Genomic DNA, 121896 nt, shown 5'->3' with positions numbered 1-121896 from the left:
AATGCAAGGGATAGTTTTTCTCGGCAACCACTGCACCAAATCTGATGAAGTTTGTTGCAATTAAAAGAACAAGCTAAAAAAACCTGGTGACTGCCAGATCACACATTTCCAGAAAACGAAGCTATCAAATTTGCAACTCTGTAACTCGGCAATGAAAAAGGACATCACATTTCTGTCAATTGCATCAAATAGTACATCTAAAGTGGACTATATTGATGTAATTTAAGTGGCTCTTGAATGCACGACTAATATGTGAGTATGATTTTCGCAAAGGCCTCGTAAAAGTTGTAACAAATTCACGTTGACATATATATCTCATTTGTCCGCTCTGGGTTTTCTAACGGATACAGTCATCAGAACTGCGACATCTGCTTTTGGTGCGGAGTTACGGATTTGTAAACTTCGCTCCTGTATTTTTTTTTTCGAACTTACAAATTTTCGGCAATATATGAAAAAAAAAGATCAGTCCGTAAATCAAAATTCAGCCTAACAGCCCGAAGAAGTCCTCCTCACTGAAATTCAACAAATATAATTCAAACTGGCCCAGGAGTTATCTCATAAAATTATTTATGCGTTTTACGTGCATTTGAAAAGGCGGCGTCGGAGTTGGGCCCAAGCTGAAGCTTCCTCCGTCAAATCGCAACAGTTCAACCGCTCAATCATGTTCGAAACCAATTTAGTGAGAACATGAGAACCGTTTTGATTACGGACAAAGAGACGCCGCACGGAATACTATATATAGCAGCGACTTGAGACATTAAATTAAAGAAAAGTATTTGAACTGTATTAGTAAATTACATAACACACGCACAGAAAAAAATGCAAATCCAACGCACGTATATATGTCGGAATCCGTCTGAAACGGTTCACTCACACACTTGCTACTCGGACGTATTTCCGTAACGAACGCTTCAGTTGCCTCGGATAAATGTGTGGCATTGGCACGACAGAATACTACAGCGCGTGTCATAGAGCACCGGACTGTAGTGCTGGGAAAGAGAGGTTGGATCACGTCATCGGACACGTGATATTCTATAGTGCCTTCTGTTGTTTCGACTACTGGGCAAGACGGCAGCGTCAGTCGCGGTCGGTAAAGTCCGGGAGGGTTTGCAGAGACAGCTTTGAAAAGAGACCCCTTTAAAAATGCCGCCCTTGTGGGATGAGCGGTGCATGGTAAGTCCATCTTGAAGCTGCACCAGGTCCTCGTGACCTAGTGGTGGTAAGGCCACCTTGACGTTCCTGCACCAGTTCCCCGTGACGTAGTGGTGGTAAGTCCACCTTGACGTTCCTGCACCAGTTCCCCGTGACGTAGTGGTGGTAAGTCCACCTTGAAGTTCCTGCACCAGGTCCTCGTGACGTAGAGGTGATAAGTCCACCTTGACGTTCCTGCACCAGTTCCCCGTGACGTAGTGGTGGTAAGTCCACCTTGAAGTTCCTGCGCGAGGTCCCGTGACGTAGTGGTGGTAAGTCCACCTTGACGTTCCTGCGCCAGTTCCCCGTGACGTAGTGGTGGTGAGTCCACCTTGATGTTCCTGCGCCAGGTCCCCGTGACGTAGTGGTGGTAAGTCCACCTTGAATTTCCTGCACCAGGTCCTCGTGACGTAGAGGTGATAAGTCCACCTTGACGTTCCTGCACCAGTTCCCGTGACGTAGTGGTGGTAAGTCCACCTTGAAGTTCCTGCGCGAGGTCCCGTGACGTAGTGGTGGTAAGTCCACCTTGACGTTCCTGCGCCAGTTCCCCGTGACGTAGTGGTGGTGAGTCCACCTTGATGTTCCTGCGCCAGGTCCCCGTGACGTAGTGGTGGTAAGTCCACCTTGAAGTTCCTGCACCAGGTCCTCGTGACGTAGAGGTGATAAGTCCACCTTGACGTTCCTGCACCAGTTCCCCGTGACGTAGTGGTGGTAAGTCCACCTTGAAGTTCCTGCGCGAGGTCCCGTGACGTAGTGGTGGTAAGTCCACCTTGACGTTCCTGCGCCAGTTCCCCGTGACGTAGTGGTGGTGAGTCCACCTTGATGTTCCTGCGCCAGGTCCCCGTGACGTAGTGGTGGTAAGTCCACCTTGAATTTCCTGCACCAGGTCCTCGTGACGTAGAGGTGATAAGTCCACCTTGACGTTCCTGCACCAGTTCACCGTGACGTAGTGGTGGTAAGTCCACCTTGAAGTTCCTGCGCGAGGTCCCGTGACGTAGTGGTGGTAAGTCCACCTTGACGTTCCTGCGCCAGTTCCCCGTGACGTAGTGGTGGTAAGTCCACCTTGACGTTTCTGCACCAGTTCACCGTGACGTAGTGGATTTAGACGCCGTCTGCTCGGGGCTTGTTAATTTTTTAAAAGGTGAATGTCGAAGGCATATATGAAAGAGTAAAGACTGTATTTAGAAAGTGTGTAAAACTTTTACCGAGTCACAACGGCCCACATACTACCAAATCCTTGACGTCACATTGACGTCACACTGACGCACCGGCGCTGGGCGCGAAATTTTAAAACTTTTGGCGACAACCTCCTACCGCGAAATTATAGAAAATATAGTTTTCAAAAGAATGCGCTATCAGTGTACACCAGAGGTCCGTCTTCTGAAGCTACTCCAGGCTGTGGCGTAGCCAGGATTTCCGAGAGCTGGGTGGGGCGGAGGTGGCATCCATTGGACCGAGGTCGGGATGCGGGGGCTGGGCAGGTGGCTGCCAGGTACACAGAAATTTCGAGATAGGGGGGCCACGTACGTGTAGACTCCAGATACGCCCAACGGTGCTGTGCCTCATTCAATTGGCCTTGCCCTATGGCGGAATTACGCGGACCTACGGATAGGGTTAAGTCAAAGGATACTTGCTGAACAATGTCGCTGACTTCAGGGTCCGCGAGAAATAATCGAGTGAAAAGACCGAGTCTCAGAATTTGTGCACCTCGGCATGGTGATCATCATCTGCCATTGCCATACCGTAGGACGAAGGGATGTTCCCGAGATGTCCCGCTACCACTGCCCTGCGCCAGACGAAGCTGCGTTACACATGCGAATTTCTGTGTCTCAGCTACTCATATAATCTTTAGCCACTCGATTTCCCTTCCATGCTCGGTCGTTTTCTGATTTTAAATGATTACGTAAGGTACAAACGAAAATCGAAGTGTACGTGGGGATTGCGTGTGCGTAGAACGAAAACAAGGACCTTGTGAAGGCAATAAATGCTCTTATCTCGGGAAGGTTCTGAACGGAGTTGTCTGTCCTGGGGTTCGTCGTCGCCGAATAAGACGACTTGCTCGTGCAGCATTCCGCGTTCCATCGAACTCGGCGGCAGTACGAGCACCATCGCTGTCTCGCAGTTTGCGGTCGCAGTTGTTGCTGATGTGTCTCGAAGATGGCACGTACCCACTACGGGGATGGTCTCTGTATATATATACACTGTTCTTTGTTGTAAATATAGCCAACATTTTCTCGTCACGTGATTCACTGCCTACCCAATGAAAGTTCGGCCTAGCGCTAGCCGCTGAGTGTCCGTAATCTTGCGCGACCTCTTGCAAAAGATGCAGATGGAGCGAATCAGATAAAGAAGAACGAGGCTAAAGAAGGGACAAACAGCAAGAAAGGAACGCCGTGCTTGTGGTGCGTGTGTGATGTTTAACGCTGCCCGTCTCGCTGGCCCCGCCACCAAATTCAAACCGTCACTGCGGCTCCTCGCGAAGACGAACGACCGTCTGCCAGTCCAGGACTGCTAGTTCCCAGTACGTTCCAACGTCTGCGGACGAGCATGGCGGTTCGCCGGGACGTCGTGCCGGCCTGCTGACCTGACCGAAAGCGAAGCACGCGCGTAGTTGTACTTCATTTTTGCGAGCGTAGTAGTATAGTATAGTAGTGTGCGCGGAAAAAAAAAAAAAGCGACGCCACCATGTCCACCGACGCCGACGACGAAGAGCCGCGGCCTTCTTCGGACGAGATGGACGAGAAGCGGCAGCTGCGGATGGCCTACCTGTACCTGTGCCACCTGGAGGAGACGCGGCTGTGGCTGTCCTCGTGCATCGAGGAGGAGATGCCGTCGGCGACCCGGCTCGAGGAGTCGCTCCGCAACGGCGTCTACCTGGCGCGGCTGTCGCACTTCTTCGCGCCTGGCGAGGTGCCGCTGCGCAAGATCTACGACGCGGACCAGAGCGTGCACCGGGAGCGCGGCCTGTGCTTCCGGCACACGGACAACATCAACCACTGGCTGAACGCGATGCGCGCCATCGGCTTTCCCGAGCACTTCTTCCCGGACCCGTTCGACCTGTACGAGAAGAAGAACCTGCCCAAGGTCATCTACTGCCTGCACGCGCTCAGCCTGTACCTGTTCAAGTTGGGCAAGGCGCCCAGGATCGAGAAGCTGATGGGCAAGCTGCACTTCTCGGACGAAGAGGTGGAACAGGTATGCGCGCGTCAACGTGGCGCGCCGCGATTGCTGCTGTTTCGTGCGCGAGGAAAGCCGTCGTCGAGAGAGCGTGGTACACACAGTTGAGCGATCGATTCTTTAATGCGATGGCATTACACGAGTCGCACCCGCTCCGCTCTTCGTCGCTGCAGTGTCGAAGCAAAATGAAGTAGGCCGGCTCACGAGGACTGCAGTATATGACTGAATGCGGGGTTACGCAGGTCGATGCTGTTAATCACCTTCCTCCTAAATGCCCCGCAATGTTTGCTGCAGCTTTGTAAATGCTCGGGATGCGTTGTCAACGCCTCCGGTTTTTCCTCGAGGAAGAATTCTGTAGAGGTAACTGGGAATCGGACCGGGGGACCGTGTCAGTTCTGAATGTACCGTGAAAAATGGGACATTTAAAGCTGCAAGCTGGGCTTGTTGGAAGATATAGTTGACACTTCCAGCTCTTGTAAAAGGGAAACAAAAAACGCCTCAGGAGGAAATGGAAGGCGTTTAAAAAAATAACCACAGTATGCAAGGCGCGGGGAGACGCAGATAAGGAAAATGTAGAATAATTCATAAAACACACATCACCTAAAAAGAAGGCGATAAGTGCATAAGCAGCCAGCCGATTTCTCTAACTACCTTATAGTCGTCGGCTGTAACACGTATGAGAAGAACGAATGGTAGAGCGCATGTGCGATGTTTGCCAGCGCCCTTTCCTGCGCTGCCGTTATTTTTATCTCCCCTCTTTTTCCTTCCTTTTCATACAAGCACTGGAAATACCACGACTGAAAAGTAGGATTTACTTTATGGTTTGTTTATGCCTTTTTATTGAGCCGGTGGCAACATATCACTGTTGCCAAGAGGGACAGTTTAACTCCGGTTGACATGGCGGCTGAATCAGCGTTTTCCGTTGCCGTGAAGTCTACTACTATTCCCGTGGATAATGTACAGGTGCGAACAAAAGCGATTGGAACACAGGAGCTGTGGCCGAACTACACCCCAATGTCCTCTAACAGCCTTGAGGCTGCTGGATGGCATTGGCATGCAGTTCCACAGATCGCGTGTTTTAATCATGTCAGCACCTGTACAGCATCATTGCAACCTACGGGACATATCTTGACCGTGGAAAGACTATAAAACGGCTGTTTAAATATTACAAAGCGTCTAATTCCTTGGTGGTCACTTTATGCCGCGGGCACAACCAAAAACCACCTCGAACATCGCCAGTTGTGAAAATGCCGCACGCGCATACTTTTCCTTGATTTGCCAAACCATATGGCCGATCTATCTCCCTGGACCGTTCTCTTGCCACAGTTCATTCATTCATATTCATTCATTCATTCATTCATTCATTCATTCATTCATTCAACTTGCCGCAGGTGGGGAACGATCCCACGTCTTCGTCCTGCAGTGGACATAAAATAGGCTGATGGTGATGGTGATGCTAACTACAGCTGAAACTTCATTATGTCAAACTCAGCCTCCGAGATGGTGCGCCGCGCCGCACGCGCATCCCGGTCTCGGAGGCCGTGGTCGAACATTAGTGTAGGAATTAGTTGGCTACACTCCATAACTTTCTGGCAACTGAGCTGTTGCAACGTACGACGAGGAAAATGCACGCTGCTGACGCGCACGGTACCTGGGGTGCTGTTCTGGACATCCTCAAGTACCACCACGTCGTCGAATTCTGTAACGGGGGGGGAAGGGGAGGGGGGCAGGAATTTCGAGCCAAATAGAAAGGCTGTAGCAGCCCTCCGGGCCAATCAGAGATGACAAGATGGCGGAGTCGACAGTACGGCGGAATTTGAGAATGCCCAAAACAGCGTACCAGCGCAGACCTTCCAATGGCTGCTTATTGATCATGATAACGATGACGACGGGTTGAGCTTGATGAGCCCCGATGGCTGCGGACAGGTCCGGCGCAGCCTGGTGCTCAACGCCGAAGTGGCCATGCCGGCGTTCAGCCTCATCGACGGCATCCTCGCCAAGGAGACGAGCGCCGACTCCTCGGCCGTGATCGCCATCAACACGGCCATCGACAAGGGCGAGGCGGACCTGCTCTTCGAGACGCTCTCGGCGCCCGCCGCGCAGCTCAAAGGCGTCAGGCCGGAGAACGTGCACAGGTATGCGATTACGCGCCTCCCGTCCGTTCACTTCTGTAATTTACGAGTCGTGGCGTGCGGCATTTTATGAACCGTAGGTCGTGCCCTGCGCGCTGTTTCTCAAAAGCACCCTGATGCTGACGTCCAAAAGATGTCGGTCATGACGTCACAGGCAGCCGGCCGCGCATGCCCCTCCCCCCTTCTTGAGATTGGTTTCCGTTGCTCTGAAGCAGTCGTCGCTGGTTGCGTGAACGACATCCGTCTCACCCCTCAAGCAGCGGCTGGCTGCCTCAGCGTAACGGACGCCAAGCTGGAAGACCATGCTTTCGCCTATACACTGCAGGCTCCGCAAGCGACCGCTGACGTCTTGATCCCTTGACAACACCACGTCACGCGCACTGTAACACACCTATACGTGCGACGAGCACCGAAGAAGAATAAAATTTCTTGCAGTCACGTTGATCGTTTTGGTTTAACTTTCAACGCAAAGCTTCCCGCAGTATATAACGCGCACGTAAATCTGAGTGTGCGAGCGTATCTTGTTTTCTGTCCTATCGGAATTCTGCCACCGCGGTCGGAAGTCGAGCCTGCGACCTCGTGCTCTGCTTAGCAGCTTGCAGAAGGCCGTCGCCTCCGACCCGTTATACGGCGAGTGACCATTTCACCTGAATGCGGCACCAGGACCTTGACCATATCAGCGGTAGATCGGTTCGGTCGTGTTGTGGACAAGGACGTTAAACGATTTGCCGCCTCTCCACTATCTCACAAGCTCGCTGGACGCTGCTGCTCTTTACGTTACGTTGCTTACCGCAGCTTGTACATTCAAGCGCGAACAGCCAAACCACGCGCGTTTCTGTGACGTCATCAACAATGGTTTACGGCAAGGATATTGGCCTCGAGCTCCACCACTGGAAAAGCTGGCGCCACCGTCGGCGTGACGTGCTAGGAGGGATCACGTGGACATAGCGGCCGCGTCGGCTGCTTCGGGCGCGCTGAAGCGAGCTGAAAACGAGAGTTTAAATTCCCTCGTGCGCTGCGGTCCTCATTTAGTGGCGAGATTTTCCCGCTTCGAGGGTCTCCTTTACAACGCTTGAAAGCACTACAATAGGTAGTGGCTGCCTTTGAAGGCGCACAACATGGTAGGCTACTGCTCGGTGCCGCAATGCCGGACGCACGCAACGGAGCACGGTGTCAGCCATAGGTGTCAGCCTTATTCACACGTAGCCGCAGGACAAGAAGCTGTGTGAAGCTTGGCTCGCGAAACATAAAACCGGCAAACAGTCATCGGCTACAACTGGGGTATGCAGCAAACACAGACGCGACGTAGATTTCTGCTACGGCGACCGGTCTGCGATGTTCTGAAAACGCGCACTGAGACGCTCGCCCGAGTCCGCTGCCCGACTAATGTCATGACGGTTTGGTCTATCAACTTGTCGATGCTATAGAAACTGGCAAGTTCAGTGGAGTGGAAAGGCAGCGGTAAGAAGCACATTTAAAAAAAGCATGGCATATGGTCATATTTGTGTTATGAATAATGCACTGGATTACAAAAAAGGAGCAGCGGGGAATTGCACGCTGAGAGCACCGATAAACATACAGTGCGACGCAACTCGAGAAATAGTATTGAAAGGTCAAAGAATTTAGAAGAAAAAAAGATTGAATCGTCACGACGGCACATCACAGTACCCGTAGGCGTCGAAGTCTCTACGATGAAATTATTTTTGAACAGCTCTGATAGCGCCCACGCAACAATGGTTGCTTGTATACTGTCAAATGCTCACTGCGGCCTAAAGCTCATGGCACGGTACGAAAACGCGCGCGCGGAGAAAGCGAAACAGTGCGCGGACATGCATGCAGACGCGCAGTCGGTCGCTGCGAGTCTGCGCGATCGCTGCATTGAGGCTTCATTCTATTACGCTCCATTTAGTTATACAAACACTATAAGAACATATTTCAGATAGTTTGCTCTGAGCGTTTACCTACCTTTCACGCAAGAAGCCGGTTCGGGAGACTCCATCGCGGCGACCGCGCGCAGTGGCGTTCACTGTACGTATTCGGTAATGAGATAGCGTCTGTAAACGATTGTGTGCTTTCAGTTTGCCCAAGATTATTATTTAGACAGTAAGAAACTTCTCTCGTTTTTAAAGTGCTTACAGAAATGTCCGGGAGAGCTCGCGCGTGGTGTTTTCAGTGAGCGCTGACAGCAAAACCTATGAGGAGCGCGCCACGTGATCCCTCATACTACGCCAGCGAGGCGCTTCCGATAGATGGCGACTCCGTAACTCCTCGCCGCCAATATGCCTCGGCCTGGAGGTCAATGCTTCGACAAGGGCGCTTGTCTTAATTCGCCAGTGCAGCGATTTGCTATCGCGGCAGAGCGCCCGTATGACTAGAGCGTTGACAAACAACCAGGTAGACGAATTCCCTGGTCGAAACTGTGACCTCCAGGCAGATATTATCTGTCTTTATTCCTGTCATTCAAGACCAAGTTGTGTGTGAAACAATGTTCGAAATAAATAAGTGATTATTATTATTATTATTATTATTATTATTATTATTATTATTACTATTATTATTAAGTATTAACTAATAAATTCATAAATAATGATACTTAATAAATAAAGGAGCATAGTGGCACCTGCGCCAGGCGTACTTTCAGGCTTAACTGAAGACGAATATGCTTATCTAAAATCACGAGTATGACAGTAAATTTGAGTGGCGTGTGTAGTACCTGGTGCTTGTAGCGTACCTTTGTGTTGGCGCATGCGCATGGTGAGACCTTGGGGTTACAGGAACAATAAAGTTAAGTAATTAGTCCAACAATTAACTTGTCTTGCATACTCCCTGTATTTCGTGCATGTGTCGTTATCGGTGGTTTTCGTGTTCGTTCGATTTTATTTATTTTATAAACATATATACTGTTGTCTGCAGGAAGACCAAGCAGGCGGACGGGAGTGTAAGAGAAAACGAGAAAGCAGCACATGGGAAGTTTGAAGCAGTTAACAAACGCGTTCATAAGTCTAAGTAATCATTAGTTAATACGTTTCACGTATCAGAAACAGTTGAGTATGCCATACATGACGTAAAAAGAAATAATAGCTCAGTGAGGGACTACGTCGTGACACGGTAAGATATTGCAGTGAAAGTTATTATGTCATAATGTTGTCTCTCACTGAGCCCCTCGAGACTGCAGTGCACATTCAAAGCCACTTTCAGATTTACTCGCGACAACGCAATCGGGAAACGCATTCCACTCTGTGATCGCACGGGCAAGTAAACGATTTTCAAGCAAGCATCAGTGCGTGCAAAACATGAGTACCAGTTCTGTTCACGTCGGTGTCGACACGCGCGGGAAGAGAACGGTTCGATGTCGACATCTCTCGCAGAAATCACGCACGAAGTGCAACTGCACCTCAACAGAGAGTCAACTCAAGTCAACAAAAAACGCTGTAAAAATGGCTGTGGCTTAGCTAAGGTTAAGCCCAGGATGCGAAGCATACTAGCCTTTATTTTAGTTGTTGAACCACTGTTTAGCCTGGTGAACTGCTGTTGCTTGGCTATATTTGGTTCGGCTAGACGAAGAAACAACTGATGCAGGCGAGCGCACGAGCTGAGACCCGGCGATGTAGCTACGCGGCCGCAAGCGAGCGCACGAGTTGAGCCTCCGCTTTTGCAGCTGTTATGACGTCATATGGTAGCTACGCGGACGCGCGCGGCGCAGCAAGGAAGAGCGTGGTTGTGCGGCTAGTATGCTTCGCATAAAACGCGACATTTTTTTTTGTAACGAATTTCGTAAGGAACACGCGTTCGTTTTCCTCGACCAAGCGTGTTTAACGATGGGCGCGCACCCTCGCGGGCTCGACGGCAGGTACCACGAGGTTCTGGAGCGCGCCAAGGCTTCGAAGCTGGGGCAGCGCGCCATGCGGCGTCTCGAGGGCGGCGAGGACGAGTCCGAGGACATGTACGAGCGCCTGCTCAGCCTGGCCGAGGTGCAGGGCTACGTCCTCGAGACGAACGTCAACGTGCTGCTGGCCGAAATCGACGCCGCCATGGACCGCGGCGACGTGGCGCTCTTCGGCCAGCTCCTGCTCACCAGGGAGGACCTGGGCGTCCACGACATCGTCGAGGACAACGTGCCCGCCTACTTTCAGGTGCGCCCGCTGGTCGATGCCCCGTCTCAAGACACCCTTCTTGCAGTGCGCGGCGAAAGCTGCGGAGCGTACGTGAGCTAATCAAAGCTATGGGAGCCAACGTGCAGACACGTTCCTGGACAGCTCTTCGCAGACTTCTTATGGCCGACGCCTGGTTAAATGAATAGCTCATGTCGATACTGGCCGCAGTGGTAACACTGTCGGTGCCCTTGCACGCCTCGTAGCTTTCGCTGCACTGCAAGTTGGTTTTGAAATGGTGTATAGACATGAGAACGTACGTGCGACGGCGTCAAGATCAGTGGCGATGATGATGGCCGCGGCGAAAGTAGCGGAGCCCGCTTGAGCTAATCAAAGCTATGGAAGCCAACGTGCAGACGGTATCAACCCCGCAACGTTTATCAATCCGCGCCTGTGCCAGGCTGCTGTCGCTTTCATACATAAAGCCGCGTATTAAAGACAGTGATTTAGTATGTTATGAGATAGAGAAACGTTTATGTGGCGTTCAACTAACGGTAAACGACGGTTGCCACAAATCCGGGGGTGGAGAGGTAGCCGGGGCTTGCGGAAAGGACACGTCGGAGACATCAGGCAGGCGACGTATACGTGCCGTTTCGTTTTTCGTGGACAGCTCTTCGCAGACTATCTGTCATACGGCCGACGCCTGGTTAAATGAACAGCTCATGTCGATATACTAGCCACAGTGGTGACACTGTCGGTGCCCTTGCACGCCTCGTAGCTTTCGCTGCACTGCAAGTTGGTTTTGAAACGTTGTGTAGACATGAGAACGTAGGTGCGACGGCGTCAAGATCGATGGCGATAAAGATGGCGGCGGCGGAACAGTCCCGCAGGCCACAGAGTTTCTCACAGATCGTTTGGGAAAACTAGCGCCAGTGTCCATCTGTGGAGCTGCGAACTTGACAGCTCAGCATGCATGAGAACGACGAGTTGTTACATGGGTCTGCCTAGAATTCCTGTACTTCTGGTTTCAGTCGACTTTGTGACTTTACAAACAGATCATTTTCAACTAACTATATTACGTGCTAAGTGCAACGGTTAGCAGTAATTTTGCACTTTCGCACAAACTTGTTGCCCTCGAGCGTCTAGAAAAAAAAAGATATTGCTTTCAAATTTAGAAAATTAAGCGGAACAAGTATAACGCCAGAAAAAACGTCTGAAGCCACAAGCCTCAAGATTAGCCAAAGCCATGTACTATACCCATCATTCTCATATGGTACATAGCCGAACGATCGCAAGCGCCAGAATTTCATCAAGTAACTTTTGTATAGGGAAACTCTGTAGGCGCGCGCACGGTTATTGTTCAGTAGGAACCAGTACCCAATCTTCAAGGCGTGACGTCATGAAGATGCGACAGTGCTGCCGCAATATTTGCTTCGGGAGCAATGTGACTTTAACGGCGCCAAAGCTTCTCCCAAGGCAAGATAAAATGCACGCTGCAGAGTCCAATTTGCAACAGTTATACCTGGCAAAGCGAAACCTGCGAACATCTGAGAGCGGCGTCAGAGCAAGAGGGAAATCAATTGCTAACGTACTCACCATGCTTGTTTTGCCTGCTCATATATAGGTCACGTTTGCAAACAAAGCTGCAAAAAAAAAAACGGCAGTTAAACCTCGACCCCCGATTCCCCTCCTTTCCCCGTCTTGGACGTCATCGTTTCTCTCTCTCTATTTTGTCCCGTGCAGGTCCTGGCCAAAATCAAGGAGGACGCCGAGGCGAACAACAACCCTTTCGCGCTGTCCCGCAGCGACCTGCAGGTGGCCGTGCAGCTGGCCAACGAGAAGGTCGAGGAAGAGACGCTGCTCGAGGCGGCCATCGAGGCCGTCAACATATCCCTGGACTGCGGTCGGCCCGAGGACACCCTGGAGGCCCTGCGGGACCCCGGGGCCCGGCTGCCCGGCGTGTACCCGCTGGCCGCGCCCCTCTACCACAACCAGTTCGCGTTCATCCGCCGCGAGGCGGGCCACAACCTGAGCCACGAGGAGCTCATCGGCGGCGTCCGCATCCTGAACGCCATCGCGGAGGTGAACTTCGCGCTCAAGGCGAACGGCAGCTTCGACGCGGCCGCCTGCCTCGAGAACCCGCACGCGCACATCGCCGACGTGCGGCCGCAGTGCCACGACCGGTACCTGGCGGCGCTCAAGGCGGCGCTGGGCGAGCGCGCCGACGGCTTCCTCACGCACACCGAGATCCAGGACGTCGTGAACGAGGTGAACGCGGCGGAGGACGGCGAGGCCGACCGCGAGGACGCCCTGGAGCGCATCAACGACGCCGTCGCATTGGGCACGCCGCAGGTATGCGCGCGATTACCGAGCTCTGAACTCGATGTAACGAATTAAGGGGCCTGGCCATGATAGCGCGTCCCTGACGTCGTCGATCGTGCTGGACGTGCTGCAGGTATACCTGTGTTGCGGTCTGACCTCGATGTAACGAAGTAGCCGTCCGAGGACTATAATAGCGCGTCCACGACGCTGTTGTGTTTAGCTCGTCCAAGGTCTGTGTAACACTCGATATAACGAATTCACGATTGGAGCGAAATATCGCAGCTATGCCGCCGCGTTGAGTTACCCACAGGTCTTTATACGCGCTCGTGTAGTGATAAAAGTAATCAGTGAAATATTAGGTTCGTTATAAGCGACGTCCGCTGTATAGGTACGAAGAGATAAAAGAAGGGGGGTGGCGGTGCCCGGTACTCGCGACGCTGCATCCGTTTTGTCGGGACAGTGCCTTGTGCCGCGATGGGCCGCTTCTTTGCTCGAGGCGAGCTTTGCTTGCTGTTCATAGATGGCGTGTGGCGCCTAAATCGCATGTCCGTCGTGTATGATGCTCCGACTTTATTACGGGATGTAAAAGCGCATTGCACCACTTTGGTATAAGTGGGCACGTCGCGTGTAGTGCCAAGTCTGCACGTTCAGAGCGACAGCCTGGGCTCCTGCATACCTCTTTCGTTGAAAGCGTTCATCTTAACGTCTGACGGTGCAACGCCGGCGCGCACACTACTTGCAGGCCACCATGGAAGCGCTGCTGGCGCCAGCCGCGGGCATCCAGCACCTGAGCCGCGACCACGTGCTCCTGTATCAGGACCTTCTGGAGGTCAAGCAGAGGTCGCTGGACGATGAGAGGCCGCTCGGCGTTGAAGACATTCAGAGCGTCATCGACACTGCCAACCAGGTAACGTGCATGGTGTTCTTTTTTCCTGGGGCGTCCAATGGCACCGCGTTTAACGAACGCGCTGCAATATATATACTGAACGGCTCCGGAGAGGCGCTGACTGAGCAGAGCGTACGTCTAAAGCGAATCACACGATGCAAAGTTCAGCTTGGACGTTCCTCAGTTTGAACGCAGGAATCTTTTCTGCGGGGTGTATGCTTACGGTGAGCTATAAAACAGTGGTGCCAGCGCGTCACTGAAATACCAGAGCCGATGCCACCATAACATGCCCCCCCCCTAAACTTTCCCGCCCCTCCTTTGTTAAACATTCGCAGGGGAGGGGGGGGCTATAGAGAGGTGAGGGGCAGGGGTTAAGGAGTTCGCCATTAAAAAAAAAAAAGACCAACCCTTCCCCTATACCGGAAAATGGGGGTAAGAGAAGCTTGCTCTGCGTGCACCTGACCTTCGTCACGGTTACGTAAGCCACGGGTAACGGTGCTGGATTCCTTCGGCCTCCCGCTCCCTCAGCTGGGGATCTCCTCGATGCTGTCGAATTGCCTGGGTTCGGGCGGCTCTAACGGCTGGATCTGCGCGTCAATGGCGAGCCCTTTCACGGGCGTGTTCTCGCCGCCGCTCGTCGAACGCTGCCAGTTCCTCGGGGGAGCGCAGAACGAGTGGCCCGTCCCATCCGTTTTCCGAGAATGAACTGAACGGAAACGAAGCCGGCGCAGTGCCGGCTTCGTTTATGACACAGTTTATCAAGTTATTTGGAAAAGTGGGACAAAACGCAGTCAGCGCGCGAACCTCTGTCAAGAATAAGATGAAGGTTGTGGCTGAAAGAAATAAGTTTAGTTTCATAGGACAAACTTTCTTTTTCAGAAACCGTGCTGCTCGTGCGAATGATAAATTATCGTCTAAATGCTTTACTAAATGTGACAACGAAATATGCTCGACTAATTTACAAGGAATACCAGTGAGAGAATGGGGCGGTAGTTGAGAGGCGAATTTTTGCGGCCGGACTTGTGAAGTGGGACCACCGTTACGACCTTGCAGTCGGGGGGCGGGGGAACGTTGTCCAAAGATTGCTCGAATATTTTTGAGTATTCGAAATGAATAAACAACAATACTTTTCAAATATTCTTACGTTAACCAAGTCAGCGCCAGGGCTTGATGACATCCTTAACCTTTAATAACATTTTCTAACCCCAAGTGGCTCAGTTGTAATAAAATCCATAGCTTGATAATTGTAACACTCCAAGCTGGAAGCACAGGGTCAGGGCATACAACGAAGTTGCTGCATAATACAAAGTTCAGTACCCGTGGTCAAGCATCCCCGGGTGTCGCTGATTCAACCGGCTAACGCGGCTGAATTATGTTTGGGTGGAATAAGGCGGCAAAACATTTTGGGACCATTTATTAAGCATTGCGGGTAGTGTGCGCTTTTGAAATGCATTTTAACGCGACGGCATTAAGGGCCCCGTGTCGCCGAAAATCCGGCGTAGGCGTCCAATGTCCAGCGTCGGACGTCATTTCGGCAAAATGGTTTTCGAACCACCCATACCCAGGCCCTCCATGGATGGATGGATGGATGAAAAACTTTATTAGGGTCCTTTAGGGCGCGCACTAGCGCGCAGCGGGCCGCTCCCACGTCAGGACAGAGAGGCCGAGCCTCTCCGCCGCGTCGCGGGCCCATTGGACAGCCCATAACTGTTCTTCGAGGTTGGGACTGTGTAGGACCGCATCCCAGCGTGAAGAAGTTCCTTGCGTGAATAATTCCTTGCGCCCTCCATGGGGCGCAAGGAATCCACTAAGCTAACGGAATTTTTCAAGCCAAAATACGTAGAATAATCGTAAAGTAGACGTGATAGCGTCGGATTGTAATTTGAATATACTAGAAAACGTAACTATGCAAAAACTCAAACAAACCACTTTTTCAGCGTTTCTACCATTTATAGACCGCCCACGGCGACCGCCGCGCCCCGGCGCGCAAATATCTTGGAGGCCACGGAGCAGCGCGCCCGTTTCCTTCCAATACCTCCAGATGGCGTTCGCATCCGCCGCATCGCGGCCCACGCAAGAGGCCGCGTTTGTACCAGAAAGCCCGCCTTCGTGCATAGCGTACGCCGCGAGCGCACGGTTACATACGCTGCAGTTGCCGGGAAGCGGGAGAAGCAGTCAGGGTTCTTTGAATGCTATCGCGTTCCACTCTTAAAGACGAAGATCAAGCGTCCTCCAAATTTTGGCAAGTTTCTTTATCTCCTATGTAGGTGGTGTTCGCGTCCTTATAAACATCCCATTTGGAAACCGAAGCACTTCGCAATTCAGTACAGGCACTTTTTCCGGTTGCAAAGTCTTTTGAGGTGGGAATTGAACCGGTTCGCCTTAGTAATGCATGATAATATGCGCGACGGAGTAAACTTACTTGTGAGCTCGTGCATACTTTATTCCCGAATACGATCCAGTCGTTATCAACACTACAATAATCAAATTGACTTAAGAGATAAAATAAATTGGATATCTCAATGCTTATAGCATTGAAGTTTTCCCTGTCATAGTCATTAATTACCTTTTTTTTTCCCCAACGGCTGGATTTAAGAGCGGAGACATAAGGTTAAACGAAAGAGCCAGATGATCGCGTTACACCCAGTATCCGTGAAATATCCGTAACAAGGTCAGGATGAGAGCCTGAGATTAGCATTGTCGTTTGAAATCTTTGTTGGTTCTGACGCTAATTGAGTCAAGGAACATAAAGGGCAGAGATTGAGAAATTACACTGGGCGAACAAAGTGCACGCGTGTATAAGAACGCGGCAGATAGGCGTTCCAACTTATGTTCGGGAAGCTAAAGCCCCCGTTAATTTAATGGGCTCCGAAAGATGCCACAGATAAAGCGTACGTGTCGTGAAAGCTCTACGGTGAAAGTGCGTGGGTATAAGGAGGAGGGTGGTGACAAACAGACCGAAGACAAATTTACGGTGACCCATGGGTCTATACGCAGGCGCACATACATTTGTATACTTCGCCGTGATCGAAAGTCGACGTGACGATGCATCGCAGGGATTTTGAAATGGCGAGCATTATGCCTGCGCTGCCGCCTTGGCGAGCGATCGAGACGATCGCAACGGGAAATAAGAAAGCGAGATTTGGTCAAAGATTTCGCAGTCGTGTAGTTACATGAGGTTGTGACCACGTTTTCGTCAGTACGATAGTATACCAGCGCCGCAGCAGTCGACGAGCGAGCGCCTCGCGCTACGTAGTTACACTACGTAGCGTAACTACACTACGTAGCCTCGCGCTACGCTACGTAGTGTAGTTGCGTGAGATTGTAAACACGTTTCCGTCAGTGCGATAGTACCAGCGCCGCAGCTGTTGACGAGCGAGCGCCTCGCGCTACATAGATACACTACGTAGCGTAGAGTAACTACGATACGTAGTTTAGTTACGTGTGATTGTAACCATGTTCCCGTCAGTGCGATAGTATCAGCGCCGCAGCTGTTGACGAGCGAGCGCCTCGCGCTACATAGATACACTACGTAGCGTAGAGTAACTACGATACGTAGTCTAGTTACGTGTGATTGTAACCATGTTCCCGTCAGTGCGATAGTACCAGCGCCGCAGCTGTCGACGAGCGAGCGCCTCGCGCTATGTAGTTACACTACGTAGCGTAACTACACTACGTAGCCTCGCGATACGCTACGTAGTGTAGTTGCGTGAGATTGTAACCATGTTCCCGTCAGTGCGATAGTACCAGCGCCGCAGCTGTCGACGAGCGAGCGCCTCGCGCTTACTAATCGCAACTTCTTATGCTAGCGAGCAGCACCGAGACTCATGTGCTGGCCGAACATACGCTGTTGTATATATACCCTCGCATGTTTTCTACATAGCAGGGCGACGACGTGATTTCATCCTGCTGTTTTGTCCAGTCGCTCCGCTGTTTCTTGAACACTGGCAAAATCACTGCGAACATTGCCTAGTGCACCAGTTATTTTTTTCGAGTGATTGAAGGCGGAGATATCAGTTATCTTGCTTTCGATAGCTCGTTGGCTGTAGTTTTCGCGTCTTTCACATGAGATTTTGACTCTGTCTGACCTTTAGCAAGCTCAACTGTTGCTCACTTTACGTCCGTAAGCATTTGTAGGACAACCTCTTCCGAGACTTGATGGTGAATTCCAATGGCTGATTCGAAGCACTTCCGTTAGTAGTTTCTCAACTCCTTGCGGAGCAAGTCTATTTTATTGGCACATTGAGAGTGCCTCCCATATCTTCCATTGGCGGATAGGGAGCAACTCCGCCGCTAGATCCACTCCACGGAGCAGAAGCGCTCTCTACTCCGCTAAAATTGACGGAGTCGACCGGAGGTCGCTTGATGTCAGGCCACCCACAGCCAGCGCGCTCATGAACGCGAATCACGGTCTCTCGGAAGCAATGAGTGTTGTTTCCATTCAACTTGCGCTTTTACTCCTTGCGGAGAGCGATGATTCATCTAGTTCAACTTCCGAATCGACCAGCGGTGACTGGAGCGACGAAGAAGCTTGAAAAGCTAGTGTACTGAAGCAAGCTTTCGACATTCGCTTCAGCGTCAGGACAGATATGCAGGGGGCGCAGAAGGCGAAGCAAGGGCCAGGATCAGCCAAATGTGTGGAGCGAAGAAACACAGAGCGTATACGCTCAGCGGTCACCACGTCTTATAAGACGTGGTTACCAGGAGCGCTGCTCCCTTGCTCACCTGTGCAAATCTGGTTATAATTGGCCGAATTATGGCTTAGCCTACAGCATTTACATACATACATACATACATACATACATACATACATACATACATACATACATACATACATACATACATACATGCATACATACATACATGCATACATGCATACATACATGCATGCATACATACATACATGCATGCATACATACATACATGCATACATACATACATACATACATACATACATACATACATACACACATACATACATACATACATACATACATACATACATACATACATACATACATACATACATACATACATACGCAAGCACGTAAAACTAATAGCGGCCCGTGTATGTATCGAACCCCGCTTCGAGCACTGGCGTAGTCTTCAAGTGTTGTCCATGGTGTGTCACTTAATTGCCGTCTGTTAAGCCATGTCCGACCCACCCATCACTCTGCGCGCATACATTGCAGGTGGCCGTGGAGGCCAGCAACATGTGCATCGGGCTGGCCACGCTCAACGTGGGCGTCTGCAACCAGAGCCTGGAGGACGTGCGAGGGGGCCTGGAGAGCCTGCGGGTGGTGCCGCTCTTCTGCGGCGACGACGCGGCCGCCATCGAGGCGTACACGCTCGAGCTGCGCGCCGTGTTCCTCGAGAAGCGGGCCCCGTTCGCGTTCGCGCCCATAGAGTGGTTCGCCTACCTGGTGCGGCCGGGGCTCTTCTTCAACCTCAACGTGGTTCAGTTCCGGAGCGAGTGGTCGCCCACGCCCAAGGCCGACCACACGTCCTTCCTCTCGCTGGACGACGTGCGGGTAGGTGGCGACCAGTGGCGTAGCAACAGGGGGGGCCGGGGGGCCGTGGGCCCCGGGTGCAAGGGGCCAGTGAGGGGGGGGGGTGTCATATGCGTCTGAAGACACCCCTCTTTCCGCCAGCTACACCCGGGGAGGGGGGTGACAGAAGACCTATGGGCCCCGGGTGCCAGATGACCTAGCTACGCCACTGGTGGCGACACTCGTTTCTTCAACGTTACTCACTGAGTGATTCACGTGTACCTGTCCGGTGAAGTGTCTGACTGAATGGATCGTGGATTGACTGTCTGATTGAACGATAGAGTTACTGTCTGGTTAAATAATGGAATGAGTGAGTGATTGAGTCATGGAGTGAGTTAGTGAATGAGTCTTGGAATGACTGACAGTAATTGAACCATGGAGGAGTGACTGGCTGTTTGATCCAAGGAGGGACCTACTGATTGAACCATGAAGTGACTGACTGATTGAACGATGCAGTTGGTGGCTGATTGAACTTTGGAGTGATTGACCGTTTGAATAACGGAGTAACTTTGTGATTGAACCATAGTGACTGAGTGGTTGAAGCATGTAGTGACGGACTGATTGAGCCATGGAATGACTGACAGAGTGAATTAGTAGCTGACAGATTGAATAATGGATTTACTTACCGATTGAATCATTGAGTTATTCAATCAATAGTGACTGATAATCACAGTAAATAATCAGAAAGTGGTTTTGGCACATAAAACCCCAAAATTTGATTTCTTTTAATTTTTATCAAGTGCGCACAAAGCAGAATGGAGACGATGCAACAGTTCGTGCTGAGCAAGCAAAATAAATCTCGGGCTTCCTTCCGAAACCACGTTGCTACGATCACGCGGTTTATAAGTGCCTGCCTCGTCAGTTGTCCTACTGGTTTATTCATTAATTTATCGGGTTTACAGTCCAGGACCAACACATAGGCGATGGGAGACGCCGTGGCGTCGCTTTCACCTGGCGCTCTTCTTGATGTATACAGTTCTACTGAGAGTTTGCAGATCCGCCGAAGTTGTTCCCGTGCCGCGAACCCGCTACATTTTTTTGCCCCTCACAGGCCGTCGTCCTGAAAGTGAACGAGCGCCTGGAAGAGGCCCGCATCATGGCCCAGCTGTCCCCGATGCTCACCCAGTTCCAGGCCCGCGCCCGCGGGTTCCTCATTCGCAGCGCTGTGCGCGAACAGTACGCCTTCTATTGCGAGCACCTGGACGACATCGTGCGTCTGCAGTCGTGGTTCCGGGCCGTACGGCAGCGCCGGCGCTACCGGCGGATGCTGTACGAACTAGAGGCTCTGGTGCCGTTCATCGTGCGGCTGCAGTCCTACGCGAGAGGGTTCCTGGCCCGGAGAAAGGTCTTGGAGCTCTACGAGCACTACAAGTGAGCATTTCGTCGACAGCGCGCCGCATTTTCGCGCAGGTGCGCGGTATGTGCGCGGTGCTTGCGATGTCCCCCCACAAAAGATGCGCGCGTGTGTGCCTGCGTGCCTGCGTAGCCACCGACGGATGTGTGCCTACCTTGACGCTGGTTTCTCCGCAACACAAGGTCCTTGTGGGGAGAAGCCTTCTGCGGGAGTTCTTTTCGTTTATTTATTCTTTTGTTTTGTCCCGTCTATGTTGGAGTCATTTGCGTACACGCGCACTCGATGAAGCTGCCGCTTAAATTAAGCTGTGCAGCAGATCCAACGAGTTGGAATCTGTATACAGTGAAGCTTTGTGTGAGGGCATAATGAGTCGAAACGCGCACGCACGCACACACACACATGCGGGCACACATAAATTATAGCGAGCCTTTTGTTAATGACTAATAGCGAGTACGACGGACGCCTTGAACGCATCATGGTTTCAGAAGCAGCATGCGTATACGTATACGTAGCGCAATTCAATCTCTTCCAACGGCAAGAAGTGTTTACTTCCTCATTACCGTGCAGCCGCAGATGCGCGAAGGCGAGCTTTCTGGTCATCTTCTTTTATTTCCCCCCGCATGACCCTCGCTGCCGCGGACATGCGGAGGCGAGCGTCATCTGGTGGTACAAGGAACTCAGCGGTGCGTGCGCCGCGCTAACGCCGCGGTGATTGATTGGCCTATTCGACGAGGGAACAGCCAGGCGGAGCCACGGTCACGAATCCCGGCGAGATTCGCAAAAAAAAATAACATTCGGTTTTAAAATGGTAACCGTCATTACAAATACATCCGCACCAGTCGAAATCCAACATGGATCCCTATATTCTTGGGCCGGCGTTCAAGCAATTTTATCGCCAAAATACCGTTTATGTGCATGCTCAGGGATGCACTAATTGGAGTTGCCAAATATATATATACTTGAAATCGGTAGTCAACCATCTCTCATTCTGCCGGACCGTACCGGACTTCGTAAAAGAATCCCCAGTCTCGACTTGACCTTTCCAATAGCTGAGACAGCCATCTGTACCGTACAGTGGTCTAGCGAGCCGCGTAACCCACAAACAGCATTGGTACAAATAATACAGATGTGTGTGTGAGGTGCACGTCGTAACACCCGAAAGCTCCTTGAATGGGTTTATTTTTCGCAGTCCTGGTCAGTTGCCAGGTTGAGTCAGTGCATTGTTAGGATGCAGTGTTATCCTGCTGTTACGATAGCAATTGTATGGACACTGCAAGCAAAATTCCACCATCGGGGTCGGCGTCGCGGTGAGGTTCTGTATAAAGTCCAAGTGCGATAAGGTGGCGGCCACGCGCCGTGTGACGTAGGGGCGCCCTATGATCTCAGAGGCAATCTGCGCTGGGTTGGAAGGCTACCTGACCCCTGAGATAGCTGTATACGATGGCTTTATGTACGCCGTGTTCTCGCGCGCCTAGTTAGCTTCAAAGCGAGAAGCTGCAGGAAAGACAATTAGCTCGTGGCTGCTGCCGCTTTTCGTCACGCCAGCGTTCTGACAGGGAGTGTCCGCGGCCATCGAGTGAGATGTGTTGGTATTTGCCTGGGCGCGCGTGACACAGTGTTTGTTAGTTTAGGTAACAAGCGGATATTTACAGCAGTTTATACAGCTGGTAATACTCATTACTGCGCGTAGATGTCTAATGCTCTGCTATCGATCAGTACTTCGCCTTTCGGGCGAAACTGCTGCTTTCTTTATTCTGTAAGTGGAACAGCGCATGGCAAATGTAAGTCACTTTAGTTTAAGAAAACTGACTTCGACATTCATCAACAGAAAACGCCCACTGCGTTCTTTCGTATGTACGGCGGGCCTCACGTAGATCATGCAAGTGAATTTCGTTAGCTTGGTCGTGGCGTGACTTTTTCCTGTAAGTTGAATTCCTGTAACCGTAACGTCGATTTAATTTATGAAAAGGGGAGCTAAAAGATAGTGCTAGCTTACAACCTGCAAATCAGACCTGTCTTTGGATACGTTTCAGTGGTCCGGTGACCGAGTATTGTGTACATGACATTACCACCTATGTTTGTAACGTCCCTGGCTCCATGGAACTTTTCCCTCGTTTCTTCTACCAGGACTCTAAACGTCTCTTGCCTATATCGATCGCTGACCAGTTAACTTTCTCATGAGCTTTGAATTCCAGCGTCTCTGGAAGGTGGACGTTCGGTATATCATTCTTACTGGGCTAATATCTTGGCAGTTCATTACAATGTGCTAAGTCGATTCCATACTTTTGCTACAGCCCCCACATGCCCCGTCGTGTCTAGAATGTTCCTTTCTAGCTTATCAATATATATCGGCCCTTCGCGGCAGGAGTACGTGGCTTTTCTTTGGTATTGTAGAACAGTAGTTCAATAATACACCGGAACTTGTTCACTTTTCTCTCGTCAAGGCTATTCCTAGAGCATCCCCCACCAGTTTCTTTTTTTTTATCCTTCGAGCAGAGACCGGCAAGACGTGGTGACGTTCGTGCAGACTCGGTACCGGGGTCACCGGGCGCTGCGCGACTACCAGCTGCTGACCAGGGCGACGCCCACGGTGCCGGTGCTCCAGCGGTTCCTGCACATGCTGGACATCAGCGAGCACGACCTGTCCGAGGAGATGGAGCTGCAGAAGGTCAAGGAGAAGGTGGTGGCCACCATCCGGCACAACCAGGCCCTGGAGAAGGAGGTCTTCCAGATGGACATCCGCATCGGCCTCCTGGTGCGCAACTGCATCACCCTTGAGGACGTCATGAGCCACGGCGCCAAGAAGAGGGACACCGCGCTCGCGGCCGTCAAGTCCGACTGGCTACACACCTCGGGCGGCGGCCTGACGGCACTGAGTCGTCGAAGCAGGCAGAGGCTGGAGGCGTACCAGCACGTCTTCTACTTGCTCCAGGTCGGTGGCGTGTGTGTGTGTGTGTGCGTGTGTGTGTGTGTGTGTGCGTGTGTGCGTGCGTGCGTGCGTGCGTGCGTGCGTGCGCGTGTGTGTGTGTGTGTGTGTGTGCGTGTGTGCGTGTGTGTGTGTGTGTGTGTGTGTGTGTGTGTGTGTGTGTGTGTGTGTGTGTGTGTGTGTGTGTGTGTGTGTGTGTGTGTGTGTGTGTGTGTGTGTGTGTGTGTGTGTGTGTGTGTGTGTGTGTGTGTGTGTGCGTGTGTGTGTGTGCACGCGCACGCAGTCCGGCTGTCACAAGAGGACAGCGTGTACTACTTTAGAGATATACATAACACTTTCTTTATCTTTTCTGCAACTGTTTTCGACGCTGAAGCAAGCAGTGTGCAAGAAAGGGCCGATGAGCATTTTGCTGCTAATGGGCAGTATTCATATACTGCCCATTAGCAGCAAAGAAAGAACTGGAACTCGAAAGGAACTGGAAAAGGTCCTTTCCAGTTTCTTTTGTTTTTGGTCTCGAGATGAGCCTTGACCGACTTGCCTGCCAACACTTCGATGTGTAGCTCTTTCTGGCCGCCTTCAAATTAATCATCCAACGAATAGCTTCGCCATATGTTCCCTATTTGCGCGTGTCCTATCGCCAGTCGTAGACCGATCAACCGGCTGCGTTGAACGTCATGGTGTTGAGACCGTATGTAGTCGCACGTCTTTGGCAGTGAAGCCGTATCGACGGAGCACAGATAAAGGCCGCTGAGCGGATCCACATCCTACCATTACATCTCGTCACTTTTGACATCATTACATTCATATATCTTAAAGGTTTTCCATTAGCACTATGAGCCTATAATGTAGCCACGCACGCAATGAATAAAGTAAGAATGACAGAGTTATTATAACACCGAACATCATTGGAGAATGCAAAACGTAAAGCTGCTGTTTCCTCAGGGTAGACGTGCTGATATCTCTGGACTTTTAACGCCGACAAAAAATTGTTGGACTGCTTTTGGAAATCCCGCGCGTCGCGCAGATGTCGAATTCGCTCGTTCGACAGACGCTTAGACTGCAACTCCTTTCTTTTTTATTGCTTTTGTCTTCACCAGGTCGACCCCCACTACCTGGCCAAGCTGATCTTCGTCATACCGCTGGCCATGGCCAACAACTTCGTCGAGTCGGTCATCTACTCGGTCTACAACTACGGCTCGACGCCGCGCGACGAGTACCTGCTGCTGCGGCTCTTCCGGTTCGCCCTGCAGGAGGAAGTGCGCTCCAAGCTCGAGAAGCCCTCGGACATACTTCGCGGGAACCCGCTGGTTGTGCGCATGGTGGTCGGCTTCTTCCGCACCCGCGGGGGACACAACTGCCTCGAGCTGCTGCTCTCGCCGCTGGTCAAGGGGGTGCTCGACGACAAGGAGCTCAAGATCGACCTGAACCCCGTGGACATCTACAAGAAGTGGGTGAACGACACCGAGACCACGTCGGGCAAGCCCAGTGGCCTCAAGTACGAGGTCACCGAGGAGGAGGCGCTGCAGCACAACGAGGTCTACAAGATGCTGCACACCTCGGTCATCCAGCTGGAGAACAAGGCCAAGATGTTCGCGCGGACCATAGCGGAGAGCAAGAGCAAGATTCCGTACGGCATGCTCTATCTCTGCAAGGTCCTCAAGAAGGCCCTGGAAGAGAAGTTCCCCGAATCGGCGGGAGAGGAGATCACCAAGGTGACCCGTAGCCACTGTGATATACATTTGGAGTGATAAACGGAGGACGCACAAGAGGGGCGCCAAACCTGGAACCAACGTTTCGTCCTTAGGGGATTTGTCTGCTGTTTTTGACATGGACGAAGGCAGTCCCCTTGTTGTAACGTCAGCTCCGGGCTTAGGCTTCTCTTGTTCTACCCATTTTAGTCACTCCAAATCTCGTCTTCCTATGACCCCTTTGCTCGCGTATGCACGTGGCAGTTAGGGCACGTATAAATGGCTTTGCAGGGTAAATAATTAAGCTTCTAAAAAAAAAAGGAAACGCAGTCGAGGTTGGTAGATGATTAAATGGACTGAGAATACTTAAGTATTTTGAAGATATGGCATAGAATTGCCTAACTTTGGGCAGTGGTAAACGAGAGAGTTCCTTTGGCGCGAGATTTGTCTCTCGGTGAAAGTAAATATGCTGATAATTTTTTAAAAATGTATGATCGTCGCCACTTGTTCGCGTGGGGCTCGGTGTTGCTTCTACGCGTAGTTCTATATAAAAGTGTGCAATGCACAGTTTAAACTTAGCAAGAACAGCCCATCGCGGAGGAGCACCGATTCCCACACAAAGAAATGACAATGGTCGCCGATCCATTGTCGCAGTTTGTGCATACGTCGCGTGCTCTCCGACCTTGCTGTGGGCATGATTTTGTGAGGTTTTTGCTGCTTCCAAGCATCCCCGCGTGCTCTCGAGAGCATGCAGAACCATCCCATTAAGCGAGTTCAGAGCCGTAGGCACCCACCGTGGTGGATTAGTGGCTTCGGTGTTGCGCTGCTAAGCGCGCAGTCGCGGGATCGAAATCGCGGCCACGGCGGCCGCGTTTGGATGGGGGCGAAATGCAAAAACACCCGTGTGCTCAAATTTAGGTGCGCGTTAATGAATTCCAGGTAGTTCTAAATTAAACCGGATTCCCCCCACTACGGCGTGCCTCATGATCAGATCATGGTTTTTGGCACATAGAATCCCATACTTTAATTTTAAGTTTTAGAGCCGTAGGAATCGCTGAAGTGCAGTTATTTCTTTAAGCCAACGGAGAGCGCACATTGCGGCACCGGCGCGGACACAGCTGATGCCCGATTCGTTCAATGCCCCTTTTTCTGGGGGGATGATTCAGGTGATCGGGAACATCCTGTACTACCGCTACCTCAACCCGGGCATCGTGGCCCCGGAGTCCTTCGGCGTCGTCAAGCTGGAACCCGAGTGCCCCGTGACCAACGTGCAGAGGCGCAACCTGGGCAACATCTCCAAGATCCTCAGTTCGGCCACGTCAGGGGCGCCGTACCGCCAGAAGCACGCCTACCAGATACGTCTCAACAACCTCATCGAGTCCTGCAGGGAAATCCTCCACAGGTATACATGCGGGCGTGTTTGCCGCACTAACCGTAACGACAGAAGTTAATCTTCGGTCGTACTTTACATATGCAGGCTGTTTCAGCGAACACTTTCAAAAATCTTTAAAAGCTGCCTGTGGCAGATATCGCAGTTCTATATAGTTCATGAGCTTGTCTACTCGAAGCGGCGGACAATACTTACACGAAAAATTTAGTTCCAAAATCGACTAATGCTTAGAAATTCACTAATTAAGTTTTTAACTAAATACATTATGGCCCACATTGCAATTTACAAATTATAGCCGTGGAGTTCGCAAGGCGGATCCACTTGGAACGAAATTTCAAGATGAGACCGGTTTCGAGATGTAAGTTCCCGAACTTTGAGGACAAGTGCCTTGGCGTTCCAGTTAATTTGCTAACAAAACGTCGTTTCGTGCACCGAAGCAGACAAGTAACTGGAACGCCAATGCATTTCTCCGCAAAGTTCGGGAATTTATATACTGAAACTGCATGGTGTCGTCCTGAGAATTTGCTCGAAGTGGATCCGAACTACACTGCTAGAATTTGTAAAATTGCAATGTGGGTTATAAGATAATTCGCTAAGAATTTAATTAGTGAATTATTGTTAATTAGTCAATTTTGCATTTCAATTTTTTTTGCAAGTAGTGTCCGCCGCTTCGAGTAGACCGGCTCATAAACTACAATTGAGCTATCCGCCACAGGCAACCTTTAAAAAATTTCGAAAGTGTTTGTTTGAAACACCCTGTATGTACCGCACCCGTTCACTGGGACCCACGAGTCGATGCCGTAATTCAGTTTCGGTGGTGTTTCGGTGTAAGGCAGTTTCCGGACTGCGACCGCAGAAACAGCGTGTACAAAGATTTTTATACGCATTGGAAAAGCCAAGGCGGTTGACATTTGTCCACAGCCCTTCGTTGCGGTGTCTGTCAGACTATGCGCGTATAAATCTTTGGGACAGTAAACTTTGCCAGGCGACTCTCTCATTTCTGGGCGCCCTTGATGGCATTCAAATTTAATTGGCACCGCGGACTCTCCAGTCTTACAAGTCATCTGCTCCTGTGAGGTCGAAACTTTTATACAAATATATAGTGCCGTTTCAAGCACTATTGTTCTTTGAAACCGGCGCTCGGTGTCTATTTCAGGATTACGCACGACTGCCTTGCACATGCGTTTCTCTGCAGCTGCAGTACAGCAGTGTTCTGGAAGGACGAAGGGAACCCCCATCGCGATGTCAGCAAGGCCTGTTAATGGAGGGCAGCAAGGGATCATTGAACGGGGTTTGCGATGCGCGTGTAGAGCTTGCCGTGGTTCCTATCTTTTCGAGGGACATCCGTACTCTTAAAACCATCGAACTCATGGCTGAGTGGTAGACTTTCCGTCTCACACTCCGAAGACCCTTTTTCGATTCCCACCCAGCCCATCTTGCAAGTTGCTTTTATTTATGAATTGCCTTCCGCCATTTTTTCGCTCACGGCCAACGCCACCGACGCCGACGACACCGGCTTTTCTGCGACGCGAGCTCCTTAACGCTGTCGCGTTAAAAGTGCGTCGTTCTCTCTCTGTGTGTGATTCCTTCGCGGCGCAGGTTCTTCATGGATGCGTGCGACGTGTCGGAGCCCGAGGATCGCTTCAGCGTGGACAGCTACTCGGAGGCCACGTACATCACGCCGCCCACCATCACGCTCACGGCCCTCGAGCTGCGCAGCACGCACAGGTTGTTGCTGGAGCACGAGGACGACATCGCGCCGGATCCCAAGGTGCTCGCGGGGCGGGAGTTTCAAGGGAGCCGCGTTGTGGGCTCGCAGAAAGCGGGAAACAAGAATGAGGAGATTCTATAATGGAGAACTGAGTACCTCTCTTCAGTAGATTATGTAGTCATCCCATTCAACCCTTCTCGTGTGAATAGGCTGCTACCTGTCCTAAAGTCTAGAATTTGCTTCCCAGCAGGACTTGGTTCCTAGCGTGCAACTATACAAAACGTGCGCGTTGCGTTGAGACCTTAAAATCCATCGGTCAACCGAAGTCAGCAGTCGGCATGTGCCGTATATATGATCTATCAAGCTCGGCTAAATCGAGTCTGTTAAAAATTGTACTTGATCGTCCAGCTGTTTAACCTGTATTATTAATGAGCTTGATGTTCGTCGTCTGTAGCACCATTCGCTCTCCACTTGTCCTTATTTATATACGGGGGAGGGGAGGGAGGCGCCTTTATTAGTTCGTTGCTATATAGAGATCTACTTTTTGGCGTATTGGCTCGTTATTTATTTATTTTATTTATTTATTTGTACATACTGCAGCCCCGTAGGAGGGCTATTGCAGGAGTGGGTAAAAACAGTGGTGAGCAAGAAATAAAGTGAAATCAGCAATGACTCTTACAACATTTGTACGACAGTCAAAGAACTGGAGAATCGTTTTCATCGATTCTTAAAAGCAACGAAACCGCGAAATGCATACACATAAAGTATAAGCTAAACCTAATTTAAGTAGTTACACATACTGGTTTTTCATAGAGAGTACTTTCGAATTCACTTATCGCGAGTGAACGAAGGCAGCCAGGCAAGGAATTGCATACTTCTACTGTGCGGGGAAAGAGCCTGTACTTGAAGGTATTTGTACGGGCAACCGCTTCGGTCTGCGGTCTATAGCGTACACTATTCGACTGACGACCTTTATTACCGGCCGCGTACGTACCGAACCGCGCGTCGTTCTCTTCCAAGGATCCCCTGCACGTCCTTCTGGAGGACCTCGGTCCCGAGCCGACCCTCGAGGACCTGGTTGGTGGCGGAGGCACATCGGCAGACACCATGGACGTGGGCGTGCTCTCCTCGGCCAAGGTCTCTCTGTCCCTGTACGGAAAGTTCTCGGAAGAGGAGGAAGACGTCCCCGAGACCGACCAGCTGCTCAGGGACACAAAGTACATGCTCGTCGAACTGCTCAAGGTCAGTGCTCTGACGTCCGGCAGAATGCGTATTTTTTTCTGCTGGGAATTTTGCACCCGTTATCGACAACAGTCTCTCGCCGTCCAAATAATCTGTTGCCCTCTGCGCTAACAAACAAAGACACCAAGGACAGCACGGGGGAAATTACTTGTACTCACTAATTTAATTAAAGAAATGATAAATTAATTGAACTTGAAGTACATGAAGAAACAACTTGCCGCGGGTGGGAAACGATCCCACGTCTTTGCAATACGCGTTCCCCAGTTGCGGCAAGTTGTTTTTTCATCCACTTTCAATTCGATTAATTTATCGTTTCTTTAATTATAGGTACAAATAATTTGCCCTGTGTTGTCCTTGCCTTGGCGTCTTTGTTGGCTTCTCATGATATGATGAATAAAAAATCGGGTCCCTAGGTTAACCGCCTTTCTTCTCGTCCTTATATATATATATCTATATATATATATATATATATATATATATATATATATATATATATATATAGTAATTGTTATATAACTCGCGACCGCGGTGTGGCCGCTCTCGCCGCAGCTTCTCCGGCACGCGCGCACCGTGGACGAGATCCTGCACGAGGAGGCCGGGCCCGAGCTCGAGCGCGCCTTCCTCGAGGCGCAGCAGGCCACCGTGCGGCTTCCCAAGACGTCCACCGCGAGCCTCTTGGGGCGCCGCAAGTACGGCTCCCTGTCCGCCTTCCGCAAGGCGCTGCTGCGCAACCTGGACATGCTGGAAGGGCGAGGCATCGCCAGGGCCGAGGACGACTATCAGGTGAGGAGGCGGCCAGATGTATATATATATAATAGAGAGCTTTAGTTTAGGGGACGCAAGCGGCTTGCGTACGCAAGAACTGGGGGCGATGGTACTGCGCATGCGCACACCGCTACGTCTGGGTCTGCGCAGTACCGTCGCTCCACTTCTTTCCTTTCTAACTTTTTTCCCTTATTATTCTTGTCATTTAGAACCTCTACACAACATACAAAGCGAGGCGCTTTGCATAATTAAATTTTCCTGTTATAATGCGCACATAATCCGCCGAAGTAGTTGATCACAGTAAGTCCCATTTCAGTATTATACTCTGGGACATCTTTCTTATACTATTCTACCATGTAACTATGTTCAAAGGAGTACAACTTCTGCTACTACTACTACTACTGCTGCTACTGCCATTTGCTACTACTAACTGTTACTACTACTTACTATTACTGCTACTTACTATTGCTACTCCTTACTGCTACGTACTATTACTACTACTTACTGTTACTTACTATTAGTACTGTTTACTGCTACTTGCTATTTCTTCCTACCAAGCTAGCGGTCGCCTCTTGCTGGCTTGCGTACGCCGCAGCTGAGCTCCGCGCCGGCGTCCTTCGCTCGTGGAGAGAGAATTGGTTAATAAGGCAAGAGATAGGGCTGCTGCTCGCATCGTAACAGTCTGATGCGCGGTCGACGCTCGTGCATCGGTCAGCAGCGCGAGGACTGGAGGAAAAGGGACAGAAATATGACAGGGATGGGAATGAAGATCCCCTTGATCAGTAATGTCGCGCGAGCGTCGACCGCACGGCCTGCCAGCGGCCTCCCTCGCCATTTTCTGCCGTTGCACACGTGGTATAGTTCGGAGTGTGGGGCCTCACGGAATCATTTTTTTCAAGGAGGAGTCAACAGGGCAGTCAAACCGCACGTCACCGTCGCGCCACTTCACCGTCGGCCACCCACGCGAGCCTCCGTGGTCCCTATACATAGTATGCGCGTACGTCGTTCAAGGATACTCCGCGACTTCCGGTTTGCGGCGGCGCCATGTTAGGGAACCTATAGACCTATGCACGCGCCTGTACGCGCGCCTGTTGATAAGGTTCCCCAAGATGGCGGAAGGTAGCGGAAGCAGACGACAGCAGCGGATGTGACGTCACGTGCATGTGTTTCCCCTGCGGAAGCAACTCGGCTCGCCAGGGGTATACCAGGGGCCCCGCGGCTGGCCCGTCGCCGGTTTTTCAGTCTCCGCTGCAGATGGGGGCGGCCCGGCCGTCGTGCTTTGGAAGCGGCACGCTCGCGCAAAGCGGTTCAGGCCGCGGGGAGTAATGCAAACGCGGGAGGAAAGCGTTCACGTTTCGCCGCGAACTGCTGGGTATGCAAGTTTGCAAGGCGCGGCATTGGGATTATACGAGTCGTCGCCGTCTGCGTGGGCTATTTCCCGTTTCGAGTCAAGTGCACATCACCAGTAAATAGATAAGCCCTGTGCATTGTTATTGACTTGGAAGTTGCACCGACAGTCACAAGTCAACGTTTTAGGGATGCAAATCCTATACGGGTGTATATCTTTGGCACCTTACTTCGAGGTCAGAAAGGCGGCGCGGGCAAAGTTATATTGTACGTTTTTTTTTTTTTTTTGCAGACATCACGTTGACGATAGATACCACTAAGCAGCTATAGTCGTTATGAGAATAGGAACATGAATCCTTGTTTTGATTACCGCTTTCTCAGTGGCCGTGGCCTTGTTTTCAACAATAGCAAAGGCTATGGATGAGCGCAATGATGTGCAAGACTATACACATTGACTGTAGAGTCATACTGCTAGTGTTTACTACACTTGCACTGCTATAGCGCAGTGTTTGTGCTCGTGTGCAGCTCGGTGCGCAGCGTATCGACTGTTTCAACCCACGTGATCACGCTGTGGGTGCGACGGCAAGCCGAGAGAACTCTGGAATACTTTGATGCGCACTGCCTTCCTGCACCGCTCGCAGTGTTGAACACCACGTGATCTGCCGAGCTGGCGCAATTTCCCGGCAAGTTTTGTCACGACGTGTTTTTTATTCCTGCTGTAGGCGTTGGGAAGCGCGTCCTGGGACCGGCACCGATGTGAGCTATTGCTTTGGGTGTACAGACCACGGAATGCGTTCTCTTCGGGTGGAAGGGCAGCTCATCAGTGCGTATGGAGTTGGACGCGTGCCTCCCACAGTAACTTGCCTCCACTCTTTCCGACGAACTCGCAGGCCCTGATGAGCAGCATCGCGACGGACATCCTCCAGAAGCGCAACCACCGCGTCAACCGCAAGAGGGAGCTGGCCAACCTGGTGGACACGCAGCGCAAGCTGGACGTCAAGACGCGATACTACGAGGAGACGCTGGACTACTACCAGAGGTACGTGAACGCCTGCCTGGCCAACCTGTCGGCGGGCAAGTCCAGGCGGCAGTCCATCGGTCCTGGCGTCGCCGGACAGTCGGCCGGAGACGTTCAGCACCTCAAGCCACTCAAGTGAGCCTCGCGCCATGTTACTCCAGCGGTCGAGTGGGGATACGTGCATATGCTTCCGGCGCCGAAGCCTTTCTATGGGCAACCAGCGCTGAAACTTCGCGTGCCGACAGCAGTATACCACACAGCTATGTAGTAAGCGGACGAAACCGTTTTCAACTGCACGTGTTGCGATTTCGCGTCTTCAAATTCACCTCTCATGTTGCAAGAGGCGCAGTTTGCTTAGCTATTTTTCTGACTTGGAACACCCTTGCTAGATAGAAGGTAGAAGAGCATGCGCTTCTTACAACGCGGATGGCCACCGACAGAGCTTGGCTGGATGCATCGGGCTAGCAAACGTTGACACAGGCACGCGCGCCTGTTACAGTTCAAAATTTCGCGCCATTTTCGTGGCTTCACATATTTAGTTGCACACTCAAACTGCATGCCGCAGCGCCTCCTAGACAGCGCTGGTTCCCCATACTCCGTCTCATTGTTGAGCTTTAGGAATAGGGGACCTAAAGTTAGAAGACGCCATCGGCCGTGCGCACAAAACCGAAATAGAGTGGCCACAAAAGCACGCAAGCGAGTTTCGGTTTTTGCTCGCTTGGAGGCGCTATTTCTCCGTGTAGTGCAGTGAAGGCATTCTACGGCCCGTTTCGGCCAGTCAGTAACGACAGCCGGCTGCGTGTTCCAAAGAGTGGAGGACGACGGTTGGCCAATTGTGCGCCATTGACGCCTCCATTCAGTCGGCTTTGCGCAGAGGGCCATAGCAGCGGACATAGGAGGAGCGGTTCTGGTTCGCTACTAACAGCAGCGCAAAGACGCGGTGACACCCAGATAAAGAAGCACACAGCACAGGCCGCTCTGCCACAATGAGCGCCAACCAACTCGCCGAATTGAACACCTATTCAGTTTATTGCGATATCAAATATATGGGCACTCCAGGCGTATTTCCGCCGTCGCCGTGATGTTCCTTACTAAGTTCAAGTGCGATAACATCGTGGCCACATGCCGTATGCTGCATGTGCAAGTGAAAGCTTGTGAGGGTAAGCCCAGGATGGTGGCTCCATCTCGCGCGCACTAGGGTGGAAGGCGAGGAGGACGCAGCATAGAAGACGCGCGCGAGGCACCGGTGGGGGGTTCCTGCTCCGGTGGTGGCTGCGTATGGTGCGGCTGAGCGCGACCGCGCGGGCCCTACCTTGAAAGCGATCTGTCATGGGCACAAAGTCTAGGTCCGCCGAGTGCTGATAGCTTCGTGTGCGCTCGTTCTCGCCGATTAGTTCGCGTTGGAGCGAGAGGCAGCACGAAGATCAATTCGCTCGCTGCTGCTGCCACGCTTCCTCGTGCCAGCGTTTTGACAGCGAGTGTCCGCGGTCATCGAGTAAGATGTGTTCATGTTTGCCTGTGCGCACGTGACACCATGCCATGCTTGTTGAATGCTTACAAGTTTATACGGCCGATAAACTACTGTCGTTATTTCGTATGTCTGTCTAATAATTTGCTATCGCAATCGGTGCTTCGCCTTTCGACAAAACTTCTACTTTTTGGGCTTTATGTCTATAGTTGGCGCGACAGGCAACTCTGTCGATGCATGTGCAACATTCATGAAGTTAGTGCATGGCCTTCGAGATCGAGCTGTCTAAGCGTCATCGACTTTTCTTTATGGGAGTGCAGCAGCATTGATAACTGCATGCTTTTCCCTAATATCGGTTATACATGACCAACTTTGCAGTGGGTAGGCAAGTGTTGCCATAATACTTGGGATACATGAGCTTTGCGATACTTCAGTTATAGGCGAATGTTAACATTCATCGGGAGCCGTGAGCTGTCTTATAACGAGTGCTGTATAAGTTAAGTTATATATAGCTTCGCTTACCTGACAAGCACCGGTGGCGTGCATATATATATATATCCATGTGCTTTGTTCAGAGACTTGGGAGGCAGACCAACAGCACCATGGTTGTTCGGTACGCCTGGGAATGTTGCCACCGGTCAGCCCAAGCAGACAGCCAGCCATATATATTTTCCTTTTAACGACAGGTCCCGGAGCGCCCTCAAGTATTCGGGCTGGAAGCTGCACGAGAAAGGCATTTTGCTCGAGGTCTCGGGGCTCGAGACGAACCAGCTGAAGAGCGTCAGCTTCGAGATAGCGCCCACCGACCGCGCCGGCGTGTTCAGCGTGCGGACGAAGTTCCTCGGCGTGAGCACCGACGAGTTCACCCTCGACATCCAGGACCTGCTGCGTCAGCAGTACGAGGGCGTCGCCGTCACCAACCTCTGCGAGCGGGCGCGCGTCAACAACAACCTGCTGCTCTTCTTCCTCAACAAGAAATTCTACGGCAAGTGACGGCGGGAGCGGCCTGCTCTTTGCGCGACAGCGAGGGATTTGGTTGACTCGCCCGCGGACGTATTCTAGGGATTTGGTTGCCTAGCCCGTGGACGTGTTCTAGGGATTTGGTTGCCTCGCCCGTGGACGTGTTCTAGGGATTTGATTGACTCGCCCGTGGACGTGTTCTAGGGATTTGGTTGACTCGCCCGTGGACGTGTTCTCAAGTCTTCGCCCTTACGGAACCGCCCATGTGAGCCCGCGTGTGAGCGTTGCCCATACGTGTGAGCGACCACGTGTGTAGGATTGATGCGTTTGTGGGAAGCTTCAGTGAATGTGGACGCGTTTGGAAAAGAGAAAAAAGAGCACCCGCGGTCGTGGCAACCTCGCGCAGACGCCATTTGCAGGACCGTTTGCTGGTGACCCTTGGGGACATTTAAGGAGCACAATTGCGGCGATACGTCAGGCACTGCGAACTGCACCAGGCGCAATGAACAACCGAGAAACCGTCCTGGCATTATGCAGCTCGGCATCGCGAAGACGAAGCTTGATTCAATTTGGGAAGGATTAGTGCAGGCCGTGACCACCGAAGCAGAAACCCCAGAAACAGACCGCCCCCCCCCCTTTTTTTTATTCATAATGTGATGTGCTAGAGCTAAGCCTTTGCTAATGTGCTCTCGGATGGTAGCTGCACGAGGACTATGGTCAAATTGACCTTTTTTTTTTTCTGTGGCTCTTTGGCAGAGGTCGGAGTGTAGCTCCCGAGTTGTAAAAAAAAAGAAATATAAGGATAGCGGCTATCGTGAGCACATGCTTAACGCAGTAGTAAAATCGAAGTTTTTTTTTTTTTTTTTTCGAGCACTTACATGAATGGAGGTCGATCATCTTGCTGAAAGGACTGGTCTGTTATGTTTGACCGAATATCATTGAGCACTGCACCGTTCGTTTATTTTTCAACCCCTGCACGTTTCTCGGTGGTCGCAAGGATCATCGAAGTTTCCTTCTTTGTTACTTTACGAGAGTTCAATTCAACGGCTATAGACTGCTCACATCGGCTGCAGGGTTTTGCGTGAAGAAACTTTGTTTTGTTTGACTTGTTCGCTATGTGTTCATTGGAATGAAGTAAAAGACCGAGTGGTAAAATCATTTGCATCGAACTATTCGTTGGCTCGCTGTAATGACTTTCTTCTGTTCCTTTCGTGTCTTGCGTTTGTAACCGATACGAGGTCAGTGACTTGAACCAATTCTCGACACGTTTTGCTGAAACCTAGCGATGCGCGTACTTTCCGTGTGTCAAGTGCACAATTCATCGTCGGTGTTGGAAAATTGGGCGTTCACGCTAAATCCTCAAGCGTTGTCCTGTACCCTAAGAGAAATCCGCAGCCTTGGCATAAGCAGCCTTTACCAAACTGTCACGTTCTATGGGGAAATGTGCAAGTTGCCAAAGCAGCGATGATGACTGAGGCACGACTTTCAGCTTCCATGGAAGTGCCGTGTTCCCCATTAGTGAAACGCGCAATTAATTGCCAAGTATCGAGGACTAAGACAGAGTTTGACTGCGACAACTCGCAACTGTCATCAAGCTTGTTCACTTTCCGGTAAAGCCTCGTTCTGTGCCCTATAGGGGCCCAGCTGCTGCCTCGAAGCGGCTCACGAGTTCTCACCGCCCGCTCGCAACAATTTTACTTCCTCGTCCACGAGCGTGCATTTTTTTTTTTTAACTTGCAGGCACACTGTGGTATATTGTGCTTACGTGGGGATTGCACGGAACTAGCTGTGTACGTCGGTCGTCGCAGTCGTAGCCTCACAACGGCCAAATACGGCATCGAAATGCCGCAGGGGGTGCGCGTCCCTCGCATTCCCCCAACTGCCGGCGCATATCCCGTGCGAACAGTTATTGTGTGCATTAGTTTAGTGAATTTTATAGCCCGTGTTTTAACTTTTTTGCTTTCGACGGGTGCGACCGTGCGCAATGAGACGTTCTGGTGCGTTGTATTCAGCATCAAATAAAATGTTTCGTGCTGTTGGTCCGGCTCAGCGTCGAGCGTCAATGGGCGTCAAACAAGGCGGCTGCGGAATGTTGTCCCCTTTGGACTTTTACTCGGTGGCACGTGACCTCAGCAGTCTGATATAGTTTCGAAAGGCAAAGTTGGTTCAGCCCTGCAAACTCAACTTTTACCCGAAGAGTCGGGCTGTTCGATCGTGTGATGCATCACCGTGGCTAACTCTTCAGCTTGCGTGCTACGTACCCTTTACGGAATACGGTTTACCGGAGACGCAGATGGCAGTAGCGACGCTGGTGGCGACATCTTGTGACGCTTTGCCCAACCACAGCGCGTTAGAAACAATTTAGTCTTAGGTGTGTTCTTGTCGAAGGAAATTTTAAAAAAGAGAGACTTCATCTTGGCAGTCGCTGCATTCGTTACACCAAGCACTTGTATATAATATGGCTGGTCCCTAGATTAATAACTGTTTCCCTCTCGTTAAACTGTTCGCCGCAAGACGGCACTACGTGCTTTGCTCCTGCCATCCGCGTCTCCGGTAGCCCGCTTTTTCTTGTTTTAAGGCCAAGCTACAACTCCCTTGTCACTGAACACTCCTAAGAAACCTCTGTCCTGACTTACCATCGTTTGCTCACCTAGGCACCTCACCCAGGTACCGTTTCCCGTTCACTTCCGGCAGAGGAGGAACGGGCCAGGGCGGAAGCGTTCGTTTATATCAGCATCAGACGGACGCTTTATCACTTACTTCCGCGGACACTGTCCACGTAGGTACATATACATGTGTTAGTGCAGGCTGCAGTCGCCCGCAAGACGTCACACACAAGAATGCGAAGGGCGTTCTGCAACAACACGTACTTTATTCTGGACTATCTACAGTATGATACACAGCGCTGTACATCATCGTTCGTATCTACATAGGCACACTAAGAAACAAGCGTTATTGGTCCACGTTTGCTAAAGGCAGGCTTTTTTTTGCCCCCTTTGCTTACAAACTTTTTTTTGCTTGTGTTCCGAGAAAAATTCAGGCATTAAGTCAAACAAGTTCATTTAATTGGAATCTGAACAAATGGCTAGGTTGGCCCGATTGCACCAGTCAAGCAAGAAAAACATAGCACCAGGTTAACGCAGTAAACGACGGTGCGCATTACGGACAAAAGCCAAACACAATCGTACTTGCCACGAACTTTTCCTTCAGTACATTTCTACGACAGCAGAACAATGAGAGATCAGCAACGTTGCCAAGCCGGCGTTAATAAAAAGTTTACAAAAATTGCCGCAAGCGCAAAAAAAAAAAATATATTTTCCTGTACACTTCCGCCTTTCTAATCTTTATGCTTTCGCCTCTTTCACGTGGAAATATTTACACAAGAACCTGTATAGTTCGGTATTTACACGCTGGCATTGCACTTTTGTAGTATCTCGGTCGCCTGGGCTGCTCTTCTGGAAAAGCAGGTGAGACCTGGCAATCTGCAACACTTAGCAGCACCTTTGGCACTGATAAATTGGGCGATGAGTAGGCAGCAGCGCAGCTGCCTTAAAAATCCGCTTGGCTACGCTAAAACTCGGTTAGAGCAAGCTAACAGAGTTATACCATAATACCATAATAATTATATACCATAATAAGTATACCATAATAATTATGCTGTTGTTAAGAGTCTATTTGGCGGATCATTTTGCGGAGCAGCAAAGCATAGCCTCCGGTATTTTTTTTTTTTCAATATCTGCACAGTGAAGCTAAAACAACGAGTTATTGAGAGGGCACAGCTTTTCCAATAGATGGTCAGTACATGGGGCAAGATTAGGGTCACGTCAACCTTCTTTCATCGCACGTCTTGCGAAAGCGGGGGAGCGCAGTAAAAGTTGTCCATGCTCTAGCAACAGGGTCGAAATAACGAAACGGTACGTGGCTCCGCCACAGTAGACCAGTGCCTCCCATGCAATACGGAGCGACTTTGCAGGCATTGCAAAAATACTGGAGGCTATGAACGGAGAAATACAGACGGTGTGGAACGCTGAAGGCCGCAAGCCGTACGATGCCCACACACAAGCACACAAAACTTCGCCGTATTGACTTTTGCCAGTGCTTTCCGAAATAATTGTCCTTCCTATCCTTGCACGTAGATACATACAGTACATAAACTTTTCAAATCGTCGTAACAATCAGGCGCGCACTTTTGACACGGGTGCACGCAGTTCGTTGTCAAACACTGGTTTATAACGTCAGAAAACGGACGTCCAGAAAACCACCAAGCTGCACCAATAACGAATCAACGACACAGTGCGTGGGTTTTGCCACAGCAGAGGTCATCTTTTCACATGTTTTCCTCGTCGGTGTTCGAAACATCCAAAGCTTTCCGCTCCGGCCGTTAGGAAAGCCGGAGCCATATCCAGAAGCTTCCCTCGTGGTGAAGAGAAGCAGGCGTTTCACCACCTCAGGAGACGGCACGTTCGAAAAGCAGAAGTCAGTTAAGGAAGGCCTTCGTCGTCGATGTTGCGGAGCAGACGGCACATCCAGCCGTATCCGTCGGGGAATGCGAGGATAAGGTTAAATCTCTCCAGACGATCTTTTCGCGGACGCCTGCAATGCTGGAGCGTGGCTTAACCTGGCAGTGCACGTAGGCCGCTGTTTGAAGCAGACGACACCTGCTGTCGCTTCCGTCACGGACGCTCGGAAATCGGACGCGGCTAGTCCAGTAGCCAGCGCATGGAGTGTCACAGATGACGACGAAACAGCTCGACGGTTCCTTTTGGCACGATCCGCTGATGATCAGAGCAGCGTGCACATGCTCGTCCCGTCTCTGGTAGCACGGTCCCTCAGCTTCCTCCAGTACTGGAGTCTGGGCGCGCAGCGCATTGTGGGCTTTCCCAGCATATGTACGCCGATGAACAGGAAGTGTCCGCTCCCGGCGCGGGTGCCACACTTGAGTGGGCGGTGCAGCACCGCCGCCATTTTCCTGTCGCTACCGGGCAGGAACGCGGGCTCCTCGCTGGAATCCCTGTGGACGCGTGAAGCGGACACCGTGATCTCGGTGACGTCGCGACGATGGACGTGCCTCAGGGAAGCCACCACGCCTTCCGCAACTGCAGATGGGAAAAACAGAAACGAACAATGTCGGTTAGTGGCCCTGAACGCGGCATATTATAAAAGGGAAATTAGAACTTCGTTTAACGAATTATACTTCACGTACGCTCTACCGCATAACGCTACACTGCACAAAACTAGCTCACCATTATGAGCATGACGTTCAATGGACTTGCAGCGATGTAAACTAAGGCACTAATACTGCACGGCATGAAACGTAGAAAGGTAACGTAGAGTTCCAAATATGATGTGGTAGATATTAAAGTAGCAATCAGAGCAAAATGTAAATAAAAAAAAAAGCTGCGCGCTGTTTTATACGGGCTAGTAACGGCATACAAAAACATGGCCCTACGCTCTTGTTATGCAAAACGGGTAATAACCACATACAAACAAACTTATACGCAGCACGTCAACCTAACATGCTTCCCTGCATTCACTAGCACTACTTGTCGTCAGCTTGTGTACATTCACGAGCTTCTCCGTGCGCCGGTAGTAGAGAAAACTGCATTGCAAGCGAAGTGTTTCTTTTTTTCTTTTTTAATTCTCTTGACGCATCATGTGCAGCGAAGTCACAAGAGAAGACGACAGTAGCAGCGAACAAAGAACGTTAACGCCACGAAGAAAAAAATGTGCGAGTGAAACCAAACACGAGCGCACGATGCCTGGGTCGCGGGTCGCTCGATAAAAAAGAAGTTTATTCTCGACGAATTCGTGAGACTCTTTACAGCACGTTCGAGCGGCCACAAAAGACCTTTAATCATTGGACTCCCGGCGGGATTTACCCTACACCCACGACGACGCTTCGCTGTCCTGCCAACAATGAACCGCGCGAACCACTTCGTCACCTATTCGTTTGTCGGAAAGCGGACGGCCCAACCTCACGTTTCAGGCGGGTCCTCGGATATATCTCTATTGTGGATATGCTAAGCAGCGGACCACTAGATGTCATTCGCCTCCCAATCAAGCTTTGTGCAGTCGCGCCCCCTACCTTCCAGATGGGGAAGAAGACGCCGGCTCTTCCAGGTCGGCCAAGAGCGTTCTATAAAAGCCCCTGAAGAGGGGGCTCTCCGGAAAGTGAAAGGCCGTCCACCTTCAGCGTCACGCAAATGAAAAAGAAGGCACGCCATGCCATACGCGAACACATGAAACGAAGAAGAATAAGAAAACGGAACTACGGCGTGTCTTGGATAGGCCTCTTCTTCAAAGGCACTGCGGCGCGCACTAATCCGCCGGCCGTATTCTGTCAACAGACATCTCGGTCGACGGCGTTTGCACTGCGATTCGAGTGTGTCGTCCCCGTTTCCAAAGCTTCGCGTAGCCCTGACAGAGAAGGGTCTCCTTCCAATTGTGTGCCCAACCACCGCCAGAGGGCAGAGCAAAAGGGCGGGGGTGGGGGGGGGGGGGGTAAAGGTAACGGCGTTAAAAGATCTTGTCTCCCATGTCCGCCAGAGCGTTGCTTTTTGACCCTGCACCTTCTTGGACGGCTGGTTGGCTCTCTCTGCTGGACATCAGCGGTGCAGTTGAACATGGCTGAAACCCCGCGACTGCCGCTTCTGTACACCCTGACCTGCCTGCCCGCTTCGCGGTCCTTTCATGGTTCGGACCCTTAATCCCCGCTGAGCGCTTCATGCACTATTCCTCACGGGCGATAAGACGTGGGCTCGTCGGGACATGCCCTCTTTCTTTCCTTTTTTTTTTTGTATCTTGCCAGATGGGGAGGAACACGCCTCCTAACTGCGAGCACAACAATGGCTCGTCTGGCTCCGCGGGTTTCGGCTAGTAACATAAAGTTTCGCGGGCGCGAATCTATCGTCTCTGGTTTCCACCCCGCCATTCTGCATCTCAGACGAAGACGCGTTTTTCCTCCGGATAGTTGGCATTCTGGGTCTTTTGGAGGCTCATATTATGGTCGCAACACCAAAACCTTGTTGAAAAAGGCAGAATCGCCACCAAGGCGGGAAAAGATGTCGCGTCTGCACAGGTCAGAGAACACGGCCAGCGCTCGAGCGTCGGGAGGTTTCCACTTTCAATGGATGATGCGAGTGGGGCTGTACTCTCTCTCTCTCTCTCTCTCTCTAGAGAATGGGCGCGGCAGGTGGGCGTTAGCAAAGGGCTGCTAAATCATAAAGGAGGGATTTAGTGAACGCGGATGAGAGTAAAATACATTCCGCAGACGCATGTCTGGACGTGTAACTAAACCGCGTTTCACGAGCGTTCGTCTTTGTCGTCTGCCTAGCTTTTCTTCGATATGTTATTGTCGTCTGCTGCCGTCGTCGTCTGCTATCCGCCAATGTCACCGCACAACAACGGGCGTCTGGGAAGTTTTGAACCAGTGGCTTCAGGTCATGAATGAAATCCAACAAACTTTTCCCCGCCTACCGCAAAAGGGTGGGGAGGGAGGATGACAAATTCGTCTTATATGAGAAATGAGGAAGATCGCGAAGCAAGACTGCCAAAACAAAAAGTCGACTCTTGCGTTCGCGGCAACATCGTGCAACTCTCCAGACACCTGCGTATAGTCCTCAGTACACGCTCCACCTTCAATTCTGAAGAGCAGCTCAGTGTACCCTTATGCTGCGCCAGACATACGTTCTTCGAGTAACCTATTGATACAATTGTCCTTAGCAGCCGGCGGAGTGTGCGCCAACAAACGGAGGGCAAGGACACGTGACAGGACCTATAATTTTTCAACCGAGTAGAAGTTTCGAGTCATCGACACGCTGGCACTGCTCCATTTCTTTCCCTCGAAGGTTAGGCTGCCGTGAATGTGCGCCGTTCATCTCAGGCGCAGTTCCAGAATAACACAAAACGCAGAACGAGAGCAGCAACAGAGCGAAGAAGCGAAGTACGGGGTCCGCCGCATATATAGTGGTTCTATAATGACGGCGCAGGTTTTGAAGACGCCGCCCCAAAGAAAAACGCTTTTTTTTTTTATTCCTCTCCGAGCGCGGTGCGGGCAGAACCCTCCAACAGGTCTCGAGCATTGTGCCAGCGTCCCACCCGCCTGCCCACCCGAGCAGACGGACTCGTTCGTTCAAGCAGACGAAAACACACACAACCATAGCAGACGACGCCGCTGCCGGCTGTGTATGCAGTCCGGTCGGCGGGGCGGTGGTTCACCGCTAGGCGGCGTCCCTTTTTCAGCAAATTTCTTTTGCCGAGCGCCGCGTTATTTGCAGTCCGGCGACGAGAAGGAAGAGAGGGGTGCGCGTTCGAATCTGTCTCCAAAGTTGCTCCGAACCCGGCTGGCTGCTTCGGTGTGTGCCATCACCGTTTTTCGTCCTTTGTTGTGCAGAACCCAAAAGCGCGCTCTTTCGGGGGGGCGTCAAAGCTGCGTGGCGTCGGAGGGGAAAGCAGACGACAGGCGAGGACGCTTCGTCTCTTCTCTCTTTTCTGCTTGTCTGCGAGGGCGGAAGATGGCGCGCGCCGCTATTTGCTGTTGACGATGGCGACGGGGATTTTGGGCGGGGGCGCAGTTTTCGCCGCGCGAGCTGTGCTTTACGAGTGTGTTCCTTCGAGTGCGCGCGTTCTGCCGACGCCCATTTGCACTCGACGGAGCATATACTGCGGCATACTCCATACACGCACTTCGGGGAATGTCGTGAGCGGGACACGCCCCAGGATGTGGAGAGAGAGAGAGAGAGATAGTGGGGAGAAGGGCGTCACGGCGAACGAAGAAAACAAAGAAAATAATGATCCAAATAACCACAACTTAGTTGGGCGCGAAACTGTGGTCGCTTGCTCTTTCGCCGTTGATGGCCTTTCCAGGTCCCGGTAGATAACCCCGGAGCGGAAACGTGCCTCGAGCGGAGCTAAGTGAAAGGCAAATATTACACGAGACGGCACTCTTGAACCTCCAAGGAGGGCGATGGTGAACAAGAGGTGTGCAGTATAATGACCCCATTGAAAAAGAACTCATACGCCTAGAACTGAGGCTCTTCCGTCGTCTACTGGAACAGTGTTCCTCAGCTCCACAACGCCAAACAAAACGGTGGGAAGAAAAAAATGGAGAGGTGGCGCTTCTATGCTAAAGAATGATCTAAAGAGAATGAAATTTCATTTAAAGAAAAACCGTCTCCCAAGACGTTGTGATCCTCACATCTGTGCATTGCGGAAGCCACTGCAACTACTCCAGGAATAAATGTAGTGCCGAGAGCTCCTATACGCAGTAATAAGTGACTGTCTCATTTTTAAAACTTTTTTTTAGTGTTCGCGTAGTCCCCGACGTTTACTCTGCTCGTGCACCATGGAGTTCCAGCACGTATACCAATTTAGTACGTTTACGCTCCGTTTACGTGCAAGCGGAATGAACTTACTCCATCTGGGAGTTCGATAACTCTCTAAAAAGAGTCAAAATACGAAACAAACAGCTACTCCAGCATAAAAAGAAAAGGGGGGGGGGGATATTTCACGCTTTGGGGCTTCTCTTGTCCCCAAACGATAACTCTCATATATGCGCGCATTTAGTTTTCTTTTCTTTTTTTTTTTTTTTCGTGCGCTCCCTGAACTTTCAGGTCACCTACACGGCACACGAATATCATCGTGGAATCGCGTTCCTGATGGCAGGATAGCGCGAGCAGAGCAATAGCAGAAGGAAATGCAAGCAATACAACTTGCCACTACCGTTTGGAAACAAGATAAGCCACCTCAAGACATGACATGACAAGAACTCTATTTGAGTCCTGAGGGACTGAGATCTTGGGGAGCCAAAGCCGAAGGCTCCCGAAGATCAAGTCGGTGGCTCCGCCCACAGTGTAAAAATTCTTTACAGTCAAGGATGTACCCCACAGGGATACCGTATGCTGAAAGCTGCCGCTCTGGGATCGGGTGACGGGCGCCTTATGGCTTTCCGCGAACCGTACGCAATAGGCAAGCGGAGGAGGTTCCGCCGCGTAAGCTGCCTGGCACGCGGGAAGGCAATCTGTGCCTGCCTCCGTACCGAGGACTATCGTTGCATAAGCACCGAGCAAGGGGACAAATTAAGGGCGTGTCGGGTTGGCGTGGACTGCGTCGCCATCGCGCTTCGGTCGACTGCGCGCGCCCAGAGCTCCTGGAATCTCAGTTTTTAGTCATGACCAGAAGGAGCACGAGCTGTCGGCATGCGAGGGTGTACACGCCTTGCACAAGTAGCGCCCTCGTGGGAGGTACCGACTTTTCTTTTTTGTTCTTTCTATTAAACCCAGCTGAGGCGTAGCGTAGCGGACGTTGCATGCTTTTCAGCAGAGCCCGTCGTAGGAAATCACTCTTATCGACCATGGCATCCGAGATCCGGCAGCGTGCGCCGCCTGAACTCGGAGGCTATGCTTGAAGCCATCGAGAAACACTGTAGAGAGATGCTGTATTAAAGGGACACTAAAGCGAAACAATAACTCAGTTTATACTGAGAAACCGTTCTTGCAAAAAAAAAGAACTATCTTATCGTTAATTTTGCGCGCAATAGTTTTACTATTAGGAAAGAAAATGGAAGGTCACATGGCTCGTTTTGGAATTCCGCGCCGAAAGCTCAGCGTCAGTAAGCGAGCGTGACGTCACTAAGCATTTTCTCATACTTCGGCCAATGTTGCTCAGTAAAAGTTCTGGAAGCTCGCTGAGTTCAGCCTTTGGCTCCTTTGCGATACACGGCGCCCAGTCGATCTTTGCAGGTAAACAACGTAGACCGGGTCAGAGCAGACGACGTGAAAATTCGTAACGTCAACGGCGCGATTGTGCGGGAAGTTCAAGGCGACGCCGCCACGCAGTGTTTCCTTTCTATCAAGTCTCCTCTGACATTAACAGTGACCTCTTTCGTATTGTAGAAGCGTAATTGATCTCTCTGGGGCCACTTAACGGTGACGTTTCCTGCGTGTCCTCTGCTAAGCGGTACAGGGCTCAATGACTGATGCAACCTGGCGATACTGGACAATCACCATCAGCTATAGCGCTTCGATCGTCGTCTGCTCCTCATCTGTACTTCAATCCGATGTAACAACACTTCTCACTACTGTGAGGGTAAAAAACAAGAAAAACGGTCGGTATGACGCCAGCGTTGACGCAATTTCCTGAAAGAGTTGATTACCTCGTTGGCTTTTACCGCGAAGTAAATTAAAGTTAAGCTATATTTATCCCAACAGTAAGCGATTCTGTGTACTAAGGGGCAAGGGTTGCGCGAAGCACTTCGTTCACGCTCGTGACTAACGAATGTAACCTGGAATTTGGCACATTCAACACGAAGTTGACTGTGAGAGCAACTCAGGGCACTCTCAGGCAGATTGCCAAGCAACTAAACGGTTCCACGGCAATTGCATTATCTGCGTTCACACTTCCACGCGAGGTGTGCCGACTGATGAGCAGCTGATGACTTAATATGATACACATATATGTTGGAATAAATTCGCGTGGCAACGTGATATAACACTTGCGCTTCTTCTCGCATCTTTCCTGCAAATGCCTAAAATGGTAAGCGGAAGAAACGTAAAAGCAAGGCAGTTCGACCCGTCATTACCAAGAGATATATATGCAGGCTTGCGCGGAGACATCGAGGGCTGTGGAGTCCCAAATACAAATATCGGGTGAAAAAGGTGACCAAAGATAATCCATGGTTGCTCATTGCGCAAATTCAATGCACCCATCAACACCGGTCATATGCAGTTCAGGCTGAGATACATATCCCTACGTGTAGCCACAAGCAGCGGTGATGGGGTGGGAGTGGGATCGAGGACCACTGTTTCCACGAGCCTCGTATAATCATATAAAACGGAAGTGCTGAATCCTTGATGTCGCTGCTGACAGCCTATGGTATAGACCCTGCAATGCTTATTTCCAACTCCGTCTGAGCACGCCGAAATAGACATCAGTTACAATTCTACCAGGCACACAGCTTCGTGATCATCTAAGCATCCCGCTGAGCGGCAACGAGAGAGGGTTTGAGTTTGGAAAAACATAAAAAGAAGGTTTGCAGGCATTTACATGACAGCGAACACGGCGTGGAACAGAACCGGCGTGACTTGTAAGCTTGCAAGCCAGTGCGTCTGTATGGAAGGTGAAAGAAGGGGTAGGGGTTGAGGGCGTTGGTGGCAGAAACGGAAAAAAAAAAAAGGCTGCGTCGCTATTGCCGCCAGCGTCGTTCCCTTCCACCGAGGTGGGTTCCTTACGGGCGTACCGTGTTTAACATCTGGACGCGAGATTCGTGCCCACGTTTATAATCGCCACCCTCCTTCCTCTGTGGATACGTAACTTCGCGCGAGCGCGCCGCGTCTCTCTCATCTGGGCGTTCCTCTTCATTTCCGCGCCGTCGCTTCGGATACGAGACGAGACTCGCGCACGAGACCGCGGATGCATACTCTTTAAACGACCACCGCTTGCAAGGAGAAGAAAAAAAATAATCAAAAGCCCCGCCAAGCGAGCGCGCAGAGGAACTCCGCCACCTGCGGCGCGCTCGTGACGTTTCGAAAGTCGCGTTGCGGCTGACCCTTGATCTTCCTCCCTCCCAAACTCCGCAAGCCGCTGCATGACCTCTCCCCGCCGGCACACCGACCGCAGCGCTGGCTCATCGACTCGACTCAACCCGCAAACGAAGCAAGGCAGCCCGGGCCGCCGACGCCAGTCTGGCTGCTCAGGCTGGGGCCCTCCGTGCCGTCCTTCCCGCCGCACAATCTCTTTTATTTTCCATGCTTCGCTCGCACTTAGGCCTAATCTGGCCCCGAACCGGTTTCCGGCCTGGCAACGCTGGACAGAAGACGCGGGCACGCGTCGTCTGCTGCGTCTTTCCTGCGCGGCCCTTTTTCTTCTCTCGTCTGCGTGCATCTTGTTCGTCGTTTGCTCAGCGAGCGGTCGGTCGCCGGTCTTCTTTTGCATTCGCCGTCTGTTTTGCTTCTGCTTGCGTTTCGTCTGCTCGCGCTCGCGCGCACATAGGCACACACTACGTCTGCAGGGCCGATACGACGCCGCCAGGCGCCGCCGCTGCCGCGATGTTTTCGCTCGCGATCTTTCGGGGCTCGCGGCTTTTGCTCTTCGCTCAACGGTGCGATTTGCATTGGGGCGTGGAGGGCGCGCGCGGATGGAGTGTAGTAAGATGGCTGGGCCTTGCGAAAGGGGGCTTTTGTGTGGGCCGAGGGTCTGTGCGGTGCGCGTGCGGCTTGCGGGGGACATTTAAACGCCACTCATGATGCGGCCTCGCGTCGGACAGCTGTGGCTGGCCGGCAGAGGTCAGCACCCTCGCATTTAGCGAGGAGGACTGGAAAAGGAGGGGAGGTCAATCAGGCACGCGCGCCCGAGCCATCTCGAGCCGAGCCTAGCCGACACGGCGCGCGCCGCGAGATCGTGATCGGGGAACGAGATTTCCCCGCGATCGTCGACTGCACGTCGTCCACCACCAAGCGGCGTCGGTCACCTGTTTCGCGTGCCCAGCCGCACCTGTTGGCGGCCAGAAGGTCGCACGCTTTTTAGCAGGTGGGCGGAGAGAACAGGCCGCGGTGCGATATGCGTTGCGCTGGGCTTCGCGCAGAGGGCGCTTCGCCGAGATTTATGGATTCCGCCCAGGAAGGACAGGGCTGGCAATTTTATAAGTTCAAACGAGTAATCCGCCGTTCGTGCTGGCGCTACACGCTGGGCCTTGTCGGCACGCACGTTCCGTGAAACCGTAGCGAGAGAAAGAAAGCGAGAGCCGCCTACGCCTGCGGTTACAGCCACAACGAGGCTTACAGCTTAAGAACGCAGCGGCAAATATACCACTGCTCCACTCGAAGAGAACTTGTATGTATTTGTCAGCTGATTACGTGCCTCGTTTTTCGTTTTTCCGTGACGTCATGGCGCACGCGAACTACTCCGAATATCGGTGTTTTTCAGGAACTATGTTTTCGAAGCGCGGAGGAACAGATGGAATTAAGCGCAGGGCGGTTTTGTGGACCTCCGGAGCTCGCACTGAATTATCACGTCTTAGCCGACTCCAAACGAACGTATCCGTTCGCTCGATACAACTTGACTACAGCTCGGTGTCAGGTTATGCAAATTCAGAGCTCCGGCCACAATCCGCAGTGTACTCCACTCTCTGCGCATCCGCGCCACGAAACAGTTCTTGAGAAACGTTGATTTTGAAAGCATTTCGCTTCTGCCGTGACGTCACTGAGTGCACGCAATGTAGCTGACTTACCTATGCAAATTCTCTTCCGAATCTGACACTATCACTGCGTTCCTAGGTCGCCACCGAACGTAGCTTGCGTGACGGACTGCACTGACAAATGTCGCGCGTGACCACAGTTCCGAGGTCGATGAGCGGTCGGCTCAGTGGCACCCGCGACCGATCGGCAACTTTCGATAACTGGCTACGACTCCTCATACGCATGTACGGGTCGGGGTTTGCCTGTCAAACCTCACCCTTCCGCAAAAGTGCCGACGAATAAGACAAACGCAGAGTTCCACGTTTCTGGTACTCCTGAACTGTAATTCACCAAAGAGCCATTAAATGTCAACCTCAGAGCTATATAAAGTATCCGGACGGAAACATCGGCAACGTTATGTTATCCGCTGGCTTACCCTGACCACCGTATATTGTGCAGACCACCCCAAATAACGAGTTCCGCGGAGCAATAGCTAAGAGCAACGTTCTGTTTCGTGGCAACTACCGCTGCTAGCGCATTCGCACCCAGTCGCAGTCGTGCGGTGGCCGCATTTCGTGAGCGTGTACTTCGCTAACGTCCGCACCGGCCAACGCCCAAGTCACACAAAAAACACACAAAAAAGTCAAGGACACGCACACAGGCATGTCGACCACTCCGTTTCACGAACGCGATAGTGCTCGGCCAAGGCCGAACGGAAGGACAGACCCGGAGACAACAACGGGGCGCATACCAGAAACCCCAAAGGAACATTTTTTTTTTTTTAGACAGGACAGATGCGCTTGCGCGTGCTTCTTTCGTATACTAATGAAACAAGATACTGCTACGCAGAAAGATAAACCGAGCTTCGAAGTGCCATGGGCAAGGGAGCGAGCGAGCCCGAGGAGTTCTGTGGGAAAGACTCGTAGACCGTAAGCATGCATGTACGCTGCAGAAGCAGCCGACTGTGGCGGCATCGAAAGAGGAGCGCATTCCGCAGGCTCGCTTGTGTCAACTCCAGGCGTCATCCAGCGAACGCTACTGTGTACCGCAACGCACAAGAGACAAAAGAGAAAGATATAAAAGGACGTACGCAGACATCACACTAATCAGAGAAACGGCCGACACGCGCGGGCTAGGGAGCAAGATCAGAGGTGTGGGAAACAAGTTCTTTAGACACAGACGCGGCATGTCGTGCTTGTACGCTTGCGCTGTCGACGAGCCGCCGTGGTGTCTCCCGTTTCCGTTTTATGCGCTCGTGTACACAAGCTCAGCGCGCTCTTTGCTTTGCCAAGAGTGCGAGAGAGGGGCAACCATGGGAAGATGACGTGGACAGCGATCCCAAAGACTCGAGCGCGTTTTTTTTCTCTCTCGCTCACTTCCTTCCTTCCCCAATCCCGAGACACACACACACACACACACACACACACACACACACACACACACACACACACACACACACACACACACAGTCAGCCTCTCTCCTCCTTGTTCTTTCCAAGAAGATTGAGCACCACGCCTCTGTTTAATGAACGCATCGAGTCGTGACGTACTATAATGTAGTACACGCTCGGCAACTGAACATAAAACGCGAGCACGCACATAAGCTGTCTCGTGAGAACTGTCGTCAGTGTTTGTTCGAAGCTATGCATATATACGGCCAGATACTGTTTCGCGCGTCTGTGCTTATCCACAGCGTTCATATATAGCACCATTGGACGAATGAATTATGGCAGGGGACAAGAACTTTATTCCCCTTTCCAGAGCTTCCATCGTTTCTGTCACGTGATCGCGCGCCACAACAAATTCCTTACTGTCCTACATATTGGCTACGTCGGCGCCACCCGTGTGACGCAATGGGCATCTTCGATTTGTTGCGCCAGACTGCCCAGGACTGCCCGAAGTGGTGCTTGACAAAGTGAAGAGATCCAATGTCTGCACAATGTACTTCCGCTGGCCGCGCAAGTAACCTCCCTAACGCATGGCCCGCTAGCGTCCCCTAACTATCCCGGCCCCCCTGATGAAAACCAGCTCTATATGCTCCACCACCCTGGCGCGATTTTAATGAGACCTAATGCACAGAGCCAAAGGCACGAAGCGGAGAGAAAGAAATGTTACGGAAGTGCATGTCGCGAAAGCGCACGCCGAGCAGTCTTCCGTTCGCCGCTAGATGACACCAGCGTCGAAGTCGCACGGTGCTCATTATTGCGCAAGACGCTTCGCAGTACCGAGAGCGTAGAAGAAGGAAGAGAGATCCGTGGATGACTGTGCGACGCTCGGTTCTCACGAGCGAAACCACTGTCTAAGCCCGCTCCGTGGTAGTTCCAAGAAAAAGAGGGGGGGGGGGGCTTCGTTCGCAGGGAGTGAGACGCTACCCGCGAGAGAAGAGTGTATCCAGTGTACACAGACCCTGGAACCCATGCCTGCGTAGTATACGCGCACTCGCGTTGTGACCCTGAGTGAAATGTGTATATACACACTTCGTGGAGCGACCCACATACGCGAGAAAGCGCGCTTACTCGGTGTACACCCTCTTGTGTTGAAGCAACAAGTCTCAGAAATGGCGGGTCTGTCGAATGGCCATATAGCTGCTCCCCTAAAAGGCAAGGTGTGCCTTGCGAATATAAGGATACCCCTGTAATGGCCCAACGTGTCATCTTTCTAACGCATACTTTTACAAATCAAAATTATGTTTAAATCACTGGAAGCTTAACGCATGGCCCGTAGCAGCGTTTTTGATACGCTGGAAAGCATTTTCGATAGTGGATAGCTCCGTAAACCAATCATTAATTAATTTCTATGCAACTAGGTTTCAGCGAAATTACACTCCATCTTAGTTTTTACAAATGTACTCTGCATGGTGCAGACACAAATGTGGATCAATTGCAACTTTCCTTGTTGTGGAACTGGCGTTTAATTGGACATTAAAGGGATACTGAATGCTGTGCGCTGCACCGAGCCTCCGGCATTTATCATCATCATGATCATCATGTTTTAGATCCACTGCAGGACGAAGACCTCTCCAAATGACATCCCGTTGCCCGTGTTCTACGTTAGCTGAATCCACTTTGTGCCAGCGGACTTCCTTAATTCACAACTGTCCTCTAGTTCTCTCGCTACCTCATCTGCGTTTGCGCTTCCTTAACGTTCATTGTTACTCTATTCTCTAACCCACCGTACACATTACATGACCAACCCAAACTCCACTTGCAGGAGTTGGACGGGCTAGGTAAAATTGCGAATCAAGATATTGAAAAAATTTGGCAGACTCAAGCGTAGCTGGCGTCCAAGTAATGCCAAGCATCCATGTTTTGCAGATGAATAATGTAACTTGTGTAGCGAACGTTTATATAGATAGTATAGGCTGTGCGTGGGTGGTCATTAAGTGGTACAGACTGTTTGTAACGGAAATATGTAAGATTGACCGACTATTTGGACTTGATACCAAACGTCAAGAAGCAAGCATTAGCCAATGAAGGCACGGCATTTCAGACGGGATGTGCACCACTCTACAGTCGTCGATCGCCGACGAAAGCCAGACGTTCGAAAAACGCGCGGGTCGGCTGTTGTTGTGCAGAGCAGACGAAAACTCGACACAAGCAAACGACGCGTCACGCCGGTTCAGTATAACAGAAACAATATGGCGTCTCCAATTTCCCGCCAACAACTTCATCTTCCCACGCGCGCCACTGTTCCCACCAGCCTTTAGACAGGGAACGGGGCAAGGGAGCTCGCCGATAATGTTGCGCGTGCATGCAACATGGCGAATGGAGTCATGTGGTTTTCTTCTGTTCCTGTTTTCTTTCTTCCTATTTCTTTTCGGTTGTCGGCCGGTCCGCCAACAGACACTTTGTGCCGAGTTGTCCCCTTCGACCAAAAATGCGCGGTATACGGGAGAGGGGACGTTTTTTCGGCTGCGTCGCATCTGTCCACAGGGTGGCCTGTTACAGATAACCCTCGTCGCCTCGTATCCAGCAATCTTTCTTCTTTTGCTCCCTGCCACCTCCCCCTCCCCACCTCGACATTGGCGAGAGAGAAAAAGATTTGAGATTCTGCCCCTGCACAAACTGGCGAGTTGCTGCCTGCCGTGTCCCTTCTTTCTAACCTTCGAGAAGCTCCTCCGACGCCCACAACGAGGCGAAGAGGAGGCGCGAGCTTTATTTTTAGCCCGTAGCCAAGACACCGACGAGCCAGCCCCTGTGCCGGTGGTTCGTAGGGCTCGCCGCTTGATGACGCTGCTGTTGCGTGAACTTCTGCTACAGCACACTGGCACTTCTGCTTTTTTTTCCTTTTTCTTATACTTCGGCGCATCGTGGCGCCCTCTGGTGACAACGGAGCGCGCTAACCACTAGGAGCGTGAGACCGCGGGAGTGAACCCAGGGTGCAGACTCACGAGCCTGCACTCCCTGACTTTTTCCTTTCTTGTATCTTGTTTATTGGCTTCGCTTTCACGGAGACATGAATCTCGGCGTGTGAGAGAAGGAGGGAGCTAGCATCTCCTTGATGATGTCGCCGGCGCGATGAGTGCGTCATTTTTTGTTTCTTCTTCTTTATTTCTGTTTACATCCCGTACAGCTTATCATCGCACTCACGCAAGTTTCAAGTGCAGAGCTATGCACTCGCTCTTCCTCCTCTACTGCAACCTTTTCGTCGTTTGTGCTTTGCGTCTGCGCGTGTGCGTCGTCTGCTTGTTCGAGTTATGTTTGTCGTCTGCTCAACGTCTTGCCCTCTCCCCTTCCCTGTGTGCCGCTGCTCCCTCGCCCTCTTTTTCTCATCAGAATCTGAAAAGAGACACTCTGGGAATGCAGACACGGGCCGCGTGGTGGCGCGGCACACAGAGTTTTGAGACGTCATAAACAAGACTTCGCGAGCCACACGCACGCGGGTCTTTAGCCCGAAGACCTCTATCTCTTTACACTTCGCCCTATTGCTGCTGTGTATTTTCGTTTGCGAGTTCCACATTTTTATGTTCCTTTCTTTTTTCTTTCAGGGGGCGCGGAGTTGGGAACGGTCGTAACCTTGTCGCCGCGAGAATCTCATTTAAAGCAGACGAAAGCTTGTGCGCGTGGTATCGTCTGTTAAGCGCGGCCACAGCAGACGACCACTTTTAACGAGTGCCATGACCCTTGAGAGTCCTTTGTGGAATGACGCGAAAGCTCGGGGGGTGTTGTCCATAAATACGGGGCCATCTAATATTACGACTTTTCGTTTAAATACATTGCCGCGAAGACAGCCCGCTATAAAGAATACGTGTTCAACGATAACTTCGTCGATGCGGGGATGGTGGAGAACACATCCACGAAGCGAATTAAAATGGCTGCAATTCATTCCTCATCGAGAGGAACTCCATACGAGAAAAACGAAGCAGTCATAACATATTTGCCTTTGACTCGGCGAAAAGAAAGATAATAAAGACCCTGACGCCTGGTTATATGCCTAGCAGACGGCAAAAACCGCAGGCCGCATGTAAGACTACCCACGCTTTCCATTTTTTTTTTGCTCTTGATCGCTTCCAAAGGGAAGACCGAGTGCAACAAGTGCGTGCTCATACATTAAGCCACAATTCGCAGCATGGCGAACAACGATTTTATAGTAGCAGACGACGCAGACGAACTACTCGAATTGCTCACAATGCTGGACTCTTACGGGTAACAGCTATTCCCTTGAGGAAACAATTTAAAAAAAGAAAGCGTTGATGGGCTGAAAGAAGACGCACAGGTCTTAAAAGGTCTCAATCAGCATATAAATTGAAACGGGAACAGGAAAATAACCGAGCCTCACGCCTCACGCGCGTAATTATATGGAAGTACGACTTGTAATCGCTCTGTGTTCGGTTGTTCCAAGGCAGGAGTAGTCCTAAGTGTTATACATTTCGGAGCCCGAATTAAGCCGCTGTTATCGATGCAGGTGAACCTATAGACAACCTGAACAAACGGATTGATGTAGTTCCCGAATTTATGTTGACATTATGTCTCTGGCTCATGGTTGGAGATTACGTGTGCAACACAGGTCGTGTCGAAGTGGGCACTTACCGAAATCGCTGGAGCAGTAGTGATGCAGGAGTTCCCTATCTGTGCACGGTCTGCATTCTGCGAAGGAGAGAACGAAAAAAAGAAAATGAAGATTAGCGCTGGACGACGCCGCATGCCTGAAATGAAGAACTGTTCACCACAGAACAACGACGACGACAAGGTAAGTAAATAAAAACCGAGGGTTAACAAGGTAAAGGAAAAGTCATGCATACGAATGCCCCTGTGATGAAGTGCGTGTACATATGTGTGAGGAACTTCTAAAGTACGCGGTCGTACTACGTCAGTCTCAATAGAGTTAATGTCGGCCTTTTAGCGTCAATTTAAATGAATCCCCGTACGTACCAAGATCTTCCCATATGCAGCAACAACCCCGTTTCATCGCAGAGCATCCTACATCAAAATATCATACAATCCCGTGTGATCGTATGGCAAAAGTGCATATCTGGAGGGTAGGCGGCTCTTTAGACTACTCTTTCGGAAACCTTAAAAGAAACTTCGTCCCCACTGCGAGTCACATATTTCAAAAGTCGAATCCTTCTGCACCACGACGACGGTAAAATAAAGAGGAACAAAAAAAAAAGAAAGAAAGAAACTGCTCCGGCAGGCGGAACTCTTTCTTTGCGGCAACGATATCGAGAGCCTTGTTTTTCTAGAGAACCCAAATAGCTCCGTCACGAGTTTTTTTGGGGGGACGCTTTCCCCTTCCATAAATAGGGTCCGATACGAAAAGTCGTGGACAGGAATGACCTTTTCTGCGAACCCACTTTACGCAGCATACGTTCACGGTATGTGGATCGCCACGGAAGGTTTATTTCTGTGAGAGCTAGGAAGTTTTCCTTTTCGTGTGTGTGCAGACGAAAACTGGAAATTCGCGAACAGAAGACACTTGGAGGTCGCGCTTCCTTGTGACGCAGAAGAAAAGCAGATGGACAAACTAGAAATGCGCTATAAATGCTAATGTTTACAGTGTTTCCTTTCTTCCTTTAACCAGCTGCGGCGTTCTACGCAGGAGTGGTGTAAAAAAAAACAATCAAAAACACGTTTTTTTTTTTTATACAGCTTCATGCTTGTGAACAAAAGGCGCAGTACAGGCAAAACGTGCATGCAGACCACGTTGACGTTGCCGTTCACCGCTTTGAATAGTGGTATCTGCTAAATAACTATTAAAACCTCGGTATAACGTGCATTAATTTTGCCTTCGGAGAGAAATAATGTAATTACATTAGAATCTTACAATTTTTATTTCTCCCTTTCTTCTTATTATTTATCTTTTTGCCCGCACGGAATGTGATGTCAGCGTCGTGGCATGTTCAAGACGATCGCAGTATGCTTGGTTTTTGCTGATGCCAAGCCGTGATTTGTTACACTCAAGGTGCGCGAATTGCGTCTGCTATAGCTCGCCAAAACGCATCATAGAATGCAATATTTACGAAGCGGACCTTTGCATCTTGTAAGATGACTTCACAACAGTTCGTCGTTGTGAGGTATGCCCTCCGGTAGCTATCGTATCACTCTCCAAACAGCCACGGTCATTGTGTAATCAGCGCTTGCAACGTTGCGGGAGACGCTCCAGATGAAAACTAATATACACGCGACGTGGATTATTGCCTAATGCACAGCTTGCTGCAGCACCTTTTCTTCTTACTGTCGATAGAAGCAAACGACAACATCATACAGTTAGACCAGAGCAGAACACGTTGTTTACCCGGGGCGAGCAGAAGAGCTCTCCTCGTCGAATGCAGCAGACGACAAAACCTGCACACGAACCGGATAGACGTAATGCAGGAGCAAAATGGAAGGGAAATTAATGAGTTCAGCACAAAAACAGGACGCGCGTCGCGAGTAGGTCACTGCATATGAGACATGAGACAGGAAGGAGTACAGCGGGGGCCGGGGAAGAGGGGGGGGGTGGGGTGCATTCACGGTAGTGACGCCGGCTACGGCGTCAAAGCAGACGAACATTCGGAAGCTGGGCGGAATAAAGTGCAGACGACACGAAGAGAAAAACAGAGGGACCAGACGCGTGAAAGCCAATGTAACAAACGAACCAAGCGGAAGGTTTGTTGCAAAAACAAAAACAAATTTGGCAAGCGCATCCAAAAACTAAAATATGTACTATGAGTAGGTCGTTGCATGGCAGACGAGAAATGACCACGTAAGAAAAAAAAAATAATCGCGGAAGACGAAGAAGGCGCCATGTACCCGAAGCAGAATACCACCTGTAAGCGGAGCAGGAGAATTGAAGGGAGCAAGACTGCAGATGAAAGATGCAGAAGACCAGTCGCGAGTGCAGAAGACGAACCGCAAGAGAAAAACAAGACTGCAGGCGAGGGCCAACGATGGCTGCCGCGTTCTTCGGCTTCGGCCCGAACGTGCAGACCGAGCCGATGGGCGACCTCGTTCCGGACGACCCGCGAGGGGCCTTTCGTTCGATTTTCATGCGCTGCACCGGTTGACCTCGCACGCAACTCGCGCGAACACGGCTCGTCCAGGGACTTCACGAATCGGGACGCCATCGTCGTGTGCGGCTTTCGAAGCGCACACCGCGGCGAGCGTGAACCGCCGAAGGGGAACCAGTTTCGGTTTCTCTATAACGGACCGGCACGCATCGCTTCCCGGCTCGCTTTCTCTCCCGCCTCCGCTCCTTTTGTTTTTCACGCCTCTGTAAGGGTGACGCTAATGTTTTAAAAGAACGCACGTTCGATCGTGTTCCAACCTCGCACGCTTGCTCGCTCTTCATCCCCCCTCCCCCTCTTCCCCGCCCCCTCTTCCCCTACCCCGGCTGTAGAACATAGTGGCACCGTCACCGGGTCACGAAGTTTCTTTCTGCGAGGCCAATGGGAAGCACTTCGGGCAAGTAACGCGCGGGGAGCAGACGACTAATGAGACCGGACGTTTTCATGTTCGTCTGTTCCACCTGTTCCAAGCTTGCCTACTGCCTACGCGTTCCCAATGGAAAACTATTCGGGCAACACGCAGGGAAGCAGACGACTTATAATTAAACCGGACGCCCTGCGAGTTCCGTCTGTTCCACTTGCTTCAAGCTTGTTGCGTATCGATTTGAGCTCGTTTCAGTTGTGTTTTCGAAGACGTGGTGACGACGATGGTGTGTGGTCGGACTTTGTTTTGTCTCTTTCATGCGCCCTTCTATAGGGCGCCGGTTCTGCGAGAGGAGAGCGGGGGGGGGGGGGTAGTTGAGAACAAAAAGCAGACGATAACATCGACGACCTTCCTTACCGCCTTCTTTTGGGGCCCGCAAAATCGGGGGCGTTTGCTACCTATTTCTTATGTGGGTGTCGTTTAGCCGAGTTTTTGGACGCCGCCAGACCATTGGCGGGAGGGCTGGCGTTCACCCAGGTCACGATTTCGATTATGAGAAACAGGCTGCTGACGGCGGCCAAAGAAGTGCAAACGATTCAATAGTAAAACTCTGGCGGCGCAGCCAACACCGCTCGGTGTTTATTCAAAGCCCTTGCACAAGGTCTGAACGTGCAAGCACGACGCTGATATAGAAAAGAAATATTGTTTGCACAAGCAGATGCACTCGCAGCTTCTTGCAAGTTTTAACTGCCGAAATTATAGGAAGCCGTACAGACTAACTAGCTGTTTGAGAGAGAGAGAGAGCTGTTTTAAATGCAACGCCTGAAACAAATTATGAATAGCTTTCAGGAAATGATCACACAAAAGCGTTGCGCTCACACTGGTTTCTTGGGTATAATCCTCGACTTTTCATTACGGTCGATGGGATCAAGTCGGATTTAACCAATTCAGCAAGCGCCAACACATGGTTACTAGACGGGTGCATTTTGCAAGTGGCGCACATGGCGATTGCTCAAGCTGTGGAAAGGATTATGCAAATCCAAACGTTCTTTCCTCTGTGCGGAAGATAATACCGCACAGTATACATAAGTACAGCAGACAGCGGTTACCACCCGAACTAAAAGATCCGTGCTGTGCAGTCGTTGAGATAAGCTCAGGCCAGGCAGTTTAGAAACGCGATACTATCGCATCCTGAATACAGAGCCGACCAGATTGACAGAGCTAAACAAAAGCAGCAGGAATTTAAACTGGTCGCGTATACCGTACCGTAGATCGTGCTTAATTGAAACCGCAGCAATTTGCGAAGGCCACCCTGCCCGATTTGAACGCATCACACATCGACAGCACAGACCAGTTGCGGAAACAAAATAAGGATGAACAGACGACGGCAGAAGGCAACTTTTACGACAGAGTCGTCTGCGAAGACAGAAATGCGGAGCTGTCTATGCTAAGCCTAACTTTATCGTCTGCTAAGGGCTCGCTTACAAACAAGGGCACGTATAGTGGGGCGCTTAAGTGGCGACGCGACTCTGCTTTAGTTATTTGCGTGTGCTGGCTCTATAAGCTAGTCGACATGTATTATACCCTTAAGCAGTATTATGCCCTCGGCATCGCCCGTCGGGTCCCACATCCTGATAACTCTTTCTCCGTATCAAATCTTGAACGAAGTAAGTAAAGAAACAGAAATTAGGATACTTCCTCGTCACGCACTCGATACAGTTTGCGGTTCTCTTAACCTCAAGTCTTACAGCACGCAACGAGCATATATCGATCAAAAAAAAAAAAAAAGAGTGAAACCCGTTTCATCGACATCGACCGCACACGCAAGAGCTAGCAGCAGGAACGAACAGGTACCAAAAAAAAAAGAAACCCGACCTCCCATATCAAACGCAAACGGCAGACGCGCCAAGAGAAGACGTGTCGAGCAGAATGCAAATGCGGTTGTCTGGCGCAAAGAGCACGCTATGCAGTGCATTTGACCGTACACCAACAGCGGAGTGCATCAGTGGGACCACGACGGCCCTCCGAAGAGCTACAGTAGGGCTCGAGAAGACGATTTCGGTCGCTGTGTTGTGCGCGTTGCCGAGAAGTGGGCGCGCACTGCGCCTGGTCTCCAGGCGGCTTCATTATGAAACATAGCACGTGTCATCTGCCGCTTTATTCGCCTTCACGTCAAGCGGAGTCGAGGACGCGATGTGAGCCTGTGCGCGCCGCCGCAGGGTTGTAACAAGCAGTAAGCACAAAATAAAAAGCTTTCAATTGCCGTCTGTCGGTCCAAACAGGTGCAGTCAGAAATCTAGAATTAAAATACTCTCAAAGCACGATTTGTCTTCGGCAAGACAGTCAACTGCACTTACGCGAAGCCTTAGAAAGAAAAAAAAAGAGAAATTTAGGAAAAGAAGAAGGGTGAGGGGGTGGGGGGAGAGAACTCTCCTTAACGGCCTCGAAGACCCACCGCACGAGGGCGCCACCCTTAGTAAAAGCAGGAGCCAACGTATCGGGTGTCGTCTGCTCCCGACTTCTGGCGGCCGCCGTATAGTTGGCCGCGAAAAACGACATGCCCTTTCAGAAAAAAAAAGGCGGACATGTGCCGCACATGTGTTTGCGGTTACAAGCACGCGCTGGGGCCTTGAAAAACAGAAGAAACATTAACAGACGGTTGCCACTAAGTGCGATGGCTCACACGAGACTTCTCGTGGTCATGGGAAGAGTGAACAACGGCAAGCCAGCCCGTTGCTGCGTAATTACGCGGCAACAACCGAATCGTCGTGGGATCGCCTGCTTAAGTCAGTTTCGCTTGAAATGCGCAACAGCGGAACGGTTTCCTCAACGGAGATTGCGCAATAAGCAACAAACATTCATTTGTGAGCGCTGAAGTAAGTTTGCGGCAATGTTAAGCTCATCTTTTATAACGGTGCAGGCCCATCCACAATTTCGCATCAGCCTTCCCTCCCCCACCACTCACCACTCCCCCCACAAGCAGACAGTCGTTCGTTGCAGCGAAAGAAATGAGATCCTGGCTAGGTAATTATGGGGAACCTCTTTTGCATTCGCAGGCAAGCCGACCTCGACCGCAGAGCCTTCCGTGTATGACGAGCGTGATTATTGCCAAACTTTGTTTAAAGGACATCCCCACAGTCCTTCAATTTCCACTATAGACAAACGGTCTCACCTTAACGACTTACGAAATGGTGGTCAGAAGAGAGACCAATTAATTATGCTCGGTTGACATTCAGGGGCTAGAACAATATTTCCAATGCGCACACGACATTAATCACTGTTCTCGGCAAATCGCTAGCGGCTGCTATGCGCGTTTTTCTTCCCAACCTTGTGTTGCACAGGGCAGGCTTTTGTGTGTGTGTGTGTGTGCATTAGAGTGTTCTGTTGAAGTCGATTTCGCACTTCCGCTGTACACGATTGTCGACAGAACAAGAGCTGGCGAAGTTGGAACTGCGCCTGCGCACCACAGGTTCGTTCGTTCGTTCTTTCTTTCTTTCTTTCTTTCCTTCCTCCCTTCGCTTAGTCGTTCACTCGTCACTACTTAAACAGCGAGGCCATTACCGCGAAGATCCGACGCATGCGCGCTGTCAGAAGTCGTCTGCAACGAGACTGGGGAACCGAAACAAGAACAGAAAACTACAAAGGCGGGGCAGACAGGCACGACAGTTGTGTAAGAAAAACATCGAAATAATAAAGAAAGAAAGAAAACGCAAGGAAAGCCGGCACCCGGTCGACAAGGGCAGACACCCTCAGGCGAGCATTACGCGCGCCACGCTGCGTGGTAAGATGAAACTTTCAAGATGGCCGCCTGCACCCGTTTCTTAGTCTGCTTCGGCTGTCGACTGCATGACGTTTTCTGTTTTATTCTTTCTCTCGCAAGAATGGCGGCTTTTTTTTTTTTTTTTTTTTCGCGCTCACCCACCAACGCAATGCGGAGGCGAGGAAGATCCAGAGATGGTGCCGTCTGGCGATGCGTCGTCTGCTCGTCTTGACCCCGTCTGCTGATTCGCGAGCCTATTAGGGAGTCTGTTGCCGAGGCTTAAACAGCGCGCGAACCTCCTAGTAAGTGGACGATAAGCGTCACGTGTGGGTCGGCGTAGGAGCGCCGAGCGCCTGCCCCTATTGTTCTCGAGGAACTAAAAGGCTAATTTTCGTCATTTATCATCACTGACGTGCGTGCTTGTTCGAAAAAGTGCGTGATATATATATATATATATATATATATATATACACACATATATATATTGGGGGGAACGGCCAGCACCGTACTTATTGCTTTGTTGTTGTCAATGGTGACGATGATGAATGCGATAATATATAGGCGTGCACAAGCAGGAAAATAAGGAACGAAAACCGTACCAACCGTTCTACATTGCGGAAGACCAATAAAATCGCTCGCTTAGGATGAAACGACAACCTCGCTAGAACCCCATCATACTGAGGGAACACGAGCTCACAAACATTCGATTGCCGCTAAACTGCGCTGATATAACCTGTCAACACGATTTCCCAACATTCCGTGCGCGCAGGGCATGCAGAGGTTTGCGCATCTCGCAGGAGTCCCATCTGGTCGTGGGACTTTTAGGCGCACTGAAGTTGTTGCAGACGAAACATCTGCGAGCGTCTTTCCAGAAGACACTACGAAAAGAGCAAGACGCAGTTGCACTTCAATTCCTTTCGTCGTTTCAACAATATTTGGACGGAAGCGGAAGAGTAAAAAGACCAATCAGTGTTGAGAAGCAGTTTCCTCGAACAGTATATATTTTTTCTTCCAGGACGTAAAGGAAGAAACGGAGAGCCCAAGTGGCGCGAAAAACCGTATCTGAGCTTGTTTGAGGGGCAATTCTCTCCATTTTCACCGCTGACGGCCGGTCGACCGGTCGGTGCTACGAACAGCGCGGTGGCCTATGTAGTGAAGGGCGGCGCGCGTGTGCCAAGGGCGGGGACGGTCACAGGCCGACGATAGGGGCCGACAGAAATCAGGAAAAAAAAAAGTAGCCAAATGAAAAATGCCGAAAACTTACTTCCCTCCCACATAGAAGGGTCCGCCCAAGAACACCCCGCCAACTCTGGTTTCCCCTAGTACAGCGAGGGTCAGGCAATAAAGTACAGAAGAAAAAAAAGAAGGTGGGCAAAACGAAAAGTCGTCTGCGAGGAGGTTACGGGCAGACGAAAAGCTAGCCGATCGTCTGCAACGAAAAACAGACGGAAAAAAAAAAGAAAATGCAGGCAGACAAAATACAGTAAAACGAAGGTAGAGGACTCCAAGTAGGGAGGAATGTTAAGCGAGGGCAAAGCAAGAGAATGGCGAGGAGGAATTTTAGGGTGCGGAGAGGGCGGTAGTTAGAGAGCCGTTGTGCGAGCGTCCCCGCGTGGAAGAAAACAATAAAGAACAACAGAAGAATAACCCACTGCCGCTTTTTTCTTTACTACGACACACGAGAGCGGGCATTTTCGGTTCTTTGAAGCGATTGCCCACACCGCCCGTCCGGCCCGCCGGAGCACATCCTGGCCGAGTAGAGTTTTCCCGCTCGAACCGCCCTTCTCTCCAGTACTAAAGAAACGTACATGTATATACATGAGCAAAGTTAAAAGGTCCCCATGGACCTAGAGAAGATGAAGAAAGGAAGCCCCTGCTAATAACGCCAAATAACACCGTACAGTGGTGCCACCTAGCAGATTCGGGGGTTCGGCAGAAACTCGCGCCCGCTGCTTGTCTTTTTTCATTTCACTTTTCCTTTCTTTTTTTTCGTGAAGGATGATTCGCTTTTGGGCCCGCAAGTTTGCTGGGAACCGTGCAGATGGGGGGGGGGTATCGGAGGGCCGGACGTGTTTGCAAACTGCGAGGGTGACGGCGACCGGCGGTGTGGTGGTTAGAGTCGCATTCCGCCGCTCCTCTGAAGATTCCAGCGCCACCGATGCGTGCACCAGCGGCCATATGGCGAGTCGGCGCAACAGCATAACGGTAACAAGATCGAAGGCGGGGACTCGAATGGCGGAGACTGCCCGTTTCCGGTGGAAGTGTTTGTTGCTCGGTGCTACGCGAAAGTTCTCAATTCCAATGCCGTTACATTAAAGTCCAACTGCAAACGAAATTTTGGACCGCGTAAAAAGCCTAGCTTGCAAAAAGAAAGCTTGCACGAATAGCATTTCCTGACGCCGAAACTGAAAAAAAAAAAAAAGAAATATGATGATGCTATTATCGCTCACCGGAAGTGACGCATAACCTAGAGTTCGTGGTTCTTTGGCATGGCCTCCGAGATGAGGCGGCGCCCGCGGCGCGCTGAAAAAACCTCGGAGGCGCAGTGCTGGGACTTGCGAAAACCACCAGGTGCACACGTCGTCTGCTTAGGTGCCATTTAAAGGCTATAAACAAGAAAGCTATACAACTACCGGCCCTGCGGCTTTGTCAAGATTGCTTTAGTAGTATATACTACTCATTTGTGACAAATTTACTTAAAGCGATATTTTGGTGAAGTTGACGTTAGTGGCACCCTAGAATAAAAAAAAAAGACTGTAGAGAGTGGACCGCGACACGCGTTTTGAAGCTAAAATGTACTAGCAAGAAGTTTAAAATAATATTGTTCTTTTTTCTCAAGTTCAATATCTGAGTAACGGAGGTGACATATCATCTACCCTGCATGATGGCAACATAGGCAGTACATTAAACAGATAAAACTATGAGCGTGCTTCCTGCCTGATCATGAGTATAGAGGCATCGCGAACAAAGTAATATGCAGGAATTTTTTATATGTAGGGGCTTCTGCTTTGTAGTGTCAATATGCTGAGCAAATTGGTCCTGCGAGCATCCATAAGGCGGAGGAAGTTTTTATCGAAGTGACCCAGCTGTGATCCACCCGACGGTCGAACGAAGGTACAACCATGGAAGGACTCTGGTTCTACTAGGAAAATCCGCGCGAATTCCTCAGAGAAAGGTTTCAGTTAAAGAAGAAAACGAATTCTTCCTCGCCAGGTAATAGAACCCGGGATCAACGCCTTTCAGAGGCGATATCGCTGTACCATCCAAGCTAACCAGGACGTTAGCAGATTGCAGGGCAATACCGAGTTAATCGACTCTAAGAGTAGGGACACTGAATATGGCAAAGCAGTTTTACGGAGGCGCATATTAATAGCTCTGTAACAGTTCGTACCTTTCAAAAAGGTTAATAGATATTTTCGATTCTCATGTTTTTTGAAGCAACTACCGAGTAGACAGACGTATCTGTGAAAAACGACAACCCTATCGGATATATCTACAAAAAGAACAAAGGGTGGGGGGGCGTCGCTGCTTTTCAAATCACTATCGCGGACTCGGTATTAAGTCTTCAAGAAGCTAGTCAAAAGTATCAACCTAACGGGTCACACGCGCGGTGTCACAAACGCAAGCTCTCGACGTCACCTCGCTTATTACTATACGGCTTCCCACATCGGTGCTGGTGGTGGTGGTGGTCTCTTCGCGGAAACGTCGCCTCAGCGATGACACACAGCACGTGAACGTTTCGCACAAAGGGGACTCCATTCAAGGTGTAAACGCCCCGCTAGTCGGAGGACGCAACGACCTCCGGGCGAGAAATAGATGGCCTGTCAAGTCATCAACGTCACCCCGACGAACGAACGCGCGCGTGACCAACGCTCTCTTTATGTTCCAGCTCTCTCGCCGGGGTCGCCCGTCAACAACGGGAGGTCCGCGGCGCCAATCCAATTAAGGGAGGCCGAAGAAGCCACAAGGCCAAGCGTTGTTGTCCGGCGTCTGTCCACGTCACCCCTTTTTATTTTCTCTCTCTCGCCAGCAGCAGCAGCGCACTGTTGTCACGCAGCTGCACACTTTACCACTCGACCGTCGCTAATGCTCAATCACTGGCAGCAGCAGCAACAGAAGACGTCGCGAAAAACGGGAGAGAGGCGACCGCCAGGGCGCGTCATGGTCGCTGTCTTCTGTTCCCGTCAACTGTCCCCCGCAAGGCGTCCTTGTTGCTGAAAAACGCCACTCGTTGCAACGCAAACCGCGCCAACAAAGGACCACTGAAGTGCAGAAGTTGGAGAAAGTTTGCGGAAACGTACGGGGCGATGAGGAAGTCAGCAGGCAGGCGGCCGTTTCCACTGCGTCGTGGGCGAAACGGTCGAAAATGGGGACAGACCTCAAAGCAGTGGGGGAACCCGCAGTTCGAAGTCGTGTTTGAGGTAGAGATGGCGAGCGATCGACAGACGAAGAAAAGAAGGGAGAAAGAAAGACAGTGTTTGCGGGAAAAGAAAGCGCCGACGCTGTGTAGGGGGAACCGCAAGGAAAAGCGATTAGCTAGGAAGTTGACCGCAAAAAAGCAGATGACGATGGGTGCGGGAGCAGACGACACAAGCGACCCTTTCTTGAAGAAGACGACGCTTGCCAACCAGATACCATGGAGGCAAAGCAAGGAACCATGAAGCTGAATAGGAACAAGACTTTCGTTCTCTTTTCCTGTCCCTCGGCTTAGTCCCGGGAAACGGTGGGACAGGGAACAGAAAACCGGAAAAGGGCGAGAAGGGAGAGAACAAAAAGAAAATCACGTACAGAAGAAAGAAAGCAGACGACAACGCACTAGGGCGGGTGCTCATTACGCACCAGGAACTGCGCCGCGCCGGGAAAGCGCGGGAAGTGCTTTCAAAAAATCGTCGACGTCGTTCGGATGGTCCTTCTGGTTTGCCCCCAGGCGTTTCGGGGATGGCCAATTAGGAAGAGGAGCGCCGCAAAAGAACGCAGCCATTCTTACGAGGTGATCGTAAAGCATAGCGGCACATCCCTGCCACAGGGAGAAAGAAGGCGAGAGGTCCACCTTTTTTACGAGTTTTTAGGGATGGGCGTGCACTGTTGGTGCTGTTTTGAACGAACAGTAAAGGCGGTGCACATTATTGTGGGTCTGTGCGTCGGCTGCTGCTGCAGCGATTAGAGGCACTAAGGGGACGTCGGGAAGTGTCGACAGAATGGATGGTTCCTTTTGGAGGGAGGGAGTGAGGGAGGGAGGGGGTTCCCGCTGCGTCTAACGTACCGAGGGATGTATCGGTCGCTGTGGCAGAACCCGCCGGGATACTAAGTGCTTTAAAATTAGGGTCGCCGATTACCATCCCCTTTGCTGTCGCAACTGATCCCGCTGATGTAGCCAGTGCGCTCAGCCGCCATTTTCGCCGGCTTTCTCGTGTACTTCCCGCCGTTATCATAGGCTTTGATTGGGTCGTTACGTGCATGCGGTAGCACTGGTCAGTGCGCAGGCTATTTCCTGCACGCGCTCAGGTGTACCTTTCTTATGTTGATCAACATAGCGTTGAAACTGACCTGAGCCTACACGAGGAAAGGAAAGTGCCACCTGTTGCACATACTTCAGATGTTTCGCCGATGCAAATGTGCACTCGGCGTCAAACGATTACAGATCACGGGACCTCAGGGAAAGCTGAACATTTCCTCAAGTTCTGCAGGCAGCAGTGAATTCGGATTTTTAGTCCGTACTATTATATGTAAGCAACATACGCTGCGCGGTCGTACTGGCTGAGCGCAACACCTGCTCATAAACTGAGTTTTCCCGCGAAACTCAGGGTCCGTAAACTTTTGACGCATATCGTACGTATTCAGTGCAGTTCGCACAGACGACACGAACCTCTTCACACATACATCCTCCTCCTCACATCCACCTTCGAAAAAAAAAAAAAAAAAGCAGTTCGTCGCATCGAAATGGTCTCAAAAATGGCTTATTTGCTGGTTAGATCCATCAGGTGACATCATCGTCCGCGTGCGTGACGAGCTTGCAAGGACTGTCGCACGACGGGATTGATAACCAAGCCCCCTCGCCCCCCCCCCCCCCTGAATGACGTCAGCCGACGTCATGGACGAGGCACGCGCAGTAAGGTGAGCGTGAGGCAAAAGTGGCTATTGTACCGCAGTACGTCCTGCGCGATTCAATTACGTTATCGCCTCTTTCCAACTGGCCGCTCTATTCTCTTCTTCGCGTTCTCTATGTCCACTCAACGCAGAAAAAAGGGGGGGTCACTGCATCGCTCCGTTCTCTCCTATTTTTTTTTTCTTCTTTCGACCGGTTAAGCACGACTAGTCGGGCGGTCGCGTGCCAAAAGCGTGACTGTCTGCTCCGCGTTCGTTTTCACTGGACCAGACAAAGGAAAGGCCGTGGCCCGTCGACACGCGATTGTCGTCTGCTTCTCTTCTCGCTTAATCCCGAGCGAGAACGAGATATCGCGATGGCGCGTGCCTGCATTTTTGGTCTGCATTTCCCTCCCCTTCAAAGAACTACAGAGCACTTCGGTTTCCAAGCGATTACACCACTATAGGCGGTCATGTGCCGAAAGGGCGGCCGCGGGGACCGTATTTGTTCCATGGTTGTTCTTCATTCGTTCCGCCAAGCAGCAAATGGGAGCGGACGATCAGCCCCCCGCCCGACACGCGACGGTCGTCCGTCTACTCTGTCTCACGCTCAACCTTAAGCGAAAACGAGATCTCGCACGATGACGCGCGCCTGCATTAGTCGTCTGCATTCTGCGGCCCGCATCGGAAATAGCGCTTCTGCTTCGCGAGCGATTAAAAGCACGCACGCAGACTGTCGCGTGCCAACAACCGTGACCGGTTTCGTTCCTTCTCTCGTTCGCTTTGTGCGATAGAGCAGACGGCAGACGATCAACGCCGCCGCGACACGCGACATTGTCGTCTGCTCGGTTTCTCGCTTAACCCCATAGCGAAAACGAGATCTCGTGTGATGACGCGTGCCTGGCATTTTCGTCTGCTTTTCAAAAGACCGGCCTGCCGCCATCGCCCGCGCCGCCCCACCACGACGACGTCGTCATTTCTCCCTTGCATCCGGGTCGGGAAAGCAACGCTTTTCTGCGATGTTTGTTGATGTTTTCACCAACCCCCGGCTTTGACGGCGGCCTCTCTCTTATTTTCCTCTGCTCCCTCGTCGGCCTGCCTGTCATCATCTCCCCTACCCTACTGCCGAGTCTAGCGCTGACGCGAGCTGTTTGCATGCGAGTGAGTCATGGACGCTTTTGATGTCGTCGGCGCTCATGGGAACGGTCAACGAAGCGAATGAACGGTCGACGCGGTGCGGGGCGCAGTGGTCGCGTCCGCGGGTTTTAGGAGCTGCGCAGGGGCCAGGCCTGCTCGTAAAGCGCCCGGAGTCATATGCATAACGGGATGCATAAAAGAAAACCGGAGTTGCGGCGTCGTTGCGGCCGTAGAGTTGCGAGTACGGCTTTTACGGTGGGCGCGAGTTGCTTGGATTCGAGTAGCTACGGCATGTCGCGGTTTTTGCGTCACTCGGCATTCGCCAAAGGTGGCCAAATCCGCGTAAATTCTCGAAGAAGATTGTTAAGGGGCGACAGGACGACGAAGACGGAAGGTGGTCGACGGGGACAATTATGACGACCGTTTGCCTTGGCAAGAAGTCCCACCAGCTGTCTTGTAAGCTCTCGTAAACCTATTTAATATCTTGTAAATGTGCCGTAGGTAATCTGTATAACAGCCTGCAGATACACCCGTATTTACAATGGAGGAAGGAAAAAGTTAGGAGGGATCATTAAGGTCACGCAGCCAGCCTTGGCAAGCGAGCGCTCCGTGAAGCCAGTTCCTCTGCTTAGTGGCGGCCCAACAGGTGACCGCTTGCGTCGAGATCACGGGGCAAGAATCAAGAGCAAAACAAGAGTAGCCACGCCAGTAGTTCTCATTCGGTGAGGGCTTGTTCGGTTGCGCTGCCGTGGCTCTGCCAGCAGAGCGGGAACACTAATAGCGAATTGGTCAAATCGCACCGGTGCGATTTGCCGAACTCGCCATAAAACCAACCGCGCACTTTGAAGTGCGATCACGTGCTGGGCCAAGAGGTCTGGCTTCAATCGCGTAGCGCGATGCTCCCTCCTTTTTCTTTCTCCCATGCTATTTACATTTCTCTTCCATGACAATACTTCTGCTCATCGACGGTACGTTATATTTTAACTTCGCTTGCAGCGAGAAACGGAAGGTAAGCTGACATGGTGGAATGGCCGCCTCGCGGAAGCGCATTAGTCCAGGGGGAGGGGGGGAGGGTATTATGTAAGTCTCCACCTAGTGGACTGTCAATTTCGGCCGCTGCTCATTGGCTAGGGCCACTGGTCTCCTCCTCTCTCGTACAACTGCATCCAATGAGCAGCGGCCGAAATGGACAGTCCACTAGGTCGACTCTTCCAGAATACGCCCCCCGGGCTCGATGCTCCAGGACCAAGAAGAACCTTTCTCCACCTGTGGCGAAGCTGTCTAGGAAACTGATACGGGCATTTGATTGGTTCTATATTAATGGATGACATCGCTTTTACAACGAAGCCTTTTTTTATTATTATTACCTTTATTAAGCAAGGAGCGCTGAGCTGCGTTGAAGTGGGAGACATTTCAGTAAACGTCAAAGAAAAAGCTTCTCCGATCACCCGACTCGCACACGTGCGTCGGATCCACCGAGTGCGTATATACACGGGTGTTCCGCGCAATAATGGCGGACGCCCGAAGACCCGGCGCCCCACATACGAAGCTCGCCGGGCGCGCGCAAACCTCGCAAGCAAGCGCATGTGCAGCGCGTGTTGGGCGAGCGATCTCTTCTCGGGCGGCGAGCGATTCGAGAAAACAGGTTCCCGAACGCCGCGCTCGCCAGCAATCGGTGGGCACCGCACACGCGCGCGCAGCCACGGGGACCAAGCGCAGGCCGTATAACCGGCTATGTAGTCGCTGCCTTGCTTCATTGCACTCTCGCTGCATTTTCGGTGTACACCCTCGTTTCCTCGGCGCGTTACTAAAAGTCACGACATTCGTTTACGCGTCTTATCGCTTCTCTTTCGTGCAAGTTCCAAGCGACTTCCCAGAGCCACAGCGTGCCACTTTGCTAAGAACACAAAAGGAAAGACGAACGATAATTACGTGAACTATAACAGCAAAGAACCCGACACCCCGCTTTACACGCAGTTTAAAATAAGAAAACTCGGACGTGTGAATGAGTCAATGACGATGTGTAAATGAGTCAATGAAGATACAGATCGTGCGAGTGTTGCAAGTGCCGATATATATGCCCACGGCCGGGAGAGACAGAAATGACTGCCAGAAGTCTATACCGGAGACTTCGTAACGAAGCACGTTTCAAGGTGGCCGAGTGGTCGAGCCCAATGCATTGCAATGCCCAATGCTTCGAACAGACGAAGAAAACGTGCTGCGAACAAGGCCGAAGGTCGAGAAGCTAGACGTGAAACCGCCATGATGAAACGCGCAACTAGACAGATGAGCGTACGTCAGCAACCTTTCATCGGCAAACTCCACACCTCATGTCACCTGCGCCATCTGTGTGCACTTGCAAAACAGGCAAGCGCACACATTCAGGTGGACGAAAAAGTAATAAACGAAAAGAACTAAAGAAACAGTTTTAAAAGTGAGAGGCGATCGATGACAACATGAGAAGTTCCAGAGACCAAAAAACAAAGATACAGAAAAGACTGCAAGAATTTAAGCAACTGATACCTTCCTTGGCAGATTAGCCAAGCGGAAGATCACGTGAACTTAACAGACCGGGTGCGCATTAGTCCTTCACCATTGCTGAAGCCGGCGACAAAAGAAGAGAATGAAAGTGACCGAAACGTGCCACTCGAAGACATGTCCGAAGACGAATAACGCAGTCAAAAGGCGCACATGACGACACCGTGGTGGGTCTTGTCGCGTCAGTAGTGCTGAAAGATAAGGCGAGACCTGTGCTGCTGGCACGGGCAGATACGAGTAATGGACAACGCTTGCCCACGGGGTGGCGCAGCACGCAGAGCATTCCAGTGAGCACAAGAAGGAAGTGACCGCTAACTAGAATCTGCTACGTTTCAAGCTAGCAGACAAAGCGCAGACGACAAGACTCGCAACGCTGGGGAACAGACGAAACGATAACCAAGCAGAAAAACGTCAACAACGAAAGAGACAACAGCAAAGAGGCGCAACGCGAGCAAGTACGCGATAAAATAGCAGACGAAAACCGAAGGAGAAAGAAAAGGGACAGAAAAGGACTGCAAACCATGAACAGCGCCCTAGCTGTCTAAGGTCAACAAGGAAACCGACAAACGACTAAGGCCCGATAAACAAGTCAGCGGACAAAAAAACTGAAGACCGAAGCAGACGAACGTCAACGACGAAACAGACGACGACGGCCAAGAGCCGTCCAGCAGCAAGCAAGCAGACGACGGCAACCAAACAACCAAACGCAAGGAGAGGCGGCAGAGACGCAGGGATAAAAACAGGCACAAGACAAACGACCCGGTAACAAGCGCGCACGCAGCATACACTTGAGAAGCCTTGTGCCCTGCTAGATGTGGGCGAGAGAGAAAGAGAGATGGCGATAGGTGGTGGGAGAAGATACCGCGGGCACCAGCAACCACACCGCGGTAGAGGTAGGTGTACGTACGTACGATGCCCCGCGCACCGTACCCTGCTGTCCAGGGTTGGCTAGCCCGCGCGCGCGCGCGCGGCATGAGCGTGCGCGCGACTGATACCCCAGAGAGAGTGAGTGAGTGAGTGAGAGAGAGAGCCAGCGAGCGGCTGGGCGAGCCCGCCATGACCTCTAACCTCGCCCGGGCCGGGCCCGGCTCAGTCCGGTCTGCAAGCGAGCCGAAGAGGCCGCCCCCGCTGACTGACCAGTCTCGACGGCCTCGCGCGCAAGGCGCCCCGAGGAACGACCTGTTGCACCCCTGAGGGGGAGGGGGAGGGGGGGGTGCCCTCGGCAAAGAGAATAGCCCGATCTCTTCTAACGCCCACGTCCGCTGGAGGAACACGTGCGTCACAAGGCGCTGCAGCCATGATCGCAGCAGCAGCGTTCTTTTCGTCTGCTAAGATACCCACTAGCAGAAGATTGCCGCTGTGGTTGTTTGTCTTCTGCTCTCTTCTGCTCGGCTTTTCCGAGATGATAACGCTAAGGGGGATCACAATCTTTCTTTTTCTTTCGCGTTCTGAGCACCTCCCCCTAAATACCCGTCCTAAGATGGCCGTGCGGTTTTGTGGTTCTTGAGGCTTGCTAGCGCAGCGAAACAATTTATCGCGGGCTTCTATCCTTACGAACTTTGTGGAACGCCCCTCCCACGCACGGGGGGAGCGCACGTGCATGTTTGTTCTTTTGCAACGGAGCAGTCGTATCGCGGCGACGGCTTGTACCCTCTCAAGATACTCATACAAACTCCCACCGACAAAACAAGGCCACCGATCTCGGCTCGACTATTGCGGAGAAAGCAAAAAAAAGTAAATGCCTCGTTGATTACAGTGAACATTCAAGGTCTTGCGTTCACGGAACGAGCTGTACGCCTTTTACCCTTGCGGACAATGCTGTCGACCACAACTGAAAGTGCCGCATTATATAGCGTTTCTTTTTTGTTCTTTTGTTCATTCTTTTGTTTACATCTACGTTTGCATGATTTAGTGAGAATTGAAAACAGGTCAACCACCTACTGGAGACAGTCTTCTGAAGTCCTGATCCCATGTAGAAAACCTATTCGGAGAGCACGGCGACTTGTTAAAGACACACAAAAGGCCAACATACGGTTATTGAATTTCCCTCCTAACCCACAATCTGGGTAAACCACATTCTGAGTCTTGTTTATCCAGAATTCCAATTTACAGTACTTCTTTAACAGATAAACTGATAACGAGACTCCGAGCAGACGCCGTCAAAATCTGGTGACGTCACGGAAGAGGCTAGTGCGTGAACTTCGAACAGGCGATCGCCACCCGCCAATTCGTTCATTGCGTGTTTTCTGGCTTCACCGAGACTCCTGTCACGGTAAAGAGTAGCCGTCTTCTTAATGCAGGACCGTAATTTACTAGTACGGCTCGGCTTAATATTCCTCCTCGGCGTCACTTCCAAGTAGCCACACGGCCCCAGCTGCTAGGGGTTCGATCCCGCGACCCTGCGCTCAGCGCCACAGAGACTGGGCCAACGCAGCTGTGGGTTTTTGCGTATGAGACAGGGAAGACACGAGTCGCTCGTGTTTACAGATCAAAGTGAGATCTCGTAAGCGCAGCAAACAGGGTAAAAAGTATCAGTGCCCTCCCACTCTGTGAAGAATGATGACCAGCGAAGCTGTGTATGTGGGCCCCTTAATGGCGAATTCCACCTCCACTGCTGGTCGGGCCGTTTTGTACTATCTCCGGGATCGGCCCACGTATGGGGAGTTTTTTGCTTACGACACGAAAATTTCCTTGGACGGTAGAGGTATACAGCTTCGCTGATAAATGAACAAGGGGGGGGGGGGGAAATCAAAAACTCGCAACGCCTGGCTTTGTTTATCTTCCTGGCTTTGCTTATTTCGCAAGTGTACACCTGCTGGCGCGAACTGAATGCCACGCCTGCTGCTATTTGACCGTCCGAGGTTTCTCTTTTCCCAATTCCCACGTACGGCAGGGGGGACCGTGCCATCGAAAACCAAAGCCATGGCAGCTGCAGCAGACGGACGATGCGGAGGCGGTTCCAGACTGGAATGCGCCGTCGAAACGCGAGGAGCGGCCAGCAGCCAGCGAACGTCTCTCGCCGAGTGCGAAGTCCGACCAACGCACTGCGTCGCGTTCGATTCCCCCCAGAGGCGTCACAACAACGGACAAACATGCGCACACGTGCTAACCGCACCGGTCGTTGAATTCGCGAGGCAAGCACGGGCTTCGGGTGACATCACGCGAGCTGGGACGCAAGAGAGGAGGCGGCGATGGCGGGCGAATTCCGTTGTTGCCCGCTCGTAAATGGACACCCGGCGTCGGACTCAGAGTCAGACACCAACCGTGCGTTTTGCTCGATGCAGCCCCTCGAGTCATCTCGAGTCACTGCGGGACACGCAAGACGTCTGCACCCTCCCCCCTCCCCCGCGTTGCCCAGCACGCGATTTTCAAGCACCTCGTCATGTGACGGAGCACACGTGGTATAGGCAGAGAGTTTCTCACTATAACACCTAGGAGGAAAACTGACGCCACATATGGGAGCTTCTTAAGGGACGCCATGCCGTCATGGGAATATATATATTATAAATACACGGACAAAAAGCTTTCGAATTTGGCGCCGAAAGCTCGGCACTCCAAAGTGAGTGAGCGTGACGTCACGGACTTCAAGGTATTTTATTCGCGTTTGGGGCGTTGTGCTGTACGAGAGGTTGTTAGAAATTCGCTGGTTGACTCTTTAACTCTTTGAGTACAAGCAAAATGTGAGCGGATTTTTTTTTTTTTTTTTACAGATTTCCTTCCGTTCCCGTACATAAGGAAACAAATAAGTAAAATAAAGAAAGGAGACCAGACAGAATAGACGATGTCCCATTCCAAGACATCAACTTCGGTACGGCCTCGCCATCCACATGTCCTTTTTGTCTATTGCTTTTCCTTCTAATTCATCAGTGGTTCAAGAAGCAGAACGTTAGGACCTTTGCATGTATATCGGCCGTTCGTGAAATGCGTTACGACGACGAAGTCACAGAATCGAACTAAATAACTCCTCGCATACGTTGCGCCGGCCCAGATACGAGTAGAAAACGAATCCTTGAAGTGCTTGAGTCCTGAGGAGCGTACAGACAGAAAACACACACACACACACAAACTGTACGAAGGTTTCAGCGACATCGCCGAAGCTGGCCGCCTTTGCCAGTGTTATTATTAATGCCAGTTCCGAGTCCAGTCTGATCACAATGGAGCCGCGTTCCGTCGCGCACGTATCTATAAATCACACTCGAGCAGCAAACGACTCGGGTCCCACTAGAGATAAGCTTTCTAGCAATCCGCGGAATTTGCATGGCGCCGAGCACGCGTATGTATAACTGATACCGGTAGGCAAAAGGGGGCTCGTTCGTGTGTGTGTGTGTGTGTGTGTGTGTGTGTGTGTGTGTGTGTGTGTGTGTGTGTGTGTGTGTGTGTGTGTGTGTGTGTGTGTGTGTGTGTGTGTGTGTGTGTGTGTGTGTGTGTGTGTGTGTGTGTGTGTGTGTGTGTGTGTGTGTTTTAGCGGGCTCAGCGACAAGAATCGGTCGGCCTCCCCACCCGGCCCTGGCTGGGGCGTGGCGTTCGTGAGTCGCATATCTCGCCGACACCGACGCAAGGACGAAAGGCAACGTTCCGGTACGTATCTCCGTCGCGAGAACAGTTGCGGGGAGACCACGCGAATAAGCCACGCGCCCGGCCGCTGAAGTAGCCACCCCCGGAACGAGCGCGTATATGCGACGCTCGGCCTTACATCCAACGGGGAGCGAGGAAAGTGGTTCGTGAGAGGGTGGTCGGCGGTGGCGGTTGCCAGGCGGAAACGCAATTGTTCCGTCACGCCCGACTAATTTCGCGGAGTCTCTCGTTGTTAAGAGAAGACGTGCGAGGAATAGATCGACGCAGGCCTACTTCGCGCGAACACGAGAGCTGTCGGAAGAGAGCGTATAGCGTAGCGTCGCCGCTAAATGTGCAAAAGCAACGTACAAGGTGTACAAGAATGCACACGAAAAGGTGCTTTCGGAATGCGGTGAGCACGGCCTTCACGAAGTAAAACTATCGGTGACGTTACTACAAAAAAAAAAAAAGTAGGCTACGTTAGCTACTCGAATGTTGCTTCCCCAGGTGGGGTTTACGGGCTTTGACGGAGGCAGCTCCTGTGAACAAGTCCACAAACACGTAATTTAAAATTTGTTGACATTTTTTTCTTTCTCTCGCGATTACGGTATGCCCTAATATTGGAAACTTGACGACAATCGCATTCCTAAACAATACCATTCCGTTTAATCCTTTTTTTTGTCTCTCTCCCCTGTCTGCTACTTCATACATATTGTTTTGACTATTAAAAAATCAAGCCCCATTAAGGCGTTTGTGTTCCCGCCAAAACTGACCGTATCATCATCATCATCATCCTGGTTACGCCCACTCCAGGGCAAAGGCCTCTCCCATACTTCTCCAGCTACCCCAACTGACCGTATCAGTATGACTTTTTTTTTTTTTTCAAATTCAGAAGTGGGAGTCTCGACCCAAAAATGGGCCCCCGCCCTCTCCCTCCACCCCACCATCACGCAAACATGTTCGTTTTCCTTAAGTATAATCGCGCAAGTCTGATCGATATCGAGGGAAATGTTCCGCAATTAAAAGCCGAGTTGTCCTTGTCGCGGCCACAGCCAGAAGTCATCGCGAGAGCGCCAGCCAGGGTACCGAGGAAGAGGCTGCTTGCGTCATGATACACGAGCCAATTAACCCGCACACTATAGGCCTAATCTCGGGGGGGAAGACTGTGCCACTGACCAACGAACGAACGAACGCATCGGGCTTAGGACTCGTCGGGGAAAGAAACAAACTTCCTCAACCTCCGCTGCTGCTGCTGCTTACATCGAGAATCGGTGTCAAGTGTGAGAGCTCGCCAGTGCGTCGCCCAGCGGCCTTGGGTGCGCGTGGGAACAGGACTCTCTGGGTGCCGGGAGCGCCGCGAGCGAACTTTCGAAAAGCTCGCGAATGTCGTTACGAAGAGAGAAGGAGATGCGCGTATCTTTCGACGGGACCACGAATTCCGGGCTGAGCCGCGGGCCCAGATATGGAGCGGTATATAGTGAGCATGCAAAGTTGCGACCGCAACGTTAAAAAAAAAAAAAAAGTGTCGACCCTCGCGAGACTGTTAGCGCCCGGTTAGGCAACTCGCCTAGGCAACCTTGCCTATAGCGTCCCGTTGACTAGTACAGCGATTATGGTTTACGCAGCGTCGTCCTTGGTGCGCGTCGTTCTGATAACTATGCACCGTTCCGCCGATTGCGTACATTCCGATATCGATCCAAGACTTCAATGACGCCATAATTTCATGAAGCAGCCAGTCGTTTAACGGCCAGCTTTAACGCAATTTTAGAGCAGATAACAAAATTCACCGACGATTATTAGGATACTCCCCTCTAACGCGAATTTTGAGCGCCACTGTTTTTAGGTGTTCTGAATTCGCCACATACGGTGGCAAATAATTTTGGTTCTGAACGACAGGCTGCTCTCTGCGTCAGCGATGAGCCCGTGCTCGGGCAGCTCGTTTAGCAACAGCGGCACACGAATTACTTCCACGGGTTGCATCGCTCACTGTTCAGAAAGAAAGCGTGAACACGGGCGGTGGCGCCGCCCGTGTTCCGCCGCTAGCGGCGGTGGCGCCGCAGGCGAAGTCGCGCATGCGCAATGGCTCCGAAGCTCACGCCAGCGTTTTGTTTCCACGCTCGCCCCGCGCCCAGTCGCCGCCAGCACCATAGAGTTTCTCACTTCATTACCTAGAGGGAAATCTGGCGCTGCTGCGCTGTGGTATGCATGGGAATGCCGGTATTTTGTGACTTCGGATTGGCATCGTTCTCGTAGAGACAGGACACCTTGAAGACGCGCTTGGCAAGCACCGTTCCGTCTTTCACGATGATTCATTTTCTACTAAAACAGCACGTGAAAAGCTGTTTTGGCTTTATTATTACGCAAAAACATGTTTTGCTTAACTATGAGAACTTGTTATTGCGTGCACGATTATATGTTACGTAAAAAGTATCAGCGGGCCGCTAAAGTTGGAGGACAGACGACAAGGTTCGTGCTTGCTTTGAAACAGTTTGTCGTCTGTTCTTGCTTTTCTTCGCTTGGTCATGCATTGTAGGTGAGTAAGGACTTAATATGCGTGAATTGAAACATTTTATGAAGATTTTACTTTGAGAACGCGTTATTTGTGTAGCCATATCCACGCTTTAGACGAAGCCACTTACAACACCAGCCAACGTGAGCCTCGCAGACACATATATAGCGTCATTCCCATGACGGCACGGTGCCCCCTTAAGAAACTGCCATAGACGGTGGCGCCAGATTTCCCTCTAGGTGTTATAGTGAGAAACTCTATCCTTTAGGCACTCCGCTTTCCTCCTCACCCTTTCACCGTACCCTCCTCCGCTTTCGGCCTCGTGGTTTCGCTGCACCCTCCTCTCCGCTTTCCTCCTCGCTCTCGCCGCTTTTTTTTCATCACCCGCTGCTCCCTGCCTTCGCTCTCATCTTTCGCTGAGCTCGTTCGCTCGGTTACAAGTGACGCCGACGGTCGCCGCAGGAACGACCGCCTATGCGCTCTAAATAGCCTAGTTTCCGATAGCCACTGACGGATTCAGAACGATGGGCCCTGGTTTCTTTCTCCCTAATTGCTGCAGTTCGCCGTTAAACCTTTATTCCCGAGTATAGCAAGAGTGAACGCAGAGCAGCAAAACAAGCACATCGAACAACCACTGAACGACAAAAGAAAGAGCCGCAGCTGCGAAAGCTTGCGCTAAGAAACAACATAAAGAACGTATCCATGCTTAGCTTTGCGAGTTGACGTTCGAATGTGCTTTTCTATCTTCCTCACGAACCCACAAGCACAGTCTCGCAGTTTCCAACCCGATCGGAGCTTACCCAACCATAAAAAGAGACCACCGTCCACACAACTTCATCGCCGAGGCGTTCGCCTTGCTTACGATTCGCTTTAACAACAACAATAACAAAAGAAAAGACCACGTGCATCCTCCCATAGCTATGCGCGCGTTGCCGGCGAGCAGCGGAACCCCTTTCCCGGCGCGCGTCGGTCGCGCGTGAAAATCGCTCCTTTCGTCCGAAACGTCGTCTTTCAATTCCTCGCCGCCAATCTTACCACCCTCCTCTTCCTTGTAAGCCATGTGCGAGAATACAGTGTTCTTCGTTCCTGCCCTTCCTTCTCTCTCTCTCTCTTCTTGACCAACCCCAAAAGCAGCCGACGCGCCCCTCCTCAAAGCCTTTATCGTAGCACAAGCACGCACGCACGCACACAACACGCGAATAGCGGAACGTAAAACATTCAAAGCAGACGCACACCGCGGCCGCCGCAAGTCACTTTTCTAAGCGCGGCGGATTGACGACCGACCAGTAAAGCCTGCCTCGAATCTCCTCTCCGAACACACCGCCGCCTCCGCACCAACAGCAAATCCCCAAGCGCACCCCCCCCCCCCCACCGCTCCCCTCCCTTCTTGCTCCCCACTTCCAAACGCCATCCCTGCAAAGCTTCGCATCAAACCGCCCCCCCCCCCTCCAGCCCTCCCTTCCGCAAAGGATGGCTCGGAAACCACTTCCAAATCCCAGCAACGCGGCCCCGAAGAACCCCCGAATGCTGCAGCAGCAGCGACGGCGTCAAACCGGTTGGTCTCTTCCTTTCGAGTCGGACCAGCCCGCCAGCCAGCCCCGCCAAGCAACACGAACGACGCCGCAACGAAGCACACGCGCGCGCGCGCATCGAAGACTGGTCGACCGCAAGGTGGATGCATGCAGTACCACAACATCCACAACATCGAGAGCAAAGAGACGAAAGCCGAGGAAAGAGGAGAGGAGGACACCCCCCCCCCCCCCCCCCCGAAGTCAAGCCGAGACCGGCCGCGAGCGGAATGAAGCGTTGCTTGCCGTCTGCTACGCTTTCCGTTGCGCAAGGTTGCCCAGCGGGACGACAGAGCGGGTGATCGAAGAGGGGGACTTTCGGAAGGGCATATATACACACACGCAGCCGTTGGCTTAGCGATCGAGGTCAAGGCACTCCCGACTTCTTTATTTATTTCGGTGCGAAGCGAAAAGGACGATGCAGCACTCGGTCTCTATATGCGATTCGAATGTGCGCGGGGAAGAGATGATGTCGGTTTCGACGTTCCTACGACCAACTCGCCGCTTTCGGCTTTTCGAGGACCGAAGCGTTGAGACAGCTCGTTTCGGCCGTAAACGCCAGGTCCATGTGTAGCACCGTTTGCGTAAAGCGGAGGTCACTGAGCGACTAAAATCACGTCAAGGCAATTGACGCGCTAGCGCTAGAAGCGATGCGAAACTAATCACATCCTTGACTCTTTCTTGGCTTTGAATTAAGTTTTGAAATGCCTATGGGTTCTACTGGCCAAGGACGTTAGACGTGTTTACCGTTGTCCGGGCTTCCGGATTCAATCCGATCGTTGCGAGACGAGATAACTTACGCGAAGATACGGGTATGCTCTATTTCATCCGGTTCTTCGTCACCTCGCCAACACTCCGTGTAGTGCAGTGAAGATTACGCGCTGCGTCGGCCAACCGGAACAGAGGGGAAGCGCTCCTCCACTGTCCAGCCTCTGCGCGCGACGCCGACAGAACGTAGGGATAAGTACCCGTAGGGCCACACTGGGCCACCACTTCTACTACTCCTTACTCTGAAACACGCAACCGGCTCTCATTACTGAGTACCTGACCCGAGCTCCATTCTTCGCTACAACAATGCGCGAAGGTTTCGAAACAAAGCGTGGCCTCCGAGATTACGCGTCGTGCACCAACCCATCTCGGAGGCCACGGTCCAGGGAGCATGGTTATCAAGAGTATTCTGGGCTGTCAATAATGCGGGCCGACATGTCTCGTAAGTCACGTCCCTTCAACTAAGCGTGTTCATGCTGTGTTCTTTGCTTGCACAGCTGGCTACGCATTACGTCTTCGCAAAGCCATCCAGCTGATTGATGTAAGCCCGTGTCTCTGCCGTGTCCTATGTCGGTGCCAATGGCAATGAAATACCAGGGCAGTTATCAGAGGCGACTGCTTCGAACACGCCTCGCAATCATTAACGAATGCCCAATCCTTACCACACGCATTACCAATCCTTACTTCACCTTTACCGCCAGAACGGAGCCATTGGAAGAAGCGTAAAATGCCGGCATCTATACCTGCCTTCGCGGGATGATAAATGGGAGTCAGGCAGAAAACATTCAACACTACTGTATATATCACTTAACGTGCAAAATTGTTGTTAACACCCTGGGAACAAGAGGAGTGCTGTCGGACTCCTTCGTGAGGGAGTAACTGACTCCCGTTTACTACAGTTCTCGTACTACCTGAGCGCAGTAAGCCCGCCTACGTTCGGTGCCAAGCAGAGGAAAAGTGCACTCCATCGCGGGCAGACGGAGAACTCTGAACGATTGGAGTTCAGCGTGAGACAAGCAGTTACCTCCGCGTAATGGTGCTGGCAGAGCAAAGGGAGGGAGGGCACCAACGAGAAGCGGTGCCCACGTCGGTGTAATCTCATTCACACACGCTACCAAAGCCGCCAGGCATCAATTCGAGCAAGCTACGCGCCCATAGCGCCTACAGATAGCGTCGAGGTCTACATTGAAAGAAGTCGGGTGACGATTGAGCAGTAAACGAGAGAAATACGCGAGCATTACGGCGCAACTCTTTGAAATCCCGGATTCACGAGTGAAGCCGCGCTCACTACATTGCCCTTCCAAGCTTTCCCGTCACCTCTCTACCTCTACGACGTGACCAGCTTCGCACCCCACTCCAAACAACACAGACACTTTTTTTTCCACTTTGACACTCCTAACGCCAACGCATTAAAAAATAATAATAATAATAAAGACGCGTCGGTCGGCCGGTCTTCCGCCGGTTCAGAGTGTGGCGCTGGGCAACCACCGCCCATCCCGGCGCGGGCACTGAAAAGAGGACCGGCCACCACCACCACGCCGCCGCCGCACTCTCCTCCGCAGCACCGGCCCATACGAGCAACCACCGCCGCCGCCACCGCACCCCAACAACACAGCTGACCCCCGCAACGCAGCGGGCATTCAGGCACACGATGCCGCGGCTTCGGGAAGGAAGACCCCTCCTCGAAACGCAGATGAGCGTGCGCGCATACGACTTGAACGGCGACGACCGACGCCCTTCATGCCGCCAACTTTTCCTGTTTTTTGTTGTTGTTGTTGTTCTTCTCGTCTCTCTCGTTTCTTTTTTAACTTTTCCGTCTCCCGTTCCTTCGTGCGCCTCCTCCCGGCGCGCATATGGGATGCGCGAACGTAAAGAAGGCACTACATGCACGTGCCTGCCTTGCGATGCAGCACCTCTCTCTTTTTCTCTTCCCGTCTGCCTCTCTCTCGACCGGCTGCGAAGGAGAAAATCCTCGCCGCACCATCTCCGAACGAAATCCCGTCGCTTCTCTCTCTCTCTCTGCACCGCACCGCGACCACCTTGATGCCTGGCTTCGCACACACTGGCTTACGTCTTCCTTTCTTTTTTTCTTAGTGCTGGTTGCGGGGCAGGGTTCAGAGAAGGCTTTGCGCGCGCCGGATCAGCCTCCCCCGCGCCTGCGCAACGCCCACCCGCCCTCGCTGCCCGCGTCAGTCCCCGGCTGAAATCCCCTAGACCCCCCCCCCCCCAAAAAAAAAAAAAAAAAAAAAGAAGTCGCGGGGCGCCCAGAACAACGAACGGAATTCGAGAAGACGAAGCAGGCGCGGACGATGAAGACGACGGGTGGCTGCACGCACGTGCTTCGTCGCCAGAGGAGGTAAAGAAGACAACGACAACGCCAAAAGGAAAACACAGGAGATACCGACGCTGCGCGTGCCGCGAGCCAGGACAACCGCGCGTGCGCACTCTCTTTGAGCCTACGCCCCCTGTCGAGAGACACTGCGGCTCGCTGCTAGGACTAACGTGGCGCCGACAGCGTCGGCCCTCCGCTTGCTGCGCGCAGCGCCTTCCCATACGGCGGTATACCTCCCAAACGCGATCGTTTTCCTCTCCTTTTCTTTTTCATTTAAGCTGCCTCTGGCACTACACGACGTCTTTGTCCAATCATGTCGGGTTTTCTTCTTTTCTTCCTCGCCGTCCGGCTATTCCATCTTCCTCTTTCCCGGTGGTCCAGCCGGCCACACTCGGGCGGTTGGCTCAACCGCCAACAATGGGCCTGCGCCGAAACACCCCGCATACGCGAAACCTTACGGTGTGTCTCGAGTTAAGAAGGAAAGAACGATTGCCGTAGAAGGCAGAAGACACTGAACGGAGGGAGGACAGGTTGTTTCTTCTAGATGCGGAACATAACACGGCAGGAAGAAGAGATCCGCTACACGGAAGCCAGAGCAAATTTCGCAGGGTTGACTTGTTCTCGCGTCCACGGGAGAGATTGGCGGTGCGAAGGATCGAGACTTGCCAGTACGAAGCGACGCTACCGTCCCCGTCCTATTTCCGGAAGTGGGGGGGGGGGATGCGGTCAATGCGCATAGAAGTGTACGCAGGACCGATGAAGAAATGTAACGGGATGAGCTCAGAAAGAGCGACCGTCAAGTCCAACGCGTTGTCGAACATGCATGAATGCAGTCTTTGTAAAAATTGGGGCCCGTTGAGGATGCTCGAATTAACATGACCGCAGCAGCAGAGTGCCGCAACTTCTATGCTGATCTGTACCGGACCATCGCAAGCCATGTGCTTTTTGCGCCAACAAATCACTCAAAAGAGCTTGCTGTGTCATCTATCTTGTAAGGGTGATTGGTAATTTGCAAACCACTCGCAACTCCGGCGGCATGGTGGCGTGGCGACAATGCAAACGTCGCGGTTCTTCCGAATCCCGCCAGGACGAGATTTCGCGAGACTTCCTCGGCTGTTCCACCATTTCTATCCGTCGTAACTTATGACGGTTACGATGGAGCTAAAGTTCCAAACTACGCAGTCGCAGTTTCTATCGACCCCGACATCACTGCGCATGCGCCCAAACACACCACCGCCGAGACGCACCTCCCTGCGGCTCCTGCAATGACCTTTGCAACCGCTAGCAGACCTGCCTCGTTGTGTTTCTCACCGGTGACAACAACGACGAACAATCATAAAACTCGCTGACCATGAGAAAAAAAATGCCTCTTCGAGACAGAGTGGCTCTCAAAACGGGCTTGGCATCGACCGTGGGACAGGCGGAAGTGCGCTCTAGGACGCCATCGAACACAGAAACCAGTCGAGCAGACGACGCGCATCGTGCGCGTCAGGGAAGAAGAGGAAGCAAGCGGCGTCTACTCACCGGCCAATTCGTCCTCGAGGTCCCGCTGCGACATCACGGGCGTGAGATGGTACCAGAGGCGAAAAGTGTCCCTGCTCAGCAGGTGATTGGTCTCGGGCGTGGCCTCCAGAAAGAGCGCCACCTGGCCCTTGTAAGAGGTGAAGCAGCGCCGCACTTCGTCGTCGTCTGCTCCGCGCGGCGATGACTGACCCTGCAAGGGGGAACGCAGACGACAGCATTTAGACAACGCCTCGTGCAAAACCTCGAAGCACTCTGCTCTTCTACAGTGCCCCGGGTGTTCCATCGCACGCACTTCATTTGAGAGCTTTAGTTTAGGGGACGCAAGCGGCTTGCGCACGCAAGAGCTAGGGGGGACGGTACTGCGCATGCGCAGTCGCCTACTTCCGGGTCTGCGCATGCGCACTACTGTCGCCCCTATAGCTCTTGCGTATACACAAGGCACTTGCGTCCCCTAAACTAAATCTCTCTATTATTTCGGAGAGAAGTCGAGGGTTGCTTTTGACACTGGTTGCGGTAAAAAAGAATAGACGAGAGGAGGTGTGACGCTGCGATGCGCGGACAGTCATTCATTGAAGCGCAGACGCCATTTGTGAGCGTTGCCTCGCAACCTCGTAAACGCCAATTCACTGAGAACACTTAAACAATTACTCTTAAAGTGTCTCTGCTTTGTAGAGGCAGCGTCACGCCAGAAGTTGCGTAACAGCGCACAGCGGTATTAAAAATAGTGCGCCCTAGCGTATACGCTTACAACTAGTTTCCACAAGGAGGAACCCAAGCGTATATTTCAGGGTCTGCAGATGGCGCAGTGTCACTAACCCTACTTCTTCCGCGCCCTTAGCCATTTGGTGAAAATATTTCTAAAGCTCTGTGTAATGCTAACTACGCGTGTGCATGCGTGTTAGCGTTGGTACGCGTGCTTCATCTCGTATTTATTTGTGTCAAAGGTGCATTTATATGTGTATTTTATTTGACATTGTACTGTGCAGAATTATGCGCACCGAGGTCTTGACGCCTTGCCCACAGAGAAATGAAAAGAAACGTACGCGCGTAGAAAATTTCAACATCATCGCAGGAGCTGAAGACTGCCAGCAGTGGCAAAAGATTTCATCCATATTTATTAAAGCACAATCGTACAAGCCAAGCTTGAATTTTGTCTCACGTAAAGACGCTGTTAGTTCGCGGGTAATGAGCATCAAGTGGTTGCCATGTTCTACAAGCTCGATCGTGCGTATACCCCCGTCTCAGCGTATACGTATATGTACGGGCTCGTATCAGCCAACTTGTAGCGAGATGACCGCTTCATATTCCATAGAAGGGAGGTGGCGGACCCGCCCACTGTTCGGCTACTGATTCTCTCGTGAGACTTCTATTCAGTCGACGTCACGCGATGGGAGATCGGAGCCGCAGACAATGGCGCCTGCTGCTTCCTCTCTGACGAAACTCGCAAGCTGCCGCTACACTCCAGGGAGTCGGTGAGTTAAGCAATTGGTGCAGATTACCGGTAAATATTACGGACAACGACACCAAAAAGACATAAAACGATTCGCTTTAGGACAGAACTGTCCGGAAAATCGATTTCCAGCCAATCCTGACGCTGGACATACTGTTAGCAAGGGCAACCGACCAATGGCAAATAGCAATTACGAGCGATAAGCTTTATGAACATGGGTCCGTTGTCCATAAAGCCCCACGTAATATGCACCAAAGGCACACCAATGGGTCCAAATTGCAGCCTTATAGAGATAAGCTACGTTTGCACAAAACCGATAAAGTCGGTTCGAGAAGGCTTATCGAGATGAAAAAAAGAACCGGTCGCCGGATTCGTGTAAACATTAGCGGGTTGGGCCGAGGCGAATTCGATCAACCCCAATGCAAGGGATGGGGGAGGCGGGGGGTTGACTCGGCCAACCTATTGTACTTGGCTAGAAACACGTAAAACTCGGTCGTGTCGGCTTGGGTCGACTCGCTTTCCGACTCGACGCTCTAGCGTCGACATGCTCGACGCGATTGTGATTCGCCAAGGGGATGGAGGGTAGGGGTTTGTTGTCCACTGAAGGGTCGAACGGCGCCCACCTTGTGTATAGGGATGAGCTTGCGGTGGCCCTCCAGGTGGACCGCGGCGCCCGTCGAGTTGGCGTCGATCTTGACGCAGGCCCGGAAGTCCCGCGCGCCGCCGCTTCCGGTTCCGCCCAGCCGGAGCAGGACGCGCAGGGCTCCGCGCGGGTACTTCCACGTGACGCGGCCCTGGTCGCAGCGCAGGTACACCGGCACCACGGAGCGCGACTTGAGCCACCGGTGCGACGACCTCGCCGACGAAGCGTCCGAAGACCTGAGACCACTGGAAAGAAGACGTGGGAGACAGAAAAAAGAGAGAGTCAGTCTTCGCAAGAGTAGATAGAGCACCTGTCTTGTGCATACCACGGGGTTTCCTACAAACATTAATGGAGGGAACACCGTGGACACGAAAGAGGCCATAGCGGAGTGCTAGCTTTGGCCATGGACACTGTGCTCCCTGCCGATTATAATGCGGCTGCTGGTGCTGCCGCAACTCGAAATGAATGAATGAATGAACCATATCACCAAAACCATAGTGTTGCACAGTAAAAAAAAAAGATAACGCCTTTTTGTAATACTTTATTTCTCTGTATTGTTTTTTCGTGTCGCTCGCTTACGCAAAGCTTTTGTGAAAGCTGTCACGACCAAAACCGTGCCTGCCAATGACACCGAGTCCGGGAAACGTACGTCGGTTTTCACTGCACATTCCGCGTCGCGTTTAGCACTTCCGCGCTAGGAGCAACAAAATGTATAGCTCTTTTGACGCACGCTTCGCGTCAACCATGGATCAATAATGCCTCGTGAAACAACTATCAGATTCGAAAACAAAGCTCTTCCTACTGCATACAAGAGCTTAGAGCTTTTATATGCCATGGGAAGAGCTTTGTTTTCGAATCGGATATATACGAAATTTCCTTCTCGCCATCTTTTATTTCCCTCCCCTTGTTTACATCGGTCCTCTCGAAATAATCGCGCCGCTGCGTTACTATATGTAAATGCATGCAGTTACACGCTTTAGGTGCGTGGGACGGAAGTTACGCAGGCGCTCTCCCTAACCTGCGCTTCCGATCAGCCGATAAAAGGGCCGGATACGCTCGGCTGGCGCCGAGTTCTCGCTTTTCCAAGAGAAGGCCGTCTAAGAAGGCGCCTGCGTAAAGGCGCGCTATACGCTACGCTCTCCAACGCGATAAGGGAGGCGATGTCATGCCGCCACCCGCACGCTTCCGTAATTAGAAGCGAGGGGGGGGGGGCGTAGAGCTGTAGCAAGAAACGTCTAACCCGCTACAACGGCGGACCTCGAGAAAGACGAAACACGACCTTGCCTCAGGACTTTCCGTCGTCCCGCGCTCCCAACTCTGCACGAACACGCGGCCAATATAAAGTGAGCCAATATTAAAGCCAAGGCCGCGCACATAACCACGCCGCAACGTCCCAAGACGCGCCCGCCTCATCAGGCCAAGACACACACTATAGTGCTGAGCGCTACCGGAAGCAATTGAAAAAAACGAGCGCGCACGCGCGCGTGCTCGCGACGCTCGCGAGAACGCTAATTGAACGTCCGCGCGACACCCGACAAATTTCCCGCACGCGTTCCTAACTAAACAGAGAAAAGCACGAGTCGGATGGAGACCACTTCTCCGGAGGGGACACCCGGAACGGGTTTTTCTTGCGTCTATGCCTTATCTCTCTCTCTCTCTCTCATGCACAACCGTCCCCTTCTTCATCCGGCATGCCTGCCTGCTTGCCCATAATTGCCGTCGTCGAGGCATCAAAGATGGCGGCGACGCCTACCCGCGCGCGCGTGCCACGCGCGGCGCCTGATTGGTCCGTTACGAAAAAAACCGCCGTCTTTGCGCCGTCTGCTGCTCTGCCGCCGCCTCAGCCCGTCTGCTTGTCACATCGCCGTCGGTGTCGTCTGCTAGCTCACCGAAGAACCAGGAAAAAAAAAAAGAAAAAAAAGAGCAAGGCGTCGCGGACGGTCTCGCGACGGCCTCTGTTCACCGAGGACCGGTTCCTTGCGGCCGAAAGTGCGTGTTGTTCGTCGCTGCTGTTGATACTTTCTTTCAGTCGATCGTGTCAGGCCTTTTAATGATGCTCATGTCCCATGGGGGGAGGGCACCGCATGTGTGTACGTAAGTGGTCGTCTGCTTCTTTGTCGGGCAGTGGCGTCTCTTGTCTCGACAAATGGGGGGAGGGGGAATAAATAAAGATCAAGCGTGGCCGTCACAGGCACCACGTCAGTCGCGTGTCGCGCGGCCCCCATCACGGTTCGCTGCCCGCATGCCGGTTCAAGCCTTCTCCTCCACATCATCCTGCCTTCACCGAGGTTCGATTGAAATACGTGCCTCGAAAGAGAAAGTGCGCGCTGGGTGACGTCAGGATGTCCACCTGCCGTCTATTAGTGTCAGCGCAGAGACCGCAGGCGCCGTAGGGGGTTGGTTTCTGAAATGCGATTCCGCCGCGGCGGCTGGCAAACAGGTGAGAACATAGCGCACGTGATCCTAGAGGAAAAATAAAGTGAGCTTTGTCCTAAGAGCGATCACCTGTCATCGACCCTATCTGGCGAGCAGACGATATCATAAAAGCTAGAGCTCACTTCGCTCGACGAAGAGTATTCGGTGCAGAAGTAATCTGCGAAGAATGGCGCAAGTTTGAGTTTTGTTTCCAAGGAGATTATAAAGTGGTGTTTGCAAACTGCATATAAACAGTACGTGTGGCCTGTGACCATTTCTACAGTAACAGCAATACGAATTTAATTTTATTCGTGGAACTTATTCTATCTCATTGCCACAGAAGGGACGACACACAACCTTACTGCATGTCGCCACCACATCAAGCGTACACACTTTCCCCAACAGCGTTACGGCCGGGCCGGAAGCGTGATATCTGCGGTGCGCTATCTGCTTTTGAGAAGAGCGCTATTGAGACTGATTAGGCGCAGCTGCGGCGCGCGGTGGTAGAGGACTGCTCCCGCACGGCATCAAGAGGCTGCGGGACCGCTGGGCCATGCCCACAGGAGACGTCTGCGCGCCTCACGTTAGTCGTCTGCTTCCGCAATTACTGCCGTCTGTTTCGGGATTCGAAACGCTCGCCAGTTCACCGTCAATTTGCATACGATACGTGTGGTGCTTTTTTTTTTTTTTCCCTAACACCGATGTGCATTTACGCTTGCTCGTAGTTTGACCTGCTTTTATAAAACAGGCTGCAGCATATCTCAAGTTTCTTCGCAACCGCACTTTGTCAAACGGCGGCGATTTGTAGCCGCTCGGCGGTAACAATATGGCGGCGCGCTCGACACGCAGCTTGCAGATAAGCGTTTTGCAGCGTTAACACATCAGTGCGCAGCCCTTCACAGAGTATTACCAGCAAGGGCTAGCAGCCCAAATATTTGGCGTCTGTAGCTTATGGAAGGTCCCCCCTATATCCGTTGTGGCCCTGTCACTCCCCTAGAGAGAGACCACCTGTGAACCGAATGCTCTGATGGCTGCGCTGCACACGGAAGGAGATTCCGCTCAGCCTGAGGCAGTTCTCACCAACACAATGGCTTCCAAAAGTTCACAAAGGCTCCACACTCGAATACAACCATTGGTCGCGACTGAATGTGATGAACCGATTATCACCTTGAATTTGGAAAAGAGCAACAAAGGACAGAAGAGAGCGCACACCACCCTGTTTATCGACTCTTGTTTGCGACTAACGTCTGCGAACACGCGACTGGATTTAAAAAGTCACGGTAGCTGTCGGTTGGTCTTATTCGGGTCACGACGAGGGCACGAAATCGGATTACATCAGTGAACATCTGTTTCCTCTATAAGTTGAAAACCAACCGAGCAGAACAGCGGGCCTTCGGGGTTGAAAAGAAAAAAAGAATCAATAGCGAAGATTACATTTTTTTTTTTTTTTCACGTAGCGGACAGGCTTGTACTCCGATAGTACTGTTATTATTTGGAACTGCACGAATTTTAGATGAGCCTGCACCTGGGTAACCTAACACAGAGACCCGACCGTTCTGCCGAGCGACGTCTAGTGTCGAGCATTGCAATTACAGGAGTCACGCACGCAAGACGAGAGAACAAATCGCTCAACGCATGACGGCGTGCCCCCCGAAAAGACGCACCTGTTTTCGCTTTGTATACGCGACTGTCCACTTTTAAAAAACTCCCTTCTCGTCTTCGCTCGGCCGTGGCGGGGGGAAAAGGGAGAATTATTTTACCGTGACAAGCTTCAGCATGTCGGGCGCTACGGTTGCTCTCTAGTACGCTGCTTATAGCATATAGAGAGATAAGTGAACGGCCTCACGCACTGAGGTCGCTTGTTTTTGTAGCAGACGACACGTACGTAAGTCAAGTCGTCTGGTAAAGAAGGAAGGGACTCGGGGAAGGAGGTTCTGACGTCCGTGAATACCGTGCGCGGAATCGAGAAGTGATTATAAATGCGCTCCGAAATGATAACAGGGACGGACACGCTCCACGGTTGAGCGCGCAGTAGCCGATTGCCAGACGAATGACCCTTCTCTCTACAGGGCCGCACAGTTATTGCAGTTCGGTGAAGCCAGCGTCCAGAACAGAGCACACACGGGGCATTTACATAATGAATGTCCTTTCTCGAAGTGCGCAACTGCGGTGCAACCATCATTGTTCTTCTCTGTCCTACCGTACTTCTGTCTTTTGGTGTTTTTTTGTTTCTTTTTATCGTACTTTATTTACGCTCTGCACTTCTGCGTGGTAATACCCCTTCCTCGGCGCACCTATGTATCGTTGATCGCTGCAGGACCGTGTATATATAGCGTGTCCTCTGCTACCTAGAGCTCGTAGTACACGTTCGTCGGCAACCTTACTTCACAAACTGCAGTGTGCCGTCTGCTCTTCATACCCGCAGCTCGTCCGTCTGCATCGGAGACCATCGGCCGCCATGTTATTAGGCAAACGGGATGTCGTTGCTTATAGAGCGAGGAAGCTGCCGTGCGCGCGCGTGCTTGTAGTTTCACGAGCTACGAGGCCGCCACTAAGCGCGTCCTGTTACCAATTGTTTCATCCTCTCTGTCTCTCAGGCTCGTGCCCCTTCGCGCGTCGTCTGCGCTGCATGTACTACAGGCGTGCGCGCATGTGTCATGCAACCAGACCGCACGACCAGACGACGCTGCGGAGGAAGACGCGATTGGTTTGCACAATATGTGCGCGAGCGACGTGCAAAAGAGAGGGGGGGGGGGAGCTAGGCGAGCGCGCGACAGGAAATGCCGGCAACTTTAGTAACCACATGCAGGCGTACTTTGCCAGCACGCGTCTCCATTACATTTTTTTTTTTTCTCGCCTCGGCGCCTCTATAGCAGACGAATGAAACAAGGTCGCACAAAAGCGACAGCCGCGCCAGAGGCGGCTTGCCCGCGACTCTGCTGTTTGGGCGTCCGCTAGCAGACGACTTGGGTGGGCCGCGCGGATAACTTGCGACAACAGAGTCTGGCAAGAACAAGCTGTTGCGCACGCACACACGCGCACAAGACACAAGAAACAAAAGACGGCGAAAAATAAGTAAATAGAATACGCTGCGACATTAGGAAAGCGCTTTCGTCGACTTGTTGCCACATCAACTCCCCTCCTCGCAAAAAGCAGCGTTTGGGAGAAAATCGCTCCGTATGGACGAATTTGTTTTTCTTCTTTTTTGTCCTGTGTGCCTTTTCTGCAATGATAGACATTGCACCGCGACAAACGTCTGTTTACGCAATCGTTGGCTACCTCGTTCGACAGGTCGAACCTGTGATATCCCATTGTCTTGTTTGTTGTGCTTCCCCGCAGTTGGTTAAGAGTGCATTAAAAATATAATAGGTCCCCTTCACTCCTCCTCCGGTGTATATATATATATATATATATATATATATATATATATATATATATATATATATATATATATATATATATATCTGTGTGTGTGTGTGTGTGTGTGTGTGTGTGTGTGTGTGTGTGTGTGTGTGTGTGTGTGTGTGTGTGTGTGTGTGTGTGTGTGTGTGTGTGTGTGTGTGTTTTGCAGCGCAGTTGATGCTGATGGCGGAGATCGCGACGATTGTCTTGCGCGTTAAAGTACATGACATATATAAAACAGGCACCATATTGGAGCCAAACAAACAGCAAGCAACGCGGTATGATTGTGCAACTGCAAGAACTTGCATTTCATGTGCTAAGTGTGTGTCGCTCGCTTCGCACAAACTAATGATAATGAAGAACATCGTAAAACGAAGAAGGTTACGTCGCATCTAGCTTAAGAAAAATTAAGTTGAAGGTTCCGTTCCATGAAAACCCAGCTTTGCGTTTCCGATTTAACGTGTATCAAGTGGAAAACGCCCCTCCACACATCATAGCCTCCGAGATTGGGCACGACGCGCCGCCCGTCTTGAAGGCCGTGCAGCCGCACACATGCAGCAATTTGCTAAGCGGTTTCGTGCCGCTTTCAATGTGCTCGTCGATTAAAAGTCTCTCGAGCGATAAAGTAGCACTGTAGAAGAACATTACATTAATGTGCATCATTAAATCACGCTTTCACAGTATCCAAATACTCACTCTTACTACGAGAGGAAAGCTGGCTAAGGCAGAAAAGGCATAAATACGAGATACAGGTGGCGACGCCACCTGTAAGTTTCCGCACTAGCGCCCCGTGACGTAATGTACTTTTAGAGCGTCTGCCCAGGACCGGTGAATTTTTCATCGATCGATTAAGGGATCACAGTACATTTTAAGTAGACCAATCGAGTAGACTTAAACAAGCATTCTGAGCTGTTTTTGTTGTGAAACAGTTCAGATATGAGAACACATTCCCGCAATATCCGTGACGTCATAGTGATGTGCTGGCGGTGAGCTTTGGGCGCGAAACTTAAGAAATTAATGTTTGGCATTGGTTTTCTCTGCGAATACTGGCAACTCTATTCTGCATAATAAACCCGAATAGGAGTTTCGAAATAATATATTCGTTGTGGGTAAACCTCGCTCATTAACGTGTCTTGAAATGCTGACCATCTTATAAGATAGAGATGGCGAACAGAATAACTAGACGCTGAAAGATGTCAGTCCTACCATACGCAAGGCTGGTTACTACAGACGGAGTGATTGAAATCACACGAAACTGTGGCTAAACAGACAAACCAAGCCCAGGTGACAAAAACATGTGAAAGAATTTATATCAGCCCTGAATGCGAAAGTATAACAATCCGAGCCAAAAAGCTATACTTCAACCATCCCGAAGTTACTTAGAATCGATCTGCGGCCATACTGAGAAACATGCTCCGAGCTTACAGAGGCCTTTTTTTCGTAATTGCGGCATTGGCGTGCCTCCATAATCAAATCGTGGTTTTTGTCACGTACAACCCCAGATTTCAATTCAATTCAATGTTCAGCGATTGGCTGGAAAACGCTTTTACGAGCAACCCCAGTGTTTTTTTTTTGTTTGTTTTTTTGCGAATGCAAGCCCAGTACTTTATACAGACGGATAGGAACTTCCATGCACGAGTCGGATCGCATCACACAACAGCGGCAGACAAGTGGGACATAAGAAATTGTGGGGGTTTTGCATGCCAAAAACACAACGACCTGATTACGAGGCACGACGTACGGCGGAGGGCTTATGACCAGCTGGGTTCCTTCATAACGTGCAGCCAAACCAATGAACGGTACTCGGAGATGCATTTTTCGCATTCTGCCCCCATCGGAATGAGGCCGCCACGGGCAAAATCGAACCGGCTACCTCCCGTTCAATGGCACAACGCCACCGAGATACCGCGGCGAGTGTAAATAAATAAATAAATGAATAAGAACAGCACGGCAGACGCTTAGATCGGCGAATCGCCGCGCGCCCGTAAAGAAAAAGCCGCAGGGTTCGGGAGCCCTCGGGGGAAGGAGGGTATGGACAGGCCGCGACAACCTTGGACATCTCTTTTTTTTATATATATATGTACAACGGTCGTTGGCGACCCCTACAAGCGCCCTGGCACGCATTGCGTCACGCGTGCATTCCACCGCGTTTCCCCGGCAAAGCGCACCTGCAGCCATGGCTCCGCCGCAGCTACGTACACACGTCATCGACCGCAGCAACCGGTGGCCATTTCTGAAAGCCCGACATCTCTCGCCTGACCACCGGCGCTGACCAATTGGACGACGAACGGGGCTTCGATGCGTTCAACAGCGAAAGAAGAATCAGAACACTGATTGATTGATTGACTGATTGACTGATTGATTGATTGATTGATTGATCGATCGATCGATAGGGTGTAACGTCCCAAAGCAAACACTGGAGCTGTGAGGGACACTGTAGCGGAGGCGACCTAAGGTTCTCGGTGCACTCGAAGGAGGGCGCGCGAGCATTCCTGGATTCCGCCCCAATCGGAATGCGGGCACCGTGGTCGACAAACGAACCCGCGACCTCGTACATCCGGCATCTGTGACGGCCGTACCGTCAGCGTAAATCGAAACGTGAATAGGAAATAACCGACGAGAACGCCCGTTACGCGTATACAGTTGCAAGGAAGTGCGACGTTCGACAGCGTCTGTCTGTAGCCCGTTGTTCTAAGCGTTACGTAGTCCTGAGTTTCCGCTTTGGAGTCTCGAATAAAGGCGGATGCTATAGATGCAGGTGAATCTGGATAACCTGGAGTACTTTCGCAATCATAAGAGTTTACGCTGATAGTACGTATACATATAAACGCCTATGTGAACGATAGCCTATAATCGAACTGCACGTTCGTAAACAGACGGAACAAGCAGGCAAAAGAAGCAGACGACTAGGGATGAGTTCCGATTCTGGCCAGCATCGGAGACAGTCTACGCTGACAGGTTCGAGCCCAAGTAATGGAACGCATCTGAAACCGATCTAGAAGACGGCTCTGCGACGTGACGCCCCCTTGCGTCGACAAGATAGAGTTTCAGAAAAACGCATATCGCTGTACTTTTTAACACTTTGCGGGTGCGAAATCATGAAAAACACAACGTAGCTCGCATTAAACTGCATTTTTCTGTAAGCTGACGACATTCCCGTCCAGTTTCCAAGCTATGCCTTCTGCTCAGCGGCCATCTTGTTTGGACAGCCAAGGACCTTGCCTGTTTGGACAGCAAAGGAGCCTGAATCGTTTTCTTTTTTTCAATTCGATGCTGTATTCCAGAAGCTCTTCTTTTTTTTGCCGGCTTTATCAGTATAGGAACAAGACTCAAGGTTGTGCGGTCTGCTTAGCTGTCTATTAAACCGCCTGCAAGGAGTGTTCCTTTTGTTCTTTTTCGCAGCCTTGAACGACAATATTTGCCACGTAACACGTAAAAACTCGTTTCATTACTTTTCTGCTTTTGTTTCCTTTATAACTCACGCTGAATGTGACAGCAATGTCGCTGCATCTCCGTGAAGTCACGCTCTGAAACTTCTATGCAACTTCCTGAAGCCTCAGGGTAATATTTATAGTTTTCTTTTTTTCTGGGTTAGAGCTACCAAGCAATTTAAATCAGTATAAAGATGGTTCATATGCACATGTGTAATTTCTTTGCGCACATCAGATATGCCCATCGCCACTTCATATAAGGACGGCACGGCCATGGACAGGTGGGTGGCCATGAACGTCGAGTTTCTTATCTACAAGACCTGAGCAGTGGTCTCTCCCTCTTCTTCCTTTTCTTTTTTTTTCTTTTTAAATGAGTCGTGTGTTGCTCCTGGCTAAAACAGGCGGCGGCATCGTTCTGTCAAGGTCCGCGCCCGGCCCGTGCTTATGCCCCCTTTCTTCTTTTTGTTTTTATCACATTTCTGTTCGTCGAACGAAGAAAAAAAAAGTAATTAAGCCGGAATGCGCTTGAAAAACAGCTTCCATTAAAAGCGTCGCAGCAATTTTGACATCGCCTACGGCACGCTAACGAGTGTCGTCTGCAATCGACGTCTTCCCGTTTTAGGATCGCGTCGTCTGGAAACTCTGAAACTCTTCCGTGATGTGTACGTGCCACCTGCTGTGCCATGCAACACACTAATTCATCCGTTTCAATTTTATTTCACTTTATTATTTTCCATACAGCTGATTTATAGACGACGGATAAACGGACAAAACAGCACCTCGGAGTTTCGAAAAAAAAAACTATTTATTACTTTGCTTTCAAGTCCCCAAAAGCTCAAACAAAGCTGGATACATAAGACAACACAAGACCCCGCCAAAGTTCCCAAGGATTAGCTCCCATTACAATTAAGGCGATAAAGTCAATTAATATCATGTCTGCGACAGTATATGGCGAATGCCGTCTGCTATCGACGATTACCCCACTTTCCGACGATGTAGCCCGAGAACTCCACACAGGTAAGAAATGGCAGTTGAGCAATACATAAAGCGAAACAAAATCGACATATAGGAAATCACCGAGAGAGCTGGATACGTATAGTAAACTAGCCTTGCACAAAAGTTCATGCCGCCCAGCTGCAATAACCGTTAATGCGCGTGGTGTCGTATACGCAACCAGTTTTGTGTAGCCTGAGCCGACTTAATTTGAAGAGATAAGCAGTCAGTACATTTGAATACGCGGTTTAGGCCTAACCACATGCTCCAATGTTACAACGTACGCCGAGCTTCAACAAAATGCAACACGAAAGCAAAACAAAAGTTCGCGGCTGGTACATAAAAACCGGCGCATTGCGACACGCCATCGTCTGCAGCCATAAAAATCGTTGTCTGGAACAGTACGGCACTTCTGCTGCCCGCCCGACGAATATGCAAGTTTGCAAGATTACAGAAGCGAGTTTTCAATTAGGAATCCGGACAGAAGGCTGTTGCGATTCATATCTGAAGCATGCAGGGTCGGCGGCGCGTTATTTAGGACGTTGCTAGGGGCGTATTTTAAAGAAAGAAAATATATAAAATTGAAGTTTGAAAGCGTGAGCGCTAGTCGGTATAATTAATATTCCTAGCCGCCGCTATGCGCAGCGGACGGGACATGCAATCGCTCTCCCAGGTACGTGCACATACATGTATAACTCGGCCACATCCGCTTATGCATTGGTCCGCTCTTGAGAAGCCCACGCTGTAATATTCCAACTTCGAAGTAGCGGTTCCGCCATTAGTGTGTCCTTAGCATGTCCCTCGTGGAAGGGCGAACTGCTTATATCGTTACATCTCTTTAATGTAATATGGCCTCAGAGATCGGACGGCGCGGGCGCTGTCGCCGCCCCGAGGCCATGCATTTAACTGTACAGAGCACTTTTCAAATGAAAGGGGGCGCTATAGGATGCGCGGTGATTCGTGCCTAACATGGCCCCAACCCTATAAAAGCAGACACCGCAATGTAATAATTGTGAAGTGAAGCTCAAATTGGCTCTGGAAAAGGAAGTAGCCATGAGGAAGTTGTGATCGACACAAGCCCACCACTGGTAGCGTGTCGGTCGTTGTACGTAACAGCACGGGGACAGCCCTGCCGTACCGAATTGCATTGGTCATTCTTATACAGGACACCTGTCCCTCAACTGGAACATTTCCTAGCCGTACCGAAAAGAAGGACATACATACATAAAACTTGGCCTGTAGGCCCCTCTGTGGCGCATCTCTGCCATAATCGATGGCAGAATACTAACTGCGTGTTCCCTTTAACAGTGTACTACAGTGTTCGATCAGTGAATTACAAATCCCCAGTTTGAGTTTGATCCGAACGTCCTTGTCCAGATGAGCATATACTGCTGATTCCATTAATCAATAGAGACTGGACACAGTATATCGGTCTGCCTGAAGAATCTCTTCGGCGTTACAAATCCAAATTGTGTGCACGTGCCAAGCACACGAGTTTCTTACTTTGCTGTTGAAATTATAATCGAGCGCAATGTTTACTCTCCGCGGTTCGGTGGACCCAGTATCGGTAATTCAGACGACAGACAGACGGCTGCCAGTGGATGTTCGTTGTAACTACGTTAACCACGGCGTTCACATCACACAGTGGCGTTCGCCACCCCCTCTGCCCACATACTAAAGCGGCAATTAAAGCCAATGCGCTAATAGAGACAGCATAAAAGGAATGTTGAGTGACGACAACCACAGCGGTCGCTCTTAGATAATAAATGAAAGGATTGTCATAGCACAAAACACGGAAGAGGGGCCTACTAGCTTACCGTGACGTCACAGATCATGACAGCGTCATCTCGGACTTTAACAGATCCAAAGACTTAAGCGAGCAAATGCTGGAAACACGTGACCGCCTAGTAAATGAAGAAGGTCCTGGCTACGCCGCTGTAATCACCGCAGTGCTTTTCTGCGCCAGAACTGCCACTACGCGACAGAAAAAAAATACCAATGAAATCTGTGACGCCACACTGACTTACAGGCGCCGAGATTTTGGAGCGGCATTCAGGAAAGGTGAGTTTGGCGCTCCTTTTTCCTCGCCAGATGGAGAATAGAGTTTCGAAACAACGCTCTTACAAGCCTATAAAATGATGTAGCGTTGCTCGTTATTTAGTGTCATCTTGAAGTACGAAGCCGCCAGGGAAGAACAGTGGCCTAACGTATGCTCCGCAGCCACGCCTTCAACGTGACAGTGCCTCCGATGTTTAACCAGAATTGACACATCTCAGTTTCGAGTTTGTCCCGCATGCTGTCCCTGCCCACGCGTATAGCTGCGTCCTTTCTTTCGATACCCGCTGTTGCTTAACGAAGAACGAGGAACTACCGGGTCCGCTTTCAGACTGCCACGAAGAAGGGAAACCTCGTCGCGACGACTGCTCGTGACAAAGCTTATTTACACACCCGTGACAAAACGGATACGCCAATGTATATACACGCAACGCTTCACTGAGCATCACCGCAAAAAAGACGTCTCTCTTCTAATTGTCTTCGCCGATTGGCAGCCTGCTCAATCTTCCTCGCGGTTTTTCGTTCTCGCTGCCCCCCCCCCCCCCCTCCGTTCCAAGCCTTCACCCCTTGTAAGATTTCGAAGGAAACGCGTCGAGTTCGAGGAGCAGTCGTACGCACGCGACAATACCAGTAATTGAGAACGGGTTTCAAGTTAACTCTTGTCGGCGGGCGGGAACAATGTTTGGAGACACGGAAGAACAGCTTTTGAGTAACTTAGCGATTCAATGGCACAAACGGACGGGGAACACGGAAACGAAACAACCGAACCAGACTGTCAATGAATCGGGAGCACCTTCGTTGCAGGCCAAAAGAAAGTCACTTCCACAAGACACGCGTCGTGCATCCGGGGCCGCCTTTATATATGAGCGAATAAAAACTGAATAGCCAGTCATTGGGGAGCTTTACATAGCGTGCACACGCGGCTTAGCGTACACAAAGGCCCAAACTCCCATTGTAGGCTCTTATTTTGCGTTCTTTCATACACGCCAAGCGGCCTACCTCACTTCTACGTTAGCGTTATTAAAGAAACACCGATAGAATTAATGGACTTAAAGCAAAGTATTGTGCCAATCTGGATTGGTACAGTAGATCACTACAAAAAAGAAAAGCTAAAGTAAGGACAAATTCGTGACGTAACATCGCTGTCATCGGCACCGCGACATTTGGCGCTAACCTGAAAAAAAAAAGGAAATGTAAAGTGAAGTTTGGTCTTCACTTTTCTCCTGTAAAAACTTACCATCTCCCCGTAAAGCAAATACGGATAGAGTGTTGAAGGAATGCCAGTTTATACAGACTATGTTAGTGCTACTGTTTAGTGTCACTTAAATCGATGCGCATTTAGCGGACAAGGAAGCCAAACCGGAAATTTGGGCAATCATAACAATCAAGGATCTCCAGAAGGTGGGTGGGCCCTCTGAGAAAAGGATCACCACGACTTCTCGTAGCTAACGCCAAGGCACAAGATTTCTTGAATGTAGACACTTCCGTTGGTCGCTCCGACAGGGTTGCGCTTTTCGTTGTGTGTATTATCAGCGCCAACCAAGGACAGTGGCGTTTCGTTATAACTGGTTTGTCGGGTTGCGGCACTTCACTACAGCGAAAACCACGTTCCATTGCACTTTTTCTTTTTTTGCGCATTTTCAGCCAAACGGGATGGAGAGACCGACTCTTTCGACCGAATGGGGCAGGTACTTTAAGAAAGCTCGCCCATTTCAAGATCTCGGCGATACGTTAGCAAAGGCACATCGCGCATGCCCCCCCCCCCCCTCCCCTCGAATTTCTCTGTAGCAGGGATAATTCCTACACCAATTGTTACGACATGCGACAACACCCGTCTGTCCCACCCGGCTAAAAAAAATTCCTGGCTAAGCGCATTGTGACGCGTTACGATATTTAAGTGTTTCCAGTCGCACATTACTGCAACAACATAACAGCTTGTCACGTGCTTCAGCCTTTCGGCCGCCTCTAGCCTCCCTAAGCCTTTGACGACCTTGCGCTGACTTACGAATGTTCTTCGTAACTGCATACGTTACGAATGCAATGGTCTTACGCCAGCAAGCATGGTTTCGGAATCGATCGGCACGATGCAATGCCAACGTCGTCGGATGGCGTCACACGACGTCACACGACGTGTGACGGGGCCATGCCACAGGTGTTCTGTGGTGCCCTCGCTGTTGGCGAGACGTCTCGCGTACAGCAGTGCACTGACGGACGCCCTGCGCCACCACCACAACATGGCGGCACCGTCAGCTGATGCGGTGTACGTTAGACTTGGCCGTGTGACGTCATCCTAAGCTGCAAACAGCGGCTGGGCCCGAGGCCCCTCTCGAAAGGCCACAACATTCTGAAGTAAACGCTCCAGGAAAAAAAAAATATGAATAATAAGCGTTCTTGGTAATAAGTAAAATATGCGTTCACAAGAATGATCTTGAAAGAAATGGCGCGCTGATTTCGTGGCTGCGATACAGAGATGCATCAAATATGAGGTTTGCTCTATAGCTCAAATCAATCAACGCAGTTGTCATACGCTCTTATTCCCCCATAAACAAGCAAGTATGACTAACTAAAATAACATGTCAGTTCGAAAGTCAATTGCACAAGGGTTAAATATGTTAAATATACATTTTAAATAGTGCTCACTAAATGCAAAATGCGCGTTGCACGTTTCTGCAGACCGAAAAGGGATCCCTGCACTTTAGCAGGCGTGTGCGCTTGGAGTGAAGAGCGATGTGAAGCGAGATGCGTTTTGTAGTGAAGAGATCGAATCGCGCAGCAGACCAACATCACTGATATCGCCCCAACTCCGACGGCTGTTATGGGCACTACAATATTGTACGGCATGCATTGCACACGATGAAAGATGATGCATTGTAGCGTGCTAAGAAAGAAATGAAAAAGAAGGGAAAAAATGGAGGCGGGAAGAGGAGGAACCGACAACAGATGACACGCGTACCTGCCATCCCAGTCACAGCCGGCGTCGTTGCAGACGGCACACTGTCCCATAGCGAGCAGAAGAAAGACAGCGCACAGCACCCATCGCACCGACGAGTTTGACACCGAGGGCCAACCCAAGAGAGGCGGCCTTCCGGGGCTGTTACATTCCATGTCGACGCCGTGTCAGCAGAGAACCGTCATCGACGAATCGGGTCGCCGCCGGGCCATCTCCACAACTCTCGAAGCAACGTCGGACGTGCGTATATATCCGACGCCCGCTGCCTCTTTTGTCGCCCCCGAACAGACGGCAACGTCACCACAAACAAAGCACTTCACGAGAACAGACGACGCACAACCATCCGCGCGGATTCAATCCGGCGCGCGGCAGAAGAAAGGAACACTACACCAACCACCACGCAACGAACGACCTGCGCGGCAAACCAGCGCAGAGGCTCGTCTGAGGAGCTTTCGGTGGTCGCTCGGTGGGATCGGTCGGTGTGCTGCACACGGCGAACATGTCCGGGTTTCGCTCGCTCCCCAGTTGGGGGCGGAGCTTGACTGCCCGGTTTGCGGAGCGAGTTTATCCTCCTCGCTCATTGGTCGGTGCGGGGGCGACTTCAAGGAGTGGGGGAGAGAGGGGCACAAAGAGAGTGCTCGGAAGAAATGCTTCGGGGGATTAGCGAGAGATGTATGCGCGCGCGCGCACTCAAAAAGATCAAACCGCTTTGGGACGTTTGACGGTGGCGCCATCTAGTCGGCGCAGTAGTAGGCAACTTGTGACACATATTGTGGCCTCCAAGATGGCTAAACGGGGCAAATTGCACCTTCAATCTGGAGTACGCGCGCCAATTTCGGAAAAGCGCTTTGCAACGTTTGTTTCTCCGTAATCGCATAATCTGGCGTTCGATTTACTGATAGCGCTGACCGCTTTGAGAAGTCCGACAAGGTTAAGTGCAACCTCCAGAAACAGTAAAAGCAGGATCGAACGCGATCGTACACCTTCTTGCGTTGCTAGCGTATTGTGCCTTCTTGAGCAAAATAAGCAGTTTCTAATTAAGTACACCCAGATTTCCATGATTCCCTCAGGTGCCCAGAATTATTATTGTGCTGCACATGATACAAATAAAGTAGCTCACCCAAACCCCATTGCTGTGAACTTTTTGCGGGCACCTTGTTCAATGTTCCGAGTCTTTTGCAAGTTCCGCTAATCTTGTGGGAATATTATTCAAACTTTTTTTTCACATCTCGAATTTCGTCCAACGTATTTAGCAGGTCTTCTTCGAATCGCACCTTCTGTGTACCACATTTTGCTACCCACACTTACCATACGGAACCACCGCGTACTCGATTGGGACATCTATCATGCCTTGCCGGCTTCTGCAAAAACAGTTGAAACCCACACTTGCAACGAAGGCAAAGTCCACCACGATTGTGAATTGAATTTCACAGTGCATGGAAGTTGTTTTGTAGGGTTCACAACTTGGTCTACCGTCGCGATAGCTTTGCACTGCGTCAAAGCTGGGACAACATAAGGCGGACACAGACACATACAGCCAAAGTTTATAGATACTATAAAAATGTATCTATTTGTTTTGTATCTATTTGTATTTGTAGCTGTTTTGACATATCTTTGACGTTTTGACGCTCAACTTTCGTGAAAAAGTCCAGCGGCCCACTTTCGCGTGGAAGGGGATAAATCAACAAGGGGATAAGTATAAGAAACGCGACGTCTCAATGTCGCGCGCTGTTTAACCATGAGCAATACGTCGAAAAGTATACGCGTTCAAACAATGCCACAAGTAGAATTCTTTCTTGAAACTGTCGGGATAAGATCGCGTGCTTGCAATCAGAACCAGCGCGCTGCTAAGGACTATGTATATGGTCGACGCGTTTTTGCCAACAAGAATTATCGCCCGCTGCACTAGACAAAGGTCGCTTCTTGAGAGAAAAACTGCAGCCAGGGTCAAACACGCGGGCTAAAATATGTGGAGAGTAGATTCGTGCGACATAGACAAGCAAGACAAAGAGAGAACGCTGCGCGGATCTTCCGATACGAGGGGAAAAGTTTCAGAAATGAGATTGTAGTACGTGGCCATGACGCGTCCTTTCACTGTCGACTCCGACCACGTGATCTCTGTGTGTGCCACGTTAAGTGCCTCGACTCCAGACGTGATTCCAGCTCAAGACAGCATATATTTAATGTATATACATAGCCTTCCTTACACCGCATGTGAATATAAGCACATATATTTGAAGGATTCGTTCCCCGTCTCACGAACTTTGCTTACACGGACTCGACGCGAGTCATCGCGCTTACAAGAAGCGAGTCGACGCTCCCCGTGGCTGTCGAACCGACTCGACCCGCCTCGACGCTCACTCATTCTGTGCAACCCACCGCCTCCGTGCATCAGACGATCGGATTTCGGGCCGACAAGCCGATCCTCCCCTGCCTTAGCTGTACATTTATAACTGATAAACCCGATAACGTTGGGTCGAATCGGGTGAAGAAAACCGATCGTCGGGTCCCTGTTAACGTTATAGCGGGTCTGGACGAGCGAGCGTCGATAGCGATCGAGTTCAGTCGACCCGCTCGCAAGGGCTGGCTATCGAGTCGGACCCAACACGCCTGGCAAGATGCCTGCAGGCTGTAAATGCGGTATCGGGCTGGCTCATCAGGACGCACCGCCCGTGCGCGAGTCCTTTTAGAGGCAAGCTCCTTTAATCGTCGTAGATTGTTCGGTGCGCCTGACAAGTTGCCTCCCAGACTGAGGCGCGAGCTCGTCGACATTCCGGATTCGACCTCGGAGAGCACAGTACTTGAATAACAACTCGCCTATTGTCGCCCGCCGCATGCCAAAAGGCTGTTTGCTATTGCAGAGCGAGGCATAGTTTTCTTTTATTTTCCTCTCTTTGTGTTTTTTTTTTCTTTTTTTAACGCTTTCTCCACTGATTCCTGCAGCGTATAGAGGAGTCGCGATCGAAGATCGCTAACAAGCGTGTCATCGACAGGCTCGAGATGAATGAGGAAAGAATATATGGCGCTCCCCCAGATTATGCCCCTCATTCAGCTTTCTGTAGTGAAGTTCATCATCGTGTTGTTATTCCTTCGGAACAGTACTTCCTCATGTAACCCGCCATATGATTGCTCAGTGACTATGGTGTTGGGCTGCTGAGCACGAGGTCGCGGGATCGAATCCCGCGGCCACGGAGGCCGCATTTTGATGGGGGCGAAATGCGGAAACACCCGTGTACTTAGATTTAGGTGCACGTTAAAGAACCCCAGGCGGTCGAAATTTCCGCAGTACTCCACTACGGCGTGCCTCATAATCAGAAAGTGGTTTTGGCACGTAAAACCCCATAATTAATTAATAGCTGCTAACCGAAAAGGCTCCATTTTCACCCTGGAATACTTAGTTGCAATCTTCTACGGACAACTTCCACTCTCATGCAGAAAGTTTGCCGATGAGATCACAGCTACGGAAGTTTCGCTTCGTGCTACCTCAGGGAAAGATGCAGCTGCTTACACAGCGGCTGGTGGGCTCAATGGTTTCTAGTATTCTACACGAGTTAAAGCGAGACATCAACAGTGTAAAACAAATCATGCATGAAAATTATTACTCTTTCTTTAAGATCAATTATTGCACCTATAGGAGAAAGTCATTAAGGGAGTCTCTGTGCCCCACTTTCGTGCTTTTTTAGGTCGTCGCCGACCCCATAATTATGACATGGAGCAACAATTACTTGAGCAGCACAAATAATCATTACATCACATTTTATGCAGCTAGTTTACAATGTACTCCAAGTACAGCGCTATTTTACACGTGAAGCAGGAGACTATTCACATCACCGAAACCATAGTTGGAATTCATGCGGTTTCACGAAATAACTCAAGCACGGGATAGTTATCTCAATGCAGTAGTTGACAGTGACATGGTGACCTTGTCACCAAAAGCCGTCAAATTGACACCGTGCGTGCGTGCGTGCGTGTTTGTGTGTGTGTGTGTGTGTGTGTGTGTGTGTGTGTGTGTGTGTGTGTGTGTGTGTGTGTGTGTGTGTGTGTGTGTGTGTGTGTGTGTGTGCGTGTGCGTGTGTGTGTGCGTGCGTGTGTGTGTGTGTGTGTGTGTGTGGTACCGTGAGACTACCACGTCGAGTATTGGTGTCATGAATAGACTACTCTTTCACATCCAAAACCGTACTACACTTGATGCACGTTTTGAGCTGTAACACTAAAACGTAATGTATTATTAATATTTCTATACTATTAAACAAGTAATTGAGGCTCCATGGCATAATTACTGAGTTCACAGCTGTCCATTCTTGGTATTATAGAAACGAAACAAAGCTTTTGCGGTGTACTCGTGAAAGAACTAAGTACTCTCTCGTATGCACAAGCAATCGCAAACAAACTATGGCAAATTCACATTGGATATTGCAAATTTCAAAAGGGAAAGGCCATTTTCCTTACTGACAAAGAGCAGAACAGAAAGCTTCCCTTTTCTGATGATGACAGCATTTAAATATTGCAACTTGACGATGTAGAGTTCAAAGACATATTTATAGCTAAATTAAAGAGCTAGAAGTTGCCCGCCAATAAATGCAAGAATAGCTCTTTCATATATGCCAGAAAACACATTAGAGAGAGAGAGAGAGAGAGAGAGAGAGAGAGAGAGAGAGAGAGAGAGAGAGAGAGAGAGAGAGAGAGAGAGAGAGAGAGAGAGAGAGAGAGACAGGAAAGGCCGGGAGAAAACACATTAAGAATTCTATGTAATCAAGGTTATAAAAAGCATCACATTTACCTTTGAGCCACAGGTGACATTCAAGCAGCAATGTTGTCAGGCAGTGTGCCACTGTTTTGATTGAGTTAAACAGCATATTACATCACATTGGGTCGTTCGTAGGCGCATCTCAAATTCAGAAAAACATTGAGCAGCTGACGCAGGCAACACAAAGGACTACTTAAATTAGAATGGCAAAATGATAGCCCATTGGCTATTAAAAGGCGCGGGCTTATGTAAAGAAAACAGTTTAAATGTGATAGCGCACTATTCAACAAATAAAAAAAACGGACCTCGTTTTAGCCTTGTTTTTTGTCTCAAATTTATTGTCATTGCTTTCTCTATACAGCCAAATTAATCCTACATTATTTCAAGGTCACATTCAATGACAGCTATGAATCGCTTCATCTAAGGTTTTCCTCTTGCAGTGAGAAAGGTAGGATGTCATATGAACAGTGATAGCTTACACAGAACTTCAAATGGGACCTCCAAGTGAGGACAGTTGCCCAGGAAGAAAAAAGAAAGAAGAAGAAAAGGATTCATACGCTTGGAACAACAAAAATGGAAAAAGATGCAGACTACTACACACTACACTGTGACAACACTGCAAGTGATACAGCTGTCTTGAGTCACATGGGTTAGCGCACGCAGAACTTAATCAGTAAAAACAGAATAAAGGCCAACTGGTGGTTATCTTATTTTAAAAAAATTTAAAAAACAAATTATACTCATTCAGCCAAAACAATACATGCAAAAGTAATGTAAATTTCACCATGATTTGCAGATAGGCTTTTTAGATTTCACACAGGAAAACTGAAATTGCAAGTTTCGTTTCGCTAATGTGCAAAAGTGATAATGTCTTTTTTTTTTTTTTTTCCCCGATTAGGAAGGTCAACGTACGGTGCTGAGGCGCTCTTCACGCGATAGTTTTGTGCTTTCGCTTATTTGTCGTCTGTAGTCGCAGTCCGCGAGTGTTATTTACACGATCATGTTTAATCACAGTGCATAGTGGTGACTAAAGTACCACAACCGCATATCGAAAGCGTAACGGAATTACACAGCTCCCGTCGTAGCAGTGGCGTAGCAACAGGGGGGGCCGGGGGGCCGTGGGCCCCGGGTGCAAGGGGCAAGCGGGGGGGGGGGGGTGTTATTTATGCCTGAATGCACCCCTCTTTCCGCCAGCTTGACTGGGCGCAAATTGCAAAGAATGCTCCGGTATCCAGTAGCCCGAGCTCAGGCACCCGATGCGTTGCGCCGCAGAATTGTCGACTGCAGCTCTATCAACACACCACGAAATAATATCACGAATGTGCGGGCTAACAAATTTAATTCGCGAAATGGTCGCTAAACTACTCGCCTTAGCGGAACGTTTCATGTGGGGTGCGCTCGTGCTGTGCGTTCATGCTGGGAGCAGGAGTCGCGAAACATACAGTCAGGCGTTGTAAGGCGTTGGGGCTCTTGGGTCCCTCTTCCGTTCAGAACGCGCAGCGAAGACGAACAAAGACAGCAGCAAGAGGGCGTTCAACCAGCGCGCCCGGCGCTCGCGTTTACGGCGAAGCGTTCGTTGAGAGCGACGTTGCATAAGTGGGGCCGTCAAAAGTCGCGAATGGGATTCTCTGGATCGTCTTCAGACTCGGTTCGGCCGAAGAGTTTGGCGGCGTATGACTCGACAGGCTGTAGTCGCGGGCCCGCCGCGATGTCCGGCTCGCTTTTACCTCCCCTCTCCCGCTCGCTCCAGGAAGCCGCTGCGATACCTGCCGTTATGTTTCACGCTTTCCTTCTTACCCTCGAAAGAGAAAACTGTTGTTGTTATGTGACTTCATGTCACAAGTACAGTGTTTGTATCAGCTGCACACAATTTTATAAAAAGAAGAAAGGTGAATTTTGTAAGGATATTTCCCGATCGAGATTCTATGAAGTTATGTCTTTTTGTGATTACTAGGAACTCGGTAGCGCGAAAAATATGGCAGATAAGTAATAACCATATCCTTAATAATCCCGTAATTAGTACTTATAGAGGAAGCACTTCAATTCGAGAATTGAGGACTCAAAGTCATATAATACCTGCCGTGGTTGCTCAGTGGCTATGGTGCCTCATAATCGGAAAGTGGTTTTGGCACGTAAAACCCAATTATATAAAAAAATAAAAAGTCATATTATTAACTCAACAAAAACTTCTTAAACAAAATCGTTTTGGGTGCTACAACCTACAGTACTTTGGCACTGCGGGCGGCGCCCAGTATGAAACCCGGAAATTGTCGATATCCTCGCCTTCCTCGACTACATCAGGGGGAGGGGGGGTGAGAGAGGACCTATGGGCCCCGGGTGCCAGACGACCTAGCTACGCCACTGCGTCGTAGCCTGAAAGCCTGCGTGCCACATTCAAGTTGCAAAGAGGCAAAAGAAAAGGAAAAAAATCCTGCAACGAACTTAAACAAATCTTGAAATCTGAAACAGGCTCCGTCAAAAAACTGCATGAACGCGACGATCCGAAATGTTAAAGGGCCCCTGAAACGGTTCGGACAAATTTTGTAGACGCGTAGGATACAGCTTAAGTGGAACATTCGCACCACAATTTAAGTGAAGCGTTACGTATTAATGGAGCTACAAGCGATTAGAAGCTACCCTCCTCCCTAGCCATGCTTTTCCTCCTCAACTCGCTCGCCGAGCGAGTGGGGCTAAGCTCCGCCTTCACTGGTTCAGCGTCACGATGCGACGTCACATCGTCCACTTCCGGTTGTTTTGGAACCCGCCCCCGCCCGCGCGAGACCGCTCCGCTAGCCGCTTGGCCGTCGACCCCAAGCGAGAGCTATCGAAGCAGCGTGCGTTGCGAGCATTCTGTCGTAGCGCCGAACGTGTCTTGTATTCCGGTAACCACAGGCAAGCTGGTCATTTCGGCAAATGACTGCAGGCATAAACTCAAGCTGATGAAGGAAGTTTAGCGTAGACGTACGTGAGCGGCCTGATCGGTCTGCGCGGTCGATACACTTGTTGGTGCAGCGCTTAACCAGCCAAACAAAGCGCTAATATTGCTCTAACCAAGTGTAAAACATTTTAAACATTTATAAAAACAACGCGTTACACTCCTGCGAAAAATACACACCAGCAGCAAAGAAGAATACACTTCGTTGCTGCTACTGTGTATGGTTGAGCTCTGTGCCACCAGGTGGCTGCACCGTGCAGACCATTCGCATTTGCCCTTCTGCTCATCTCATGGCTCATCCCGTTACGGCAAAGTCAAGCGGCCAGACTCTGTCCCCTTGCGCTTGCGTTTTCCCTAATACCGGACTCGGGAAACGCTATTGCGTTAGTAATCTTCCGGTGTAAAGTGACGGCCACAAACGCGCAAATCCTGGCGCCGATCGAATAGCGGCAGTCCGATGCGCAGCAGCCAGTTCGCTCGGACGCTGCCTTGCAGAGCGACACGATGTCGCAGCTTGACATATTGCCAGTCGCTACGTTTGCAGTCCACAAGGCAACAAAGTCGAATCATAGTGCTCGCGAAAAGACTGAGACCGACTCTGACCGCGGCGCTCTCTTCAAAATGGAGTACGTTGTAACACAAGCAGACGACACATGCTGTGTGCCGGAAGTGCTTAAGCGTACTGAAAAATTATTCTTGTGCATTCTCTTTATGTTACTCTCTTTTGATAAAAACAAATTAACTAACATTCAAACTATTACGCAGATCATTTGTTTACCATAAAGTTGGAAAAATTATCGATCACGCGCCCTTGTCAGCCAATCGGATAGCTCGCCCCACTGACGTCGTGTGGGTTATTTCGGTCATATGGGTAGGGGCGGCTTAAAATTCCGCCGAGCAGTGCGCTGCGATCGGCAGCGATGTGCATATTTAAAACCTTATAATAAATTACACGCTTTACGCGGAGCACTTATATGTGTCAATTAATGATCAGAAGGACCTACTCTAACGACTCAATACGTTTGTAGAAAATCGTCAAAAGCGTTTCAGGGTCCCTTTAAGCGCAGTTCAAATCGTGCAGATGATTCCCACCAAAGTAAGAACCCTTCAATCATATAATAAAATCACTTACCGAACCAAAATAATGTGGTGTTGTTGCTGCCGTTCTTGCAAACACGATTTCGAGTTCTCCACTCGAAAACTCGCATCACTTTAAAAGCGAAGGCATGAACGAACCGTCGCCACCGCTTCCAGAAGTTTCAAAATCGACAAAAAAGAGCGCGAAGCCGCACCGCTGCGTGTGACGCAACCTTCGCTGCGCTTGAATAAAGCTGTCTAATATTCTCTCATTCTTACATATTTTCCATTTTAAAACAACGTTATTGCACATCAATGTTTTTGAACGGAATACATTTGTTTTACACGCTCTTTATGTTGATATTAAATTGCGCGCTTCCTCTGCGGGCTGCATGTCGCAGCGGGCTATCAATGTGGCGCCAGATTTGAACCGGTGAAGGTGCGCGTTTCACGGACGGAAAAAAACTTTAATGGGAAAAGGACCTGCGAGGTTGCCAGCCCGGGCTCAGACCACCCGGGCATAATGTGCGGTGAGGCATAGCCTTTCCACCGCTGCCCGGGCCCGCTGGATAGCCCATAATTGGTCGTGTAGTTCCGAGCTAGTCAGAGCGCTTAGCCATCGCTCCTCGAGAAGGTCCGGTTCTATCTTGTCCTCTACATATACTGATCTGATCTGTGTGCACTTCCATAAGATGTGTGCCATGTCTGCGTGTTCGCGTTTGCAGAGCTTGCAGCTCGCGTCTGGATATTGTGTTGAATTTATTCTGTTTAAGTGTACTGGGTTTCGGAACGTTCTGGTTTGCAACCTTCCCCAATCTGTTTCTTGAGACCTGTCGAGTTGTTTGTGGGGTTGTGGGTATGCTTCTCTTTGTTTCGTGTAGTGTGTCAGTACGTCGTGGTACCTGATCAGTCGGTCCCTGTCGTCTTTTATCGCTTCTTCGTCGCACACTCTTAAACAAATGTACACCCTTTGAGGTGTATATCTGCCACACAACGATATTCGTCATCTGTCTTGCTCGCGTTTCCTTTCTTGAAAACTCGGCGGTCGCTACTTTCCTGTAGATGATGCCCTGTCATGCTGATAACGCGCATGCCGTTCGTGACTTGGAAGTACCAGGCTTGCGGCGTTGAAGAAAGGAAATGCGGTCAAGACAGATGATCGACGATTATCGTTGTGTGGCAAGATACGACCTATAGGGTGTCTAATTTTGTGTAAGTGTGTAGGAAATCTATACGAAGAGTCGGTTTCCACGTGCTCTATTTGTGGTGTTGATTACGCTACAAGGGGTTTCATGTGCCTTGTCAACGTAACTATCCCTTTTCAACGCCACTATCCCCTCACATTTTCCGAAGCATGCAGACAACATCTGCGATCAGAAAATTGACCGTGTCGATCCACCCCCCCCCCCCACCCGCCCTCCCTCCCACCCCCCAATTTGTTGAGGCTTCCCTGGATTCGGCATGTTTTTCTTATTCTCTTCACAATGGCTTGAAACGTATGGCTTGGAGATATCAAGTGCTAGCCATCTTGAAGGTGTCCAAACTTCTGAACTATAGATTGGCATAGCTCTAGCTGCTCCTAGCCTGCTCAAGCTGTATCAAGCTAGCTGCTAGCCAACTTCAGACTCGGTGAAAATAGCAGAAGTGCTAAGGGGAAGCTTCAGCTCGGGCCCAACTCCGCCGCCTATTCAAATACCCGTAAAACGCAGAGACGCTTTTCTGAGATAACCACTGGGCCGATTTTAATGGAGTCTGTTGCGTTTGACAGGGAAAGGTGAATTCTAGCGACAGTTCAGAGCGAAATTTCTATTTGGAACCTTAAATTAAATTATGGGGTTTTACGTGCCAAGACCATGATATGATCATGAGGCACGCCGTAGTAAGGGACTCCGGAATAATTTGGACCGTCCGGTGTTCTTTAACGTGGACCTAAATCTAAGTATACGGGTGTTTTTGCATTTCACCCCGTCGAAATGCGGCCGCCGTGGCGATTTGGGGACTGAATCTTTTCAACTGAATTTTCAAAAATTGGTAAGCATGAAAAAAAAAAAGAAATAGAAGCTCCAAGTTTACAAATTTGTGACTCTGAACCTAGAACAGATATCGCACTTCTGTAAACTCTATCTATTAGAGCATCCAAAGCGGACAAATCTGATATGTCGATATATATCTTACGTGAATCTGTTACGTTGTTCACAAGGAGTTCACAAAGTCCTACTCGCATATTACTGGTCTATTTGAGAACGATATATAACGCATGAGTTTTGTCCGTTTTAGATGTACCATTAGATGCAATTGATAGACTTGTGATATCGTTTTGCATTACTGAGTCACAGAGTTCTAAACCATATAGTTTCGTTTTGTGAAAATGTTCTATTTTCAACAATTTTCATAGAAATATTGACAATATAAATCAAAAATTTGCCACCAAAAGTCACTAGATTTTATCTTTTTCTTTTAGATGCAACAAACCTCATCAAATTTGGCGCATTGGTTGCCGAGGAAAACGATTTCTCCTTTCCCATGTGTTCAGATAGGAGATTAAGTGTAATGTGTGGCGAAATTTTCTTGTCCCTGACAGTTGTCGCAAATAATTGCCGAAGCCCCCCCCCTCCCCCATTTTCGTGCGTTTATCGTGTGGCTTTCTCCGCGGTGTCCTCGGTGAACTAAACAAGGCACGTACCTCGTTTACATCTTGCAAAAGTAAGGGGCACGTTATGAGTAACGCAATGAAAGGGGGCTAGTTGGTGGACGTTCATGATTATATTGCGCTTAGTGTTACACTGACGATTTTAAGTGAAGGACAGGACGCGGACGAACGTAACGCAATCGTCAGTGTAACACTTAAGCGCAATATAATCACGCACGTTTTGAGTAATTTGTAGGCAACGTTGGAAGCCTGTGTGCGTCAATTTCGGCCTTTGCACTAAAGCGCATGCCTATGCGCAAGCGCAGCTTTATGAGTGCGTTCACTCTACCAGCGGCGCAAAATTTAGCCCGCTGCCCTGGCGCCTAACTATACAAAAGCCACCGAGGTCAACTTTAATTAACGAACACGGGGGGCAACGTTGCGGTAAATTTGTGCGCGAAATTAAATGCACGTGCATCAAATACAGCCGTCAGAAATGAATGCTCTAACAATGCTCGAAAGCGCCATACATATGGTGATCTTATAACCAGTTTCGCGAGAGAACCCTGCGTCATGCATAGCTCATATTTCGGAAAAGTAAGGGCGACGTTATGGGTTACGCGAGGGAGAAATTTCAATTGGTTCGGTTAATTACGAGGTGTACAATAAAATGTGTATTCAAGTGCTCCCATGTAAAGATTGAGCGGCGCAAAACTTAGCACGCGCAACCCTGACACAATCACAAAGGCCATCGCGATGAAACTTAGAAAAATGGGCCTGGCCACCATGGGGAAATGTATAGCTGTGCGCGAAGTCAAATGCATGTGAACTGAATACAGCTTTTATAAAATATTGCTGAAGCAAGAATTGGAAAGTGTCACGCTGTCGTTATCAGGTATGCGTTTTTCAATGTTCCGAGAGAATCATGCGCTACACAGTTTGTGTTTGATAAAGATGAGGGGGGGGGGGGGCGTATCCACATCACAATGTGTAACAATATTTTACACTTTCTGCCTTAATTAGGAGCGTTGAAAATACTTACCAAACTCTCGTTACTCTTTTTTTTTTTACAATTTCCATGCGTCCACCATATGAGGGGTTCGTATAGTTTGTTTCCCCATCACCAGTAAACTAAAGAAGGCATCTTCTTTATATGTGGCGGAAATAAGGGGCGAATTATAGGTAATATACAGACGAAATTCAAGGTGTGAGAAATTAATGTGACTTTTGCAAAAAAAATTACTTAAGGCGCTGCGAAGCGTCATAGGTGCACACCCGTGAGCAAAAATATACGGACCAGGGATTACGCGATAAAACTAATTTTCTCCTTTGTCTGTGAATGCAACTTGAAAGTAAAGGTTGCAGTCCAAACTTGGCATTACAAATTTTCTAGTGCGCTCGTCAGTTTCGTTTTATGTGTGTTAATTACGTAGAAATTCTGTTTTTTTTTTTTTTGGCGACCCTGTGGTCCGTATACTTTTGCTCACGGGTGTACACATGTTCTACGAGCGGCGCAAAATTTTGCCCGCTGCCCTGGCGCCTAACTACAGATGTTACACAAATCAAGTTTAACAAACATGCAGGGAAATTTGACGTATCTCTGTGCCGTTATGCCTGGCGTTCCTTCTGAACGAAAGGTGCTTCAACGGCGAGCGTCCATCCTCGCCTTCTGTTCTGAATGCCATCCTCGCCTTCTGCTCGAAGCTAAAGAGCTGGCGATGACGACACCACCGTCACACGAAGCGGTTGTTTGTGTGTCGCGTCTTCGTCTGCGTTCCGACGACCCAGAGCTGACTAACGAGATGAGATCTAGCACCCCAAACTGCAATGGCCGGTCATTGGCCAAGTGCGCCTCCTTCCACCGGCATTCTATAGCCACCCTTACCTGGGTGTGTTGAGATAACGACAGACTGAGGGGGGCCCCGCGGCTATGTCTATAGTTTTCAGCGAAGTTTTAGTATGAAGTGTGAAAATGTCTCTGTAGAAAGGAATCAAAACCTTCGTCTTGCGAAACTTGGCACAGATTTCGTGGCTAAAAAATTCTCATGTCAGTAAAGGTGGAAAACAGCGTTTTAACGAGTTGCAGATTTCACATATTCAAATACTAATCGCTCTAAAATTAACGCATTGTACCCGGGAATTTTTTTTCGGTAAATCTACACCGCTATATATAGTATCATTGGTCCAAGGGAAGTTAAGCTTATGTGGCCCGCAGTATGTTTCCGAAAGAAATGCCAAACTTTGATTTTTGAGCAACTGCCTCTGACTCCGAAATTGGGGGTTCTTATTTTGGGGCCAAAATAGCCAAGGCGAGGAAGCTGCAAAATATGTCCTGCAAATCTTCAAAAGGTTTCTCGCAAAATAAAAAAAAGCAAGTATGCCACTACACCACGTATCTGTCTCGCCATAAAATTCAAAATTGCCATAGTTGCCACGAAAAAAATATTGAATGTTGTTTAGGGAGAGTCGGAAAAAAGATCACCGCCGATATTTATGAAAATTTTATAGAATACCCACCCAGGACTGGTAAACTTTGTACTGCAAGAACATGCTACATCATTTTATTCTTTTAAGTGATAAAATTGAGCCTATTTTTAAATGGCCCCTCACCAGGCCCCATAGCAAATTTTGGTTATACACTGGAAGTCATGTGTCCTCTAGGGAGCCGCAAGACTTTTTCAAATCAATTCATTAATAGCCGAGATAGAAACGTTTCAGTACCGCGAACCCATGATTTCGGGAGGCGAGCTCCACTGCCAAGCGAGACACTCCCTCCACTCTCCCCGTCTAGGCTCCGCAAGCTAAATTCCTTCCCTGCGTTCTCGCATACCGGACCTCGAGGATCACGTGACGCATACGTCACGGGCCCCGCCTTTTTTTTTTTTTACGTAGGGTACCCCAGGTGGCCCGCAACGTACCAAACAACCACGGAGGAGACATACGGAGACGTAGATGTACGGAGACGTACAAAAGCACAGTTCACAATAGGGGATCAGAAATTTTGGGCGTGGCAGTTCATAGTGTTTTTTTTTTTCTTCTTTCATTGTTTACCCTGGGTAGGACATTAGGCAATATAATAGGAAGACCTTGGTGGCGCAACCCACCGCCCCGTTCCAAAGGGGACGCTCATAACATCCATCCACCCATCCATCCCAACCAGTTTGGTACGTTGCAGGCTTTGAATGGTAATGTGCGATTGCACACGCAGTGCTCGGAGAAAAATAAACTCAAAGCGGAGTTATCATGCCTCCGCAATGCTCCTCCATTAGCAGCAACGTTTTTATTGGCAGAATCCATGGAACTGCCTTAAGAACATGATATATAGAAAAAGAAATATGCGACGTATACATTTGGACGTGGTAAAAATGTCTTTTATTTAAGCTCGGTCAATGATCACGCTTGTTTACAGAGACTGGACGATAACGCTCGGCGCCGTACATTTTTCGGCCAGTGGTGCGAACGCTTTCACGGGTGAATCGGCAAAACGTTTCTCGATCATCCAGCTGGTTCTTTCAGTCGCACATATTCGACTCGCTTTCGCCATATTTCTCATTGCCCTCGGAAACAAAGAAAAAAAAAGAAGGAAGTGAGCACAATATTTAGCCATGACGTGTGAACACTGAGTGATGGTGCACAATCATCAATATGCCCAAAAACAATTACACATCAAGGACAATTGAAACACATTGTTGGCACTTGTTTCTGGCCATGGAAAAAAAAAACATACTTCTAAAACAATTTTTTTTTCAGTTATAACTTTACTACTTAATTAGTACATACACCTGCTTTGTTAGATCATAAACTGCTGAAACTGCAATCCAGCATTTCAAGAACGCAACTGTGGGATTTGCATAAAGTATACTGTGCTTCGATACAGCATTTTGGGGCATCAGACTCGGTGTGGCTGATATAATAGATACTTTGGGCAGTACCTGGACAAAAAGTTCTGAGCACAGATGCTGTGTGCAGTGCAGAGGATTAAGCCCAGAAATGTGCCAGACAGTCGGTATCCGATGGAGAGCCGGTGGTGCATTTCGATGAAGGAGAACCATTGCATGCCAGTGATCCCTCCACGATGTTTCCATTCAGCTGGCATCACGAAGGAGGGAGATCAATGGTGGAGCCATTCTTCAGCTTCTCTATACAGTAGTATATCTGTAAGTGTGGACAGGTCTATTTGGACATGGTGCCAAAGTGTTGATTGGCTGGGCTAGGGGTACGAGCGAACAGGATGGCAGGCGCCCCGCCCCCTTGGCAGTCTTTCTTGCCTGTATAACTCCAGCCAATCAGCATCGGCCGCTATGGACAGTCCACTACACGGAAAGAACCCTCCTCCCCTACCACCTCCGGTTTACTGACGTTACCCATAATCTTCGTTACAATGCATGGAGTTGGCGAGACAGAGCTGTACCATGAAGGGTGTCCCAGCTAACGTTAGCCAAGCTGTTCAATGAAAAAAAAAAAAAAAAGGATTTAAAAAGCACGTTGCGCTATACGATCTTAAGAGGAAGCTTTAGCTCGGGCCCAACTCTGACGCGGCCTATCCCAATACATGTAAAACGTAAAAACGTTTTTCTGAGATAACACCTGGACCAATGTTTATGAAATTTGTTGCATTTGAGAAAGTTAAATTCTAGCGACTGTTAGAAGCGGAATTTAGATTCAGGGCCCGAATTGTGTTAAAAAGATTTTCAAATGTTCGACCGTTTGAAAAGAATAGAAGCACAAAGTTTACGAATTCATACCTCTGCACCACGAACTCATATCGCGGTACTGTAAACGGCATCCATTAGATCATTGAAAGCGGCCAAATTCGATGCGTCATTTTACATCTTACGTGGATTTGTTATGTTGGTTACAAGGGTTCTCTAAAGCCTGTATTTCCACACTACTAAATTTTTTAGATTCATATGTGACCTAGCAATTTTGTCTGCTTTCGATATACTATTATATGCAATTCACAGAATTGTATTATTGTTTTTCGTTGTCGAGTTACAGAGTTGTAAACTTGATAGTTTCATTTTCTGAAAATATTTGATTTTTGCCAATTTTTAATAAAAAAATTGACGACCTAAATAAAATATCCGAAACCACAGTCGCTAGACTTTAAAGTTTTCTTTTAAATGCAACAAACCTCGTCAAATTCGGTGCAGTGGTTGCAGAGAAAAATGAATTCTCTTTTTACATGTATTTGGATATGAGCACCCGAGCTAAAGCTTCCTCTTAAGACCTACACTGTTTAGTAGTCATATCACTGGCGACCAAGTACCGTAGGTTTCATCATTGTACCTTGCACCACGTTTTTTTTAAACACACTCTTTTTCTTTCGTTGAACAGCTAGGCTAAAATTGACTGGGACACCCTACATAGCTATGCTACATGACGTATCAGACAACAGGTAGCAGCGGTGTCGTCACCTGCTATACTGCCATATCAGCCGCAATTATAGAGGGACGGGCTAAAGAGAAAAAAAAATATGATTTGAGCTGGGCTACTAACCCAGCTCATATACCATACCACAATAGCAGAAAAAGACACTATTATACTGCGAGTAGACGCTCAATTGGCATGGTGGAAAAAGTTGCGAAAATGAGCAGACAGATGGCGACGTCGTCTTGAAATTCCCGCACCGCTTGCTGCGACGTCACGGATTTTAACGACGCCTGCTCAGGCACAGTTAAATTCTTATAGGTGAACATTGTGTTGTGAAACATCCATAGACAAAGCCTAGCTAGCAAGCTTCAAGAACTTTTATACTGAACCACAACAGCCAAAAATGTGGGGCGGGAAAAGATAGGCTTTGTCATTCGCGACATGAAGCTTACGTACAAGCCCAAAGGTTCTGGCGGGAAATCCAAGAAAAACTTTGACCGTCGTATTCTCAAATATAATACACAGCCCACAAATGCGAAATCAATGGAGCTATAGAGTTCTTAGTGAATTTCCATAATTGCAAAATGATCCGTAATCTTATCAATCTAAACTGACTCTGTGCTTCTCCTTAGAGTCTTTTCAATGGACACGAAACGTTGTTCTGCTGCAAGATTCCTTAATTTCAAAGAGAATCAATGCATAAGAATACCTCCGTGATCATATGTCCCACCAACACATTTGTATGTATGCCATCATTGTTGCATGTCATATTGAGACTGCTAATAAAAGAAGACAGGGAGAGAAAAACACACGACGATGAAATGTGCGGTAATTTCAACTGATTTATCATGGAATTATCATTGCAAATGTCACATCAATGGAACACACTGTCTGCGCGCTTTACCTCTGCCCCTTATATAATGCATTGGTGAATAGAATAATGACAAAAAAAAAAAAAAAGATTGTACACCCCATTTTTCGTAGTACTCTCATCAGGTATACCAGTGGACCCTGTAGTGTCATAGCAGAATTCCTCTCGAATGCGCAAAAAAGAAAAGAGAAAATACATGTCTTCTTTCAAGGTGACCATTTCGAAATGCGCGCCAAACGGTGCATGCCTTAATTCTTGGCGTAACAAAGCATCTTTACATGACATGAAAAATCGGAGGTGGCTGTCACCAGCCGCCGATGCTAGGCGCGCTTCAGCCTATTCCATGAATCGCAATAATGCCGCACAATGACAGTGTCTTGCTGAAAGCTGGTTCAGTTTATGGATTAATCCACTGCGGGGAGATCGGCCGTGAATAGGGCGGCAGTATGTAAAAAAAGGGAAGAAAAACCTAAATGTCTGTTTCCTGGACGTCATTCATCGGAGGCAACAATCTTCGCAAGCGACCACGCTAGATTTGCAAAACGTCCGCTTAAATAGTTTCTACCTACTAAGTATCGCGTACTGCAAATGCCCGTGAAAAAAAAAAGGATAAACCACGTGACACCTGGCCGCTTGCGCGCCGCGATTGCTGTGCTCAGCCCAAACGTTCCGTGTACAAACGAACAAAGAATTTGGCCAGGTGTGCTGCAGTTATCACAGCGGAACTGCGGTAACGGTTTTTGGCTTGCATTGCACAGCGAACGTCTGTGTCACTGCCCTGTTGCCGTTTAAGTGGCAGCTGACACCGGGCCAAATGCTACGTTAGTTCGCACGCAGAACGTTTGGGAGCCCAGCAATCACGGCGCGCAAGCGGGTATATGTCCCGTGGTTTATTATTTTTTTTGGTATTTCACAGGCATTCGAAGTAAGCGGAACTTAATACTTCATAGATAGAAAGTTAGAAACTGCTTAATCGGACTGTTTGCAAACCGGTCTACAATTTGGAATATTTTGCCAAACTTTGTTGCTTCAGAAGTTGGTTAATTAATCAACCAATTATGCAAGCAAGCAGAATACAAAAAATAGTGCGACTTACTTCATACAATGGTCAGCAACGTGTATTTGGTCGCGTCACCTTGAAGTGCATTGGCATGTTTTTAAATTCTGAACACACCGAGTGTGTGAGTGTGTGTGTGTGTTGTGTGCCATTCAGGTGCAGTTTTCTTTTCCAGATACAATAAGGATCATTCATATTGTCACAGTCGGTAATGTCGGAAGAAGAGCAGCGATGATGCTAAACTCTTCTACATCGTCTCCAAGGCCACCATCATCGTCCTCTTCTTCCCACATTACCGACTGTGACAATATTTAAGCAGCTCCACACCGGTGAACTAAGTTATGCAGCACGCCACACTCGTAGCGCTCTTGTATGCACATTCCACCAGCTCTCGCTTTGCATTTTTGAGGTAAACTATAGAATACAAGTGATATTTTCAGGTGCTCGTGTAGACAGAGGCTAATGGGCAGTTTATCGCCATGGTGCACATTTCACGCAGAATGTGCTCCAACAATTGTGCAATACACACCAAAGTTGGCAGACACACTTTATAGAGATATGTCTCAACCATTACAAAACCTTCCGCGACGACGAACTAAACGCATGTGCAATAATACGTCTCGCCAAAGGACAACCAACACCATTTTGTTACAGGACCCAAGAACTTGACCAAGGAATGGCAGTGATATACAGTTGTGAACAACTAAAATACAAGTTAAGGACCTGCCGAGGCTGCTTAGTGGCTTTGGTGTTGCTCTGCAAAGCACGTCGTCGCGGGATTAAATCCCAGCCATGGTGGCCGCATTTCGAAGGGGGTGAAATGCAAAAAAAAAACTGTACTTAGATTTCGGTGCACG

At 50.4% G+C, this 121896-nt stretch overlaps 2 protein-coding genes across 2 annotated transcripts; one reads left to right on the top strand and one right to left on the bottom strand.

Moving 5' to 3' along the window:
• Positions 1–3463: 3463 nt before the first annotated feature.
• On the top strand, positions 3464–36391 carry LOC142590141 (ras GTPase-activating-like protein IQGAP1). The gene is made up of 15 exons (XM_075702025.1): positions 3464–4386; positions 6295–6503; positions 10351–10633; positions 12335–12943; positions 13656–13820; positions 18992–19330; positions 20400–20719; positions 23199–23634; positions 24726–25340; positions 26483–26718; positions 28306–28477; positions 29438–29659; positions 30209–30442; positions 32662–32924; positions 34944–36391. The coding sequence occupies exons 1-15, from the start codon at positions 3877–3879 to the stop codon at positions 35248–35250; spliced, it is 4920 nt and encodes a 1639-aa protein (XP_075558140.1). The 5' UTR covers positions 3464–3876; the 3' UTR covers positions 35251–36391.
• A 2469-nt stretch (positions 36392–38860) lies between these two features.
• Positions 38861–102868, bottom strand: LOC142590142 (meteorin-like protein). Its single transcript, XM_075702026.1, has 5 exons — positions 102354–102868; positions 87085–87349; positions 85012–85201; positions 55418–55474; positions 38861–40313 (listed from the first exon to the last, which is right to left on the bottom strand). Exons 1-5 carry the CDS (start codon positions 102503–102505, stop codon positions 40000–40002), a joined length of 978 nt encoding a protein of 325 aa, XP_075558141.1. The 5' UTR covers positions 102506–102868; the 3' UTR covers positions 38861–39999.
• Between the last annotated feature and the right edge of the window lie 19028 nt (positions 102869–121896).

This window comes from Dermacentor variabilis, chromosome 8 (genome assembly GCF_050947875.1).
Source record: "Dermacentor variabilis isolate Ectoservices chromosome 8, ASM5094787v1, whole genome shotgun sequence".
In the NCBI taxonomy this organism is placed as follows: domain Eukaryota; kingdom Metazoa; phylum Arthropoda; class Arachnida; order Ixodida; family Ixodidae; genus Dermacentor; species Dermacentor variabilis.
Note: the sequence above shows the minus strand (reverse complement) of the source record. Positions and strands in the feature narration are given on the sequence as shown.

Excerpts from the sequence above, each read along its gene's own strand:
- LOC142590141 (XM_075702025.1), top strand. The coding sequence starts at position 3,877 with ATGTCCACCGACGCCGACGACGAAGAGCCGCGGCCTTCTTCGGACGAG. Across the intron at positions 10,634-12,334 it reads ACGTGCCCGCCTACTTTCAG|GTCCTGGCCAAAATCAAGGA; the intron begins GTGCGCCCGCTG and ends TGTCCCGTGCAG. Across the intron at positions 30,443-32,661 it reads GGGCCGAGGACGACTATCAG|GCCCTGATGAGCAGCATCGC; the intron begins GTGAGGAGGCGG and ends ACGAACTCGCAG.
- LOC142590142 (XM_075702026.1), bottom strand. The coding sequence starts at position 102,505 with ATGGAATGTAACAGCCCCGGAAGGCCGCCTCTCTTGGGTTGGCCCTCG. Across the intron at positions 85,202-87,084 it reads AGCTCATCCCTATACACAAG|GGTCAGTCATCGCCGCGCGG; the intron begins GTGGGCGCCGTT and ends TCCCCCTTGCAG. Across the intron at positions 40,314-55,417 it reads CTACTGCTCCAGCGATTTCG|TTGCGGAAGGCGTGGTGGCT; the intron begins GTAAGTGCCCAC and ends TCCCATCTGCAG.